The sequence below is a fragment of the Equus asinus genome, chromosome 16 (genome assembly GCF_041296235.1).
Source record: "Equus asinus isolate D_3611 breed Donkey chromosome 16, EquAss-T2T_v2, whole genome shotgun sequence".
Taxonomy (NCBI): domain Eukaryota; kingdom Metazoa; phylum Chordata; class Mammalia; order Perissodactyla; family Equidae; genus Equus; species Equus asinus.
The window spans coordinates 41,931,935-42,074,515 of record NC_091805.1 but is presented as its reverse complement, the minus strand read 5'-3'; the positions used below and the strand labels follow the sequence as shown (position 1 = coordinate 42,074,515).

The 142,581-nt window shown below is 45.8% G+C and overlaps 5 protein-coding genes and 1 long non-coding RNA gene across 12 annotated transcripts; 1 reads left to right on the top strand and 5 right to left on the bottom strand.

Annotated features, from left to right (window-relative positions):
* Window positions 1–5,190: 5,190 nt before the first annotated feature.
* GSTM4 (glutathione S-transferase mu 4) lies at window positions 5,191–10,561 on the bottom strand. 2 transcript variants are annotated; one of them, XM_044748918.2, is made up of 8 exons: window positions 10,391–10,561; window positions 10,069–10,144; window positions 9,603–9,667; window positions 9,220–9,301; window positions 9,021–9,121; window positions 8,111–8,206; window positions 7,916–8,026; window positions 5,191–5,964 (listed from the first exon to the last, which is right to left on the bottom strand). In XM_044748918.2, exons 1-8 carry the CDS (start codon window positions 10,424–10,426, stop codon window positions 5,875–5,877), a joined length of 657 nt encoding a protein of 218 aa, XP_044604853.1. In that variant the 5' UTR covers window positions 10,427–10,561; the 3' UTR covers window positions 5,191–5,874. The 2 variants fall into 2 exon arrangements, with proteins under 2 accessions (XP_044604853.1, XP_044604854.1); XM_044748919.2 differs by having other exon boundaries at window positions 10,251–10,537.
* Window positions 10,562–21,769: 11,208 nt separating this feature from the next.
* LOC123277636 (uncharacterized) lies at window positions 21,770–23,110 on the bottom strand. The gene is made up of 3 exons (XR_006514723.2): window positions 22,718–23,110; window positions 22,273–22,345; window positions 21,770–22,097 (listed from the first exon to the last, which is right to left on the bottom strand). It is a non-coding gene; the product is annotated as an uncharacterized lncRNA (long non-coding RNA).
* Window positions 23,111–56,047: 32,937 nt separating this feature from the next.
* Window positions 56,048–68,102, bottom strand: AMPD2 (adenosine monophosphate deaminase 2). Of its 4 annotated transcripts, none has more exons than XM_014835142.3 (18): window positions 67,618–68,102; window positions 62,652–62,782; window positions 62,285–62,415; window positions 61,421–61,489; window positions 61,221–61,332; window positions 60,804–60,990; window positions 60,430–60,571; window positions 60,225–60,314; window positions 60,014–60,143; window positions 59,652–59,846; window positions 59,441–59,572; window positions 59,051–59,214; window positions 58,648–58,774; window positions 58,393–58,556; window positions 58,023–58,143; window positions 57,565–57,738; window positions 57,271–57,381; window positions 56,048–57,116 (listed from the first exon to the last, which is right to left on the bottom strand). In XM_014835142.3, the coding sequence occupies exons 1-18, from the start codon at window positions 67,625–67,627 to the stop codon at window positions 56,910–56,912; spliced, it is 2,397 nt and encodes a 798-aa protein (XP_014690628.1). In that variant the 5' UTR covers window positions 67,628–68,102; the 3' UTR covers window positions 56,048–56,909. The 4 variants fall into 4 exon arrangements, with proteins under 4 accessions (XP_014690628.1, XP_014690629.1, XP_014690625.1 ...); XM_014835143.3 differs by lacking the exon at window positions 62,652–62,782 and adding an exon at window positions 62,941–63,004 and having other exon boundaries at window positions 67,618–68,091; XM_014835139.3 differs by lacking the exon at window positions 67,618–68,102 and adding an exon at window positions 66,633–67,583.
* A 148-nt stretch (window positions 68,103–68,250) lies between these two features.
* On the top strand, window positions 68,251–92,643 carry GNAT2 (G protein subunit alpha transducin 2). Its single transcript, XM_070486992.1, has 9 exons — window positions 68,251–70,666; window positions 74,797–74,979; window positions 76,977–77,019; window positions 77,315–77,456; window positions 78,176–78,333; window positions 80,243–80,371; window positions 80,622–80,751; window positions 82,428–82,581; window positions 83,370–92,643. The coding sequence occupies exons 2-9, from the start codon at window positions 74,862–74,864 to the stop codon at window positions 83,558–83,560; spliced, it is 1,065 nt and encodes a 354-aa protein (XP_070343093.1). The 5' UTR covers window positions 68,251–70,666; window positions 74,797–74,861; the 3' UTR covers window positions 83,561–92,643.
* On the bottom strand, window positions 91,749–129,206 carry GNAI3 (G protein subunit alpha i3). Its single transcript, XM_070486991.1, has 9 exons — window positions 129,074–129,206; window positions 107,764–107,806; window positions 107,510–107,651; window positions 103,451–103,608; window positions 101,507–101,635; window positions 97,963–98,092; window positions 97,390–97,543; window positions 93,022–93,234; window positions 91,749–92,931 (listed from the first exon to the last, which is right to left on the bottom strand). The coding sequence occupies exons 1-8, from the start codon at window positions 129,189–129,191 to the stop codon at window positions 93,044–93,046; spliced, it is 1,065 nt and encodes a 354-aa protein (XP_070343092.1). The 5' UTR covers window positions 129,192–129,206; the 3' UTR covers window positions 91,749–92,931; window positions 93,022–93,043.
* A 310-nt stretch (window positions 129,207–129,516) lies between these two features.
* On the bottom strand, window positions 129,517–140,443 carry GPR61 (G protein-coupled receptor 61). Of its 3 annotated transcripts, XR_011494888.1 has the most exons (4): window positions 138,709–140,443; window positions 135,964–136,081; window positions 133,457–135,716; window positions 129,517–132,561 (listed from the first exon to the last, which is right to left on the bottom strand). XR_011494888.1 is itself a non-coding variant. In XM_070486990.1 (3 exons), exon 3 carries the CDS (start codon window positions 135,067–135,069, stop codon window positions 133,714–133,716), a length of 1,356 nt encoding a protein of 451 aa, XP_070343091.1. In that variant the 5' UTR covers window positions 135,070–135,716; window positions 135,964–136,081; window positions 138,709–140,443; the 3' UTR covers window positions 129,517–133,713. The 3 variants fall into 3 exon arrangements, 1 of the variants encoding a protein (XP_070343091.1); XR_011494889.1 differs by lacking the exon at window positions 135,964–136,081; XM_070486990.1 differs by having other exon boundaries at window positions 129,517–135,716.
* Between the last annotated feature and the right edge of the window lie 2,138 nt (window positions 140,444–142,581).

Sequence of the window (142,581 nt, the reverse complement as noted above, 5' to 3'; positions counted from 1 at the left end):
AGACATAAATATATCAACATATGTTGAAAGAAAGAAAGATTCTGAATGAAGTAATAATAGCAAAATAAAGAAAAATAATAACATCTAGTCCTCGAGAATTTTATGGATAACTTCTCAAACTTTCAAAAAAGGAATGCATTACGTAAATTGTCATAAACTATACACCAATATGGCGGAATGAGCTAACCTGGAAAGGACAACCGAGGTGAGGATGGCTATAAATCACTGTCGCTTATGAACCTCAATCGAAACATCGCTGCTGACAGCTTAGGGAACAGAGTACGGGGTTTCTGTTATAAAGGCCTTTGTGCTCCTGCAGAGCATACCGAGAAAAAGAGGAGAGAGGAAGGGAAAGAGATGAGAGAGAGAGAGAGAGAGGAGACAGAAAACGTGGAAAAAGTTATATCTAGGGTCATCACAAGTTATTTGTAATATTTTGCAAATTTTCTAAAAGTCTGATATATCAATACTTAAAAAAAATACATTTACCATGTGACCCAGGACATACACACCTATATGATTAATTGAAATAAACATTGCATCAAACAGGACTTACCTTAAGTACATGTGTTGCACTCTGATTTTTATAAATTCTATTCTTTTCTTTTCTTTTTCTTTCTGCTTTTTCTCCCCATATCCCCCAAGTATATAGTTGTATATTTTAGTTGTGGGTCCTTCTAGTTGTAGTATGTGGGATGCCGCCTCAATGTGGCCTGATGAGTGGTGCCATGTCCACGCGCAGGATCCGAACCAGAGAAACCCTGGGCCGCCGCTGTAGCGGAGCAGACGAATTTGACCACTCAGCCACGGGGCCCGCCCCTCTTTTCTTTTCTTAATGCTAATCTCCATGCACTAGCAGGTGTCTTCAACTGGGGGTGATTTGGGCCCTCAGGGGACGTTTGACAATGTCTGTAGACATTTCTGATTTCTGCCACTGGGAAGTGCTACTGGCAGCTAGTGGGTTAGAGGTTGGGGATGCTGCTAAACACTGTGCTAGGCACAGGACAGCCCCCACCACAAAGGGTCCTTGGTCCAAAGTGTCAGCAGTGTCGAGGTTCAGAAACCCTAGTCTGTGACCAAGGGTGAAAAGCTGCAAGTGGAAAACCCTGCGCTGGCACGTCTAGCTAGCAGAAAGCAGACCAGAGCACCCACTCCTTTGGCAACCAGCTGGCAGAGGGGTCTGTCTGCAGGGAGGACTGGAAACAATCTTGCCCTGGGGGCTCTTACCGCTGGCACCAGGCTGCAGATCAGGGTGAAGAGAATGAGAAGTGGGCAGGGAACGTGAGTGGAAGGGCTGGGCAGCCTGATCCTCCAGGGTCCAGGGCATGGAGTGGTGTAACTATGGCTGTCGGACAACAGAGCCCCTGGAACTCTCCCTCCATTGTGCAGGGCCAGGCAGAACCGAGCCCTGTGCCAGGACAGTAATTCTTCAGGAGCTTCCAGGCATGGCTAGACAGGATGAACTGAATTTATTTTTAAAATGTCTTCACCAAGGGAAGGGTTTGTGGTCGGTCTTTGGTGTTGCTCTCCCACCTCAGCGCATCAGAGCCCTGCACAAGTGCCCACTTAGGCCGGGGGAGCTGGGTCAGGCGGTCGCCACAGCACTCTATGTCTGGAAAGTGCCAGAGCACTGTGGAGAGGACAGCACAGCCCTGCTCTCCCACAGCGGGGTGCCAGGGTCCAGAGCTAAAGTGACTCAGTGGTCTTCCAGTGCCTGGGCCACTGCGGTCGCCCTGGGAGCAGAGGCAGAGCAACCCCATTACACTAAAGATGAAAGACAGGGGTTGGCGCACCATGCTTCTGGGGGCCCTAAGGGAACTGCAGGGGCTCAGAGGAACCAGGAAAGAAAACCTATCCACATGGCTGACAAGGGCGTGCAGTTAAGTTCCTACAACTCACTGCCAACTCACAATGTCTAGACTGAGATCCTCTCTGTTTTTACACCCTCATGGTGGTGACCAAAAATTGTATATGTGAGTACCTGGAGACGGCCACAAACGTGGACATCAGTGATGGAAGTCCCCATAGAAACAGCTCCTTTCCCACTGTCCACCTACCATTCAAGGCCTCCCAGAGACACTCACACACGTCAACCCTGCAAAACGTGCAGGCAGACAGGTGATTTGCCCTTCAAAGGCCTTAAAATAGTAACAATGATCAGGAGATTACCAACGGGAAAAAATGCTATCTTCACTCTAAACCTCCTTCTAGTTGTATTATAAGTTGTATTATAAGTTGTATCTCAGCCAGTCCAGTCTAAAACAACAGCACCAACCAAAATGGGTATGCTGTAGCTTTTTACGTTATGTTTGGTTTTACAAACCTATTCATTGATTATTGTGATCAGTTTGTGTATTCGTTTGCTATATGATAAGAACCCTAGAATAGAACTACAATTAATTACAATTGTCCCTAAAAATAAATGTTTGGACTGCCGCCACCTCATGTTTTAACTGTGAACCAAGAATTGAATAAGTCATGGGTGGAGATCGGTTAAAGGGTTTAACTCAGAGACATTCACACACCGTGATTCATCAGGTGGAAACGTGCTCAGTCAAGAAACAATTAGCAAAGCCTAACAGTGGAAAACTTCAGGCTATGTTTATGACCCTATAAAACTAGCCTAACGTGAAATTGTGGAGCCCCAAGTGCCTAAGGTACTGGGGAAAGAGGTCCACATGCCTTGCTGGTGGCACCATAAATTAAATTAAGAGCAAGGAAATAATCTATTATAAGAGCATAAAACTGTTCTTACCCTTTGCCTTCTGGGGTCTGCTTGGGGATCTACCCAAATGAAATGACCAAAACCAGAGGAAAACATGAGCTTAAAGACGATCACAGTGTTGTAAAGAAAGGTAAAATATTAGAAAACCCTACATACCCCACAGTGTGGGATTGACTAGGCAAAGGACCCTTCATCTCCAGGAAGGAATGCTATAGAGCCGTGAAATACTGAGAAGTGTGTGCGCGTGGGGACCACCAATACGCACAGATTTCTAAGGGAAATGTTGAGAAAAAAGGGCAGACTTAAGAAATGTATGCACACCCATCTCCCCTATCCAAGAAGTAGGCATAATTTAACATAAACAGAATATTTCAAGTGACCCCACTAAGATTAGAATACAGTTTGCTTAAGAACTATGCGCTGAGCACCCACTAGGGTGCAGGTGCTGTTCTAGGTGTTGTGCAAACAACTGTAACACGGCTGAACAAGAGACAAATCCCTGCCCTCAGGGTATTTTCGTCCTGTGGAGAGAGACAGAGGATACAGAAAAACACAGATAATTCAATGTACAAGACACTATGTACATCACTGCACACGCACAAGGATAAGCCACATGCACTACAGGGCACACATCTTATGTGTACACTCTACGGGATTTTCCATATGTATACGCTTACAGGATGCCCCCTAGATCAAGAGAGAACAGTTCCTGCGCTTCACAAGGTCCCTTCCATGAGCAACCCCCCCACATACAAAAGCCCACCATTCAGCTGACCTCTGTGCCCCTTGGATTCATTTTGCCTGTTCACGAGCATGTAGGTGGAATGATAGAGTGTCCTTTTTCGTGTCTGCATCCTTTTGGTCAACACTGTGTCTGTGAGAATCATCCATGTTGTGTGTAGCAGTAGCACATTCATTTTCATTTGTAGTATATTCATGGCAGTATGTATTCCATCCATTATTCCAGTATGTATGGATAATGGAATTATATTAATAAACCACAGTTTATCTGTCCATTCTCTCATTTTAGACATTTGGATTGTTGCCACTTATTGGCTGTTTCAAATAAAGCTGCTTTGAACATTATTGTGCATGTCTCCTGGAAGACAGAAGCACTAGTCCCTGTGGGTATACAACAAAGACTGGGATTCCAGGGGCATGGGGTAGGTGTAAGTTTAGCTCTGGTAGATATCACTGGTATTTCAAAGTGCTTGCCCCACCAGCAATGAATGACAGTGCCAGTGACTCCATAATTTCTAGAACAATTGTCGGTCCTTTTAATTTTAGCCTCTGTGGGTGTATAATGGGATTGAACTGTGTTTATAACTTCTCCAATAACTAATGATCTTGAGGACCTTTCCATATGCTTATTGGCCACTTGGATATTCTCTCGGGAAATGACTGTTGAAGACTTGGCCCTTTTTCCTTGGGTTGTATTTTTGGATATGTCACTTTTGGACAAGAGTCCTTTATTGATTTCAGTATTTACTCTTAGCTGAGCCTTGCCTAAACACCAGATCCACAAAACCAGCAACTACTTACGGTGGCACAGTTTGGGAGCTATTGAGCTGCTGGGAACTTCCTCTTCAGCAGCCTACTCTACCTTCCAGAGGATGCAGTGCAGATGGAGGAATGGAGACTGGCGAATTCAGTGGAGGAAACCTATGCTTAGAAATGCTCCTGGGAGGGTGTGAAGTGGGAAAACATCAGCCCTTAAGTCCCCATGTAGACTCTGGACTTGTAATGGCAAGAAGAACCTAAAAGTTTCTTAAGTTAACAAAAAAGGCGATCCATAAAGGGGTCGAGTCAGACTGGCATCACCCTTCTCATCAGCAATGCTGAACTCCTGAAGCTGTCAGTAATTCCATCACACGTCTGAAGGTCTACGTCGTAGAAGTCTAGACCCAACCAAAGTATTAGTTCAGAGTACACTAGGTGAGACATTTTCAGACATGCAAGGACTAAAGACATTTAAATCACAGGTACCTAGGAAAATGGAGTAAGCAAGAAACAAGGTCCCAACAACAGCTGTGCAGCAAGCTGGGGGAGGGCGCCTTGAGGGTATCTGAGAAAAGAGTAGAGATAGGATCCTAGAGACCTTACACATGTGATGAAGCCAGACAACGGACAAGGGAAAGGAATCCTGGTTCTCTCCACTGGGAATTCCCACCACCTCTGGGCCCCCCTCACTAAGACACACAGCTCTGCACAGCCATGAGCCCTCAATAATGGAAGATGGACGAAGGACAGATCCACGCCCAGAGAGAGGCCTCCCCTCCACAGACAGCCCAATGAGGCTTCCTGTGTAAAGGTGTCAGAAACAGGAACGAGAAGTCTCAGCACACCTTCCCACCACACAGGATGCCCAGGGACTCAGCCACTGCCAGCATCACCACTCAGACCCTCGGATGCAGCAGGGCCAGCTGGAGACTCCAGGTGGCCAGGAGAGAATAAGACAAAACACACAAGGGGTGATTAAGGCTTTACTGGGGACCAGGCATGGCTGGGCAGGGACCAGCGAGGGGAGCAGACCCAGGATACCAGGACAATACTGGCCTTCAGGGCAGTGCTGGGAGCTCAGGGCTGAGCTCTACAGACCAGGGGTCTGCTTGGGGACCTCAAACAGAGCAACCACTGAAGGGAGGACAGTCTGGTTGACTTTAGTGCAGAAAGGTTAACATTGGGAGGACTTTGCTGAAAAAAATTGGAGAACCGGGGCAGACTCCGTAGCCGAGTGGTTGAGTTTGCGCGCTCCACTGCGCGACCCAGTGTTTCGTTGGCTGGAGTCCTGGGCGCGGACATCGCACTGCTCATCAAGCCATGCTGAGGCGGCGTCCCACATGCCACAACTAGAAGGACCCACAAAGAAGAATATACAACTATGTACCGGGGGACTTGGGGAGAAAAAGGAAAAAAATAAAATCTTAAAAAAAAATTGGAAAACCATATTTCAAAGGGACTGGATGAACTAGGATGGGGGGAGGACAGGGGCTAAAGTAAGGACTGAGAGAGAGAAGAAGGGAAACAAAAGAAAGAGAAAAGAAGAAGACAGAGATTCTGGAGGCGCTGGAGGGTGCAGCTGTTCTCCAGGGTGCAGCACAGCAAGCCCAGCGTGGCTCCTCACTCGCATCTCCTGGCCCTACCGGGTTCTACTTGTTGCCCCAAATGGCAATCTTTGTATATATAGGGCTTGGGAGGAAGCGGCTGGACTTCATGTAGGCAGAGATCTTCTTCAGGCCCTGAGGGTGGGAAAAAGAAGGTCAGATCCCAGGGACTGCTGCCCCAGCAGGGCTCGGGCAGCACCACTCCAGGCACAGTGAATTCAGGACCCTATTACGGCCCATGCTTGTGGGGTCCAGTATTGGAGCATTAGACAGTCTTTCTGGAGCCCCTAGCGCTGGTAACTCAACTATTTGAATTTCCTGGAACTAACGTGCTCTCTCAATAGGAGTTACCACTGATGGAGACTCTGCACTGCCAGGAGCTGCATGGCCACTAGGGATATGATATAACTACAGAATCTCCACACAACTACCTACAGGATACAATCTACTCTCACCGCTATTCACAAGGGAAACTGAGGCACACGCAGGGGAAGCACCTTCCTCATGCTCACACAGCCAGTAAGCGGGAGGGCTGGAAGGCAGCCTGGCTCTCCCTCCAGTCCTGTACTCTTTCTGCCACGCTCCCCTCCTCTCCTCCCCACAGGAGGCCCTGCCCTCCCTGTCTGCACAAACTTTCCCCTTTTGCAGAGGGAGGCGCCTGGCTTCCCAGGCTTTGCTCACAGAGGGACCCCTAGCAGAACAAAGGGGCTCAGAATGTGCCTGTGCAGCTTAGAAGAGGCCACATCTCACCCAATGACTCAGCAAAACCTCAGTGAAAGCTGATAGGAGGATGTGGAGCAGTGAAGCCAGGCCAGACTCTAATCATTCCTCTTAAAGGGGAATGTCCATTTGCTGGCCTGTTATCTGGGCCCAATCTCACTGGACCCCAGCCTACGTCATCCCAGTCCTGCTGCAGCCAACTAGGCAACAGACACACAGGTGTGCTTGGGCACCATCTTCCCACATAGACTGTGTCCAGTAACTTCTAAAGGATTCAAAGATGCTGGCACTGTCTGTACCCAACGGGCCAGGCCCCACAAGCTGCAGGCTGCAGCCTCAGCTGTCCCCCATCCCTCCCTGTCAATCATTCATCCCAGCTCTTGCATAATCCCTATGGTCCATCAGGCTGGACCAGAACCAGAGCTGATGAGAACCAGCTGACAAAGCAGATTTTGTTGGGGAATGGGAAAGGAAAACAGATTGTAGGCTGAGAAACCTGTTGCACTAATGCCTCAAACACCCAAATCTGTAATGAAGCAGACGTGCTGCTCTCCAACGAGTTGCCTAATGGTGACCCATGATGAGCTGTGAGGGGGGTCCTGGCTGTGCTCCTCCAGCAGCCAGCTGGTCCCACCTACCAGATAGCCTGGTTCTTGCAGTTCTTCAACTGCACTGAGCCCCAGGAGGCTGGGCTCCAGGGCTGGGTCACCTTTGCATCCCCACTGTGCCCGACGCAGTGCCTCATTCACAGGAGAAGATCAGATCAGTGACGGTGATCTAACATAAACGTACTACCCCATTGCTGAGGCAGAATTTTGGGTAATTACAAGGAAGAAGGAAAGAGAGACAGGGGAAGGAAAGTGCCCAACAAAAGAAGACATCTTTGGTAGTTAATATCAATCGCTCTGTGTCTCAACTCTACTAATGCCAGCCACACACAAACTCCTGAATGTTCTTCTTCACCCTCAATGTCCAGAGCTGCGAAACTCAGGGTCGAGAGGAGAAGGAACTGAGATGTTCCTTTCCATACAGGAACGACAGAGCCACTGATCACCGCCCACGGCAACCAGAGACTGACAGGGAGCCCAGCACAGCCTCTACTGACTCTGTGACCTTCAGCAAAGTACTTATTCTTTCTGCCTCATTTCCGTATCTGCAAAAAGGAGGTGATAACTCTGCCATGTAGGAATGCCGTAAAGATTAAATTTCACCCAATATATGTAACACGTGAGCACAAATTCTAGAGTAAAAGAATTCCTCGAGGAATCCTAGTTTTTCTTTATGATAGCTCCAGGACAAGGAAAACATCAGAGATAAGAGGAAAAAACAAAAGTGAAAGAAATAGAAGGAGGATCCGGGGAGTCACCTCTAAGCGGGTGATGAAGTCCTTGAGGTTAGAGAAGGCATCCAGGCACTTGGGCTCGAATATGCGGTGAAGATCAAGGATGTCATAAGCCAGGAAATCCACATAGGTGAGCTGCAGAGAGGCCAAGCATGAATGGGCACCAATCTCTGAAACTTGAAGGAAGGGCAACTCCCCATCCACAGCCTTCCTCCTTACCTTGTCCCCTGCAAACCAAGGCCTCTTCCCCAGAAACTGTGAGAAGAGCTTCATTGTTTCAGGGAGCGCCTCCAAGTACTCAGGCTTCAGTTTCTCCTGAGGCACAAAACAGCTGTTACCACCCTCAGACACAGAGGCCCTGGGCAGGGGGACAGGCCTCCCCAGGGCTGCGCATGACCCCATGCTGCCAGAGGTGAGCAGCCATGTCCCCCTAGACTATATCGCTGGGTGGGTGCCCAGGCTATGATTTAATCCACTCTGTGGTCATTAGACTCCTGTTGGGGACCACCCCCCAGCTGTGAGAGGCAATGGGAAGGCAGAAAGCAATGCCACACTGTCCCTGCAGCTGTCATCACTCATCTCCAACCACCCTCCATGGGACAACCCAGGAGTGCTGTGAGAACCTGGCAGAGCTCTGGACTCATGTTGAGCAGAATCAAAGATGCAAAGAACTAAAATCACTCAGGGAAAGAAGTCCTAAGGTCTAGCAGGTGTGTGACAGAAGAATAGACACTTGAGGTGATTCCAGACAAATGAGGAGAATATGAGAGGCTGGATGGAAGGAGGGAGAGGTTCGAAGGCCCTGTGGATGACCCTGAACTGCCTACTGGGCTAATGTGCTGGTACCTGAGGAGTCAAGGAGACAGCGCTGGGCTAACAAGGAAACAGACTGACAAGGAATGATTTCCACCCTGGGGAATCTGCACCCTACGCTAAGATGGGCAGGAACTGAGAGTCATTTCATGCAATTTGGGGTGATCAGGTCACTCTGGTGGCAGTATAGGGACCAGCTTGGAAGATCAGCAGTTCCAAGAAATTCAAATGGCAAATAGGACCAGTGAAGATGGGACACAGAATTCAGTCTCCAATAAAAAGGCTGTCAGGCCCAGCCCACTGGGAGGGCACTCACAAAGTCAGGGCTGTAGCAGACCCTAGCCAGTTGATTGCAGGTGTCCATAAGCTGATTCTCCAAAATGTCCACACGAATCTTCTCCTCTTCTGTCTCCCCACCTATGACCACGCAACACAGACCCTCCCTCAACATCCCACCCCAGCCAAGCCCAGGGCATGGCCACCTGTCCCCTGCACCACAGCCCCAGCCCACTCACACAGGTTGTGCTTGCGAGCAATGTAGCGAAGGATGGCGTTGCTCTGGGTGATCTTGTGGGCCCCATCAATTAGGTAGGGCAGCTGGAAGGACAACAGGGGCAGGTCGCTTGGGCCACCAGGCTCCCCCGCTCCTCCCTCCCTTGACCAAGGGTGACATGAAACGTGCACCCACAGCTCCTGGGCCCTGGTAAGCACTAAATAATTATATTGTAAAATGAATGATGAGCTGGAACACAGAGCATCATGGGAAGGCAGTGAAGAGAACCAGGGAGCTCAGAGGCTGAGCAGAAGGCACCAGGTCCTGACACCTGGAAGCTGGGACAGGAGATGGAGAAGAGGACCTCTCACTCACCCCCACAGCACCCCCATTCCCCGCACCTACATTGGGGAAGTCAAGGCCCAGCTTGAATTTCTCACTCAGCCACTGGCTTCTGTCGTAGTCAGGAGCTGTGGTGGAGAAGATGAATGACACAAACGTCCTCAGAGTCCAACCCACGTTCCTGGGGGGACTTTCAGGGGGATCTGGAATCTGACCCACTAAGTTTCACAGTCCTGGTTGGGGGGAAAGAACGCTAATGAGGCTCTGGAACCGACATGAGTAAGGCTCACACAGGGTTGGGCAACCCTAAGGGGAACCCATCCCAGATACTGAGACAGGGGGTCCAGCAATCCCCTGCCATGTCCTGCCTTGGAAGGAGAGCTGCACCCTCAAAGGGGAGGGGAAGGGGCCGGCCCTGCTCCAGCTGCGGAGGTCAGCAGAGGTGAGCACCAGGTGGTCAGGGCACGGGGGTCTGGTACCAGGGCAGCAGGAGTTGGGTAGAAGTGGGGGCCCCACGCGATTGCCCTACCGTCCCCCATCGTGTACTTCTTTTCCTCATAGTTTGAGTCTGTGTACTCCAGGAGCAGGCGGATGGCATGAGCCAGCTGGGACAGAAGGCCGGGGCCGAGGTAAGAGATTGAGAGGCCTGACTGCCGCCTTTCCCTCCAGGTAACCTCCCACACACCCCCAGCCACCCAGACAGGCGCCCACCTGCGAGGACACGCAGCAGCACGGGACTCGGATCTAGCAAGCCCAGAAGAGGAACCTTCTGCCAGAACCGGGTCCAGCTGCGCAGCGTTTGCCCGCCCGCCGGCCTCCATCTGTCCCGCTTAGGGGTACCCCTCGCTCACCCCGCGGATGTCCCAGTAACCCAACGTCATGGCCATGCTGCTGGCGTTTGGGATCTGAGAGCAGGGGCCTCAGCAAACCTGGGAGGGTAATTTATCCTCTGACCGGGGTGGGGCGAGGCGGGGCCTGCTGCGCGCACGGCCCTCCAGGCCCCGCCCCCGCCGCGCCCCCGAGACGCGTTGACGTCGGAGGCGACCACGCCCCCAAGTAGGAGGAAGCAAGCTTCTTTTCAGTTCTCTAGCTCCTACCCTTGGGGATACAGGTCAGGTAGCTGGACGCTGAAGGCCCCATGGCTCGGGCTCGCCCGGTGTTCCCGCCCCCAACAGACCTCAGCTAAGTCCCAGGGGGTTGGCAGTGCGCTTGGACGCAGGTCTGAGCGATCCAGAGACCAAGGCCCCTTTCCCTTCCTTGCCCGCTCGGCATCTCTCACCCTTGCCCCTGAGCTGCAGAGTTCCTGCGGGCTCTGGGAGGCTCTGACTGCCCGGTTAAGGCCGAACACTGATGCCCCTCAAATCAATAGTTAAATCAGTTTCTATTAAGGGAAGATTAGGCCTCAGACCGGTGAAAGTTCCTCCCAGTGCTTGTAATTGGTGACAGCCACGTGTCTTAGAGAACAGACTTTCAGTGGGATGGGAAGGGCAACCCAGGCCAAGGGGCAGAGGAAAGGAACTGTGATCTCTTGTGTGTTCCTTTCAAGGACTTTGGAGGACTCAGCCTTTCGATCTTGTGGCTAAGGACGATAAAGATCAAATTGTAAGTCGATCAATTAGCTTTGTGAGCTAACTTGTGAATACTTATCCAGCATAAGTCCCAACAAAGAGGTGTGGAATCCAGTGAAACCCCAGAAGTGTCCTGCCAGTCAGCCTGATGTCCCTCAATTGACCAGGACAGTGACTGGGAATGTGGTGGTCACAGCTGGAATGTGAGAGAGGGGGGCAGAGCTGTCCTCTGAGGTGCCAGACCCCTGTACTGCTGCAGGTAGACCAGAGTGGGGTGGCCAGCCAGGAGGCTGGAGGACTCCCCACAGGACCACAGTCAGGGTGGGTCCTGCAGTCCCTTAGCCGTGCAGGTGCACAGATTTGTCCCCTGACCCGCCTCCTGACCCACGTGGAGTTTGGGGTATGACAGGATGCCTCAGTGGCCTCTGAAGTCCCTCTGTGATCTGTGACATGGTATAACCTCCACAAAGACAATGTCCTGCCTGCTCACTTTCCTCCTTGAAGTCCCCAGACTGTGTCCTTTCCCCCTGCCATGGAGCCCTAGGGTCCAGCCTTTCTGAATTCCCTAGGGAGCAGCACAGACTCTGAAGTCAGGCTGCCTGGGTGCAGATCCCAGCTCTGCCACAGTAAGCTGTGGCCTCCTGTGCCTCACTGCCTTCTCTGAATAAATGAACCCTCCCTCATAGGGTGGTTAGGGGAAGTAAGCCCATACTTCCCTAAGTTCCAGAACACTTAGAACAGACCAATGTTACATCAATTTATAAATATAGATTATCCCAATGAACCCAGTTGTCTTTTGTCTTCACACTTTTTCACCTGCTGTTCCTTCTGCCTGGAATGCTGTGCCCTGGGCCCAGGGCCGGCCTCATGCCTCTTCATCTTCTAAGGTAAGCTTAGAAGTCACCACCTCTGGGAGGCCACAACTGATAACTCCTCTGCGAATCCTTAGGGATTGGTCACCAAAGATGTCTGATTGGTTTTGCTTTGAGAAAGCTTCACTGTCTTCTTGAACTTCAGTGGCGCATTGTGACTTGCTTTGGCCAATGAAATGCAGCAGAAATTACACTTTGCAGGCAGAAGCTTTAAGAGCCAGTGCGAGAGTCGCCACATCTGCTTCTCAGCGCTGTGATGACTGAGGGCAGGCTCCAGGTTGAAGCCTCCGTCAGTGCAGGTCTCCGACAGACTACGGAGCGCAGGGCCCTGTTGAGCACGTGGGACGTGAAGCATCAGTAGGAATTATTAAGTCACTGAGATTTGGTTTACCCTGACCTAGACCCCAATATCCCCGATACACTAATTTAAATGCACTTGTTTTCAATCTCTTCCCATAGGGTTGCATGTTTTCCTGGAGCGGCACATGCATGCTGAACCCTAGTTGTTTGCTTAAATGTCTGTCTCTGCCACTAAACTGTAGTTGCACGAGCGCAGGGACTGTGTCTGAAGCAAATTGTTATACTTAGCGCTTCTATAGAGTCCGGCACAAAGTCGGCATCCACAACACTGTATTGATTCCGTTCATTCTAATGAGGACTGGAAGGAGAAGAGTTTCCCTCAGATAAGAGCTTACTGTGCTCAAGGAACTTTTAGAAATTCCTCTCTGTTCTGGTTGGAAGCGAGAACACGGAACATGGAATGCCCTGTTGTTAAAACAGCTGGTAGACGGGCTTGGAGTCAGCAGCCAAGTTCAGGTTCAGGAAGGTGTCAAGGAGCAGCACAGACTCTGAGGCTGGGGATGGGGGATGTGGCTTAGTGAGCCGGCTTGCTCCTTGCTCGGGCCTTATTGGAACGAAACATTTCAGAAAACCGACACACATGGGCTCTTGGTGTTCTTTGGGGATTTTCCATGGAAATAGTTACAGGTGACTCACTCGTGGCATTTAAATCCAGAGCAAAAGCTTCTATAGATGTGTATGTATTTGAATGACAGATGAACAGGTGCTGCTTTGCGGCCCCACCTGGAGAAGAGGGCCAGCCCGAGGTGATTAGAAGGGAGTGTTTTCCACGGTGCACAGGGACGGGAATAGATCAAAGAGGATAATGTTCCTGTTGTGTTAGAAGTGGAAGGAAAATGGGAATAGGTCTCTATTTTATCTTGTGTGGTGAAAAGTTTCCAGTCATAGTAACATATATTTTTTTCACCTGTGACTGAAACCCTAGCTGCTTTCTTCCAAAATTAAGTTTCATATGGAAGCGACCTGGAAGAACGTGGGAATGCAGGGTGGCTGTCGGGGCTTTTGGACAGGACTAGCCTTATGGGGGATTGTAGGGGCGACCCCATGAAGTGGAGTCTGTTGGGAAAAGCCAGATCTGATTAAGTAGGAATATGACAATTAGCATTTACAGGAAGAGTTTTCTGGAATCCATCAGGATGGCCCCTCTTATCTTCTGCTTCCAAATCTTGAGTTACCATGGAATGGCAGGCTGGTCTCTGTGTGTCTGTCATCAAGAAAGGTTTACCTCATCATGTCACACGAGTTAGGAAAATGAAGGCTAAGAAAGTGGGATGAGGGGCCAGCCCCGTGGCCGAGTGGTTAAGTTCTCAAGCTCTGCTTTGGTGGCCTGGGGTTTACCAGTTTGGATCCTGGGCATGGACCTACACACAGCTCATTGAGCCATGTTGTGGGGGCTTTCCACAGAGAAGAATTAGAAGGACTTACAACTAGGATGTACAAGTATGTACTGGGGCTTTAAGGAGAAGCAAAAAAACGAGGAAGATTGGCAACCGGTCTTAGCTCCAGGCCAATCTTCTTCACCAAAAAAACTACCAGAAAAAAAAAATGAAAGTGAGATGACAGTGAACCTGAAACTGCGATCACCTGAGTGCTGGAGACAAGAGCCAATCCAGGGAGTAACTTTAGGTTGCTGATTTCAGTGTTTAGTATGAAAGCATTATTATGCAACATCTCTTCGGAATCCTCTTACCAAAGGAGGGCATCCTATAAGCCTTGTAAATAAATGCAAAACAGCTTCTCTGCAAATCTGCGTGCACGCTGTTTTCAACTGCAGTACAGAGCTCACCTGTTTTCCCTCTTGTCCACCCCCCCCTCCCCATACCATGTTACATGGGGTGAATCAGGAGTCCTTGACAGAACACTTTAGACTGTCATCTTCAATATATCAATCTGAATGTTACCCAGAGAGCCCAAACTTGGAACTGGGTACACTGGTTCATGACACTTTAAGTGGTTCTTGTTTGGGGTCAAAGTAGGGGGTGCGTTTTGTTTCTACAGGAAGTGGTTGCATTACGTTAAGCAGGAGCATTTTATGGCGGCGGCTGTAGTAATGGTTGTTGGAAATGCACATATGAGAAGAATATGTTTGTGTCAGGAATCTGTCCTGTGCATCTTTGAAACATCCTTCTTACAGTGGGGAATTTCTCACATTAAAGTCCCACCTCCCCAAGGTGGAGGACTGCTAGTTGACCCTGACGTCCATCTCCCCATCTTCTGTTGTCATTTCTGCTGGGCACATTACTTATCAGGATAAAGATGTCATTTCTACTGTGACTGAGTTAAGCCAGTGAGGTATAAGGAGAAGGGTTATGTGTCACTTCCAGCAAGTTTCGTTAAGAGGGAAAGAGCCACCCCATTCCCCTTCCTCTTTCTGCGTTTTGGAACTCAGGTGTGATGGGGCCCCAGTGGCCATTTCAGACTTTGAGATCGCACAGAGAATGAAACCACATGCAGAGGACGATGGAGCCTTCAGAAGCAAAGTCATCGAGGCTGCCGTGAAGCCGGCATTACCAGTGTTTTCCTGTCTACTGCAGGACTTCTTTCACATGAGAAATAAACTACTGTCCTGTTTAAGCCACTGCTCCTTTCACTTACACACAGCAGAACTTACCACTAATCAATGCACTCGCTCTTCCAGCCTCCCTTGTGGCTGAGGCACAGGCCTGTGACCCAGGCTCTGTTAACTGCACGCAGTGGGGCGGGACTTCAGTTCTGAAGAAGCAGGCCCTGAGAATTCATTTGCTGGCAAGGGGGGTCGAGGAGGGATCAGGACTGTGGAGGTGGCAGTGGTGAGACACTCGCACCTGGTGCCATACATCGGGGTAGGAGCTCCAGAGTCTGTGCCCAGCAACAGCTGTAGGGCTTTCTCTAGAACAATCGCTCAGGTGGTTAGGCACACTTCCCAGTCACTCAGCTGCCAAGGCCAACACCCTGACCCTCCCAGGGTTTCTCGTGCCACCTGATACCACTGATAAATCACTTTCTTGTTTCAGCAACAGGGAACCCTGGGTGATCGCCACTCCCCTTCGGTCTCTCTGAAGATACAGATCTTGTCTTCGACACCTTGGCCTCTCTCCTACTGCTTTAAGCCACTGGATTATACCCACGGTTTCTCGTGGACGTGGGTTTAACCTTTACCCCCACTTTTCTGGGTGTGAGAATGACTGCAGTTGGCCACCAAAATCCACTCTTTGGTCCAAATATGGGTCTACCCTTGTCACGAGGTACAGCCACACAAGTGAACCTCGTGAATGAAACGGGAATGATTGGGATGTAGGAAACTTCTACCTCACCTGCATAAGGGACGGTTGCTTCCTTGGGTTTTCTCTATTTTCCTTCCCATACTCATGATAGAGCTTCCGCCAAGGAGAGGTGGCGGCACCCTAGGGCATGGCAGAGCCACAGGATGGAAGGAGCCTGAGGCCCTGAATAACTTCGTGGAGCAGGGCTGCCTCAACAGCCTGGACTGTTCCCCCTGGAACAAGAAAGAATGAGCTTCCATTTTCTCTAAGCTGCTGTCTTGGGGTCTCTCAGCTTTACCTTTCTTCACCTACACAATGATAATGGAGGAAACTAGCAGGGACTTGAAAGAGACAACAGGTGGTCACAGATCAAGGCAGGAGACACCAGTGCCGGCAGCCATGTTCTCAGATGGTCTTGTCTCCCATTCTAGCTGGGGGAGATTCACACTGAACGGTGTACGAGCACTGTCACGAGGAGCCAAAGAACCCAAGTCCTGGGACCTCTGCTAGATCCTAGGTACCATAAGATGTTCATTTTTGGTTGCCTCAGTTTGAAGTACATACTCTCCTCTACTTCTACTCCTGGCTTTAAAGTGTACGTTTTTAGCTTTACAATTTTGACCACAATGTTTAGAAAATTGTCTTCATTTGCAACTTTATCATGTCTTTCCTCTGTTTTAAAGATCGATTAAAAGGTTCTGTTTTTCTTTGATGATGACCTTTTACATTTCAAATCTACTATTTTAGCTTTAATATAGCTATGCCCTTTTAATTTGAGCTTCTAGACTAGGAGTCCGGAAACTACGACCACCTGTTTTTGCCAATGCAGCTCTCTTGGCATACAGCCCACCCACTTGTTGTGCCATTAGCTGTGGCTGCTTTCCCACCCACCTGATAGAGGTGAGAAACTCAGACAGAGACCATGCAGCCTTGAAGCCAAAAATATTTACTCTCTGGCCCTCTACAGAAACATTTGCCCACTCCTGTTCCAGCTCTGTGTCTGCTTTACTCTAATGGAATATTTTTATTCTACTTAGCTTCTGTCATTGTGTCACTCCTAATTTCTATGACTTCTTTCCTTTTTTTCCTTCTATGTCTTCTGTCTTTAAGTTAAAGTTTAACCAGATTTTGGCTTAACTAACTTTGATCTGATCAGTATCGTTACCTTTTAGGTTTGCTGAACTTTCATCGTACCCGTTTTATCTTTTTTAATTAATTATTGATTTCTCAATGAACTTTAACATTGTTACCATTGCTCCTTTTCTATCTAATAACTGCAAGGCAGTGAACATCTGGACAAACACCCAACAGGACTCTTCTCTAAATCTTCTCCTCTTACCAGCCAAGTTTCAGGGCTTCGTGTCAGTAAGACCCAACTCCAGGATCCAGCCGCTGTTTGAGGAACCTGCATTGCAGATGGTTCTCTGAGGAATCCTGCTCCTTTGCAGATGTCCTAACATGCAACGCTCTCACCACCTGCTGACTGCACAGATTGGCTGCACGTTAGCTCAGCGCACCAGGAATGCCTGCGCATCTCAGGGCACATTATTCAGAGGGCAGCTACAGCCTACGAAATGCTCAAGTTAGAGAGAAGGAATGACGTTCTCCAGGACCTGTAGATTTAAAATCTACCAAACTTTATTCCGTATCTCCAGTGGCTGAGATAACTATACCCAGAGCTCTAAATCCCAAGCGTGGCTGTAGAGATTGCCTAGGGTCTTACCTAGAGATAATTCCATCAAATTTCCAATGCTTATTGAACATTTACTGTGTGCCAGGAAGTGTTATATATATCCGAGATAAAAAGTAAAATAAGACATAGATTCTCTCTTCAATGAATTTACGATCAAGTTGGAGAGGAAAACAAATAAAACAACACTGATAACACAGTGGGATATGTCTCACTGAGAGATGTTGTAAGAGTGCAGAGGAAGGGTGTCTAAAGCAGGGGAACCTTCTGAGAAAGGGCGACTGAAGGCAGTCAGATCCCACACCCCAGTGGACTGCTCAACTCCCTTCCCACCACCCAAGAACCATGACACCGAGCACTGCAAGCTAACAGGAGGCATTCCGTGAACGCCGAGTTAAGGTGGGACCCCGGCACAGAGGGCTCCTTCTGCAGAGACCCCGTGCAGAGGCACACACATGAAGGAGACATTGAAATGAGTAGGAATTCCTATAATCCCACCTGTTCCCCCCACCACACACATACGCACCCATCCCCATTCACCCAGCCCCTGCAATGGACAACAGAAGGAGAAATGGACACACCCACACCCCCAACACGGTCAATCGTGAGTCCACGTGGCCAGAAGGAAGAAGACAAGACACAGCAGGTGTCATGAAGGCTTTACTGAGGATCAGGCAGGGCAGGGCCACAGTGGGGGAGCAGGCACTGCACACCAGGCCGATACGGCTCTTCAGGGCAGTGCTGGGAGCTCAGGGCTCAGCTCTCCAGGCCAGGGGGGTGGTCGGGCTCCTCAACAGAGCAACCGCTGAAGGGAAGGATGGACTGTGTGGCTTCAGTGCAGGGAGAATAATGGGGATGGGTGGGAGCGGGGACAGACTTCAGTGAAGAGAAGTAGGGAGCTGAAGATTTAAACATCCTAGTGAAAAGCGGGTAGGGAGTGAGAAAAGGGGGCCAATAAGGCACCTGAGGCAGGAGAAGAAAGTGAAAAAAAGGAGAAAGAAGCAAGACAGCTGGTTCTGGGTGCACGGAGGTCCAGCTGTTCTCCAGGGCCACGGACATCGGTTGCCCCTCTGACCCTTTGCTCTGATTTTCTGGCCTTAAAATCCCTACTTGTTGCCCCACAAGGCCACATATAGAAACACGGGTCTTCGGAGGAAGCAGCTGGACTTCATCTAGGCAGAGATCTTCTTCAGGCCCTGAGGGTGGGAAAAAGAAGATCAGATCCCATGGACTGCTGCCCCAGCAGGGCTCAGGCAGCACCACTCCAGGCACAGTGAATGCAGGACCCTGGTAAAGCCCTTCCTTGGGGGGTCAAGTGTTGGAGCATTACACAGTCTTTCTGGGGTCCCCAGCTCTGGAAAGTCAACTCATCCAATGTCCTGGAACTAACGTGCTCTCTCAATAGGAGTTACCACTGAGGGAGACTCTGCACTGCCAGGAGCTGCATGGCCACCAGGGATACGATATAGCTACAGAATCTCCACACAACTACCTACAGGATATGATCTACTCTCACCGTGCATCACAAGGGAAACTGAGGCACACACAGGGGAAGCACCTTCCTCATGCTCACACAGCCAGTAAGCGGGAGGGCTGGAATGCAGCCTGGCTCTCCCTCCAGTTCTCTGCTCTTTCTGCCACGTTCCCCTCCTCTCCTCCACACAGGAGGCCCTGCCCTCCCTGTCTGCACAAACTTTCCCCTTTTGCAGAGGGAGGCACCTGGCTTCCCAGGCTTTGCTCACAGAGGGACCCCTAGCAGAACAAAGGGACTCAGAATGTGCCTGTGCAGCTTAGAAGAGGCCACATCTCACCCAATGACTCAGCAAAACCTCAGTGAAAGCTGATAGGAGGATGTGGAGCAGTGAAGCCAGGCCAGACTCTAATCATTCCTCTTAAAGGAGAAAGTCCATTTGCTGGCCTATTATCTGGGCCCAATCTCACTGGCCCCAGCCTACGTCATCCCAGTCCTGCTACAGCCAACCAGGCAATATGACATGCAGATGTGTTTGGGCACCATCTTCCCACATAGAGAGTGCCTGGTAAGTTTTAAAGGATTCAAAGATGATGGGAATGTCTGTACCCAATGGGCCAGGCCCCAAAAAGCCCTGACTACAGCCCCAATTGTCCTCTATCCCTCCCAGTCAGTTAGTTGTCTCGTCTCTTGCATAATCCCCAAGGCCGATCAGCTGGACCAGACCAGAGCTGATGAGAACTAGCTGGCAAAGCAGATTTCGTGATGGAGAATGGGAAAGGAAAACAGATTGTAGGCTGAGAAACCTGTTGCACTAATGCCTCAAATACCCAAATCTGTAATAAAGCAGACGTGCTGCTCTCCAATGAGTTGCCTAATGGTGACCCCTGAAGAGCTGTGTGGTGGGGTCCTGGCTGTGCGCCCCCAGCAGCCAGCTGGTCCCACATACCACACAGCCTGGTTCCTGTAGTTCCTCAACTGCACGACACCCAGGAGACTGGGCTTCAGGGCTGGGTCACCTTTGCAGCCCCACTGTGCCTGAGACAGTGCCTCGTACACTGGAGAAGATCCTATCAGTGAAGGTGATCTAACATAATGTACTACCCCATCGCTGAGACAGAGTCTTGGGTAATTTGAGGAAGAAGGAAAGGGAGACAGGGTGAAGTCAGTGCCCCCCACAAGAGAAGAGGTCAAGATAAAATCCATCCGCAGGGGCACCCACATGTGGACTCAAGTCCCAGGGCCAAGTACAGCCTTGGAATCTCAGAACTAGTCCCAATGGGGATCTGACACCTGCCAAGCTTTCTGCAGATCAGGAGTAAATACCGTCTGTGTCTCTGGTGCTTCATATCAAGCCTACTGTGTCTCAGCTCCACTAACGCCAGCTACAGACAAATCCCTGAACACGCTCCTTCATCCACGTTGTCCTCAGCTGTGTCACCCAGGCTGGAAAAGGACCCGAGCCTTCTCTCTTTGGCACAGGAAAGCGAGAGCCACTGACTGCTGCCCATGGGAGCCAGACACAGACATGGAACCCAGCACAGCCTGTCCTGTCTCTGTGACCTTGAGCAAATTACTTATCCTTTCAGCCTCAGTCTCCCTATCTGTAAAATGGAGGTGATAATTCTTCTCCCCTGTAGGAATGTGGTAAAGATTAAATTTGACACAATAAATGTAAGATCCTGAGCACAGATCCTCATAACACATCCTCAATGATGCTCGTTTGCTTCCTTTAGCTCCAGGACTAGGAAAGCAGCAGGGAGAAGAGGGAAGATAAAAGAGCCATTCGAGTCACAGCCCAGAGGACTTGGGACCTGAGGTGTGGTCGCCGAGACACTGAAGGCACCTGGCTCTGGCTCCTCCAGTTTCTTGGCTCCCCCGCCCCCATTCAGACCCCTGCTGGGTCACAGGGAGTTGGCAGTGCGCTTGGGAGACCAGCCTGAACCACGAAAAGAACAAAGCTCTCTCCCTTTCTTCCCCTCTAGCCATCTCTCAGTTTGTCCCTGGGCTCTCCCGTTCCTGGGGCTCTGGGAGGCTCAGATGCCATGTTGAGGCCAGAGCAGTGCCTGTGAAATGGCGGGTTTTTACCTGAGTACCTGACACAGGAAGAGCAGGACTCAGAACAGCCCCAAATCTCCTCCCAGTCCTTGTAATCCGTGACACCCACATGTCTTACAGAACGGACTACCAGTGCGATGGGAAGGACCACCCAGGACACGGGGCAGAGGACAGTGTTTTCCTTTCAAGGACCAGCCCTGCAGTCCTGGGACTAAGAATGATAAGGATCAAATTTAAAATAATCAATTAGGTGTGGCCTAAACTGTGAATCTGAATCCAGAACTTGTCCCAACAAAGAGGAAGGGTATGGAGGTCCAGCCCTAGAGATGTCCTGGCAGCCAGCTACACGTCCCTCACATTGACAGGGACATGACTGGAAACGTGGTGGTCACAGATGGAATGTGTGTGAGGTGGGGTGTGTGTGTATGTTTATGTGTGTTTTGTCATGTGGTGTCTCTGTGCCAGGGGTCAGCCTGAGGTGTACACTGAAGTTCTGGGTGGTGCCTTTCTAAATTCCCCCATATATGTGGTATCTTTTGAATGTCCTAGACCTTAAATGTTCCAAAAGGAGAAAAAGCAAAAGATGAAGGAGGGAAAAGTCCTGGCACTGGCCCTTTAAATCTCCTAGAAGCCGCAGGACCAATTGGTGAGAACAGGTAGGCTGCAGGTAAACAGACAAGAGGCAGCAGGAGCTGTTCAACCTTCACCTGGGGCTGGCACCAGGCCATGTGCTACAGCCAAGAGCAGTGAGGCGTCCAGTGGGCCATGAGACCTCCAGGCTGGCACTGTCCTTGCTGGGCAACAGAGAGGGACCTCAGAACTAAGTATAGCAGGGGAGAGGTCCAGTTGAGCTCTTCAAAGCAGAGGCAAACACGGGGTTTGTCCCAGCTTCCCTCTTAAGTCAGGGACCTATTCACTGGTCAAGGTCACCAACCTGCACCTCCCCTCAATGACCCTGACAGCAGACGAGAACATCCAACCAGGACAAGTGCAGGAAAATTTATTGAAGGGAAGTGAACAGCCGCGGCCTTACAGGACCCCTGGAACTCTCCAGGACTCCAAGGTCGGTTCTGCCCTGCGCTGGAAAAAGCAGTTGACTTTCTGCAGGCAGAAATTCTTCTTCAGGCTCTGAGAATGGAGGAGGAGAAGAGCTTGACTGAAGATCTGGAATGTCTCAGAGCACTGGCATGGAAGGCATGGAGAGCCCAGGGAGGCTGTGACCGCTCTGCTCGGTGGGGTTAATGGTGACGAAGAGGACAGCATCCACGAACTGAATGTGGGCTTCTCTCCCAACCACCTGGCAACCAAAAGGGGAAACTGAGACACAGAGGTTTTTAAGCACCTTCCTCATGCTTACCTAGCTGGTGAGCGGAAGGGCTGGAATCCAGCCTGGCTGTGTCTCCCCAGGTCCGTGCTCTTTCTGCTGCGCTCTCCTCATGCCCCCCCTTCCCCCAGGAGGCCTTGTCACTCACTCCATCTCCACGATATTCTTCCGTTTCAGAGGAGGCTCCCAGCTCCTCCAGAACTGCAAATGGAGGAGGGGCCCTAGGCAGACAGAGAGGCTCAGAACACGCCTGTGCAACTGGCTGGAGGGGCCCAATCTTGCCCAATGACTCAGAAAAACCTGGATGAAGGTGGATGGGGGAGATGACCAGTAGGGCTGGGCCTGGCAAGGCTCTAATTATTCCTCTTAAGGGAGGGAGTGAAGGTCCTCAGCCTGGTTTGGGAACTGTCTCATATTTCCCAACTTGCCCCTGTAACTGTGTCTCCTGGTGCTGCCTTGAGGCAGGACGGCCCTCAGGTACATAGTGTGAACCACGAATTTGAGGACAAATGATTCCCCCAGAACCTGGAGAGGACTAATGTGACCTCATCTTCTAACACTAAAACCTTCACACCGCTTCCTCCCACACTGACCTGATGGCATTAACAGTCTTTCCCCAGCTTCAGCTGTCCTCCACCTTCCCTTCCAAGAAGAAACTTCTGGCTTGGGAGGGAGGATCTAAAACTCCAGTGGGCTCCCCTCAGCAGATGGTGATCACGAGGACACATTCCTCCTGCTCTTCCCTGCCCCCTCTTCCCTAAGGGGCCATCGTTGACAGGATGGAAGCTTCCACTGGCCTCAGCTGCGGCTGGAGCACAGAAGTCTTCTTGGACAGCCCTGTGAGGGCTTGCCGGGAGCTCTGAGACCTGGGTTATGTGGAGCCTCCGGCTGGAAATATCTAGGGAAGAAATGAGGTCTGTTTCTACCTCTTAACCCTGGGGATCTGAAAAACTGAGCTCTGGAAGCTCTTAGAAGCCAAATGAGAGTGTGGAGACAAGAGCTGGCTGGTGTTGGGAGGGAGGGTTCTCTAAAATCTAAAAGGATTTAGGCGAGGGAGGTTATGCCAGAGAAGTGCTCTGTTGAGCTACACTGATCCAGGCAGCCTTTATCTGTAAACAAGTTGCTGTACTCTTGCTTTTCCCTTTGTTGAAAGTCCCAACTCTGTTAGTCATTCATTCAACGAACATTTTAGGACCTCTCTGTTCTGGGCTCTGTGTTTGACTCTGAGAAACAATCCCTACCCTCAGGAAGCCTGGGGTTTAGAACCGTGCTGTGCAACGTGGTCTCCACCAGCCACAGGTGCCTGCTGAAAGCTGGAAATGTGGCTGGTGCAACTGAGGAATTTGGTTCTTCATTTTATTTAATTTTAATTAATTTAATTTTAAAAACTGATACTCAATTCAGTTATTGAAAAATTTTTAGATATATTTGGGACAAGTTGGATATGTGAACCAATTTTTTTCATCTGTGTTTTGAGATCCAGATGCAAATCAAGTATTTCCAGGGAAAATTTAGGATTGGAACTGAGATGTGCTTGAAGTATAAAACATACATCCAATTTAAAAGATCAATTTTTTGTTTGTTTGTTTGTTTTGGGGTTTTTTTTGTTTTTTTTAATTTTTATTTTTTTCGGATGTACATCATATTTCAAATTCTGGATACATTACATCATGTTCACCACCCGAACACTAATTGTAGTGCATCCCCTCACATGTGCCCCCAATCACCCCTTTTGCCCTCCCCCCTCCCCCCTTCCCCAATGGTAACCACCAGTCCAATCTCCAATGCTATGTGGGGTTTTTTTTTGTCGTTTTTGTCTTCTACTTATGAGTGAGATCATATGGTATTTGACTTTCTCCCTCTGACTTATTTCACTCAGCAAAATACCCTTAGGTCCATCCATGTTGTCACAAATGGCTGGATTTCGTCATTTCTTATGGCTGAGTAGTAGTCCATCGTGTATAAATACCACATCTTCTTTATCCATTCGTCCCTTGATTGGCACCTAGGTTGCTTCCAAGTCTTGGCTATTGTGTATAATGCCGCAATGAACATAGGGGTGCAAGTATCTTTATGCCTTTGTGTTTTCAAGTTCTTTGGATAAATACCCAGCAGTGGAATAGCTGGATCATATGGTAGATCTATCCTTAATTCTCTGAGGATACTCCAAACTGCTTTCCATAGTGGCTGCACCAGTTTGCACTGCCACCAGCAGTGAACAAGGGTTCCCTTCTCTCCACACCCTCTCCAACATTTGTTGTTTCCAGTCTTGTTAATTATACCCATTCTGACCGGAGTGAGGCGATACCTCATTGTAGTTTTGATTTGCATTTCCCTGATAGCTAATGATGTTGAGCATCTTTTCATATGCCTGTTGGCCATCTGTATATCTTCTTTGGAGAAATCTCTGTTCAGATCTTTTGCCCATTTTCTAATTGGATTGTTGGTTTTTTTGTTGTTGAGCTGTATGAGTTCTTTGTATATTTTGGATGTTAACCCCTTATCTGATATGTGGTTTGCAAATATCTTCTCCCAATTGTTAGATTGTCTTTTCGTTTCGTTGATGGTTTCCTTTGCTGTGCGGAAACTTTTTAGTTTGATGTAGACCCATTTGTTCATTTTTTCTTTTGTTTCCCTTGCCCGGTCAGACATGGGACTTGAAAATATGCTGCTCAGACCAGTGTCATAGAGCGTACTGCCTATGTTTTCTTCTAGAAGTCTCATGGTTTCGGGTCTCACATTCAAGTCTTTAATCCATTTTGAGTTGATTTTTGTGCATGGTGTAAGGGAATGGTCTAGTTTCATTCTTTTGCATGTGGCTGTCCAGTTTTCCCAGCACCGTTTATTGAAGAGACTCTCCTTTCTCCATTGTATGCTCTTGGCTCCCTTGTCGAATATTAGCTGTCCATAAACGTGTGGGTTTACTTCTGGGCTCTCAATTTTGTTCCATTGATCTGTGTGTCTGTTTTTGTGCCAGTTACCATGCTGTTTTGGTTACTACGGCTTTGTAGTATAATTTGAAATCGGGGAGTGTGATACCTCCAGCTTTGTTTTTTTTTCTCAGGAATCCTTTGGCTATTCAGGGTCTTTTGTTGTTCCATATAAATTTTAGGATTCTTTGTTCTATTTCTGTAAAAAATGTGTTGGAACTTTGATAGGGATTGCGTTGAATCTATAGATTGCTTTAGGAATTATGCACATTTTAACGATGTTAATTCTTCCAATCCAAGAGGATGGAATATCTTTCCATTTCTTTGTGTCTTCTTCGATTTCTTTCAAGAATGTTTTATAGTTTTTGGTGTACAGATCTTTCACCTCTTTCATTAAGTTTATTCCTAGGTATTTGATTCTTTTTGTTGCAATTGTAAATGGGATTGATTTACATGTTGAAATTATATTATTTTGGATATATTGAGTTAACTAAATTATTAAAGTTACTTTCTTTTTACTTTTTTAATGTGGCTACTAGATCACTTAAAATTAGGCAGCTAGCATCCCACTTCCACTGGTTGGCGCTGGTCTAGAGTATGAGATCAACAAAGAAGAGCCACCTGGTGTGGCAGCGATGGGAGGGAAGTCCGAACATGGCGAGGACACAGGAGGGAAAGGTCAGGAAAGGAAAAGGGAGACGAAATGTGACTGGGACCTTGGAAGGTGCACACAGATGTGGATGTCACCATTCTGGGCAGAGGGTGGAAAGACACAGAAGCATGAAGCAATGGGCACTTTCCAGGAACTGTGCCACATGTGGGCGATGGTCAGAGAAGAGGCAAGTCTCTTCAGCTCACCGCCCGCTCACCCACTGGCAGCCACGGCCCGTGGTCAAGGATGCAGTTGAGGACAGCAAAGGCCACGTGTGTGCTCACGAGTGGGGGGTGTCCCTCTGCCCCAACACTTAGGTCTCCCTTGCTTTGAGGGCATGTTTGTGCTGCTTTCCTTCGGCTCCAAAATCCAGAGAGACTACTGGGTCCTGAAGTCCATATATATGTTTCAGCAGACACTTTATGATTTGAGCAATGCCCAACATCTAAAGGTAGGTCAGGGATCTCGGTGCCCGAGATGAAGAGAATCCAGAATGCGTTCCTTCGTCAAAATGGCAGTGTACTTTCTTACTACTGTTGACAAGGGGGAGGGGAAGCCGTGGTGAATGCCACTTCTCAGATAGGGAGTTCGAGGTGAGCACTGAAGAGTCCTCTGCTCTGGGCGTTCCAGGGATTGCTGGCCAGCTCAGCGAAAGCACTTTCAGAGGCTGCCTGGTGAAGCACCCCTCAGAATCGCCAGCAACCTCACAGAAGAGGCTGCGACAGAGCCAAATGGGAGCACAGAGGTGTTGTGGAGACTTCCAGGAATAACAGAGATGGGGAGAGAACAGGGCTCATGAAATGCAGGTGCTTGGAGTCCTGGCAACCCCATTTTACCTCTGGGCTACTGGGCCCTGGGGAAATATGGACCTCATTCCTTATGGAACATGAAAAGAGGAGACGGCTAGAAATACCCTGTTTTATGGATTTTAAGATGCTTTTCTTTTTTATTGAGGAAGATTAGCCCTGAGCTAACATCTGTGTCAATCCTCCTCTATTTTTGTGTGGGGGGGGAACACCTCCACAGCGTGGCTGGTAAGTGGAGTAGGTCCATGCCCAGGATCCGAACCTGTGAACCAGGGCCACCAAATCAGAGCACGCAGAACCTTAACCACTCAGCCACGGGGTCAGACCCTAAGATGCATTTGTTTTTGCATTCTAACATCTCTGAAATAAAGATGTCATACAATCAAATAGCACATTGCAGTTTACACAGTAGGATTTTTTCCATTTCTTATTTGTCCATAAAATGATGGTGCATCTCACAATTAATGGACTAGAGGCTGTTTTCTCCTCCGCTGTGACTTTTTGGTTACAGCCTGTTTCTCAGAGCAGACTTGCATATTCCGTTAATATTTCGTTATGCAAAGTGTGTGGAAAGCCTAGAGGAACACTCCAGCACAACCACGGGTGACACTGGTTCCTTTAGTGGACCAAGTGGCCATGCCACAGTGGTGTGGGGAACACCAATCCAAGATAGTAACAGCGGGTTGTGTCACATGGACCATCAGGGAGGTGGCTCTACCCCACCCCTGGCCCACACTAGGTTCTAGCAGGCCAGTCGGTGCCCTTCACACTGGATAAAGGAGATTTCCTTCACCTGGAAAATAAGGATGTAACACCTGTCCTATCTCACAAGGTGGCTGTGCCGATCAAGCGACAGTGACCTGCAAATTCCAAAGGGTTATACACAATGACAGGTTAAACAAAGAGAGCAAGCTGTTGTTCACATGGAGTAGATTAAGAGCAAGAAGATGGAGACTTAGAAAGATAAGCCCAGGCAGTCTCTGGCCGGCTCATTCAGGCATGTGCCTTGGTTGGGTTACTTAACTGTGATTTAAAAAAAAAAGGTCAACCTTTTCCCCACTCTGCTGCTGTAAAAACCTAAGTAATTCTCAACCTGTCCACACATTAGAATCATCTGGAGAACTTTTTAAAAAATACCGATGCTCGGGCCACATCACAGGCCAGTGAAGTCAGACTTCCTGAGGGTGGTGGCGTCTGTAGTTTTCAGAGCTCCCTAGGCAGTTCTCTTGTGGGCCAGTGTTGAATAGCTGCTTTACAGTATGCCATCTCCTCGGTCAGAACCACAGTATCTGCCCTCCGGGATTTTGTCAGATAATGTAAGTCTGAACTCTCTACCGCTTGATACTCATCAAATCCTCAGCTGCAAGAAATAATCTTCCCGATATAATTTCTGTAGTCTGTTCATTCCTTTAGATACTCTACGTTATAACCTTGGGTTAAAACAGACTTTGAGAATGGAAGTCTTTACACTACACTTTTTAAAAAAATTGTGGGGGTCAGACCCGTGGTGGAGTGGTTGAGTTTGTGTGCTCTGCTTCGGTGGCCCAGGGTTTCACCCGTTCAGATCCTGGGTGCAGACATGGCACCGCTCATCAAGCCATGCTGAGGAGGCATCCCACATGCCACGACTCGAAGGACCCACAGCTAAAAATATACAACTATGTGCCGGGGGGCTTTGGGGAGAAAAAGGAAAAATAAAATCTTTAAAAAAATTGTGGTATGGGGCGGGCCTGGTGACACAGTGGTTAAGTTCGCACGTTCTACTTTGGCGGCCCGGGGTTCACCGGTTCAGATCCCGGGTGCGGACACAGCACCGCTTGGCAAAAACCATGCTGTGGTAGGCGTCCCACACATAAAGTAGAGGAAGATGGGCACGGATGTTAGCTCAGGGCTAATCTTCCTCAAAAAAAAAAAAAAATTGTGGTAAAATACACATAAATTCACATAAAATTCACCATCTTAGCCTAGACCACACTTTTGGGGCCCCCCATAGAATGGCTTTAACAGAACAGAGCTTTGGCATTTTGACATCCACCTGCTGTTATGGGAGACTCTGGGAAAAATTCCCTCCACGGGACTTGAGACCCTCTGCCATGACCATGAACAAGGGCTCCTGCTGTGGCAGGCAGGAGGGATTAAGAGCCTATGGCTATTGTTGATTGTTCTTACAAAAGGTGCTTGAAGACCTGTGTGTTCCTTCCCAGACTGTTTATTAGAGATCTTCAACAAAGAAAGAAACTGAAATGTTTTAAGTCCCCCTTGCTTTTTTTGTTTCCGTCAGAGAAGAGGAAGAAGGCTGTGGCTCAGAGCCAGGGAAGAAGTGAGGGACGGGTGACCGGCTATTGGCTGCAGCCACAGGGCCAGTCCTGAGGGAAACAATAGGTCCTGCGCCTCAGTGAGTTGCCTGGAGGGTCCCACGGAGGCCTGGGGACAAGTAATGGCATTCCTCAGAGCCCAGTGGATGGAGCCGGCCCTGGATCCTGTGGACAGTGGAAGAGGGCAGGGTCAGTGCAGGCAGTGTAGCCATAAAGGCGGGCAGAGCCCCTGTGGCGTGGAGCCCTGTGATATCCCTCACATTGTGATTACGAGAATCCAGGTACAGCCTGGCCCAGGAGGGGGAGACAGTCTTCATTTTAGTGGATCCTAAAACAGTTCCTTAGAAGGATGTTGCAGGAAATAGCCCCTTGAAACCTGTCACTGGATTTTCCCTTGTGAATAATGGGGACAGTATTCGCTAAAACGGGATCCTGCAGGATGCGTTCCTCTAAGGGGTCATTACTGAAACAGGGGGCCTTTCTCCAAGCCACTGGCTCACTTTTTTATTTTATAGACACAGAATTGCATAACAAATTGGACTTCACTCTTTGCCTTGACTTCTAGGGAAATCATAGCCAAATTTTGTCTTCTGGAAAGACCACAGGGTCTTATGACGTTCATTCTGTGCAAATTGGCCTCTGACTCAATGCTACTTCTCTTCCTTTTATTTTATTTTCCCCTAATTACCTCACTTTTAAAAATTCTGCATGTCTTTTTGTAAGTTTCTTGAAATGCCTCATGGAAAAAGAGAGAGATCAGAGTGGGAGAGAGAGAGACCTGGGCACCGGAGAAATGCCGCTATTACAAAAGAAAAAGCAACAACCTGAACAAGATACACCTTCAGACACAGAATTGTTTTACTACATGGGCCAAGAACTTAAAACGAGCATGATGGAGACTGTCACTGCGCTCCTGCCAAAGACCTCCAGGAACATAGCTGTGGCAGCAGGTCGGGTTTATGGATCCTTATAGCCAGGGAGAAGACGCAGGGAAGCAGACAGTGTCTCCGGAAGAGAGTGTTAGAAAGACCCTATCAGAGGACCTGGGTTCTGGTTGGGAGATCTGGGGGAGGCCCAAGGAGCAGGGGCTCGCTCTAGATTGGATGCTGCCGGAAAGCCAGGGGGAATTCTGTAACTGGGTATTTTGTGAGGAGCACAGTGACTTGGTTTGTCTGTGATTTGGCAAAATTATGAAATGGTCTTGTTTTGTTTCATTTTATCATGGTTGTTATTCTGTGGGATTACTTGTCCAAGAGGAGAACCGAATCCTGCTGTGAGCATCAGAGCAGCTTGCAATAACACTGAGGTCTTGCTCTGAATGTCAGATCAGTTCCAGACATCTGGGACTGGTTTCTGTCTTTCTCTGTCCCCTCTTTTGTGCCAAGGACATTAATTCAGGAAATCCAGATTTCCTCCATTGTTAAGATTTTGCTAAGATCAGGAGAGTGTGCACTGAATGTAGTCTGCAGTTAAACTGGAGTTAATCTTTTCTTTTCCTTCTGTTGCAGGATGAATCATTCAACTATCTGATGTGACAATGCCTATGCAGTAACATTTAAGACTCGACATGATACACTGGCCAAATGTAAAATGCAATTATCAGAAACAAAATGACTCTTAGACCTTGTGATAAGTCTCCAAGCCAAAAAGTAAAGTGCTACTTTCCTTTTCAGGAAACCAAAGTAATAAATTATCCTCTTTTAAATAGAATCGATGCTATTAGTTTTTGAATTGGTATAAGTTGAGTCACATTGTTAATCTTGATCCAAAGCCTTGGGTTGGGCAGAAGCTGTCCACCTCTGAAGTCAGCATCTTCTGGAAGATTCCTAAGAATCTCAATTTAAAATTTCCAGTGGAATGGATGTGCAGCAGTCAAGAGGAAGTATTGTTTATCTTTTGAGCTGAGAAACATTAAGCTAAGGTTCAATACTTTTGAGTTGCAATGCTGGAGCAGTTGTTAACAGTACCTTCTAAGGGTCTTTTCATCGAAGTTCAAGGGCCGTTTATCTCAGGAGTCTTTTCCAGAACACTAAATCTCCTGTGGCAGATCATAAGTGAGTGGTTTGGAAATACAGCTCATACCTGTTGAAGATAAAGCTAGTACTTAATCATATTTCACTGTAATAGGGTAGAATGTAAGATCGCAGGTAACATCCTCAAATGCATGGACCAGACTAGCCTCTGATTAATTCATAAGGAGATAACCTGTGAGTCCCAGAGGAGGTTGATCTTATACACGTTAAAGCTAATAGTAATATCACAGGCCATGGAAGTTTAAGGGAACCTGTTTATTTCACTTTTTAGAATCCTATTACTTCTCTCTATTTTTCCTAAGGACTGTGGATGATAAGAACAGTAAGGTTTTTGGGTAAAAGGCAAACTTTACAGAGTTCCTCAATCACAGTACCAGTAAAATGAGTGTCTGTAGTTATTAGAAAGATAAGTGGAAATTCCCCGGGTCAGAAAACAAAATTAGGCAAATGTTTTTTACCACAGTTAGAGCCACAGCTCTCTGGCAAGGAAAAGCTTTAATCTACTCTGAGACGAAAACAGAAAATAACCAGAACATACTTATAATCCATTCCAAGAGGCATTTGTCTAAAGTCCATTCAGAGGACTGAAGGGCCCTCAAGACTTTGATCCTTGTCCATATCCCTTCTTCACATTTTACTAGGATTGCATTCCTGGCAGTAGGACATGTTTTAAAAACATCCTTGGCAGTACCTCTAAAGATACCCCATCAGTGCTGGTTTAATATTGTTGCCAGTGTATCGCTGCTATTATGAGTAATATCATGAAGTATTTTTGCCAAACTCTGTCTTAAATTATTTGGTGTTATGAGTCAGCCATTTGGAGAGCGCCAAAAATTATCCTTATGCAACTTTTCCCACTTCTGAATTTTTTCACTTTCCAGATTTCCAAAACAGAGATTTGTCTCTGACAGCTAAAAATAGCCTCTTTGAGAGTGGAATGATATACTCGAAATTCTGAAAGACAAAAACTTTCAACCAAGAATACTCTATCCAGTGTAAATACACTTCAGATATGATGGAGAAATAAAAACTTTCCCAGATAAACAAAAGCTGACAGAGTTTATCGCCACAAGATCCCTCCTACAAGAAACGTTCAAGAAGGGCCTCATACCTAAAAAAAAGAAAGTGTTTACAAGGCCTTGAGCAAGAAGATAAACAGACAGACAAAATCAGAAAATTGCAGCTCTCTATCAGAACAGGTTAGCAAACAATTACAACATTAAAGATAAAGGGAAGGAAAACATCAAAAATAACTATCATCACTTCATTTTAATCACAAACAAACAACACAAAATGGAATAAGTTGTGACAGCAATAACTTAGATGGGGAAGAGGAAAGGGACAGAAACTACTGAGACTAAGGAAATAAGAGGCTATCAGAAAATAGACTGTCTCATCTACAAGACCTTTTATACAAACCTCACAGTAACCACTAAACAAAAAAATCAGAACAGAGACACAAATGATAAATAAAGAAAAAACTGAGAAAACCATCATACAGAGCCACCACACTGAATTGGCAGTGAGAAATACATGGGACAAGAAACAAGAGAAATACAGAACAACTGGAAAACAAGTAATAAAATGGTGGTATTGAGTCCTCATATATCAATAATCACTCTAAATGTAAATGGATTGAATTGTCCAATGAAAAGACACAAAGTGCTAGATGGATTAAAAAACAAAACCCAACAATATGCTGCCTCCAGCTCTGGAGACAAACACAGGCTCAGAGTGAAGGGATGGAAGACGATACTCCAAGCTAATGGCAAACAAAGGAAAGCAGATGTTGCCATACTTATATCAGACAAAGTAGACTTCAAGATAAAAAAGGCAATGAGTGACAAAGAGGGGCAATATATAATGATAAAAGGGACACTCCACCAAGAGGACATAATGCTTATAAATATATGTGCACCTAACACAGCAGCACCAAAGTACATAAAGCAGCTATCAACTGACCTAAAAGGAGAAATTAACAGGAACACAATCATAGCAGGGGACCTTGACACCCCACTTACATCAATGGAGAGGTCATCCACACAGAAAGTCAACAAGGAAATAGTGGAATTAAATGAAAAACTAGACCAGATGAACTCAATAGATACATATAGAACACTCCATCCCAAACAGCAGAATACACATTCTTCACAAGGCCACATGGGACATTCTCAAAAATAGACCATATGTTGGGAAACAAGGCAAGCTTCAATAAATTTAAGAACATTGAAATCATATCAAGTATCTTTTCCAACCACAGTGCTATGAAACTAGAAATCAACTACAGGAAAAAAGCTGGGAAAGTGACAAATATGTGGAGACTAAACAACATGACTGAACAACCAATGGATAAATGAAGAAATTAAAGGAGAAATCAAAAAATATCTGGAAACAAATAAAAAAGAAAAGACACCATCCCAACTCATATGGGATGCAGCAAAAGCGGTCCAGTCCTAAGAGGGAAATTCATAGCAATACAGGCACACCTTAACAAATAAGAAAAATCTCAAATAAGTAATCTTAAATTACACCTAACAGAACCAGAAAAAGAAGAACAAACAAAGCCCAAAGTCAGCAGAAGGAGGGAAATAATAAAAATTAGAGCAAGGGCCAATCCCATGGCCAAGTGGTTAGGTTTGTGCACTCCACTTCGGCACCCCAGGGTTTTGCCAGTTCGGATCCTGGGTGCAGACATGGCACCGCTCATCAGGCCATGCTGAGGCAGCATCCCCCATGCCACAACTAGAAGGACCCACAACTAAAAATATACAACTATGTACGGAGGGACTTTGGGGAGAAAAAGGAAAAATAAAATCTTTTAAAAAAATTAGAGCAGAGGGGCTGGCCCCGTGGCCGAGTGGTTAAGTCTGTGCACTCCGCTGCAGGCGGCCCAGTGTTTCGTTGGTTCGAATCCTGGGCACGGACATGGCACTGCTCATCAAACCACGCTGAGGCAGCATCCCACATGCTACAGCTGGAAGGACCCACAATGAAGAATACACAACTATGTACTGGGGGGCTTTGGGGAGAAAAAGGAAAAAATAAAATCTTTAAAAAAAAAAATTAGAGCAGAAATAAATGAAATTGAAACCAAAAAGACAATAGAAAGGATCAACAAAACTAAGAGCTGGTTCTTTGAGAAGATAAACAAAATTGAAAAACCCTTAGCCAAACTGACTAAGAAAAAAAGAAAGAAGGCTCAAATAAATAAAATTAGAAATGAAAGAGGAGAAATTACAACAGATACCACAGAAATACAAAGGATCATGAGAATACTATGAAAAACAATATGCCAACAAATTGGACAATCTAGAAGAAATGGATAAATTCTTAGACTCATATAACCTCCCAAAACTGAATCAAGAAGAAATAAAGAATCTGAATAGGCCAATCACAAGTAAAGAGATTGAAACAGTAATCAAAAACCTCCCAAAAAATAAAAGTCCAGGACCAGATGGGTTCCCTGAAGAATTCTACCAAACATTCAAAGAAGATTTAATACCTATCCTTCTCAAACTATTCCAAAAAACTGAAGAAGACTGAACACATTCTACAAGGCCAAAATCACCCTGATCCCAAAGCCAGATAAAGACAACACAAAGAAGGAAAATTACAGGCCAATATCACTGATGAACATAGACATAAAAATCCTCAACAAAATATTGGCAAACCGAATACAGCAATACAGCAAAAATATCATATGCCATGATCAAGTGGGATTTATACCAGGGACACAGGGATGGTTCAACATCCACAAATCAATCAATGTAACACACCACATTAACAAAATGAGGAATAAAAACCACACGATCATCTCAATAGATGCAGAGAAAGCATTTGACAAGATCCAACATCCATTTATGATAAAAACTCTCAATAAAATGGGTATAGAAGGAAAGCAGCACAACATACATAATAAAGGCCATATATGACAAACCCACAGCCAACATCATACTCAACAGGGAAAAACTGAAAGCCATCCCTCTGAGAACAGGAAGAAGACAAGTGCCGCTCGCACTTCTCTATTCAACACTGTACTACAAGTTTTGGCCGGAGCAATTAGGCAAGGAAAAGAAATAAAAGGGATTCAAATTGGCAAGGAAGAAATGAAACTCTCATTGTTTGCAGACGACATGATTTTATACATAGAAAACCCTAAAGAATCCACCAGAAAACTATTAGAAATAATCAACAACTACAGCAAAGTTGCAGCTTACAAAATCAACTTACAAAAATCAGTTGCATTTCTATACTCTAATAACAAACTAACAGAAAGAGAACTCAAGAATACAATCCCATTTACAACTGCAGCAAAATGAATAAAATATCTAAGAATAAATTTAACTAAGGAGGTGAAAGACCTATACAATGAAAACTACAAGACATTATTGAAAGAAATTGATGATGACACAAAGAGATGGAAAGATATTGCATGCACATGGATTGGAAGAATAAACATAGTTAAAATGTCCATACTATCTAACGCAATCTACAGATTCAATGCAATCCCAGTCAGAATCCCAATGACATTTTTCACGGAAACAGAACAAAGAATCCTAAAATTCATATGGGGCAACAAAAGACCCCAAATAGCTAAAGCAATCCTGAGAAAAAAGAACAAAGCTGGAGGCATCACAATCCCTGACTTCAAAACATACTACAAAGCTATAGTAATCAAAACAGCATGGTATTGGTACAAAAACAGATACACAGATAAATGGAACAGAATTGAAAGCCCAGAAATAAAACCACACATCTATGGACAACTAATCTTTGACAAAGGAGCCAAGGACATACGATGGAGAAAGGAAAGTCTCTTCAACAAATGGTGTTGGGAAAACTGGACAGCCACATGCAAAAGAATGAAAGCAGACCATATCTTACACCATGAACAAAAATAAACTCAAAATGGAGTAAAGACTTGAAGGTAAGACCTGAAACCATGAAACTCCTAGAAGAAAATATAGACAGTGCACTCTTTGACATCAGTCTTAGAAGGATATTTTTGAATACTATGTCTACTCAGACAAGGGAAACAAAAGAAAAACTAAACAAATGGGTCTACATTAGACTAAAGAGCTTCTGCAAGGCAAAGGAAACAAGGAACAAAACGAAAAGACAATCCACCAACTGGGAGAAAATATTTGCAAATCATATATCCAACAAGGGGTTAATCTCCATAATATATAAAGAACTCACACAACTCAACAACTACAAAAAAATCCAATCAAAACATGGGTGGAGGATATGAATAGACATTTCTCCAAAGAAGGTATAATACAGATGGCTAATAGACACATGAAAAGATATTCAACATCACTAATCATTAGGGGAAGTGCAAATCAAAACTACACTAAGATATCACCTTACACCTGTTAGAATGGCTATAATCACCAAGACAAAAAATAACAAAGGTTGGGAGGTTGTGGAGAAAAGGGAACCCTCATACAGTGCTGGTGGCAATGCAAACTGGCGCTGCCACCATGGAAAACAGTATGGAGATTTCTCAAAAGATTAAAAATAGAAATGCCATATGACCCAGCTATCCCACTACGGGGTATCTATCCAAAGAGCTTGAAATCACAATTCAAAGAGACTTATGCACCCCTGTGTTCATTGCAGCATTATTCACAATAGCCAAGATGTGGAAGCAACATAAGTGCCCAAGAACTGACAAATGGATAAAGAAGATGTGGTGTATACATACAATGGAATACTACTCAGCCATAAAAAAGACAAAATCATCCCATTTGCAACAACATGGATGGACCTTGAGAGTATTATGTTAAGCGAAATAAGCCAGACAGAGAAAGACAAACACCATATGATTCCACTGATATGTGGAAGATAAAGTAACACATGGACAAAGAGAACAGATTAGTGGTCACCAGAAGGGGGCTGGGAGGTGGGCATAAGGGGTAAGGGGGCACATATATATGGTGACTGACAAATAATAATGTGCAACTGAAATTTCACAATGTTATAAACTATTATGACCTCCATAAAATAAAAATAAAATACATTTAGTTACTAGAGACCATCCAAAGAGGGAAAAAAAATAGCCTCCTTGAATTCCTCTCAGGCCTCTCTTTTCTATGTGATTACAGGAGCAATTGTCCTGGTTAATGCTCCTTGTGCAGCAAGTGGTCAGCGAAAGCATGACCGTGAGATTCTGGGACGTGATGCTTGGAACCACGTTCTCCTTTGATGATAGCTATTTCCTTAGGGAACAGCAAATCAGCTAAAGGCTGTGGGTTCTTTGAACTTGTTGCCCAATTTTCATAGTTTTTGTTGCATTCCAAATTCACAGACTGCCCCAAAAGCACATCTACATGAGTGTACTTGCTTGTTCTTTTCCTTTCTACCAGCTGGCAGGCCCAGAGGAGAGCAATTATTTTAGTCTTTGGAGCTGAGTTAATTTCTGGAGTGGTCTATATTTGAAGGGTGAATTTAGGTCTGTGATAGCATTTTATAATATGAGCAAATAAAATTAGGTCAGTGCCATCCCAGGGAATTTCTAACAAAATGATTTAAGAGTGTGGAAAAACACTGGAAGTCATGAGAATCATTTGGTAAAGAAAAGGAACTTTACTAATTTCTGCATGAAAGAACTTTACATGAAAGACCTCAATTCTAATTTTACTCCTTTGGTACATTATTTTTGTAAGAGACTATAGTAAAGGATCTATTAATATTCCTTTATTTGTATGTATTTAGGCATACATAGATATAGAAACATGCAAATAGATAATACTTTAAAGCTTTTAACTATAGCTTTAAAGTATAATTAACTTACTATATTAAATACAATAATATGAATCACATTAAATTTATCACAAATTAACTGTAATTGTTTTTCTAAATAAACAGAAAATCACATCTTATTCTGTATGTATACCTGTATCTCTCTGCCATTACTGTATCCAGTACGATTAATCATCTACACTAATTATTGTTTTTAATTAGAGTAACCAATTTTTTCTTTAGACACAGGAGAAACTCAAAGGAAAGAAAATTTTTTAAATGTCCAGCTATTTTTTATGAGCATTTATCTCACCTTACGTAAACATTTTGAGAGGGTCAAAAGTATACATGCATTATCCTCCAAAGGTATTTGCATATTTTGTTACTCTGCTGGCATTTTAAGAAATAAGGACAAATTAAAATTATGTAACCAGTGTTTTGTATTCCCCTCCCCTTCCCCCCCCCGCCCCGCCCCCCCCCGCCCCCGCCTTAGAAACCACTTTAGTTCCATCTGCCCAGAATCAGGAATCCAGCCCCTGATGAGTGATGCTTGGTCTTTGACCAAGTCCCAGAGACACAGGTCACACAGAACATCTTATGGACAGTCACACTACAGTTCTCACGGGGGCTTTTCAATCGGAAACTGCGCCCCCTGCAAGGCAAACACTTGCTCCCTTCATTCTTGCTCACTATAACGCTAACCCCTGTGTATATCTTTCTAACGGGCAGCTTCACCAAGGACAATTTGAAATTTTACTGGCCACTTTGGGGGAACTTTGAGGTGCACAAATTATTCACTTGAAAGTCACCTTAAAATAAAACAAACAAAAAAACTCAAACTGTCCAAAAGCGGGCTTTCTTTAATTGGCATTAGGCAGCTAGCTTCTAAACGCAAGTCAGACTCAACAATTGCCTTCCTGAAATATTCTTTACCTAAAGCAATTACAAAACATGAGAAACTGTCTCCATAATCATCCCCTTTAGACGTTAGTCAGAATTAGCTCCTGATGTTATTCCAGTGCTCTTTCCACTTTTTTGTTGATGGTTTAACGCCAAAACGTAAACAAATATTGACTTGTAAATCACTCAACTGCATGAACTTCAGCATTTGACTAAGCATTTTAAAGAGACTTCACAGACCAAACACAAAAGAACTGTCATGAGCAATTGTGTGTCCTGTTTGTCTAGAGATCGTTTTGTTTAATGTGGGAAGCATGCCCTCCTTTGTCTGCACATGTTGGGGACTAATAAGTGCTGGCACTTTAATCTTAGGGCTGGTTTTTGTGTCCCAGGGAGGGGGAGGCCCTCCGAGTGGGCTGGGATGTCTCTCATTAGTGCTTACTTAAGCCCCCAACCCAAACCTTGAGAAATGTGATGGTGGACTGTTATACCTGTCAAATCTGAGTCTTTGGGGTCAGACCACACCTTGACCGGGAAGAGGGGGAGATTCAGTGAGAATCTGTTCTCACTGAAAGTCAGAAAGGCTTGCCTCAGACTGGAAAAGAATCTAAAGATGCCAAATCCATAGAAGCAGAGAATAGATTGGTGGTTGCCAGAGGCTGGGAGGAGGGGGAAATGAGGAGATGTTGGTCAAAAGGTACAAACTTCCAGCTAAAAGATGAACAACTTCTAGGGATCTAACATAGAGCACGGTGACCATAGTTAACAGTACTGCACTGTACACTTGAACGTTGTTAAGAGAGTAAATCTTAAATGTTTTCACCACACACACACAGAAAACGGTAACGATGTGAGGTCTGTTAACTGACCTTATTGTTGTAATCACTTCACAGTATATACATATATCAAATCATCACATTGTACACCTTAAACTTACACCATGCTATATGTCAATTATATCTCAATAAAACTGGGGTGAAAATCCCAAGTAGGCCTCCTGAGCGCATCAGTTCTTTTCACAGAATCAGCAAGGGGATTCTAAATACATCCTTCTATTTTTTTTTCACATAACCCCAAGTTAAGGAAATCTGGCAAGATCAAAGAGTGGTTTGTCAGTGAAGGCTGTGCATCAGAATCATGAGTGGACTAGAGTCTATTAATGCAGATTGCTGGGCTCTGCCCCAGACCTGCTGAGTTCTCATCTGGGGATGGTGGTGCTACAGGGCACTTGCGTATATATTTTTTCAGCCCTACAAGTGCTGCTGAGGGGCAACAAGGGTTGAGAACCCCAGACTGGAGAGAGCATCCCCAGGCCAGAGAGGCAATGCTCAAAGGCTCCAGGCTCCAGAACCAGAGGAGGCGCCTCTGGTGGTGAGGAGGGAGGGCAGATCATGAGAAGCGTGTGGAGGGGGAAAGGGAAGAGAGGGGAGAGGCAGAGAGCAGGAGTGCGCCTGAGCTGAAGCAGAGACCCAGCCGCACTGGTCGCTGCTTGCTTCCTGGCTTGTCCTTGATTTCTTTCAAAGTTTCTTCTCAAATGGATGACCCCCGACAGGCCGCCCAGAAGGAAGAGCACGTTCAGACACCATTACACCCGTTTCTCACATCCTCACTAAACGTGCAGAACATGTTCAGACAGTCCAGATGGACTTCCGGCTGGTTGTAAATTCACAAGCCTTCAACCCCGGAAATCGAATTCCCTTCAACACCCTTGACATCATGAAAAACTAGAGTTTGAAAACTTGTAAATCATCCCTTTGTTAAAATATGTGAGTGTTGTAATCTTTGTGAAATTGGAAAATCAATAGTGGGCGGAGCTAAGTGCCCCAAAGGTGTTTTATCTGAGTTATGTGAATATCCACAGACAGCCGAGGTGGAAAAGCTCCAAGTAAGCAAATCACAAGAAGGAAACGAAATGGCAGACATTGTGGAAACAGGCAGGGGGAAGACAGACTCTGGAGGCTGGCAGGCAGCTTCTCGCTGGGGCCTGCGTTCAAATCCTGACTTTGCTGTTTACCTGCTGGGGGACCTGGGGCGAGTTACTTGATCTTTCTGCACAGTGGCGCGTCGCTTAACGACGGAGATGCATTCTGATAACTGCGTCTTCAGGCGGCTTCGTCGGTGTGCGAACATCAATCCCTACGTACACAAACCTAGATGATGTAGTCTACTACACACCCGGGATACTCTTATGAGACCACAGTCCCACATGCAGTCTGTTGCTGGCCGCAACGTCGTTATGAGGCACGTGACTGTACTTGAATTTCCTCCTCTGATTACACTAATACATGCATACCTCACCCAGTGTGTTCATTCACCAAATTTTTTTTTTTTTTTTAAGGATTGGCACCTGGGCTAACAACTGTTGCCGGTCTCTTTTTTTTTTTTTTCTGCTTTATCTCCCCAAAGCCCCCCTGTACACACGGTTGTATATCTTAGCTGCATGCCCTTCTAGTTGTGGGATGTGGGACGCCGCCTCAACGTGGCCTGACGAGCGGGGCCATGTCTGCGCCCAGGATCCGAACCCTGGGCCGCCGCAGCGGAGCGCACGAACTTAACCACTCGGCCACGGAGCCGGCCCCGATTCACCAAATTTTTACCGAGCATCTAGTATGTGCAGGCACTCCGGTGAAATTCAGCAGTGACTAAAACAGGCCAAGTTCAGACTTCACAAAACTTTCATTCAGTGCGGGTTGTCGTGGGCATTAAATCTACTAAAACGTGCAAAGCGCTCAGAACGGCACCTTACACACGTTAAGTGTTCAATGAGTGTGCGCCGGCTCCACGCTGTCCCCCGCTCTGCGGCTCTCCAGCAGTGGGGCCTCCGCAGTTCTCACTGCGTTCTCACGCCAGCTCCCTGGCAGCTCTGATACTCGCTGAGATTTGATCCCACATGAGGCTGCGGGCTTTTTCCCTAATTCCTCTGAGAACGAGGCCGCCTCTGCCTCACTCTCTGCAGACGGGGGCTCAGCTCCTCCGCCAGGCCAGCGGAGGTCGGAACGAGTTGTTCGCCTCCTTTTTCCCTGAGGGTGCAGCTTCCTAGTGCCAAGTGGCGGCGCCCTCCCCTGCTCCCTTGCCTCCGCTCCTGGATGTCCTGCGGAATAATAACTTCTTGGCAGCTGATTGTGTGGTGTTTAGGAAAGAGCTATGTTCCTCTTTAAAGAAGGGGCCTGTTTGCATTGACTAATAATTCCAGCCAAGATTTATTGAGTGCCTTTTATGTGTCTACTACATATTCTTTCTCACTGCATTCTCAAAACATCTTTTTGGATAACGAATTTCTTCCCCTATTTTATGGATGAGGAAACTAAGGCTCAGAGAAATTAAGTAACTTGCCCAAGGACACATAGCTAGTAAGTCACCGAGACGTGTTTGACTCAGTCCCATCAACCCCAAGGCCTGGCTCTCCCCAGGACACCACACTGCTTACACCCGGTGCAGAGTGAAACCAGAGGACAGAGAGATCCAACAACAATCTGAGACAGTTCCCAAACACCCTGGGAGCTGATCCTAGACAAACTTGGCAGTAAGCAAGAGGCCCTCTCGTGCCAAGTACAGCAGATGTTTCTTAGAATGTTTTGTCCTTTGTGTTCATTATCTGCAAGGAGCACAACTTCACAAGGCCAGCATATTTCCATGTAATTCAATGTATAAACACGTTGAAGTGGGGTCAACAAGGCAACAGATAATGCCAGAGAGAGAGATGCTGTAAACCAGAAAGAATGTGCTGGAAAGCTTTAGAACAGTACACTGGAGCACAAAAAATGTCATTAGCCTGCAAAAGTCCCCTCCCATTGAACTCTGGGCTTTTAGACAACACGGGAAGATTAGTGAACTTCTAAATACAAAGAAAGGTGCAGAGGAAGGGTGGGGCCAGGTGGGGGAGCTGGGTCTGGCAAGGAGTGCAAACCGGGTTCTAGGCTTGGCCAGGAGACCCCACCTGGACCTTCTGTGCATTCAGGAGGTCTGATCCGGGGTGGGAGTGAAGTAGGAATCTGCAGGCAGCGATGATGATGGCGGTGGTGGTCATGTGGTTTGGGGGGCTCTGACCCTGGTGGAGCATCAGGGCTTGGGGATGCCCCTAGAGGTGGGGAAATGAAAGCTGGGGTCTCAGTGGGCAGTCGGAGATTCCAGGCCCACTCCAGCTTGGCCGAGATCTGCCCAATTAAGCAGGAAGCAGAGGTGCTGAGTCTGAGCCTTCCCATGCTTCGCCTGCCGCTCTGCGTTGGCCAGGCCCTGAAGGCAGAAGCAAGGCCAGCGTAGGGTAGTTGCAACTGCGGGCCTGCCCCTCCCCTCTGAGCTCACCCTCTTCCCTGCAGAAGGGGCAGCAACCTCTCTACTCTAGAGGGGGTGCCGGCAAGAGAAGAACGGAAGAGCAGCCTAGAGGGATCATGAGAAGACTGGTGAACCCCGACGTATCCCACAGTCACTAGACCGCATGGCGACAGTTACTAAACTTGCAAGTTTAAGCAACTGCGACTCTGTGGGGCCTAAATCCCCGCCCCATTCCTGGGGAGGACAGCTCCAGCAGCGCCCCCTGGTGGCCAAACGTGCAGGTCCCAGGCCGAGTCCCTCCTGCCCAGGGAATGCCCCGCTTCAGGCCCTGCGAAACCCCTGCAGACCTCGCACAGAACCTTGGCTGGCTCCGGTCTTGGCGCTCCCCACCTGCTCCACTGCTCCTGCAAGGGACATGCCTCTGTCCTCATAAGATGGACAGCCTATTAGGCGCCATCTCGCAGCTACAGCTCCTCGGGTTTTTCAGGGTTCTTTGCCCGGGGACACAAGCCACATTCCCCAGGGGCCTGCAGGAAGACCAGGGCAACCTGGTGCAACCCTAGGAAGTGGCATTCAGAGAACAATGGCCACCCTCTACCGAATGGCTGAAGGCGGCCACTTTGCACCTACTGTTTATCCCTTCCCACCTCCATGAGCTAAGTAGTAGTATTGGCCTCTTTTTACCAGTAAGAAAACTGAGATTGTTTCTTCTCACAGTTGTTTTATATTGAGGTGAAATTCACATAACATAAAATTAAACGTTTTAAAGTGAGCAATTCAGTGGCAATTAGGACATTCACAATGTGTAACCATCACCTCCATCTGGTTCCAAAATGTTTTTGTCACCCCAAAAAGAAGCCCCATACCCATTAAGCAGTTGCTCCCCGCTATCCCCCTTCCTCAGCCCCCAGCAACCACCAATCTGCGATCCGTCTGTGGATTCACGTACTCTGAATATTTCTTATAAATGGAGCCATACACTATATGATCTTTTGTCACTGGCTTCTTTCACTTCGTATAATGTTCTCGGGGTTCATGCGTGTCATAGCATGTATCGTTACTCCAACCCTTTTCATGGCTGAATGATATTCCATGGATGGATATACCACATTTTCTCTTTTCATCAGTTGAGGGACATTTGGGCTCTTTTCATCTTTAGGTTATGGTGAGCAGTGCTGCTACAAATGTACGTGTCCATGTATTTATTTGAATACCAGTTTTCAGTTCTTTTGGGTGTATAGCTAGGAGTGGAACTGCTGGGCCAGGTGGTAATTCTGTGTCTGACTCTGTGAGGAACCACTGAACTGTTTCCCACAGCAGCCGCACCGGTTTACATTCCCTCCAACAATATGTGACACTTTCCCTTCCTCCATTGGCCAACATGTGGGTTTTTCCCTTTCTTTTTTTTGATTGTAGCCATCCTAGTGGTTGTGAAGTTGTACTGAGGCTGATTTTTTTAAGTCACTTAATTTAAAGTAAATTTAAAGAGCTGGCCCTGTGGTGCAGCAGTTAAGTGCGCACGTTCTGCTTCAGCGGCCCGGGGTTTGTGGGTTCAGATCCCGGGTGCGGACATGGCACCACTTGGCAACCGATGCTGTGGTAGGCATCCCACATATAAAGTAGAGGAAGATGGGCACAGATGTTAGCTCAGGGCCAGTCTTCCTCAGCAAAAGAGGAGGATTGGCAGCAGTTAGCTCAGGGTTAATCTTCCTCAAATAAATAAAGAAAGAAATTTAAAGAAAGCTATTAAGAAAATAGTAGCACGGCAGTATGTGGATAGGGTAGGTAAGACTGCCAAACCCAACCTGTAGCTTGGAAGTTGAAAAACAGGTTTAAGCGGGTTCCTCATTCACCGCCTGCCTACCTGGCCTCCCCTCTAGCAACTCATGCCACACCCAGCCCTGACTCCCCTAGAGGCCCGTATCTGCTCTATCCCCGGGGCATCCAGGTGAGCTCCACCTCCTCCTGGTCAGAGGGCCATCACTGTGTCTCCCTCCTTCATTTCGGGGACCTGACACAGAGCCCGTCTCCTTCGCAAGCTCTGCTGCAGCCCTGTGCACAGGGATGCCAGGACTGGATTGCCAAGGTTCCCAGGGCAGCTCTGTCGGTCAGTTCCACCCCTCCCCCTCCCCATGATTTTGATTTTTAACTTCTTATTGGAGTATAAAATTCTTACCAAAAAATGTACACAAGAGACAAGTGTACAGTGTGATGTATTTTCACAAATTCAACCCAGACAAAAACAGAACATTATCAACGCTCCCAAACATCCCCGAAAATCTGTCCTACCCTGAGGGTAACCACTAGTCTGACTTTTAATACCATAGATTAGTTTTGCCTGGCTTGAGGTTTACATAAGTAGAATCACATATCATGAGCTCTTTTCTGTCTGGCTTCTTCCATCGGCACTGTTTGTGTACCATCCCTTCACGTTGTTGTGTGTAGCTGTGGTTTGTTCATTGTCATTGCTGGCTAGCATTCCATTGTGTGACTATGTGTTGAGCTCAATGGATGGTGCTGCTATGACATTCTACCTAGGAGTGGAGTTCCTGGGTCACGGGTATACCTGTGTTTCCTTCGCCAGACACGACCAAACAATTTTCCATAGCTGCACCAATTTACTCTCCCGCCAGTAATGCATCAGAGTTCCAGCTGCCCCATATCTTCACCAACACTTGGTGTTATCAAGCTTTTCCCTTTGGGCCACTCTGGTGGGTGTGAGTTGGTAGCAGTTTGAAGTCTTAATTTATATTTCCCTGAATGGCAAATGAAGATGAGTGCTCATCCATCATGTGCTTATTGCTCATTTAGATGTGCTCTTCTGTGAAATGCCTGACCAAGACCTCTGCTTATTCTCTATGAGTTGTCTTTTCCTTACCGATTTGTAGCTCTTTATCTATTCTGGATACAAGCCCTTTTCTATCTGCTCTCATTCTGTGGCTTTTGATAAATAGAATTCCTTAGTCTTAATATAACCCATCAATTTTTTTCCTGCATGATTAGTGCTTTTTCTATCCTGTTTAAGAAATCTTTGCACTCCGGGGTCATCAAAATGTTCGTCTATATTTTCATCTAAAGGCAGATCTTCAAGACATGTGGAACTGACCTTTGTGTATGGTGTTAGGTTGGAGTTGGCGTTTTTTCCAGATGCATGTCCAGCTGGCCCAGCACCAGTTATTGAAGAGGCCGTGCTGTCCCAACCCCCGGTTTTGGGGTGAGTGGTGATGGTAGTTTCTCTTTGACTCAGGGCAGGATGGGGTGGAAAGTATTTGAATTTCCACAAATCTTGAAACAGGGTTGCACTTGGGACTGTCTCCATCATAGCCACACAAGTAGCAAATAGTCCCTAGGAGAAAAGTAATTCTGCCCAGGAGCCAGGAGGCAGTAAGGAAATCAAGGAACAGACCCCAGGGACCAGAAGAGGTCTGTAGGTGGGACATTGACAGAGTGTCCAGGGGATGGGGTTTTTGCTTGGCAGGTGTGAAACAGAAAATGGGGACAAAGAGTTGACTCTAACTTTGACTGGGTCACAAAGACAGGACAGCCCCAGGGACCCGGCTGCCATCCCAGAGAGCAGGGGTTGTTAACCAGGTGCCAGGGCTGCAACCACAATCCAGATCTTCTACGTGGGTATCCACTGAGAGGATCTCTAGTGAGGCCCAGGACAGAGGCCAGCCTTCCCTTACAATCTGAGGGACCAGACCCCATCCTGCCTAGCCATAACAGGCCCCTGGACCACCTCATTCACAGAACCCCAAGGAAGAAGGCAGTGGGGCACAGCAGGTAGAGCATTGCCTCTGGAGCCAGACCTCCTGGGTTAGCATCCTGGGCCCACCACTTACTAGCTGTGTGACTCGAAGAAGTTTAGTTATCCTTTCTGTGCTTACATTTCCTCCTCTTTAAGTGGCAATAATAGTAGCACCTACTTCCTAGGGCTGATTTAGGGACTAAGATGGTACATGTAAAGTTCCTAAAACAGTGCCTGACATATGGTAAGCACTCAGGAAATTTTAGCCATTGTTATCATTATCCTTGATGGCTAAATTCAGAGTCCCAGAATCCCTGCCAGTGCTATTTCCTGAGCATCCACAGGGAGCAAAATACTGGACTAAGCATCATGGGACAAGCCTCTCATGCCACCTGACTCAGCCCCTGCCTCTGAGAGAGGCAAGGAGACCCCTCCAGGTCCAATCCCAGGGAGGCACTGGCCTGCAGGTGAAGGGCAGTGCTGTCCCCTTCTCCTGCGGCCTCTGGGATGCTGATCCCACACCAAAAGACGAGGAGAGCTGCCCCTAACCCAGCCCCAGGACGGCTTCCTCCCTCCCCCTCCACGCAGGTTCTCTCCATCCTTGCAAAGCCAGTTCAAAGCCCGCCTCCCCCTCAGGGCCTTGCCCAAGTGCCTGAGGCCCCAGAGCTTCCTCCCCACGCTGACCACCACAGCCCATGTGGGCCTCGGCCAGGGCCCTTCACAAGGAGCCTTATCTCCTCCACCAGAACTGGGGTGCAGCGGTACATGGGGAGCACCATTAGGCCTTCCTCACAGCTCTAAGCGTTACACTCAGGAGAGGAAATGAACTCCTGCAGAAATCATCTTGACACGAAGGAGTTCCAGATGAAGAGCAGCCCAGCCAGGAAACGTAGTTAGGATCTGCTGAATGTAAAAAGAAGATGTGGCCTGGGGGCCACCTGTGGCGCAGCGGTTAAGTTCACAGGTTCTGCTTCTGTGGCCCAGGGCTTGCCATTCAGATCCCAGGTGCGGACCTAACACCGCTTGGCACACCATGCTGTGGCAGGCGTCCCACAGATAAAGTAGAGGAAGATGGGCACGGATGTTAGCTCAGGGCCAGTCTTCCTCTGCAGAAAGAGGAGGATTGGCAGCAGATGTTAGCTCAGGGCTGATCTTCCCCCTCAAAAAAAAAAAATGTTGTGGCCTAAACTCACCTGGCCCACAGGCCTGAAGGAAGAATGTGGTACCGAGAGAAGAGAGGTGGAGCTGGGGTCTAGATCAGCACAGCGAAAGGGTCAGAAAATACAGCTCCAGGCTTGCCCAGGAGACAAGGTGTCCGCATCAGCTGGCCCCTGGGCAGCTCTCCTCTTGGGGGTTCCTGGCTTGAGTCTGAGCCATGGCTCTCAGTGGGGGGATTTGAATGTGAGCCAGACAGTCTAGAGGGCTGGTGAGGCCGGGCCCCACAGGTGCCCCCTGCGTGAGATAGTGGGCATGGGTGCCTGGAAAGGGCGCCCCAGCCCAGCCCCACAACCAGGAGCGGGAAGCAGCAGTAGCGGTTCTCACAAGGGTCTGAGTCCCGCCACCCTGTGGGCAAGTTGGGAACTGCGAAGGCCTGCCAGTCAAGGGGTAAGTGGAAGCTGAAATCCAGCCTGCACTCTGCCCACCAAGGAACTGGCCCTGGCACGGCTGCAACCACCTGGAGCGAGGGATGCTGTTTTCTCGCCCCTAAGATTCCATCAGTTCCGTGAGCGATCAGAGCTAAGTCTGCCTACAGGGCCCACCTTTTCCTAACCCACCAAAGGCGGCATGTGGGTAAGCATCAGCCCTGGGTTGGTGTGTGACCCAGGGGCCCAAGGGGCCCCACAAGGTACCTGGTGCTCAGGGAAAGGACGCAGCAGACTGGGAGGGAGAGAGCCACGCACCTGGATTCTTCACAGGGGGCGCTCCAGCACCCAAGGCAGCCTGCCCTGGGGATACCTTGGCATGAATATGTGCACTCCCATGGCAGCACCGAGGCCCGCAGGCAGCTCTGTGGGTACCCAGCCTGTTCACCTACAGGACAGGATTGGGGTGGAGCACAGGTGACTATAACTTCATCTGATTTATAAGCTCATGTGGGATGCTGCAGGAACTCCCAGACCCGGCCCGGTGACATCCTCCAAGAGCAGGTGGAGGAGCCAGTGGCATCAGTGATAATGCAACTGCATGTGGGCCCTCAGGCTGCAGGCACCCAGGAACCCCAGGGCCTGGCAGCCAGCTGCATGGAGCAGGGCATGCGCTGATGAGCCCCAGGGTGATCAGAGACCAAAAGCCAGCCTGTGCTCTGCTCACCAAGCTGTGCTCCCCAGCATGAGGCTGCGTCTGCCCAAGGAAGGGGAGTCTTTTTCTAACCATGCGAAAGCACTCTATGAGGGAGCATGGCTCCGCTTGGGTGCAGAGAAGGAGACCCAGGGCCAACACAGGCTGTTCCAAACCCCAGTTCCGACTCACTGCTCACCAAGCCACTGCTGGTTGACTTTTGAAAAAATCTCGTGCTTGGTATTCTGATTCCTTTTGTAAGCTGGAAAGTAGCTCCCCTGGTCTGCGGCACATCTCCTGTGAGCTGGGTTGGAGGGAGTCAGTTCCTATGGGCTGACCATCTCTGGACACTGTGAGAGACTGAGGATCTGGCCTGCAGGGCCTCCGCCCCCAGTGGCCTCTTGAACCGCATCTCCATCTCCATCTTGATCTCTGTTAATCATTAATATGTTTACCCACCCAAGGCCCTCAATAAGTGATGCAAAGAGCCTCCCCTCTTTTCTCCTCCCCTCCCCCCTCCTCTGCCCCAGCACTTCCTCTCTCCCAGCAGATGCCTTTCCTGACTCTGGGATGTGAGGAGAAAGCAGCAGTGGGAATCGCCTCCGTGGTCTGCTGGGGAGAAGGCAGGGTGGGGGGTGGGGGTGGAGAGATGGAGGCAATGAGGAAACAATAAGGGCCAGGGGAGCAGGGTCACTCACGCCAAGAGGCAAGCAATGTTCCCCAAAAGGCAGTGGTCAGCAGGCTGCAGAGGCTGGGAAAGATCAAGGGGACCCATGCTGAGAACTAACCTTGGAAGGGGAGCCAGTGGGGACAGTCTGGGAGAAGCGGCAGCAGCCCAGGGGTGGACGGGCAGGAGGAGTTTGATGAGGAAGAGGATGGTAGGAAGGTGCCTCCTCCGGCTTACCCCTCATGGGGTGGGTGATGCTGTACACAAGGTGGCACTGCTCTCCGAACGGAAAAAGAAAATGCAGCCTGCGAGTCAAGACGAGGCTACGCAAGGAAGTGGCTGATGGCACAGGCAAAACTGCTGTTGGTGTTGTCCCAGGTTGTCTTGCTTCCCTGTGACAAGACCCGAAGGCCTGTCATCTCAGCGGTGTCTTGTTTGGAGGCCACTGTGTCACCGACGATTGGAATTCAGGTGCTCTGAGACAGCGTGGTCTTTCAAGATTCTGGAGTCTGGGGTCCTCCAGGGATGTACACCTGTGCTTCAGCTTGGACTTTAGAGTCAAAGGGACTTGAGTTTGAACCCTGGCTCCACCCAACGCCGGCTGTATAACCCAGAGCAAGTTCCTTAATCTTGTGCATCAGGATACCATCTGTGAAACAGGGACAACCACAGCGGGTATTTCTCCCTGTTGTGAGAATTTCTTTGTTGTTATTCAGAGAAAGGAATGAGACAAGTAGGAAGTTCGCTGATGGGGGCTGGGAGCAAACGAGAAGCAGCTGGTGGAGAGGGGCTGAGACAGGGCAGTAGGTGGGCAGAGAGAGGTTCGCACCAGGGCGAGACGCCACAGCCACCCAGGGAGGGGTCTAGGACCCAGAGCGGAGGGAGCTCTCCCAGAAGATGCTCACACTCAAGGCAGGGGCACAAGGTGGGGAACAGAGAAAGAGGAGGCTCGGTGGAAGTAGAGACACACGGGTACTTGCCCTCAGAAGTCTTGGTGGCCTCAGCAAGAGCCAGACCTCACGGCTGCTCCTCCTCCTCCAGCCCCACCCCAGCTTCCCTCAGCTGGAAGCCGCCCACCCAGTCACCCCCATTCCAGCCTCTGGCCAGGCCCTGTCCAAACTCTCCAGCAGGTCCCAAAGGGAGATCAAAGGTAAGGAGAGCACTGGGCCAGGAGTCCAATGCCAGGTCCTTGCCCAAGTCACCGCCTCTCAGCCCTGTGATGGGGCTTCTCTGACTTTGTAAACCATTATCCAGTATTTATGTAAAACATACATACCTACATTTTTGTTTAGATCCCACCTTATTTCAAAGGAATTTTAGGCTGCACACAGGAATAATCACACTCCTGTCCAGCTCGTTGAGGCTGTTGTAAAAATTAAATGTGGAAAATTACGAAGCACAAAACAAAGGTGATATCATTTTCTCCAGAAAAGAATTGTCCTACCCTTCTCTGGCCCCCAGTGGAGTTTCTACTAGTAAGTCCATAATTTTCCAAGTCCTCTGGGCTTGAACTCAGGTATGATGTATGATTTTCTTCATCCAACATCGAGCATAGCTTCTATTGAAGTTTCATAAGTTTCGTGTATGCACTCAGGGTTTGCTGTGTGCTGATCACTCTGCTAAGAGCTTTCTATACAGTATTTAATGTCCACAACAAACCAGTGCAGGGGACCCTGGTGTCCCCATTTTACAAATAAGAGTACTGAAGCTCAGAGTTCATGTATTTTGCCCAATATCTTGCAGTAAGAAGTGAAAGAGCTGTACTGTGAGACAGAGATTTTAACCCAGGTGTCACAAACTCAGATACCTCCCTCACAATGTATGGATTGAACCCAGTGTATGGCAATAGGGCGAGGTGGGGCTTGTGGCCAACTGGGGTGCACACCCACCTCAGGGCATTCACATTCTCAATCTTTCATCAGGCTATTCCAGGCACAATGGTGCTCCTAACCCTGTCTTAACCACTGGTCTTAACTGCCTCCCCTCAAAAGCTTCTCTCCATCCCCACTCCCACCACCCAGGTGCTCATCACTCACATCTAGGATACTGCAAGGGCCTCCTCACAGCCTTCCTACCTCTAGCCTCATCTCCAGCCAGACTCTGCTTTCCAGAGCCAGACACTGTCCCTTCCCTGAGCACACAATCCTACAGAGACAACCCCACCAGACACACAGCAATCACAGGCCCACCCTGGGGATCACTGTAGAGTTGGAGGAACAAGGACTCTGCAGCCAGGCAGTTCTGGGTTCAAATCCCAGTTCTGCCATTTGCTGCCTGGGTCACCTTGGAGAAGGTACTTAACCTCCTGTGCCTCAACTTTCTCTCTCTAAGAAGGGGAGCACGATGACAGCTCTCTGCAGAGTCCTTAGGCACTTCACACTTGTAAAGTGCTCAGCCCAGTGCCAGGCACCCAGGAGGTATTTACTCCACCATGGAAGCGCATGGTGGACACACAAGGCTGCGAACGGGTTGGTATTCTCTCTGCTTTACGTGTCCCCCCCACACCTGGGAAGTCAGGGAGGAGGGGGCACTTGCACAGCTAATAAACGGAACTCAGGTTTCAAATCCAGGTCAGATTCTCATCTGCAAAATGGAGAGAGAAACCCCAGCCACACGTGGTCTTTGCAGAGATCTGGAGAAGACGCCTGTGGCAGGAGCAGGTGCTCTGAAGCTAGTTAGAGAGGCAGGAGGGTAAAAGGAGCCAGACTGAGCTGATGGCCCCCCCAAGTCCAGAGCGGGACTGCAGGCCAGGGCCGTCTACAGCCCTTTCCAGACCTGGCATCCGATTCTTGGAGGCCCCCCCTTATCATGACAAACATTCAAATGCACCCACATCCCTCATTAAATAAAACGCTTCTTTGCTTTAAATGTAAAAGGATTTTTATAAATTTGCTTTTGAAATTACTTGACTATGAGTAACTCATTTAATTTACTATTGGCTAGGATTTCTCTTCGATCATCCTGCATATTCTGGAACTCTTGCCAAAAATCCAACTTACATATTGTTTTCAATATAATGACATTTGTAGGATACCAAACTTAACAAATATTAAAGTTGACATGACTTTCTGTTGGTGTTTAGTTAAACATTTAGCAATTTTGACGCTGTCTTTTTTGTATTTTGCAGACCCCACAGTTTTCCCTTCAGGTCTCCGACGTTTCCCGGGCCTTTGAAGGGCGGCCGGCCCCTGCCTAGGACGAGTTTGCTCAAGAGGCCACGGCGCCTCCACCCTCCGTGTCTCCAGACACACCGGCCGCCCTTGCAGGTCCAGCCGCAAGGACACCCACCCCAGACTGTCCAGGGCATCCCAATTCGGGCAACGTTATTCTCATTTTGAAAACGAAGTGATTTGCCAGCGTTGGATTCAATGTGGTTTAATGCTTTATTAGAGTTTCGTATAAATACATTTAGAAATGAGGCAACACTTTGATGGGGCGAATGTTCCGCTGTAGGGTTTAGACATCAGGATCGCTGTCGCCCCAGCCGAGCCCTACCACCCCTTCCATCTGGCCGGCACTGCCAGCTGCCCCTGCTCCCGCGAACTCCCCCAGGAGGGGGCGCCGCGGAGGAGAACGGGGCGGGGCAGGTGCGCGGTGGCCCGGCGCAGCCCGCGATGTTGTGTGACTGGCAAGGGACGGTCCCGGTGCAGGTTCACTCAGGACCAGCCCCGGAGGGCAGACTGCACTACGCGGGTTTGTTTGTTTGTTTCACTGCACTGTTTGGGGCCTTTTAAAGCGGATCAATTTTTTTAAATTACCTCGGCAGCCCGCTGTCATTCCCCTCTCCACGGAGAGGCGGAGGCCCCGGTCCCGACGACAGGAGGAGGGAGGACGCTGCCTCCTTCACAAAGACGTCCACCCACACCTCCCAAGCAGGTCACTAAGAGGCGCAGGACGTGATTCCCAAAAAAGGAAGGAGGTGGAAGGGCGGAAGGGGTTAGGGAGGCGGAGGGCAAAGAACTGATTTTAACCGCCGGTACACACTTTGATTCATTTCTACCAAGAAGCAGTAAAACAAAAAGAAATTTATGTCTTGGACCTGATCATTTCACTCATGGGCATAGACTAGGGGAACAATCTGTAAAGACTTATATGCAAAGATAATAATAGCTAATATTTATTGAGCACGCACTTAGTGCTTTTTATCCAATGACGGGATTGATTGCATGAATCCAAAATCAAACCGTGAGGAAAGTGCTATTATTATCTCCACGAAATGGATGAGGACCTGGAGGCACAGAGAGGGTAAGTAACTTGCCCAAAGTCACACAACCAGAAAGCAGTGGAGCCAAAATTCAAGCCCAGGTATTCTGTCTCCAGAGCGAACGCTGACAGCCACATTAGGCCATAGTTATTCTTAACAGAGAAGAACTGTGATGGTAAGGTATGGTGAGGCTCACCTAGCACATTGAACAGTAATGAAAATTTATAATTATAAAGAATTTGGGGGTTTTTTTTGAGGAAGATTAGCCCTGAGCTAACATCTGCCGCCAATCATCCTCTTTTTGCTGAGGAAGACTGGCCCTGAGCTAACGTCTGTGCCCATCTTCCTCTATTTTATATGTGGGACACCTGCCACAGCGTGGTTTGACAGTCTGTAGGTCCGTGCCTGGGATCCGAACCAGCGAACCCCCGATCACCAAAGCAGAATGTGCGAACTTAACCACCATGCCACCAGGCTGGCCCCTATAAAGAGTATTTTAATGAAATTTGGAAGGACTTGTTAAAATACTTTAAAGCCACTCAATTATATACATATGATCTCAACTCAAAAATGCCTTTTTAAAAAAAGCTCAAAGGAATATATAAATATATAAAAGTATATTAATATATCTCAAGCATGCAATAGATCAGCAAATATTTGTTGAAACTGGTAGATGATGAGCGGGCTTTTCTTCTTTTTCCCATTTTTCTCTATTTTCCAAATTTCTTTAATGAAAATTATTTTCTTTTCACATAGGAAATAATATTAAGGCCTTACTGTTTTATAATTCTTCTTCCCAATAAATTTTTGAGAGAGAAATTTCTGAGAAACTGAAAATCCAGAAGCAAGTTGTTTAAAGAAACGTCAGGCTGGGGGCGGGGGGGCATTGCTGAGGTCTTTAAATTGGTAATATTCTGAGGGCTGGGCCTTAGCACACATTGAGAAGAATGTACAAGGGGTAAGAAAATGGAACACAGGCTTCTGGTCTGTGACAAATTCGATGAGGAAATATGGAGACAGGCAGTTCTTGCCTTCAAGGAACCTTCTAGAAAGACCTTCTAATCTCACTTCCTTGCTTTACAAATGAAGAGAAGAGACAGTGCATTTTGATCATTAAATACATTCACCTCCTTGAAAGTAAGATCCCTTCACCCTGGAAAAGCACCATTCCTCTGGCCGACAGACGAGGCCCGGCACGGGGTGGCAGAGCCCCCTGTGCTCCCCTGGCATCCAGGTTTTGCCATGGGCCTCTTGCACCTCCTGAGCCTATTTCCTTAACCAGAAATCAGCCAAAATTGTACGATCTCCAGCTCATCATGCAGCTCTAACTTTCAGTTCTATGATAGGTAAATGGCTAGAACAAACTGGCAAGAGATGCCTTCTGGAGACCAAAGGACCCTGGATGATGGCCAGGAGCGAGCCTGCCTACTATCCCTCAGGAGAGCTTCTGCCCAGAGGTGCTGGGGGAGGTGCAGACACGCTGTCCTGTCCTGCCCCAGAGAGAGGAGGGAGTGAGCTGGCACAGACGCAGCAGATGCGCGGCTCTGCCCCCCCTCCCCAAGAGTCTCCTGCCGGAGATGGGGTCGGGCAGAGCAAGCTGACAGGAGGGGAGGAGAGGCCAGCCTCCCTTGCCCTCACCAGCCCTCAACTACATAGGCCCATGCTGTTCTAGGGTGAATTGTTTCTGAAGCCGCCAGCCTGTCATCCTCCCCACTCAGCGGCAGCAGCAGCAGCAGCAGTAACATGCTCCTATCACCAACCCAGGACTCTGCACAGCACAGGGCACATTCCACTTTCCTCCTTTACCTGGGCAACAGACTCTAGCCACCTCTGTGCCCAAGGAGCTGCTCCAGAAATCGTGTATTAAACACAGGACAGAAGCCAGTTGGCTAAGCCTGCACTCAGAAGGCACAGGCTTGCTCCAACCCCTTGCAAGAGAATCTGCCAGGGAGCTGACAGATTTCCCCTGAATTGGACTCTCTGAGGATGGGACCTGGAAATGGCTTTTAAATAAGCTCCCCAGAAGATCTTGATGTCCCCAGAGTTTGAGAACCAGTGGCCTCAGATCAGCTTGTAAGTGCATATTCCTACATCTACCACACTGTCCCAAGAGGCTGAAAGTGGGCGGAAATTGTCCCCTTCAGAGGGGGAAGGCTAGATGAGGGCTTGGGGGCAGCAGATGGGTCCCCGGTGGGCCCCTCCTCTCCCCCACAGCTTCCTTTGTCAGTTTCCAGGTGCACAAGCACACACAGCCAAGCCCAGTCGCTCCCCTCAGAATTCGCTGTACCTCCATCCACAGTGCTCACGAGGGACCCGACCTCAGCCACCACCCACCATGGCTCTCCCTTTCCCAAAAGAGACCCCCACCTGCCGCATTACTTAAATAATCTTTATTTCTCATGCACTAGGAAAGATGGGATTGTATGAAACACTGCATTTCACAGCAAAGGCCTCGGTCCAGGACACAACACAGGGGACCAGCCAGGGTCCAGGTCTGGTCAAAATTCTGGGGACCATACCAGGAATGCCACCCTCAGGGCTGGTGGCAGATCCAGGACCCTCCGGCTGCAGTGGCCCCAGACATGGCACAGGGTGGCTGCTCCCTCCCACAGAAGCACACGAAGCTGATACCAGAGGAGCACGTGGACCGGAGGAAGGACGGAGAAGGCTGCTGGCAGTGACTTGGCAGAGGTGGTGGTCCAGCACCTCCGAGGCCCGATTCCAGGCACCAGGGCTGTGACTGAGCTCTCAGCCCAACTCTAGCCACGCAGAGCTTCTGGAGCCCGCAGACCCCCGGCAGCCCCATGCCTGCAGCAGACATGTACAGGCTCCACCCTGACTGCCCCTCAGGCACATGAACCAGGTGGGGGCCTAAACGCAAGCCATGGCCAAAGCTCAGACTTGCCCAGGCAGGACCCTAAGGGCTAGAGGGGCCAGCCCCCCACAACCATCCCTAGCCCCTGTGGACAGCTAGGCTTCAGAGGATCCTGAGACAGGGCTACCAGCAGGGCAGCCCTCAAACCTGGGCCATCAGGTGCCACATGAGCCAAGACAAGGGCAGAGCCGATCCTGGACACCACTCTCACTGGGGTGGCACAGGGACAGATATAGGTCAGAAACATGCAGGACAGAACAAAGAAGAACGGACACATGCAGAGACCAGAGCAGGGTGGGAGGGGTCCAAGGACAAAACATGGCCAAGATGCTGAGACGCAGTGGGCACTGTGCGGGCCAGGCTCACTGAGGCCCCGGGCTTGTGACACCCATCTCCTCTGGGATGGTTTCCAGCATCTCGCTCTGGATGGCCTGCGTGATAAGTGCCAGCTCCTGGCACAGCGTTTCGTAGCGGTAGCCCACGCGGATGTCCGGCACATTGGTACGGCGGATGTCGTTGCCCTCGGGGCCCTCCTTGGTATAGTTGGGTCCCAGCCAGTGGCTCTTCACCTGCAGGGGGTGGGGATGACGGGCAGGGCTGCAGCCAGCTCTGAGGGGCCATACCCCAGCCCTGAACCATCCCAGGGCCAGGACCCCTGGGACCTTCCCAAACGCAGAGGAGGGAAGGAGAAGGGATGCCACAGTCCAGGCAGGCGGGGGGTACCTTGTGGGAGAAGCCGCTCATGAGCACACTGTTGCGTGCCAGCTCACACATGTCACAGGAGCTGAGCTTCCACACCTGGGTGGCGATGCTGTACTCCTCCATCAGCGGCTCCTGCACAGGCCAGGTTCTCTCAGACAGGCGCACATGGCCTGCCAGGATCTTTCCCTGTGGCACTTGCCATGTGGCATGCTGACTCCGCCATAAGGGGTCAGCACCAGCCCTGAGCCCCCCAGTGTCCAGGCATCCTTTGTGTCCCAGGACACCCGCCCACGTGGCTGCCCATCAGGTTCTGACCTTGGTGAAGTGGAACTGCAGGGGGTCATCAGTGGACAGCGAGACCATGAGGCCACGGGACAGGTACTCAGGTAGTGGGTTCCGGTGGTAGCTGAGGAAGAGGCTGTTGTTGCTGAGCGGGGACATGGCGATGCCTATCTGGGCCAGGTAATACAGGTACTGCAGGACCGGGGCCTGGGCAGGCAACGGGGATGGGGGGCCTGTCAGGTGGCCCCAAGGCTGGGGAGGACACCTGGTTCTGGGGGGTACAGGCCACACTAGGGGGAGTCCAGGCTGGGCCTGATGTGCAAAGGGTCAGTTACAGCCAGAATCCAAGCTGGGCCTCAGTCTGGAGGCTGGGGTGTGGAGGGGTCCTAACTGGGGGCTGCGTGAGGAGGAGGACCAGTTGCTGAAGGGGCGCGATGGGTTGGGAGGAAGGTGAACAATTGGGAGGGGAGGCTGGGGGTGCAGCCCCTGACCTTGCGCAGAAGCAGCCCGTGCGAGATGTTCTCAGCCAACATGAAGGCCGACACCAGGTGGTGGATGGGCCCAGCCTCCCCGCAGTGCGGCCTCAGCACAAATGTGTGGAAGCCCCTCTGCCTGAGGGGCATGAAGACAGTGTGAGCTGCTGAGCCCCCACCCACTGCCTGTGAGGGCCCGCACAAGCGGGCAGGGCAGACTCCAGGCTGTGAGGCATGAGCCATGGAGCCCTGAGGGCAGAGAAAGAACCCCTAGGGTCCATGCGTGGGGGCAAGAGGTGGGTCAGGGCTCTGACCGCCCCAGCCCAGGGCAAGCCGACAGCAAGGTGTGCGGGGGGAGGTGAGAGACAGCGGGGTGAGAGAGGCGCACCTGCGCAGGCGGTTCAGCACGGCCATGTTGGCGAAGGTGTAGTATAGGTAGTAGGCATAGGGTGGGTTGTCCTCCTCCGCCCAGGCCTCAGGGAGGGGGCTCTCCAGGTTGAAGACGTGGTTCTCAGGCTTGGACTCATCATCCACACTGTCAAAGCCATCCACCTGGCACGGGATCCTGGGGTCAGACCCAGAGCTGCAGCCGGGCCTGAGGCAGGTCGTCCTCCCCACGCCCAGCCCTGTGCTGCCCCCTCACATGCTCCAAGAAGAGGTGCAGCTCCGGGTGGCTGGCAGGGTGCACGGTGGCCTCAAACAGTGGCAGGAAGATGTTCTCCAGCATCTCCTGGAAGTTGGCCAGCTGGCCCTTGGTACGGTACACATCACTGCAGGTGAGATAGGCACATGCAGGTCAGGGCCCATGTGAGGACATCCAGCAGGCCAGTAAGGGTCAGGGCTTGGCCCGAGGTCACAGAAGTGGTTTTGCACCATACTGGGTGGGCCAGGCTGGGCAGACCATGGGTGGAACCAGAAGACCCTTCCTTCTACTCAGATGGCTCAGCTGGGATGGGGGAGGGTCACCATCCCAGGAGGACAGGAGGCAGACCCTGGCCCCTTCAACTCTAGTCCCCATGTTCCCTCCCACTCCCAGGGACACTCACAAGAGGCGGGGCACCTGCACGAGCCAGCGCACATTGGGAGAGTGCACACGGTGCATCACAGCCCAGCGTGCCAGCTTGTCCCACTCGTCTCTTGAGCGCCCATAGATGGAGAGCCGCAGCTCCGCATTCTGGTATTTGCTCTCCTCCAGGTCCGACATGACCTCCTGAGAGACACAAATGGGCCAAATGTCACACTCAGGCTGCCCATCCATCCCTGTCTTTGCAGCCACCCTGTGTGCTAAGTCAGACCTCTTTATGCCTCCACCCACCCACCTCACCTGCCAGTGCAGGCCTCCCGGATACCCAGGCTCTCGCTCAGTCAGGGGGAGGGCTTCCCAGGGCCAACGCTGTCCCTGTACCCAGTGGGCCCTGGCAGCCACTCCTCCTCACCTTGATGATGTGAGCAAAGTATTTCCCAGAAACTCTGTTGTCGGTCTTGATGAAGATCTCTCGGAGAACGGACTCCCCAATAGGGTTGTATTTGGCATTGAACTTGTCAAAGCGATGGAAGGTGTTCCTGTCCTGTGGGAGATGGGCAGGCCCAGTTACCCCCGAACCCCCGCCCACACACTGACCCAGCCCCTATGCCGCTGGAACAGACCGCGTGCACATCAAGCGTGTCCACACTCAGGTCGTAGGCAGTGAGATTCATGCTCTCGAACACCTCCCGCAGTGTCTGCTCGCGGCCCTGCTCCACGTGCACGATCTCCTCCAGGTGTCGCTTCATCGCCCGCTTGATGAAGCGCAGCAGATGCTTCTGGTTCATGCAGGACGAGGCATGGATGTGCGTGTCCACCTGGGGTGGAACAGGGGGCTCCTGGGTCCACTGGAGGCCGGGAAGGTCCACGGTCTGGGCAGTGGGATGGGAGAAGATTCTCCAAACTGGATGCTGGGTGGGGAGCCCAGGCCCTTGAGGAGGCGGCTGGGCAGAGGTGTAGGGTCGGGCTACAGGTGAGGGCCCACCTTGCGAATGTTGTAGAAATCTCGGTGTGGCACCTTCTTCTGGGCAGCCAGCTCCTTCATCTCGTTGAGCAGCACATGCATCTGGAACTTGGAGCTCAGGTATTGCAGCCGGCGGTAGCAGAATGACTTTCTGGGCAGGAGGAAAACCAGGCAGGGTTCAGGGCCCGCAGGGAGGCTGGAAGGGGAGGGTCTGGGACAGGCAGGGACTCACATGGGGCCGTTGATAATCAGGGCCATCAGCACATTGACGTCTGCCACAAATTCCTGCAGGTCAGGGTATGGCAGCTCCACCTCTGAGCAACTGGCATGTAGGGGAAGCTTGGGTGAGGAGAGCAAGGCCAGCCCTATGGGCCCTCCCGAGATGCAGCACCCCCCCCCCCCACAGCTTCCCCCAGCACACCCCACGCCCCTCTTACTGCTCATCGGGTTCCCTGCGGGTATAGACGTGCATCACGCCCCGCACCATGCGCAGACCCAAGCCCAGGTCCCCAGGCATGGTGCTGGGCTCACAGTGCTCATACGGGTGCTGTTCCAGCGCAGGGGGGTGTACCGGGGCATCTGCAGGAGTGGGAAGGGTGGAGTCAGGGCAAGACTCTTCCAGGCCACCACCCACTGCTCAGCCCAGAGGCCCCGCAGAGGGTGAGAGACATCAAAGGCCCCAGCAGGATGGCTCCTGCTCCTGCCTCTGCCCCTCGTGCACCAAGAGGCTGGAATGAGCCTGGGTGTGGGAAGAAGCAGGCAGGGCAGAGGGTCCTGGGCAGTTGGAATAGGGCAGGGACAGGGGTCCCACCAGCGGACACAGGGGTGTCGGGGCCCTGCTCGTAGGTCCGCGTCTCCAGAGGCTTCTCCGCCAGCTGCTGCAGGTACCGGCGGGTGGTGGGGCAGAAGCTTTGAAGCGACAGGGCCATGTACTTCTCCCGGATGAAAAGAGCCCGCACCACACTCTTGGCTGCGTCCAGGAGGTCTGTGAATGGTACCTAAAGACACGGACATGTGATCACTCTCCTCGGTTGCTGACCCAGATCAGGCTTGCTCTCACCTCCTCCCTGAGGCCTTGACCCCAGAAACACTCAGAACATTTTGTTCCCAGCACATCAACTCGCTCCCAGCCAGACCCTTTGTCCCTCCAACTTTTGGAAAGAGAAAAACCCTCCGACCCCCGACGCCCCCAGCTCTCCAGTCTCAGGGATCCCATTGGGACACTCACTCCACACTTCTCCTCCCCAGAGATGGTGACCCGCTGAAATTCTCTTTCCAGCACGACATCGCGCTCCCGCAGGCCCCGGTCGCCCTGTCCCTCACCCTGCTCCTTGTAGAGCCTACGAGGGAGGCGTACAAGGTAAGGGTTGGAGCCAGCACTGGGACAGGCCCAGCCCTGCATGCCCCACACCCCTCTGTCCTCCTCACTGGAGGTCCGATTCACTGTCTGTCTTCAGGAAATCTTGCTTGGCCCGAAGCAGGATGTCCGGCTCCAGCCTACAGGTGAGAGGGGCGAGAGGTCAGGCAGATGACAAGGACCTTGCTCCCAGGTCCCTGCGCTGTGCTATGTACTATGCATGTGTTAGGTCACTCACAGTCCTCTAGAACCCTGCGCTGTGGGTGCTGTTCTTGCCCCACATTAGAGATGAGCGAAGTGAAACAACATGTTCCAGGCCCCACTACTAACCAGAACCCAGCAGCCTGACTCCAAAGCCTGTGCTTCACACTACTGCTCTATGCTGCCTCCCCAGTGGTCCCCAAAGGGAGGACGGGATGGGAGAGGGAAAAGATGGGGCTCTGAAAGCATCCAGGTGGCCACAGAGGGAAGCTGGGCAGACTACCCTGGGCCCCTCCCCCCAACCCCACACTGTCTGCCTGTGCCCCCCACCACTCTAGGGCTGCCTGGCTGTGTCCCACCCCACTGTCTGGCTGTGCCCCTCACTACCCCACAGCTATCTGGCTGAGCCCCCCGACTTTGTGCCCCCCACAACCCTGCGGCTGTCTGGCTGTGCCCCCCACTACCCCACGGCTGCCTGGCTGTGTTCCCCCCAACTGTCTGGCTGTGCCCCCCACCATCCCACGGCTACCTGGCTGTGTCCACACACACACACACACACACACACACACTGTCTAACTGTGCCCCGACACACATACGGCCTGGCTGTGTCCCCCTCTACAATGTCTAGCTGTGCCCACCACACTATCTGGCTTGTGCCCCCCAACCCTGTCTGGTTGTGCCCCGCCACCCCACAGCTGCCTGCCGGGCCGGGCCAGGCCAGGCCAGGGGCTTACTTGACATCCTGGCTGATCTGCCGTTCCAGCCGCTGCCGCCGCTCCTCCAGCTGCTCAATGGGGCTCTCCTCGGGGAACTCGTACGGGGCGCTACGGAGCTCGCTCTCAGCTAGGGAGCGGCTGAACAGCTCCTGGTGGGAGGGAAGGAAGGGTCAGTGTGGCCTAGCCCTCAGCCCCTGGGCCCTCCCTTGCAGAGTCTGGGGATGCGGTGAGGGCAGCAGGAACTGGGGGTACCTGGGAGAAGCTGGGAGACCAGGGCACAGCCAAGCGTGAAGTAAGGGGACGGCTGAGGTGCTGGGGTGTGGGAAGCAGAGACAGGGCATGGGGACAGCGGTGGGGGGACATGGGGTGAGGTGCCAGGCGATACCTCGGCGATCTCCTTGCATTTGCCATCCATAGACGTGCGCAGGTCAAGCGGGAAGTGCTTGAGGCAGGGGGCAGGGCCTGGCAGGGATCGGGCAGACTGCAGCGGAGGGGCCCCCAGCCCACCCCGAGCCTCTGTGAAGACAGTGATGCCAGGGTCAAAGGGTGGAGGGCGGGGCCTGGGCGCACTGGAAGCCCAGGCCAGCCCCGGAGACAGGCCAGGGCCTGGCAAGTAGGCAGTTCCTCTCAGAGGCTGAGGAGTGAGCCTGAGTGCGGCTCCCAAAGGACCTCACCCTCAGTCTAGCACCGGACGCCTCACCCATTCCAGGCTCAGGCATGGGGGTCCTGAGTCTGCCCCTAGAACAAGTGGACTCACTCACTCCAGGAATAAGACTCTGAATCCTGGCCTAAGGGCTACTCCTTCAGGCCATGAGAAACTTGTGTGAGTACCTCCCACAGGCAGGCACACGCGTGTACACACACACACACACACACACTCTGGGCACTCATGAAGGAGCTGGTGGCCATACTGGCGATTCCCAGCCCACAACTTCCAGGGCAGACAGTCCCGGATCCGACCTGTCTCTGGCCTGGCAGATCCTTCTCCCAGAGGACCAGGGCCTGTACCTGATATCCTAGACCTAGAGCACAGGGAAGCCACAGCTGCCACTCACTCTGCTCTGATCTGGGGACCAGCCCTCAAGGGAAGAGGAGAGGAAGTGGAGGACCTGGTTGGCAGCAGGAACCCTATCTCCTCCCCAGAGACCTGCCCTCTCCCCCAGGACCCCAGGGCTGCCAAGATGTTGCCTAGCCCCAGCCTGCCCCTCCTACTGCTGGCTGCCCCTCCAAAGGGAGCCGCCACAAACAGTCTGCGCCACTCAGAGGCCCTAGGATCTGGGCCGGAGGCCCCAGGGAGGGCCTGGGGAAGGGAGCTGCAGAAGCCAGGGTCTCTCTTCCTGGAGAGCAGACTCCTCAGCTGCACCACCAGGAGGCCAGCATTCAAGGCCGTGAAGCTGCTAGTCTAAAGGCGCTGCCTCAGCTCCCAGCCCACCTTGAAGGACCCTCCCTGGGCTTGCCAGCCCCACCCTCCCAGCGGGAAGCTCCATACCCAACGTGGCTTCCCAGCCAGCTCTGGGGGGTGCGCCCTTCCAGCACCCTCCTTTCCCCTCTCTACTGTGGCTTAGGGACGGATTGGTGGCTCTGCCCAGGTAGCACACCTTAAAGTCTCTGTCCCCACTTCCCAATACCCCAGAGTCCAGTCCCAAGACTGGACAAAGGGTAGAGAAGGTGCCTGCTCCAGATCCAGGACCCAGCCCCCACTCGCCCTGGTGCCTGCCTGGGTCCTACCTGCGGAGTTCAGGCAGTGCCGGCCAGCAGCCCTGTGCCCCTGACCTGCCTGTTTGCGGAGTGGAGCTGTAGCCAGTCCCCCAGGACAGCTCAGGGGCCCGGCACGGGCTGTACCAAGTGCAGCTGCAAGCAGGGGAGACCCTGGAATGACGGCAAGCAGGGGGCTGGAGGAGCTCAGGGGAGCCCAGAAATCAAGGGAAGGAGCATCAGAGTTTGGAGATAAGAGGAACCCCAGAAATGAACAGGGCCTTAACCTCTACCAAGCCAGGGCCCAGGCCAAAGTGGGGCCCCCAAGGGGGAGGAGCAGGGTAGGCTGATATGGACAAGGCAGGCTAGCAGGGAGGGGCCAAGCCTCCTTAAAATGCACTGGCCTGGGGGACAGTGAGGGGGTAGGGCTTCGCTGGCCAAAGGGTAGGAGTAGGGAAAGGAGGGGCCAGCAGCCCTCATCTCTATACCCAACAGCACCAGGCCAGCTTCCTCTGCCCGGTGGCCTTGTCTGCTCACCACTGTCCTCTGGGCCCCCGACTATGGGCTCCCTCAGGAGAGAGAGGGCTTCTGCTGGGGAGAGGAGCTGGCTGGCAGTCGGGGAAGTGGCTCAGTCCAGGTTGGAGCTTCTCTGCTGCCCAGGGGGCTGGTTCATGGCCCCCTAGACTGCCAACTCCTGTTCTAAGCCTATCATCAGGGACCGGCCAAACTGCCCAGGAGAGGCTTGGGAGAAGGGAGACTAGAATTTGCAGGACTTGAGTCTGATTCTGTTCCACTTACTGGCAAGTCTCTGCCTCCTGGAAGTTTCAAGTCCTGTCTACAGTGGGGTGATAAACGGGTCCTGCCCTGCGTAGCCATAGCTGTCACAGAGATATGGCTCTGCAAGTGTTCTGTGGAACACCACAATCTGCGATTATGAACTCCTGGGACCCTCCAAACACTTCCCACATGTAGTCCCACCTATTGGGGAGGGTGGGAAGTTCTCAGACCCAGCACAGCCTAGGCAACTGAGCAATGAAGGGCAAAGAAGAGAACAGAACTTGGCAGGGGTGGAGATGGGGGGGTGACGTTATCTCTTACTTTGAAAAGGGCAGAGCAGGAAGAGGAAGGAAAGATGGGAACCTGCTCCGCCCCCAAGGGATAAAGACAGAGCCTAAGGTCCTTGCTTGCCCAAGGACCCTGATCCTCCACAACTCCTCCCCAATTCTAACCCCCTCCACAGAAGGCCAACCACAGACCTCCAGGCTGGTCTGTATCGCATCAGGAGGGGTGAGCCACAGGCCCTAATCTCAAACCCCTCTCCTAGCAGGGTGGCCCAGGGCCTCCACAGAAATGCTGGGGTGACCGTCCTCTGAGCCTGCCAGGCTGCATTGGAGGTGACACACAGGAGGAAGCTTCACACTACCTGAGGCCAGGCCTAGAAGACCCAGCTGCTTGCTGGTCCCTTCTCCCAGGGTCTGTGCTGCAGCACCATACACAGACTCACACGGGGGAGTCGACCAAAAGCCAGAGGGGGCTACTCCCACCAACGCCACGATTCTTGCCACTCCATCTACGCTCTTGACCAGGAGCCCCCTCACTCACTGCCAAGACTGCCTCTGTAGGCAGAGAGGTGCCCAAGGCTTTGACCTACAAGTATCAGATGCTCCCACCATGTGACCACTCAAAGGCGTACAGATCTAGCCCCAGGGGACACGCCCCCTGGATGGCATAGACCTCAGGCCAGCATCTTCAACAGCATCAGAAAATACAGGAGGTGATCAGGCTATAGGTATAAACAGCTACTGGGGCTGGGCAGGGCGAGCGGTGAGGACCAGCTTGACCCAGTCACCAAAGTGGGGATGGTCTTTCCTTAGCCACAAGGCCTGGGGGCAGGAGATGGCAGGTAGATATCCCTCAACAAGCACAGACCCAGGCAGCTGGAGCCCTCAGGGAGATGGCACAGCCGCACCACGCTGCCTGCTTCAAATGGTGCAGAGATGCCGACCAGATTGGGAGCCGAACCAAAGGGTACAGGGGCACACAGTGGCCCCAGCCTGAGCCCTAGCACGATCCATCCCAAGGACACCTCATACTTCTGAGGAAGCTCACAAGACAGACCAGGAGGGAGCAAAATAGCAAACGATAGATACAGCTGAACTCCAACCCTGGGATGCCGGCAGCCATGAGTGCCCTAATGTCAGGCATCTCCACCTCTCCCCCACAGTGAGAGGGTTCGTGATTTGGGGTCCTAGAAAAAGGAACTCACTGCAGGAGGACAGCCTAAGCCTGCCTGGTAAAGGCACAGCTGTCAGCAATTTGCCTGCCCAGTCCGCAAACCAGTCAGTCCCACACATCCCCCACTCCATTCACACACACTCCACATGCAAACAGTCTTAGCACATCCACACACTGACACGTGTGCAAACACACCTCTTGGTACACCCACGCCCATCCTCGTTAGAGGACAACATTCCCAACAAAAAAATTTGTCGCCCTCCACCCCACCACCTCCCAAGTCAGCTGTCCCAGGGACCGAGGATGAGAGGCCCCACTGCAGAGAGGGTGCAGGAAAAGGGCGCCTCCACTCCCACCCCTGAGGGGACCAGTGGCCTGGGCGGGCGAGAGGTGATGGGGCAGAGCCAGTGCCGGAGGCCAGGAGGCACACACTCACCTGGTACTGCAGAGGCGGCCTGCAGGCTGGCACGCTTCTTAAAGGGATATTTGGCCTTGGGTTTGCCGGGGCCGGATGGATAGGATGCCATGGCTCAGGCCGCGGAGACGGCGGGGGGAGTCTGAGCCGCAGCAGCCGGGCCTGGCTCTGCCACATCCAACCCCTTCCTCCGCCCCGCCCCCAGCGGGAGTGACTGATGCAGGAAGCAGAGGCCCCGCAGGCGGAAGAGGCCCGGGCCACGATTTCTGAGGTTGTCTAGGCAACCTGGAGGAGGGGGGCCTCCATATCCACCCCTTATCCCTCCCATCCCTTCCTCGGTCCCTGGAGTGTGACTGATGGTAGCTGGGCCAGGGCTCTGGAGTGGAGGTGAGAAAACAAGATGGGGAAGGGCCAGCCCCCGGCACTCCATTAACCCTCTCCAGTGCCCTCGCCCCTTACCAGGGCTCCGGGTCAAGGGAGTCAAAGTCCAGGCTAGCTGGTCCAGCCAGCCTGGGAGAAAAAAATAATAAGAAAGGGAAATGCAGCACGAGCTTCCCCACGCTCAGAACACATGCCTCTCAGGGCAGGCGTGCTCCGTAAAACCCCAGCCCCTCTGGGGCAGAGCCCTCTTTTTTTCTTCTCTATCTGACCCCCAGCCCCAGGCGTAGCCCAGGTCTGGGAGGATGGGGTAGAACAGAGAATCCCAGCCCAGGAGGGAGGAGCCTGTCTTGGGAAAATTCCACTGTCCGGCAGAAGCTACCTTCTAGGAAGGGGGGAGGCCAGGAGGCAGGGGCTTCTCGGGAGTCTGGGAAAGCGACCCCAGCGTCTTCTGACGTTTCCCTCGGTCTTTCCACACTCAGGCTCTGCTCTCCCAGGTCCTCCCCAGAAGGAGCTGGCCGCCTTCCCTAGGTCTGCTGGCTATGCTGAGACCCCCATCCTCTTGTCACCCTGGCCACTGCACTTGTCTGTCCCAGAGACCCTCCCCCAACGCACGCAACACACTCACCTGAGGCCATTATGCCTGCTCCCCGAGGGGGACCGGCGAGGCTGCCCGCCAGGGTATGCACAGCCGGGAAGCCGGGGTCCCGACGGAGGACAGGAGGGCTGCGGCCCAGACCCCGGCCGAGTCGCTCCAAGGGCCCCGGCCCTGACCCTGAGATGGGGGAAGTAAGGCAGTCTTTCAAAAGTGCCGGCTGGAGGGAGGCGGCCCCCAGCCTACCCAGGCCGCTGCCCTGGCCTTGGAGACCCCGCAGTCCCGACCCCCAGCCCGGCACTCGAGAGGCGGGCCGGCCACGTGCTCCCCAGAGAGCGGGAGCCGGAGCTCGTCTGGGCGTCTCTCCACCCTCTCTGGATACTCGGGGCCGGACTCTTGTCGCTGGGCTGTGGGGCAGTCCGGCAACAGGTGCGACCCCATCCACACCTCACCGGCGCAGCCGCGCGTCTCCGCGCGTCTCCGCGGCCTTCGGCCCAGCCAAACCCGAGGCCCCGCCCCGGCCGCCGGCCCCGCCCCCGCCACTTCCCTTCTTCCCGGAGCCGCCAGGGCAGCCGCCTCTCCGCGGCCGGCCGGGCCGAGTCTTGGGCAAGTTTTGCACGTCAGCTTCCTCCTCAGGGAAATGCGATGGGGCAATCGCGTGCCTCACTCAAAGGAGCGGTTGTGAGGATTAAACGTTACGCAGTTTTGCACGGTGCCTGGCACAAAGTCAGCGCCTAGTAAAACATCGCTATTATTACTGTCCTAGGATTCCCTTTTAGCCGAAGTCCACCCCGGCATTCTCACTCTCAGTCGTCCGTTTGCTTCTGGCAGGCGTGGGTAGGCTGGGTGTGCCCTGCAATTCCCTTTCCCACATTTATTTCTATTTTTGTTGGTTAAAAGCTTAGCCTCTGTAGCTAGAATGCCTGGGTTCAATTCCAGACTCCTCCACCTACTTCCTGACTGATGCTGGGAAAGTTACTGAACTTCTCTGCGCTTCTCTTTCTTCTGTAAGATGAGTGTCAGAGACCCTGCTTTATGTGGTGGTTGTTAGGATAGACGAACTAATATAAGATGAGGACTTAGAACAGTGCCTGGCCTGTAGTTACTGCTCAGTTAATGTTCATGTATTATCATTGCTATGTCCTTGGCCTTGGTTCCCTATTGACAGGGTCACAGGTTGATTCACCTTGCAGCCTGTAAAGAACTGGAGTTGGGGTGTTTTGGGGACTGCAGACACCTCAGCCAACCAGCACCCTCACTCCCAAGTGGCAGAGAATCCCACCTAAAGAGAACTTGTGGGGGAAAGTCCCTAAGACTTCACTGAACATAATTATTAGCAGCAATTAGTCTTTTTTCCTATCTCCCCACCTTGTGGGAGCCCTTTGTCCCCCACACCCAGTTGTACTAATGCTGTTTGTCTAGTTCTCACCACCCCCATAGTCAAATTCCTTCCCAAACTCTGCCCTCCGCAGGCTCGATTCTGGACCCTGAACCCTATTCTCTACCTGCACCTGGTGCCACCTCCACTGATCCCTGCCTACTGCTCCTCACCCTGGACAAACTCAAAAACCATGGCCTCCATAACCGTGGGGGAAAAGTTCACCTCACAAAGCATCAGAGACTGAAAAGAGAACAAGGAGATACCACATTTGCCCATCAAATTAGCAACGACTAAGGGGAAAAAATCCTAATATAGGCAAGGGTGTAGTTAGTGAGGTGGGACACACACATATACTACTGGCGGGCATAAACATTGATATAATCTTTCTGAAAGTCATTTGATAATATACAATCAAGAATCTTTAAAAGGTTCATATTATTTGACCCAGTAATTCCACTTGCAGGAAATTGTTCTTCTAAAAAGAGCTGACAGGGGCCAGCCCGGTGGCGCAGTGGTTAAGTTCGCACGTTCCGCTTTGGCAGCCCAGGGCTTTGCCGGTTCAGATCCCGGGTGTGGACATGGCACCGCTTGGCAAGCCATGCTGTGGTAAGCGTCCCACATATAAAGTAGAGGAAGATGGGCACAGATGTTAGCTCAGGGCCAGGCTTTCTCAGCAAAAAAGAGGAGGACTGGCAGAGTTAGCTAAGGGCTAATCTTCCTCAAAAAAATAAATAAAAAGAGCTGACAGAAAAATATGCACAAAGTTGTCCATCACTGCAATGTTTATCACACAGAAAGGTTGGAAACTTAAAGGTCCAATAGGGGAAATGTTTAAATTATGTCAGACGCATACAATGAAATACAGCTATTAAAAATTGTTCTTGGAGAATTTCTTAATGAGGTGGAAATGTTTACAATGTAAAGTTAGGAGAAAAAAATGGATGCAGAAATCTGTACATACATTATGGCCCTAATTATGTGACATATATGCATTGAAATAAACACACCAAAAAGTTTAAAAGTGATTTCTGTGAGTGGTGGAATTATGGGTTATATTTATTTTCTTCTTTATACTTATCTGCATTTAAAAAGTGATCTACAATGCATATCCATTACTTTTATAATCAAGGGAATGGAAAACAAAAAAAGCCTGTAAAAATCTGTAATCGCCTTCACACCCCACCCCTAACAGACTCTTCTGGGTCTTAACCCCAGACTACATTGATCTTGGAGCCCTTCAGAATTTTGAGGCCGTTGGGCTCTCAACAATGAATAATAAAATAAATCTCAAAATTAAAAAACATGTACCAGGTAACCATGTAGAATATCACCTACATTCTGATAAAATGCAAATTTTGACATAGTTTTAAGGGGTAGTATCTTGCATTGGGCCAGGTCTCTTTAGGATTCCCCCTCAATCCAGACCTACCTAGCCAGCCCATAGTTGGCAATCCTGCCCTCCACCCTACCCAGGCAAACCAGTTCACTAGTCCCTTCATACTCCTGCCAAGTCCCATAGTCCCATCTGCAACACACCCTTCACCCTGTAACCCTCTGCTATTTGCAGGCCCTTTGGTATGCTGTCCCTGCTAGGAAGTCTGGCCCGGTTACAGCCAAGCATCAATCTCCTCACCTACACACCAGCAAGAATCTCAGCGGGGCTTCATTGTCTCTGCAGAACAGAGTCTGGGAAATGAAGGAGTGAGTCATTCCCTATGGCTTTTTTCATGTTAAGGGCTTAATGTCGTCTTTGAGCCTCTGGGATCTTCCCTAGCTCTAAACATAGCTTCCTCCCCTCCTAGCCTATTACCCAGATGGTTCCTTAGACGGCCCTCCCTGAACCCCAGGCCCCCACTGATGATGCACTCAAGTCTCTGAAGAACTGCTTCTCTTCGCTTCAGGCCTGCAGCTTACTTGAGATGTCAGCCTCTAGGCCAGACGACTTTCTGCAGATGGCACTTGAGGGAGAACACACCCACAGCCTCCAAAAGATCCTTGCTCAGCTTGTCCCAGCAGCCAGCCCCCTGTACCCCCAGTCACCTAGCATCGTTTATAGCACCGTGCAGCTGTATCCATCTGTACTTGTTTATAAGTCTTCAATGGGTTTTAGCTAAATCCTTTATGATTCAAGATCTTTTGCTGGCCAGTCCCAATTTTTCTTTCCTGTCCTCATCTCCCAGCCTTCTCCGTGCACACCTTTCACTGTAGTCCCAGCCTTCTGTGAGCACACTGTCCTCATGCCTCCAAGCCGTTTCTCATGCTCTTTCCTCTCCCCAAAATGCCTATCCTCCATTTCTCTTGTTGTTCTGCTTCTCTGATGAAAGTCTGTTCATTTTACAATTGCTCCCTCCTCTATTCTACTATAGTTTATCAGTCTGACAGTTAGATGTGTGTATAATTGTCTTTCCTAGCAGGGCTGGAGGCTAGGTTTTATTTTATTTACTTTTTTTTGGAAGATTAGCCCTGAGCTAACATCTGTGCCCATCTTCCTCTATTTTATATGTGGGATGCCTGCCACAGCATGGCTTCATAAGCAGTGCATAGGTCCATGCCTGGGATCCTAACTGGCGAACCCCGGGGCCCCTGAAGCTGAGCATGAACTTAACCCCTAGGCTACTGGGCCGGTCCCAAGGCTAGGTTTTAAACAGCTCTGAATTCTCCAGCACTAGCACAGTGTTCTTGAATTAAACTGTTTCTTTGTGAATTTATCCCACCTCTTCCTTTGGCCTGGAAGGTCCTGAAGGCAGTTCCTCATTCTTCATGTCCCCCTCACTCCAGCTGCAATAAGGCTTTACCCACAATCCCTACCACTGGGTGTAAGACAGATCCTGAGATATCTCCTTAACTCAGGAAACAGGACCAAATTCATTGGGAAATGGTGATTTTTTTTCGCTCAATATGACTTAGTTATAAGGGCTGTGAACTAGGACACCTGTGCTCTAGCTGATTCTGATACTAACTTGTTTATTAATATGAGGATTGCCTTTCTGTTCATTCACCTCTAAAATGGGAATAGCGCCTATATGCTTTATCTACTACACCAGGACACTGAAGTCAAATGTGATAATAAGTAGAACAGCTACAGGAAAGGCACAAGAGTTGACAACAGGAGGCAGGAGGTCGCTGGCATCAGAATGGTCCATGCATAGTGGTGGGTCTGAGCAATCAGAGACCAGGCAAGGGCCAGGAGTTCCCTTACTCAGCTTAGTAGTGGGAATGGGGAGCCCAGCAAGCTAGGAAACAAGCAGATGCAGCACTGAAGCTTGCGGAGGTGGCAGCTGAAAAAGGAAGCAGCACAAACGTTTTCCCCATGTGTGAAACAAGTGAGTGGTTCCTCTGACAATGCAAGTGCTGCCATTAGGGAGCTCAGGCACTTGCCTATCTTTTTTGCCCAAGTGTCCTCTCACTGGCTACTTCTGTGGGGGTAGTGAAAGGAAAGATCACCTGGTTTGTCTAACTAAGCTATCTGATCTTGAACAAGTCGCTTAACCCTCAAGTCTCAGTTATCTGGTCTGTAAACTGGGGACAAGAGTACTTACCTTGAAGTTAGCGTGAGAATTAACTGATATGAGCCACATCAACTGACTAGCACAGTTCCTAGCAGTCCCTTGCTCTGAATGGTGCAGGCTTCAGCACAGCTCTGGCCTAGTGTAACTTACCAATATTGTGTGTAGGCTAGGGCAGGGCTGGTGAGGTATAATTATTGAAACCTTATAGCTAAGATTTCAAGACAGTCACAATTTCAAAGATACTCTCCTATTTTCCCTTAAGTCAATAGGCACTTGCCACTTTTTCACTGGGAAAACATGATCACCATGGAAGGCCCCTTGTTGGCTGCCCATTTCTCCATCAACCCTGAGACTCTGGGCTCCAGGCCCCAGGCTTCTCAGCCAGATACCCAGATATGCAACTGAAAGGTGGTGGGAAGGAGGAAGATGATCAGCAACGGCTCAGGGTACCTGGTAGGTGGGAGACGTAGGTTCTACCTCCCACTTTCTCAGTCCAGCTGGCCACTGCTGCACACTTCCACTCTAAAAGGAAAGAGCAAGTTAAATCCTTTGAGCTCAGTGGTTCTCTACCTTGCCTGCACATTAGAATCACCTGGGGAAATTTAAAACTCTTCCTGCCTAGACTGCAGTAGGCCAATTAAATCAATATTTTTTAAAAGCTCTCTAGGTAAATTCCAATGTACACCAGAAGTTGAGAACCACTGTTCTAGATCAGGGTTTTTCAAACTTGCCAGATGATGATAATCACATATATTAATTTAAAATACAGTGTCTCAGGCTCTGGAATTAGCACTATTACCATAACTTACTGATTTGAAAACACATTCTTTTAAAAACATATATATTTTAACATCTTTGAAATCAGAGTGATCTTCCCATCAGTGGCATCTAAGACTTGATGAAATCCAGAAGCAAGCATCCCAGATGATTCTTACAATTAGACAAGTGTGAGGAAAAACAGTTCCCGAGTACTCCCCAGGGCAGTGCTTCCCACTGTTTAATGACCTTAGAGTTACCTGCAAGCCTGTTAAAATGCAGGTTCTATATCAGAAGGTCCAGGTTAAGGCTCGAGATTCTGTATTTCTAACAAGCTCCCAGGTGATCCGTGCTGGGCCTTGCACCACATTTTGGGTAGCAAAGTTCTAAAGCATCCCCTTCTGAGGAGGCTCCACCAGCGACCCATTTAAGTAAATTGAAATAACTGGCATAGAGAAATACGAGCATGTCTGTAAGGCAGTTGCTAGACTGCACTCTCATTTCTCCCCAGGAGGGCAGTGGGATGAGGGCCAGAGGGAGGGCTGCCCTAACCTTTTAGAAGCCAGAGACCAGAGGCCAGTTTCCCAAGGAAGCAGTCTGTTACATGAGACAGCACAACTCCTACACTAAATTCCAGCAAACTTCACTCACCAAGTGAAATTGGGCCTCAGGTGGCTTTAGTGGGTCGAGGGGAAGCAGCCCCCTTCTCTCACATACCCTTCTTTCTTCCCTCATCCATTCACTAAACCTTGAGGATCTACTAATAAACCACAAGGTCTGAGTTATTAGAAGATGAATCAAATTCAAGATCAGAATCAGATTCCAGGGGGAGGAATTCAGTCTGGGGGAAACCCACTTGTAAAACAGACAAAGTACAGTATGAAGTGACAATGCTAATAACAGAAGGATGCACAGAGATGAGCCAACATAAAGGAACAATGCTAGTAGCTTCCTGGTGCAGTGGCCACTGGAGGAACTGAAGGAAAGATTACTAATCTTCCCAAGAAAGGGCACCACCCCCAAAAAATTGCTTGCCAGGAGCAGCCTGCTATGATACAGTGTGTTTGATGCCTTGAAGCCCTTGAATCTAAGACTCTATAATCTGGAATTTCAGCGTGGGGAGATCTTCCTACATTTGTGCCTCTAATCTCTAGCTCTAAATTGCAAGTGAATTCAAGGAAGGAAGAGACTTTTAAGGGATCGCCCCTCAAAAGGATGAGGCAGAGATTATCTTATTCCAGAGAGCTCCAGTACCCTTATCCTATCCTCCTGTATGAGAATCCCTAGTTACACAGATCATTCCCCTAGTTACAGAAACACTTGAGTCTTTACCCTTTGTCATATTGAGCTCTTAATTGGCTTGACCCATCACATTGCTAGATATAAAGGTTACAATCCCTAGACTAAGTAGGTCTCCAGCTGGGGTAGGGAGTCACAGCCAAGACAAGCAGGGTACAAGAACCTAGCGTGCTCCCTCACCCAGCCTCCTATAGACTAGCTTTTTAGGAGGACTAAGAAACTGATACTCAATCCCAATTTACTTTTTCCTTATCTTCCATCTCACAGATAGGAAAACCTACAGAAGAATCTTAAGGGCTGGAAGAAGCAGCTGAGAAGGAGACGGCAGAAAGATGGGGAGTGGAGCCAGTGCTGAGGACAAAGAACTGGCCAAGAGGTCCAAGGAGCTAGAAAAGAAGCTGCAGGAGGATGCTGACAAGGAAGCCAAGACCGTCAAGCTGCTATTGCTGGGTGAGCGAGATGAGACAGAGAAGGAGAGGGTACTGCTCCTTCCTGCTTATCCTGGATGGTAGGTGGGTTCTAGCCTACCCCATGGGGAAGGGGGAATGGCAGGTGACTTTTCCTCTCCCCATCTAGTCTCAGGCTAAAGGACCAGGAGCTCTAGGGCAGAGCACAGCCACCTCATCGAGATGCAGAATGCCAAAGCTACTCTGGAATTGTTCTGCTCTTCCTTAACCAGGAATAGTGCAAAGGCCAGGATGGACCCACCCATCTCCAGATCTAGCCAAATCTAACATCTCACAGCTTGCACATACCGTGAATGCTGAGCTTGCAGACATTTACCTAATCTGCAGTCGGAGAACTCTGAGTCAAGGACTCAGAAGAGGACAGTGAACTCAGAAGTCCTACCATATAATCAGTGCCATGTAGTCCCAGGAATAGGTCGATTGGTTCTTCCCAAGTATACTGGTTCCTTCTCCTTGCTTTCAGGAAAAATTTTAGATGTAGGAAGCCCTGAGGGGGTTGGAATGGAGTCTTTATCTACAAAAGTCCTTTCCTAGCTTTCTATTCAGCAGTTGCCTCTAAAGCCCTGCCAGATGGGAGGTTCATCAACTTGATGCGCTCCTAAGCAGATCACAGGTCTGTGCTGAAAACAGAAAAGCACCTCAGTCAGGCAGGCAGAGAAATTGATTATGGCTGTAAATAGAACCAAGACAATAAAGAGTTTGGGACACCTGGCTTAGGAAAAAACCCAAAAGTAGTACAGAGGTGGGCTAGCTGGAGCAGGTGGGGTCTGTGTAGCAGAAGACTGGCTGGCTGGGCCGTTTCCAAGCCCATGTGGAGCCTGGGAACTGGAGCTCCAGGCTAAGGCACCTCCTTTTCCCCAGCTGATCTGTGGCTTGGCCCAAAGGACACACTAAAGGAACACACCTCTGTAAGCCAGACCTAGACTCCAAGAAGCCCAGGAGGCTGTTACAGAAGGGGAAAGGGAGAGGGCAAAGCCACAGAGAGATCTTTTAAGCTTAAGCAGCTTTCTTCTACATTCAGGATAAGCAGCTTAGAGGGAGCAAGCATAGGCTAAGTGGGACGGCGTTAAGGCATCAGGGGTAGTACAGACTGGGGGAGAGGGTTGAAGGGTATGTGGGTTTTTGAGGGCGGGAGAGCAGAGTGTGCATGAGGATATCAGAACATTCTAGTCAATATAGGAAACAGCAAGATGGTGAAAAAACAGTGTTTTCAGTGAAGTAATCCAGCTCTCCCCAGTCCTGCCCCAAGATCACTCTCCTGAGTAAAAGTGGGCAGAGAGGAAAAATATGTCAAAGAAATTCCCCTGAATCTATCAGTGGTTCCCAAAGAGGTTTTGCACGTGTGTGTGCATGCGAATACGCATGCACACACACGCACAGACACGGCACATTTAGAAATGTCTGGAGGGGCCGGCGCGGTGGTGCAGCGGTTAAGTTCGCAGTTCCGCTTCTCAGCAGCCCGGGGTTCGCGGGTTCGGATCCCAGGTACGGACATGACACAGCTTGGCAAAAAGCCATGCTGTGGTAGGTGTCCCACGTATAAAATAGAGGAAGATGGGCATGGATGTTAGCTCAGGGCCAGTCTTCTTCAGCAAAAAGAGGAAGATTGGCAGTAGTTAGCTCAGGGCTAATCTTCCTAAAAAAAAAAAAAAAAGAAAGAAATGTCTGGAGACATTTTTGGTTGTCACAACCAGAAGAGTAGAGTGCTATTGACACCCTATAATGCATAGGACAGCCCCCCACAAAAAAGAATCATCCAACCCAAAATGTCAACAGTGCAGAGGCTGAGAAACTCTGCTCTAAATTCAGATTGAATAGCCGGAGCTCAAGGTTGGCAGAAACTAAGGACAGCAATCACCCTACGTGTTCTCCCTTAACAAGGTTCCCAAGCAAGCAGAGGCTTGGTCTTCTCACAGGCCATCTACTGGAGGGTTGGGGAGAACTGGTGGAAATCTGAAGCATAAGCATTTCTCCCTGCAGGTGCTGGGGAGTCAGGAAAGAGCACTATCGTCAAACAGATGAAGTGAGTAGGAACAAAACCCCAAAGGACTGAGGTAGGGTGAAGAGGTCAGTAGAGCAAGTGGAGGCCCGGAGAATGAAGGGCTCGTTAGCCTTAAGGAACCCAGATATAAAGGCTATAAAGGACCTGATTCCCAATGCCCTTCATCTGCATGCCCCTTGCCCCTCACTCTCCACTTTGGAACAACAGCAGGAATAGAGAGACCAAGTTCTTATGACCCTTTAAATCCTCCCAAATTCCCAATCCCTTAGATCTGGTTACCCAGGTCCAACTAAGGGCCGGATGTCTACTCCTGCAGGATCATTCATCAAGATGGCTATTCGCCAGAAGAATGCCTGGAGTACAAGGCCATCATCTATGGGAATGTGCTGCAGTCTATCCTGGCTATCATCCGGGCCATGTCCACACTGGGCATTGACTATGCTGAACCAAGCTGTGCGGTATGTGGTTAACTGTATGTGGTTAACGGTGGAAGGAAAGGCTAATGAGAAGAAACAGACCAGAGGCCAACAAGCTATGAGGAAACATGGGTTAGAAAGAGTTTTGTGTAACTAAAATCCCACCTACTGAGCTTCAACTCTTTTTAATTCAGTTCTCGAGAAGTATGCAATTCCTACTTTTATAATAAATGTTTACAGAAATCTGCTCTCAGCTTCCTCTGCCTTTTTGTCTTATTTTACCATTTCGATTGCTCCCATTGGGCTCCTTGCCCTGGCCATGGAACTTTTATAAGCTAAATCCCTAGTTCCAGTACTGGCCTTTTCCTAGATTTGAATCATTGAAAGAACAAAGGTGATGGGTTCCTGTCTAGTCTATGGTCAGTCTGGTCTTCAAACTTCTAATCTGCCTGCAGCAGAGGACCCAATTTTGAGGCAGTAAACTTTTGGACTAAGGAAGGAAGATGGAAACAGCACAAAGGCAGTGCCTGGGACCTCTGCTATCTGCTAGGCATCACAGGACTGTATATATTGCCACCCTTACATCACAGAAGCACACTCAGAAATTCATCAGTATGTTTCCTTAGACAGACCCTTCACTGGACAGTCTCCACCTTAGGCTTTGGGAGCAATGCAAAAAGCTTGCCTTTCAGTAGTGTTCCCAGAAGTTCCTGGAAAGTCATTACTCCTGTGTAGTTCTCAGCCAGGTTTCTTCCTTACAGGATGATGGGCGACAGCTCAACAACCTGGCTGACTCCATTGAGGAGGGCACCATGCCTCCTGAGCTGGTGGAGGTCATCAGGAAGTTGTGGAAGGATGGTGGGGTGCAAGCCTGCTTCGACAGAGCTGCAGAGTACCAGCTCAATGACTCGGCATCTTAGTAAGACTGACTGGCGAAGGGGTGGGATGAGGCATAAGCAACCTTCTAAGAGAAATCACATCCAGCTTAAAATTTCAGGCACTGAAAGCTGGAGACCCAATGACTGAATTCAGCCTGTAGAGCTGTTTTGTTAGGCTTGCGCAGTGTTTTACTATGCTTTGAATTTAACGCCTTTACATAGGGACATTTGCCACAGTTCCCACCACTCCATCGCTTTACACTGGCTCACCACAGCCTACAAAGCTGAAGACCCAAAATTCAAGAGAGGTGCTCTGTTTAGCAGCCCTCAGCCCCTGTCCTCTTAATTATGTCACACACATAGCCTCTCCTTTCAGAACCATGAACACTGAGAGCCCTGCAGTTCTGCCACACACTCTCCCATGAGGCTTGTGATTCATGATGGCTCTTCAGGGCTGCATTTTCTCCTGGTAACCCAGACACTACTTAGACCACTAACCAGAAATGAAAGTCTCCTTCACGCAGCATCTTATGTCAGGGTGGAAGGCACAGGACACAGAAACTGCTAGGGCAAACCAAAGGAAGTTGGTCAGGGGTTAGAGAGAACCAACATTGCAAAGCTGATTCCAAAAAGATAAGATACACAGAGTTTATCAGTCCTATCTTAAACAGCATGGTATCACAAACGGGCATGAACTTTGGAGTCAAACAGACCTGGGTTTAACCCCTGTTCTGTCACCTAATCTTGTAATAAGGTTATCATTTACCATCCCGGGAGCACACACTCACTCACTAAGGCCCAAGCACTGCTGGGTGCATTACGTACACCATCGCATTTAATCTGCACAATAAGCTTTCAAGGTAGGTAGTCACTTTTTATTAGTCCCATTTATAAATGAAAAACTGAGGTTCAGAGAAGTTAATTAATTCACCCAAAGTCACATAGATAAATGGCAGAGGCTAGATGTGAATCCAGGTCTATTTGACCACAAAGTTGAATGTTTTTTACAATATATCACAAATGCCTCTTGACCCTGGGCAAGTTATTTAACTCTTTTGAATTTTCCTTCATCTTTAAAATGGGATATGAAACCTGAAGGCTTATGAGGTTGTATGAGAATTTAAATGTGAAAATGCCTGGCATACAGGAGGCACTTGTGTTAATTTTTCTTCCCTCTCAGTCATCTCACTTCACATCTGCCTTCCTTTTTTTTTTTTCACTTTTTTATGGTAACTGTCAAACATATACAAAAGTAGAATAATAGAATGAATCACCTGGCTTCAACTATTATCAACTCATGGCCACTCTTGTTTCATTTTACCTCCATTCCCTACTGGATTCTTTTGAAGTAAATCCCAGATATCATATCATTTTGTCCTAAAAGTTTCATTATGTATCTCTAAAATATGACTTTAAAAAAAAGAAATCACAACATAATCATCACACCTAAATATTTACTAATTCCTTAAAGTCATCAAATATCCACGTCAGTGTTCATCAACTTTCCCCAATTACCTCAGATGTTTTTCCACCTTGACTCAGGAATATAAACAAGGTCCATGCATTGTACTGATTAATGTCTCATATGTCTCTAAAGTCTCTTTTAATCTACTCCTGCTTCTTGTTGGAAATTCTGGCACCCATTTAAATCACCAAATCATACTCAAGGGTTTAGAAAACCTGTAGTCAGGTTAAACACAAGGAAAAGTTATCTGACTTGACTTAAAAGGGGCAGAACCCCTGCCTAAAATGGGCTAGTCCCTCAGCCCATCCCACAGTTCCTTTTGTAAGGACATAAGAAGGTTTGAAGGAAAGAATTCCAGATTTCACAATATGCATTCTAGTCCTGGTTCTACCACCAAGTTAGCTGTATGATTTTGGGGTAAGAACATTGACTTTTCTTGGCCTTGGCTGTGGGAAATTTGTCATCAATGGCAATTATTTTTCTAGCTACCTGAACCAATTAGACCGAATTACAGCCCCTGACTACCTCCCTAATGAGCAAGATGTGCTACGATCCAGAGTCAAAACCACAGGCATCATTGAGACCAAGTTTTCTGTCAAAGACTTGAACTTCAGGTGAGTACATAGATCCCTTGGGGGCACCACAGATACACACATGGTTGCCTGGGGGCAACTCAGATACTAAAAGAGGGCATGGGGATGCTTCTTGGCCCCCACTAAAGCTCAATCTGAATTACTGTTGTACTTCTCCCCTTTTCCTCCCCACTTCCCATCTTACTGCTAACTGGCCCAAAATGGGTAAACACCAAGTGCACGTGGGTCATGAGCCAGGCATACCTATGAGAACAGCTCTTTCTTTCCTCAGGATGTTTGATGTGGGAGGGCAGAGATCAGAGAGAAAGAAGTGGATCCACTGCTTTGAGGGGGTCACTTGCATCATTTTCTGTGCAGCCCTCAGTGCCTATGATATGGTCCTGGTGGAAGATGACGAAGTGGTGAGTGGCCTTTGCACCAAGCAGCTTTGATTGATAGTTCCCCCATGACCCTTCCTCTAGGCTTTGTCTCACTCCAATGCCTCAACTTGGGTGTTTTCAGCTAACACAGACAGTCTACCAGTCCTCTAGCAGATCAATGTCTCAGGCAAATAATTCTAGAAAAAACCTCTTCTTCTGCAGCTTCTAGGTTTAGCACTTTAAAGCTCCAGATTTACTGAGAGTGAGCTTAGTATCACTTGGATATCACAAAGCTCATAAAAGGAACTGAGTATTAAAATGACAAGGGATCATCAACTCAGCAAAGGAGTTATACTGAGTACTCTCCCAGGCTGCCTATGGAAGTAAAGGATAGGAGATGAAAATGATAAAGCAGAAAAAGCATATGATGTGTATCTTTATGCAACACGGTAGAGGGGTTGAACTATTAACCTAACTTGGAAGCCTAAATATGTACTGAGTGTCAAAAGAACTATGGAGAGAGACTAGTAAACCAGGTTTCTCACATGCCACTTAAATTGGCAGCTGGAGGACTACCTGAGGGTGACTCTCTTGAGCTTGTAGTTTTACAAGACAGGAGTTCTGTGGGACAAGTGTCAGCCCAGCCAGTTACCTTCTGAGTTTGAGAAAGAGGATGTCAAAGGGATGGAAAATGCTAATTTCACATAAGCAACTGCTCCATAAATGGAGACCCAGAGCTTACTGATAGAAGATGAAGCTCCTATCCTCCTGTCCCTTGCTCCAGTTCTTCTCCCTTCTCCTTAGTAATTCAAGTTCACATTAGAGTAACTCTAAGTATCTTCTAGCCAAAATGTCTCACAGGGACATTCATTTTCTAAGATCTCTTATATCTTTAACCCTGAAGTCTACAAGGTCTTAAAGGGTTTTCCAGGAGTATTAGCAATGAGAAAAGGCTACAAATTAGATTTGTTTTCTTTCTTTATTAGATGAAAAAATTGAGCCCTAGTCAGCTAATAGCATACTTTGAGACTCTAAAAGGCCTGCTCCCTAAAAACAGGCTGCTCTGGGGCACTGGGCAACCTCTGGACCCTGCAGTTATATAGCACCTCTTCTCACTCGCTCCAAGTGGCAATCAGAGAAGGAAATATAGCAGAAGTACTTGTGATGTGGCATTGGGAAATTCTCTAGCCCTCGCCATGGGGCCAAAGAATCCCTATTAGGTTCCTGCCAAAACTGAGATCTGGGAGTCTGTAACAGAAGCCTATCAAATCATCCTGGAGATGCAAATAGGCACATGCTTTCTTGGGCCCAGTTTCAACCCTGTATCAGCGGCACTTACAGATGTCAAAGTCCTTAGTTCTGCCCTGGCTGCCAAAGATATGCATAACATTTACTGTACAACTATATGCCAGCCACTATCAAGGACACTATACATACATGATCTCATTTAACTTTCATAATAGCCCTGTGAGATAGGGAAACTGAGACTCAGAAAAGCTCAATAACTTCCCCCAAGTCACACAGCTATCATAGAAAGAGGATTAGAAGGAAGCCAGATCTCCTTGGCTCTACTCTACTGCACTAAAGAGAGAGAAGCTGTTCCCTGTCTTTCCTTTTACATTTGGAGTACTAGCCTCTCCACAGGGAATAAAAACAGGAAGTAGACAGATACCCCATAAGCCCAATCTGCTATCTCTGATGGTGTTTCTTCTTACTAGAATCGTATGCATGAATCCTTGCACCTGTTCAACAGCATATGCAACCACAAGTTCTTTGCAGCTACTTCCATTGTCCTCTTTCTCAACAAGAAGGACCTCTTTGAGGAAAAAATCAAGAAAGTCCATCTCAGCATTTGCTTTCCAGAATATGACGGTAAGTGTCCAGGGCTGGAAATAATGGTAATGCTTTCTTGGTAATGACTGGTGATTGCCCTATTTCCTATACAAGGAGACATACAGGAACTTGTCTTTAAGGAGTACTAAGTGTAATTCCTTTGCTTTCCTGAGTTGATGATCCCCTATCCCTTCGATACTCAGTTCCTCTTATGAGCTTTGTGATGTCCAAGTGATTCTTGGATGTCTGATCTGAGAAACCTGGGCATTCAGTTATAGGTTTAAATGCAGATATCTCTGGAATAGAACAGACGCTACATGCAGGAGAGCAACTGACTGTTCTAATGATACCTACTAGAAACCAAGGGCGGGGACATAGAGACATCTTTCTCCTCAATTTCTTTTTTCTTTTTTTTTTTTAAAGATTTTATTTTTCCTTTTTCTCCCCAAAGACCCCCAGTATATAGTTGTGTATTTTTAGTTGTGGGTCCTTGCATTTGTGGCATGTGGGACGCCGCCCCAGCATGGCTTGATGAGCGGTGCCATGTCTGCGCCCAGGATCTGAACCAGAGAAACCCTGGGCTGCCAAAGCAGAGCGCGCAAACTTAACCACTCGGCCACAGGGCCGGCCCCTCGCCTCAATTTCTTTGCTCAACTCAAGTGAGAAGCACTGGAGTGCAATAGAGGTGAGGACTTTCCCTCCAAAAATAGGCCCCCAAAGGCAGCTAACACAATACTTTGAGTATCAAGTCAGTCACCTAAAGAGTAAGTGAGCAACTAAGAAGGGTTCATTTATCTCACTTCTTCACTATTTTTCCGGAAAACTAGGGAACAACTCTTATGAGGATGCAGGGAACTATATCAAGAGTCAGTTCCTTGACCTCAACATGAGAAAAGATGTCAAAGAAATCTACAGCCACATGACCTGTGCTACAGACACGCAGAACGTCAAATTTGTATTTGACGCAGTTACAGATATTATCATCAAAGAAAACCTCAAGGACTGTGGACTCTTCTAATCCTCACCATTCCTCAAGTATACATTCTATACACAGGCTTGGAATCTGGGTAATTTCAAGCAGAAAATTATAGGTCAATATACCACGACATGAAGAACGAATTCATTCTCCCTTGGAGATGGAGTATGCATGACTGCCACTGTGGCTCATACGTTCTTTTCAAAATGGGATAGCTAGTGCAGTTTAACGAGCACTGGCCAGGGGTCAGAAGACCCAGGTTCCAGTACTGGTTCTGCTACTTACTATAATAATGTCAATATTTCATTTCTCTGAGCCTTGAGTCCCTCATCTATAAAATGAAGGTAACTTCCCTACTACTTCACAGTTATTCTGATGATCACAAACATAACTAAAGGGAAGGCACGTAAAAGCTGTGTGGGTAGAGTCACAGAAAGAAATCCTATATAAAAGCTGCCATTTATGAAATTCAACACCATGCTTTTAGATGAACTATCCCAAGCAAAACAGTTAATTTTCCCTACAGTCTGCGAAAAACAATTAAAAACAAAACCTCAATAAACCTACCACCCCTTTTTATTAACAGACCTCTATGTGTCTTAGCTCAGAGACCTGGATCACCAGATAGAATATGTGATTTGTTATTTTCTAAGGCACAAATCCAAAAATGATCATCTTTATTAAGCACAGATTATCACTCTCTTCCCCAAGCTACCAAAAAGACTGAGTTTCCTTTATCTCTGTAAGTAACTGTTTCTCAGCTCTACAAGACACTTTCTGAATAAGCTTGAGGACATCAACACACTCTCGCTGGGAGCATTAATGATTTTATTGCTACCACTTCTCTATCACAGAATCTAGAATAAGTGAGCAATCCTAAAATCCTCATTTCAACTGCTACACATTTCAGGAGAACAAAAAAGGCAGCTGATCTTGCTTTAGTCACTGAAAATCTTTGCAGTTGGGTCCATGTGATGCCTGTCTGAAAACATCATCTCCCCAAACAGGCCAACAAGTAAATTATTCCTTTGGACTCCTTTGAGTGGAAATGAAGCTTGCATTTATCTTGACAGGAGGTGGTGAAGTCAAGTACAGCTTTAGCATTTACAACTACTAGTGAGGAAAGCTCTTGGCATCCAAGATTTAGTATATAAAAGAAAGTGTCAATTAAAATGAAAATCTGCTCCTTGCCAGAAACACACATTCACACTTAGGCTGCTACTAGCAATATTGATACTACAGAGCCATATGAGCTTGAAATACACTGAAGAATAAATTTGCAGCTGTTAAAACTGGATTCATTTAATAGTCTTTCTGACTCCCTGAAAAGAAACCGACTTGGGAAAACTACCAGAGAAATAAGGGAAACTACTCTGCTTACTGCCGATTAAAAGACAAGCCAAAGAAAAAACCTGGGCAAGACTTCTTGCATCCAAGAGCTCTTCAGGGACTATTCTAAACGGCATGCTCCAACCATCACTAACCTGTTTGCTTTAATTAAATATACAGTGGTTCTGAGTCTTTTTTCGTATTATAGATCCCTCTGGCAGTTTGATGAAACCTATGGACCTCTTCTCAGGTTATTTAAAAATGCATAAAGTAAAATTCAGAGAATTACAAAGGAAAGCAACATACTAAATACACTTCTATCTTTGAAGCTCTGAAGTCCCAGGTTAAGAATCTTCGCTACAGCTATGATCTTGTCTATTAAGGCCTCAAATTTATCCCATTTATCCCATATTCAAACAGAGCAGCCCCACCTCCCCCCAGCCATACCAGACTGTTTGCTTCTTTTATTAACTTTTCCTTGATCTTTGCCTCTAGGCAGGAATTGGCAGTGGGCCAAAAGATAAAAGGCTAGCCCAGAATCCTTGGTTAGTGATGTTCATACAGAACCTGCCCTATGGTACTAGTGTGAAAACAGAGCCAGTGGGACAGGTCTTCTGGTGGAACAATCTCTAGCAGAATAAAACAGGGTTGTATTTTAGTTCTTTTCCTTTTCTCTGGTAGACAGTCCAACTTTTAACTGATTTATAAACAAATTCACACAAAGTACCTTGTATGAACATTCTGCAAAATGTTTATTTTGGAGGCTGGATAGGGAAATAGCAAAGCTTAAAGTAATGTGATCTACAGCTGCTTTACTGAGGTTAGGATCTGGTTATTCACCTTAAAATGTTTCAAGCTAAAACTCTTCTGGCGAGTCAACATAGAATAAAACTCTGGAGCCTCTGTCATCCATTCACCTGTACCTTAGAACAAAGTCAAATAATCTTCCGAAACTCTTAGCCAACACTGGGCTCTCCTCTGAGTAAAGGTAAAAGGACTTTACCTCAAATGGTCAGGATAAGCTTCCCCAAAAGACATTAATCCTTACGCCAGCTTAACTGTCTGTCAGGCCCAAGATGGTTCTCAAAGCCTACACCATTAGGGGTAGAGACAAAGCGTGCTACTTCTACACAACTGGCATATTTTTATCCCATGGACATTGTGATTGTGTGCATCAAAAGTTCTCTTTGCATAAAATAGCTGCTAGAAAGCTTAAAACCAAAATTAAGCCACACATTCATTCTGCTTTGTCTTCTGTTGCTTCACTTCAAATTTATACTATACTGCTGAATTTTATAAGTCATCAAAAATCCTTTTTTGTAACAAGGTAGGTCAGAAACAAATATTCAACCCTATTTTCATGAACTGCAATCTTAATTCTTAGAATGATAAAGCTGGAAGAAACTTAAAAATATTCCATGCCCATCACTAGCAATTTATAGATTAGACTAGGCCCAGGGAGGTGGAGTGTCTTCATCAAAATCATACTGCTAGGAAGTAGCAGAACCAGAACTCCAAAACAGGTCTTCCGAAACCAAGCCAGTGGTCTTTCTATGTGCACCATGCTACCAACAGCCCACCATACACTATAAAGCCAAAGTCAATTTTCTCATTCTCCTAAGCTCCTCTTACTCCCAACCAAAGTCTTGGTTATTTTTTAATTGCGCCATCTCTAAATCACAGATATTTAATAATATCATTTCCAGACGGAATACAAATCAGTTTCAAATGGAATGTGAAATTAGCATAAAATAAAAATATAAATAGCTTTAAGTTTGTTGTTGAAGCTACACTTTCCTGTTCATATCCTTAGAGGGCAAAAACCAAAAGGTACTTCCCTTGCATTGCATGATTAGACACTGATGACAGTAAGCCAAATGTAAATTAGGTTCCATTTCAGGTAAATCTGATGACAGTTGCTTTTCTATCTTTTTTAACAAAAATACAACATGACTGACACAAAAGGACAAATACTATATGATTCCACTTTTATGAGGTATCTAAAGTAGTCAAATTTATAAAGACAGAAAAGTAGAATGATGGCTACCAGGGGCTGGGAGGAGAAGGGAATGGGGAGTGATTGTTTATTAGGTACAGAGTTTCAGTTTGGGAAAATGAAAAAAATTCTGGAGATGGACGGTGGTGATAGTTGTACAACAATGTGAACATACTTAATATCCCTGAACTATATGCTTAAAAATATTAAAAATGGTAAACTTTATGTTATGTATATTTTATCACAATAAAAAATGGAAAAAATACAATATAATTGGAAATGTGCCTTTATGTTTCTGTGGATAAAAAGGATGGATAAAAGAACTACAAAAATTCAGTCTTAAAAGCAATATAAAATAAGACATGTTTACTTGTAACAGTTCCCACTCTAATAAAAAAGTCACTTACATGTACCCCAAACAGTCCACATCAGGGTAGCCCCATCCCCAAGGTGAGAAATGACAGCATTCAAAACCCACTCTCTACTTGGAGATGTGCCGTAGATCAAAGTGTGCCGGCCATGCTGGGTGGAGAAGGTGGTGAAGGGTGAAGAGCTCTTACCTCCCACTGCCCTCTCTACCCGGCACAGCCCCTGGAGCACAGATTCCAGCAGGACTTCAGTGTTGGGCCAGGGACTGCAAGTGTGCCAGAGCCTCTGGTGATCCTGCTAGGTAAAAGTGTGAAGACATTTCTGTGAGGTCAGACAGACATACTGCAGATTGCAGAAGGGAATTGTTCTGTCTTTCAGCATGAAAAAGTAAGCACTAGTACGAAGAGAAAACTGAATTTAAATGCAAAACAAAGCAAAGGCCTTTTCACCCTGCTTCACAAATTTTAGAGCAAATTTATAGTTGAACTTCATTTCAGGTCTCCAAAATGAATATGGGAAAAGTGATGCTAAGAAAAGACAACCAGCTACATTGAATACATTTTTTGGTATGGCCTTAGATTACTTTTTTTGCAGTGCAGTATCACCTTGAGGATCATAAAGAATATTTACAAAGCACTTTTAAATATGTTATTTCTATTTGGTCAGAACTGTAGAACATCATAGCCAGAAGGAATAATTTAGTCCTCTTTAAGTAACAGATGAAGGATGAAAGGCTGAAGATTTCATGGCTAGGTGGAAGCAGGGAAAAGACCAGAACCCAGCGTGCCAAACAACTCAACCTCCTAAGATTCTGCAAGGTCTCAGGAAATTTATCCTACATGAGCAAGGATGAACAGTAGGAAAGAACAGATAATTTCTTGTGATTTGTTATGTCTACTGGGATTCTCTCTCTTGCATATAAACAAGGCTCTTGGCAAAAATGTCTGGATAACCCCAAGGAATATGAGGGGGGTAATAGAGGATAGGAGAAAGGTAAGATAGGTTGTATAGAATTTAATATTCCAGCTGTCAAAGATCTTACAGCTTAGTAAATGCTAATACATTGAGACAGTGTATCCCAGCAGTGTATTTACTAAATATCTGATTTTTTTCTGCTGGCTTGTTGGTTCCCACTAGATTTCAGGAAGAGAAAACATTAGCACTGGGCATACAAAGACTTTTATATTTGACTCCTCAATCATTCCCCTTACCTACCTCTTCCACAGCCTCTCAAAAAGACTTTCATTCTATAGTTTAGTGCCAGCTAGCTTTGCTCTTTATGCACCAACTGTAAATGAACATTCATGTCATTACATACAGTTACCTCTGTCATAGGATTTTATCTTTACTTTGGTGTGTGTTATCTTTCAATTTTCACTGCATAAATAAATGTGGTGAAATAAATGAAATAAACATTTGGAAACTCCAAGTGTCTTGCTTTATCTTAATTTTGTATAAAAACTAAATTATCTAAAATGTAGGAATGTTCTCTGACCAAAGAGTCCCAATACTAATTTTTTTGGTAAAAGGCACTTTAAGTCAGGTACAAAAGGTGCTTCTTACTTATTGGCAAAAAAATAACTCAGAAGTTGTTTACTAGTGATTTTTGACGTTATCTGTCAACTATTTGTGTTGATCTTTACTTTAAGGGTCCTATTTAGTTGGCCCCAAATGTTGACCCAGGTTAGCTGCACCAGAACCACCTGAGAAATTTACTTAAAAATACATATTCCCAGGACCTGTCACAGACATCTTAATTTAGTAGCATTTAGCCAGGGAATCTGTATATGTGAACCTTGCACCTCAGCTATCTACTGCTGTATAACATTCCCTATCTCTTATTCCTGAGAAGACTTGAGGTAGGCCAGGTCTAGGCCTGACACAGTATCAGAAAAAAGCTGTCCTGCCCTGATTTGTTCTGAAGTGTGCTCTCCTCAGCAGAAGTAAGTCAAAAAAGGTTATGAGAACACTGGAGGGGTGGGGATGTTTAAAACCTAAACAAAGGTAAAGGAACAAAGATCTCAACCATCCTTGAAGTTAGTTCTCTGGTCCTTCACTTAAATCTTTCTTTTACTTCCTGATAGTTGATGGCAAGATCCACTTTCAATTTTGGGCCTCTAAGCAACCTGGTTTTCTCTTGTGCTTGGATGGCCATAAAACTATATGGAGAGCTGTGGTTGGTCCAGGTCGGATCTCTGATTTGTACTATCAAGCCTGAAGTAGAACACAAAATCACCTGGCAGTATTGTGAAACTGAGACAATGTTGTTCTTAAAGTCAGTACCACAGATGCAAGATTTCATAAGTAATGAGTGAAGGGAATGAGTGCTGTTTTAGGTTTGCATAATTGAGGACTGTGATTTTTTTGAACATCTGGAAAGGAAAAAAAATCAATCAAAGGTAGGTTTTCAACTGGAATGAGAGACTACCTTATATGTAACCACCAGTACAGCAAGGAGCTCTACAACAGGAAACTCCAGAACTATGCTAAGCAAATGGATAAATAGCTGAAGTAACTAGTCAAGCCTGGCAAGCAATGTCCAAAGAAAGTCACAGCTACAAATCAGAGAAGAGTGGTCACGATGTAAGAATATAAAGTGGGCAAATGAATTAGAAAAACCAGCAGTTATTTTTAAACACTCCAAAGAGTGCATACAATAAAACACAAATAGAATACATAAGAGAATAAAAAATAAACAAGGCAAGAAAACAGTTTTTTAGAATTTGGTCCATCTATTCTTAGAATGCAGCACCTTGTGAAAAATAACAATCCATTAGTGAAAATAATAATAAAATGACACACAAAACTAGAGATTTAGAATTCAAACTGTCCAAGATGAAAATGTCATCTCAAGATCCACTTACGAATAATTGTAAACGTTCTTGGAATTTTCATGCCAGGAGGTGAAATCTGTTCAGAGCTGAATTTATAAGCTTAGGGAAGACAGGCCATTAAGGAGCAGAATACTTCCTCTTTACATAGAGCCTAACGGATGGCAATTCTATACCCCAAGGTTTTAATCAGGTGGAGAAGATGTGACTGTCAACAAAATAAAGCTATTGTTGCAGTCCTTCCTGGTAGGGTCTATTTACTGTTCTTTATTCATAAAAGTTTAATTTCCTTAGATGTGCTGATTTCCTGGATACTCCAAAGCCTGGCCATCCAAATTCTGAAACACGATAGATCACAAATCTCCAGCATCCTCCACAAAAAAGACACAAGGCAACTTATAGTTTCTTTGATTACAACTATCAATCCTTTTTCTCCAGGCTAATAGATTTGATGTTTCATCCCCACATTCTGGCTCTGCTATAAGAAAAGGTCTTTTATTTGAAAATACAATAGTGATTTGCAAGGCTGATGATCAGAATCACCTTTTTCGAATTATAGATTGCCAGCCCACCAGTCAAGAGTCAATCTCTCAGGTAGATCCAGGTGATTTTGATTTAAGGCACATTTAAAGACCACTGACTTAAATTGTGTCCCTGTGTCCTCAAGAAATGTGCATTTAGATAAGTTATTTGGGATGGTGGGATAAGTGGTGATCTTCATGTGAAAATAGAACAAATGTAAATGGTATAGAGGCAGAAAAGTGGAGAACTACTATTTTCATTAACATAAGGGCTAAAAAATGAACATATAAGATAGACATATTCAATTGAAATATAAAACACATTTTTCAAAGCAAAATTAACTTTTTTGGATTATCTGTTATTTTAGGTTATCAATAACACCATCCCATTAGCCTGGACTATAGAAAGACTACAGTTAAAACAAATTCCACCAGTTCTCATTTCCAGATGACCCTTATTACAGAATACAAAAGGAAAAGATATTGTCAAAATGAACAAGAACTATCAACCCTATTTACACTGGGGGTATAAGTCAATCACCAGTTGAAGCTGACGATTTTCTTTTAGACCCAGTTTCCCAACCCTAAAAAAAATTGTTAAATAATATAGTTATATCATCTGCATAGTTATACTTTTCCAAAGAAAACAAGAAAGAAAAAAAAACTACCAATAAAGGCACTGAACTGCTGTGGCTTGCTTTCTGAACCAGCTTTGATGACGACCAACATTTTTTTTTTAAAACTAGTGAAAGGTCACAGCAAAAGATGAAATAGAATCCAATCCCAAAAGACTGGACCCAAAAGGCACTGCTCAAACTACTGATTTGGAATGCTCAAAATGCATTCTCTTCATTTGCCTTCCCCCAATGGACCATTCATATTTAATGACATCTGCTGTACATTGTACAAAAGGACCTGCAGGCTGAGGTGAACATAGCTCTCCACACAACCAAAACGTAAATCTGGAAAATGGATTATGACTGCATATCACTTACATGAATATGACATAAGACCCTCAGTCAGGCCAAGACTCAACAATACTATTACACCAACAGACTAGACCTTCAGGGAACCCTTCCACCTAAACCCATTCTCAGACAAAGGCCAAAGCACACTCAGCAGGGGCAAAAAGAAACAGAAGAAAATATTCCAGAAAAGACTAGTTACAAACAGGAACAAACCTGGACTCTTTACTCACCATTTTAATACTGCTGCCAACTATAACAGATTAAAATCTGTATACACGACAACAAAGTGGAAAAAGGTCCCAAAATGCAATAGTTTCAGCAAAAGAAGGTACTGACTACGGATTACTACAATTAACATTGCTACAATAAAAACAACGGCAAACAGGGATTTGGCACCACATTTACAAAGTAAAAGCATGCACTGTTAATACACTTTAGAAGTTTCCCAACAGAAAAAGCCATGAAAGATGGAAAACAAGGGGCATCTTTTACAGAACTCCCTATGACTGAGACAAACAAGCAGGAATCAAAGTGGTCAATTTAGTAGATATGTAGCAGCAAAGTCACTGGTTCTGTTTGGAATTTAGCAATTTGCGTTTCTAATTGGCAGCTGCCCCCGGGTGTGTGTGTATCCGAGAAGTTGACTTTATCATACTACATCAGCATTTACCTAGTAATTTGGTAACCAGCATAAACCAGATTATCCTTCAACCAAAAGCTTAAAAAAAGAGAGAGCTAGAATCTTATTACAGAACTCTCCAATGTAATTACCCTTTAGAACCATAATGGTACTTTGAACAGTATAGTAACATAAATTTCATCCAAAAAAGCTATAATTATAGCCCCAATAACTGTAAAGAATTAAGTAATTATGGAAATATTATATTCAGACCATACCAAGAGTTAAAAACAAAGCGTTCCTACTAAGAGGAATATTTTCAAGATGATCTGGTCACATCATGTGCATAGTTAAGATTGTTTGTGTTTTAATAAAGATTCTTTCACAAACAGAAATAAAATTTAGTAAAGTTATTCTTCACTTGATGAAAAAAAAACTTTAAAAATGAAATACTGGTGTTTTTTCTAAGAAGGGAAAAAAAGGAGTAAGCTACATATTGAAGTTCTGGAATGCAGCACCTCAACTTCACATCTGCCCTCAACATTTGAGATTGCGAAATCCAAATGATGTCTTGATGACTGAATCATACTTTACAGTTGTTCCAATGCCAAGGTATGACTTTAGCATCTGGTGTCAATTAAGAGTTCCCTAATACAGAAGATTGTGCTAAAGAGTGCTAAGATTCTGCATGCTGCTGCCATTCCCTGGTCCCGTTCATGCTTGCAGCTGCCCAACGAGACAGCAAAAGAAGTCTGGTCTCAACACTCCACACTGTAATAACTAGAAAAGAAGAACATTACTAATTAGAAAAAGTTTACAAAATTAAGGGACATCACTATAGCACTATAACTAAATTCGTCCAAGTTTTACCTTTTATTAATATCCACACTCTTCAATAAAGTCCACATTCCTTTAAGTTGTTTTTAATGATGACATCTGTAACAGCATCAAAAACAAACTGTACATTCTTGGTGTCCGTGGCACAGGTGAAGTGAGTGTAGATCTCCTTGGTATCTTTTCTTCTGTTCAGATCTTCAAACTGGCACTGAATGTAAGCAGCTGCTTCTTCATATGTATTGGAACCTGAAGTAGACACCCAATGTTCTCCGTTCAAATTATAACAGCCATCTGAAGTCAACTAAGTAATGCCATCACCATTTACTTATGAAGAGAAATATGCCCCAACTGAATATAGACAGATTTCTATATTTCTATAATCATTAGGTTTTTCTATAATCATTAAGATTTTTCTTGAAAGCAGACTCTCATTGTAAGTAAAACAAAATCATCATACACAAAGATCCACAAAACTTTAAGTTTCTCTTTCCCCTATCATTTTAGCTTTTTCTGCTAAAAAGTCTAGAAAGTATAAAAAGAAACCAGGGAAGTGGGAGGATGCATTTCTAGAAGAACACAATCGTTTAAAAGGTCAGACAGCCTGCGCTCCTTGGAGTGATCTTGAAATAAACAATTCAGAAGGGTAAGGCAGACTTCTTTTCAAAATCATTCCAGTTTTAAGTGAGCTTAGCCTCCGAGCCTTCCGAAAATAATTTAAATAACCAAAGGTAAACTGGTAGATGGAATAGGGAAAGGGGCATGAATCATACACTTTTAAATGGTGAATTTTATGGTATGTAAATTATATCTCAATAAAACTGTTACTTTTTAAGTGGGCAGGGGGAGGGAGGGAGGACCAAAAGTAAACCCTATTTTCAACAACGTTTGTAATTAACACTCTTAATCACCCGCTCCCTACAACATTTGTCTACCTGTGATCCCTTAGAAGAGCTCTGGAAACTGGCTGCAGGGCCAAGGAAACTCAACCAAGACAACACACCCTGTTATTCCTGTGAACTAGAGGCTATTTTCAGTGACATTAAACATGACATAAAATACTAAGTATATAAAAAAGACTAAAGAACAAAGAAAAGCTTAAGAAAGAAAGAAATACTATTTAAACAGAATATTTAAAGAACTGAAGGAAGATAGCTTGGGAAGTGACTGAAATAGGTTTCCTGAGATCTGAAGAAGTTCTGTAAATTAATGGAGATGATGGTTGAAAAGTGAATTTTGTCTGGAAGGAACAGATAATGATACTCGGGAAATCAGGACTGTGAGAATCCTTAAGAATGAAGTCAATGGAAGACAAGCTTGGAAATTCACCCTCCCACTCCACCACCAAAAAAAAGATATGACAATGAGGACTCTTGGCTGTGTGAAGATTCTGAGCGGGAATCTTAATGTCAATCCTTTTACTTCACTAAGATTTCTCTCTCATCCTAAAACTTGGCTACATTCTATAAACTCATCTAACTCTCACCTCCCCTCTCACGCTGAATAGATGACCACATTTTCCAACTTCTCTGAGAAAATAAAGGCCATAGAGCTTAAAATACATCTCAACTTTTTAGTACCTCGCTTAAAATTACCTGTATCTGCACTTATTTGTACCTTTGGTCTTAGAGATTTGAACTTCGGTTCAAAATTCAATTGCTCTATCTAGACTTTTTTTAAGTTGAGGTGAAATTCACATAACATACAGTAAACTATGTTAAAGTGCACAATACAGTGGCATTTAGCGTATTCACACTATTATGCTACCACCACCTCTCTCTAGTTTCATAACTTCTTCACCACCCCAGAAAAACACCCCCTTCCCATCAAGTAATCATTCCCCATTCCCCCTGCACTCTTTCCCAGTATCCTGGTAACCACTAAGCAGTATGCTTTCTGTCTCTATGGCTTTGCCTATTTTGGATATATTATATAAAAGGAATCACACAAATGTGACCTTTTGTGTTTAGCTTCTTTTATTCAGCATAATGTTTACGAGGTTCATCCAAGCCTTAGCATCTATCAGTACTTCATTCCTTTTTATGGTGAAATAATATGCCATTGTATGGATATAACACAATTTATTTATCCTACTTCGACTCTTGATTCCTTGTTTTTTCACCTGCTTACAAATCTTGCTCCATGAATTACATCCACCTTTTATAAAAACTTCTCTTTTTCTATAGGATCTTACCTCCAAGCCTATAAACATTCTTAAACCTCTCCTTCACCTGTAATCCAAGCTGCTCAAGAGTAGGCTACACTTGTCTTCACTTCTTCACTTTCCACTCAGTAACTCACAGTCCCTGGCTCTACTCTCTCATCATTCCCCTGACACTGTTCGCAATAATGGTCAACGATCTCCTGACTGCTAACTCCAGAGGCCATTTTTCAATGTGTGTCTGACTTTTTATTTACTGGCACACGACACTGTTGACCACTCCTCACTTTTTAAACTCTCCTCTTAGTTTTTGATGCTTTGCTCTCCTGGTTCTTCTCTTTGTATCCTATACAAACCTTTTTTTCTCTTCTACCAACAGATGCTACTACTCTTCTTCATTTTATCCATGGCCATTTTCTCTTCTCATTCTATATCATCACCCTAAGTCAACTCACCCATTTCCCTGTTGTATTTACACATGATCTCAAATCAATACGTCTAACCCCTCCACCACTCCCCAAGCTCCAAGGCCACGCATATAACTGCCTATTAGATATCTCCACCTGGATGATAAACAGATACTTCAAAATCAACATTCCTAAATATGAATTCAGATCATAGCACCAGCACCCAATCAAGACGGAACTCTGGGAGCACCTTTGACTTTTCCTACTTCTTATCCTACCTATACCCTTTCATTTTATTATAGAAAGTATTTACAGTGTCTGCTCAACTAACAAGTTCCCCTTCCCTGGAAATACCCATCTCTGATCTAAAGGTCATAGTGGTGCAGCCCTGGCAATCATGTTTGTGTCCCTGACCTTGACTGACTGACTGGGCTAAGGATTTTTGCCTAGCTTAACCTTGGTCAGAAGCTCTCTCTTAGGAATTTGAACCTGGGGCCAACCAATCCCAGTTTGGCCTGGTTTTTTAAATGGAAGACACACAAAAACTGTCACAGGGCCATCTTTTATCACATAAATTGAGTAGCAGGGAAAGTTGGCAAGGAGAGAGAGAAGAAGAAAGAAGACACAGAGGAGGAGAGAAAAGAGATGGAGAGAGAAGTGCTTCCAGGGTTCTTGACAGCTTTCTATTTTCTAGTCCAAATTTCATTCTAAGACATGTCTGCAATTCTTGCCCTTGACTTCTATGATATAGCCCCATATCCTCACCAAAAGTTTTTATTTGTATCCTAAGAGAGTTCTTGTTAATTCAACTCCCCTACTATCTATCTTTATTGCAATTTATTGCATAATCTTTCTAAAGCACAGTTTCTACATCATGTATTCCAATTAAAATCCTTCAATAGCTCCCCACTGTCTCAGGATGAGATACAAGGCCCTCTATGAGCATCCTCTCCAACCTCTCCTTCCCACCACTTTAAGCTCCAGCAACACCAAATTCCTTCTAGGTTCCAGAACACATCACGTCATTTTTTTTCTTTTTTTTAAAGATTTTATTCTTCCTTTTTCTCTCAAAGCCCCCCAGTACATAGTTGTGGGTCCTTCCAGCTGTAGCACGCGGGACGCCGCCTCAGCATGGCCCAACGAGCAGTGCCATGTCGGTGCCCAGGACCAGAACTAGCGAAACCCCAGGCCACCAAAGCAGAGCGTGCGAACGCAACCACTCAGCCATGGGGCCGGCCCCACATCATGTCATTTTTTACCTTCATATTTTCATTTATGCTATACCCTCTTCCTAAACTGCTATTCCCCCTGGAATTATTTCTAATTCAACGACTCTAATTACCTGGTGATTTCTAATTCATCCTCATACTATCTCATTCCAAGTGTCATTTCCTCTAGAAAACGACTACACTCACCCCAAAGAGGTAACCACGTCTTCTGTTCATCTTCTATTAATAAATATTTTATACTACAATGAAATTCTTCACATGCGTCTGTTTTTCTAAAACTAACGTCAGTTCCTTGAGCGCAATGGCTGCACCTTATCCTTGTATTTTCTCGAACATATTTATACCAAATTTTGATTTTTATCTTTCTCTACTTTCCTCAAAAAATGAGGACAGAAATATAAAATAAACACAGTAAACTCAATTATGTCTGAAATAGCATTTTAAACTTAAGGAGTCTTAATCACATGTTTAATGTTGATACCACTACCAATGAACACTCTCCATAACGGTGTACATGCATTGTTCGAAACAAAAGCCACTGCAGGAATGTCACTGAAGTGTTGATCTAAGATGTGTACCTCTAACAAAATCTTTCATGACCCCTTACCTGTGTATTCTGGATAACAGATAGTTAACGGACTCCTCTTTATTTTTTCCTCAAAAAGGTCTTTCTTGTTGAGGAAGAGAATGATTGAAGTGTCTGTAAACCATTTGTTATTACAAATGCTGTCAAACAGTTTCATGCTTTCATGCATTCGGTTCTGAAAAAGAAACAAAGGATGACAGGTCAGTAGCAAAAAGTAAAAGTGGATGAACTCTGAATGAAAAAATAGCCCAACAAGTTTTAAGAGCACTGAATGACATTTGCGGAAATAATCAGACACTGATAACACAAAAGCTGAGTCAGTCCTCATTTTTCTAATTCTTGGAGGTTGGGGGGTGGGCAAAAGGACTGGCTAACAAGAGGACTTTGCCCACATACTCAATGTGCTGTCATATATCTTAAGAGCTAATAGGGCACGGATCAGTATTTTGAAAAATCTAATCTCATTGACAAGGAGAAAAATTAAGGATATTAAGTTTTGGTTCAGTGAGCAAACGGACGCACAAAGTCTTCCTAACAGTTATTTTCCATTTTCTGGCTGCATTAGATAGGCTTTTTCCAGAAGCTCCAACATACCATCTCCTCATCCTCAGCCAGAACAAGGTCATAATCACTGAGGGCCACACAGAAGATAATTGCTGTCACTCCCTCAAAACAGTGAATCCACTTTTTTCGTTCTGATCTTTGGCCACCTACATCAAACATCCTGAGTAAGGGGAAAGAAAGCACAAATTCAGCAAGGTCACACACACCTCTCCCTAACTTGAAATGGTCAAGGCACTTCTCACTATTGCATATTCAAAAAAAACCCCATTTATAACAGAAAAGACAAACAAAGAGCAGATAAAATGTAGTAAAAATAATTGTCTGCAATTAAAAGTAAAAGAGAACACGAGAAAATAAAATTTAGGAACAAGCAAAATTCTCATTTTAGATAGCTGAGCTTCCTTTCTGTCAGAGCTTGTATCAGACATGCCAAAAGTCAGCAGAATAAGCACTGAAATGGATTAAGGGGGATGGTGAAGAATGAAGAACTAAATAATGCAATGTAAGATAATAACAGTAATAATAACTAATATTTAATGAGTGTTTACTATGGTACCAGACACTATCCCGAACATCTTAAGCACATTAACTCATTTAACCCTCAAAACACTCCTATAAGTACTATTATTATCGCCATTTTACAGATGAAGAAATTGAGGCAGAGATATGTTAAATAATTTGCCCAAGGGCACACTACTACACTACTAACAAACTGGGACTGAGGATCTGAACCCAGGCACTCTAACCCAGCACCACAGCTCTTATCCGCAACACTACTCTACCTGTCGAAACGCTTTACTTCTTTACTTAAAAGGTAACAATGAAAAAATGTAAATCCCCAAGTTGCATTCTGCTTCCATAACCTCTCCCTACTGATTCGAAAGTGTGTTTTCCTTACTCGTTTTTTAAATTGAGGTATAACTGAGCTAAATTTTCCTTTAAGGAAAAAATATTTTAGAGGTTAATTATGGAAAAAAGTAAATTGTATTTTATGGTAGGACTCTAAGAACCCAATATTTAAAAATAAAACAACTATTATTTCCCAACTTTACGTCTTATTTGAACCTACTTAATAATAACATAGCCTCAACTGGTCACAGACCTTATGTTCCATTCCAGATTAGTTTTAGTGCACTTCTCCCTTCTGGCTTACTCGATATCCTGGCTCAATTGCTGACCTTCTGTCAACAGTGTCCTCACCTACCTCCTAGAGTAAAGGAACACCTGCAATGCTTTGTCCTTTGGCTGGTACTAGGGTCTGAGGAGGTATGCACACAAATGCTTACTCTTAAGATGTATGTTTCATGACAATGATAAAAATTTTTAAAGGATAAACTGCCAAGCTGGTTTAGTGTCTCAGATCTACAGTGACTAGGGGTCTATTTCCAGAGGATTCTTGCCCCAAAGACTGAGAAAAACAAGACATAGTTGAGTAATTTCTCAACATATGTTTGAAAGAGAACAGTCGTCTTATCTCTTCATGACCCAACTTTTTCTTTTGGTTGATCTTACACAGTTCTTTTCAACTTTTCAACATGACAGCCAGAATGATGCAATCACAAGCTGGCTTTAATACAGGGTCATATTATAGGTTTTAGGAAAGCTAACATAATATATTTGATGGTGGAAGTCTTTCAAGGGGAGAGACACACTGGGACACCAATAATTTCAATTTACTCCTCCATTTTCTTCTATACAGTCCATAAAACTGGTAGAACATTGTGAAGTTCCCAAGGTGGGCTTTTAGCACATATAAACATTTACAATATCATTCACTAACAGATCAACATTTTATAAACATTACCACTTAAGTGAGAGGCAAGTAAGCAATTACACAATGCCTTGCATATAGTAGATGCTCAATAAATGTCTGAATAAATGAGTAGTGGTTTTGGCTAGAGAAGAGGAAAAGGAAGAAGTGATAGTACTTCCTAACAAGACATCTACATGCTAACAATAAAGGGGGTGCAGCACCTTAATGAGATCTGGCTATTGATCCTGACAGAAGAAGACCAGTAGGATTTACTGAACTAAAGATCAATCTATGACAACATCAACAAGAAAGTTTTCCACACTAAATAAATACAGGTCACAACATTTAATTATAAATTAATTACTAATCTTATAGTACACAAAGAGACATCGCATCCTGACAATTTTACAGGTGATAATCCATGTGGCCTTTGCTATTCTTGTTAAATAAATTCATCAGTACTAAAGATAAGCAGCTCTTCTATTCCAAAAATATTCAGCTGAACTGCTATTTTCCTGCACCAGGTTTTAAATCTGTTTTGGTGTATTAAGATTTCAAGGTGCGAACTGGTATCTAGTAATACCTAAATTCTGTGTGGATTTCACAAATCCTGTGAAGCAACTGTTTCAGAGAAAAGAAAACTGAGAGCTCTGAGCTAGAGGTTACATTAGCGTGCAACAATGCTGATATCACATTCTACATACAAGCATAATAAGGTAGCTAAGAGGACATCATACACTGAAGGGGAAAAGTTTAATCCTAATTTCAAATGTCACAAAAGCAGAAAACAGGAACCAAAAAGACAGTTCTAATATTTACAAAAGCCCATTATCACAAAGACAAGCTGAAGCCTATTCTAGAACTACTAATGCTGATGAGAAAATCCTTTGTATTAGAACACTAGAATTTTCTCTCTAAAACAATCGCTGTGTATCTATCATCAAACCTCCCCAAAATGCCTACATCCCCAGATCAATTTTCCATCCAGCACTGTATTAAAAAGTTAGTTGTGCATGATATTGTGCACAAATCAGTCCAAGACCCATGATAACATCAGCTCCATCCCATTTAACATAAAGGGAAATGCGATATTGTGAAAACAGCATTTCTATTTTAATATCAAAATGGCAGAACAGGGGCCGGCCCGGTGGTGAAGCGGTTAAGTTCGCATGCTCCACTTCGGGAGCCCCAGGTCTGCCAGTTCAGATCCCAGGGGTGGACCTACACACCACGTATCAAGCCAGGCTGTGGCAAGTGTCCCACATATAGAGGAAAATGAGCATGAATGTTAGCTCAGGGCCAATCTTCCTCAGCAAAAAGAGGAGGACTACCAGTGGATGTTAGCTCAGGGCTAATCTTCCTCAAAAAAAAGGAGAAAAAAGCCACATAATTAAACCAAAAAACTGGTTTTCTATCCTGTTAGTATTGTTGTTACCCTTCTAAACAACAAACATTCAATACCTGTTTTGAAGATTCCAACAAAAAAGCAGCTGAAAAGAATAAAATTAGAAATAAAATAAATTGGTAACCATATGAGTACTTTTATTGATATCTAAGTTACATTTTAATTTTGAATTTAAATTCTTCCAAATGGACAAAAATATTTGATGCTATTTGGAGAAAGAAGAAATGTCTGGGGCCCCCATTCAGTTAAAACATTCAAATATTGGCTGATGAGTTTGACAATAATTCCAAATCAAGGAATATTACCTGGAGAAATTTTACCCTTAAAATTAAGAGATTAAGCTACTAATTAATTTCCTAATTAAAGGAAAGATACTTGTGTTTGGCACATCAGGCAAAAAGGCTAATATGACTTACTTGAAGTATAGGTCTTTGAAGGTGAAATGCGTTTCCACAATGCCTGTGGTCTTCACTCTTGTCCGCAGGACATCTTGCTGGGTTGGAATGTAGTTGCTTTGGGATATTCTATCCAAATCATTTAGGTAACTAAATAAAATACACATTTGTTTTTACCTGGTGAAGCCAACCATGTGCATAGCAAGCCAACAGACTGGTTTCTTGCCAAAAGCAGATATCACCGAACCTGTCACTAAAGTGGCAGAACAAAATCAGATCTTCACTATCACAGAAATGATAGTGAGAAAAAATGTGAACCTAGCATAGGACAATTAGTGTAGGTTCAAAATACAATACACAAAACTGGTTTTAATTCTACCAAAATTAAACTATGAAGGCCAATTTAAAAAAACAAACAAACATGGAAATGTTATTCTTATTAAAGAAAGATTCCTGAAATTTAATACTAACTCAACTGTGCAATGCACATTACAAAAACCAAACCAAAAGCCCTCAGATATTTACAGTTAATGGATCGTCTGTATGTTTAAACATTTGACAGGACACCAGAGAATGGTGTTTGAATTACTAAAATTAAAAAGAGAGCTAAGCTCAGTAAGAATGGGTATTTCCTGTTTTCATTCATGAAACAGAAAAGTTGTGGGGGTTTTTTAAGCCAAAAACAAATTGTAAATAACTCCAAAGAAATTTAATTTGTTCAGTGAAATGATCAAAAGACTGCTTCAAAGCTAAACTAAATCCTTCTTAATTTCAGGGTTCCTAAAGATTTTTTGGCTAGAAAACTGAAGAGCAGGTGGCACCATAATAAGTGAATCATTAATGATCTATAAAACTAAACGCTATCATTAATGTTAAGGAATCAGTCAAGCTTAGATCAACAATTATGAAAAAAAAAGCCTATAAATCATATGGCTTTAGGTGTGGTTAGAGGATTCAGAGCTTACTGAATATATGAGGAAAAAAGCAATTACAATCTAGCTCTGATGACTATGGAGAGAATTATTTAAACTATCAATATCTACAACTAAAAAATATTAAAAGATGGGCAAGAATCTTGAAATGTTTCTAAAGTCAAGTTTTCATTTAAAGAATAAGTTTTTAATAAGTAAACATTAATAAGTAATATCACTTAATTTTTTCTTATAATAATTTAAGCTAAAATGAGGATGGGGAAAGTAGGAAAATATAATATTGGAAAAAATACCTTAATGCTTAAAAGTGCTTTCACTTAGTACAGAGAAGCATAAAGATGACAAGAACTCACCAAGCCCCCAAAAAGCACATTTAAAAAAATACATTCTGAATACAGCTCTTATAAATAAACATGCTGTAAAAGCAAAATAGAATAGCATGTAATAACTAAACAGAAGCATTAATGACAAACTCTCTAACACTCCAGAGAATTTCCTCAACAAATAGATGCTTCAACTTCATTCCAAGACTCAACGTTCTCTTTCTATACAAAGTCTACTATTGTGATCTGGCAAAAGATTCAGAAGTGGTGACTAGTACCAGAGAAATCCATAGTACAGCCCAGCCACAGAGAGCTGGGTGCTTAAAAAAGGATATCACGATTCTAATTTCCCTCGCTAGCTGGCAATCAGTGCAAAGCTCTTATGCAGAGGGAACTTACTGTGTTGGAAGAGATCCAGCACTCAGCAGCAATAGATTTCTCTCTTCTTTCACTTACTTATTACAAACACCATGGAGCTACTTTCATGGTGCCAAGTTTCCCATTTACATTCCAAGAGGAAATATTGTTCTCCAAGTCATACAAAATGACCAAGGGCTCTAAAACCCTAAACTGAAACAATCTTTATAAGGGATCCTATAGACTTCTAAGAAAGTCTGGTACCTATACATTTCCTTAAGCATGGGTACTGAATTTTCTCTAGGGTCACCAAGTTATTTTCTGCTATAATTTCACAGAGAAAAATTACTTACTATGAAGCAGAATCATTGAGCTGATATTCCCTAGATCTGCTGAAGCAAGCTTGCACCCCACCATCTCGCCATAACCGTTTAATCACTCCTGCTAGTTCTGGAGTCATGACTCCTTCTTCAGCACTGCCAGCTAAAACAAATAATTGCCGGGCATCATCCTGAAGAAAGCAGTTAAAAAAGAGAGACAGACAGATGACTCTCCATTTCTTAAAGACTTGACAAGAGTCTCTTTAAAACATACACACATACACATTATATATTATTTTAGAAGAGTTATTAAAGAGACCTTTCGTGGCAGGACAGTCTGAGAGAGTTTACAGTGAAGTCTTTCTCCCTTCCCACTCCACCACAGTTAGAAGTGCAGAGCTGAGCTGAGGAATGATTTCACTCCCCTTACCACTTCTCCACACATCACCACCTCCTGAAAAGATCTCTTCTGACTGGCCTACAAATCTCTACCCTGGTTACTCATGATTTTTGACAGAAAAAAACTGGTCTGTGAGACAGGCACACGGAAAACATTCCCATTCTGTTAAAGGAAACATTCAATAAAAGTAGAAATGAAAAGACTAGCAGATAAGAGATAAAGTCTAAACACGTCAAGGAAAATAAAACATTATTCAAGTTTAGGGAAAAACTGTTCTCTTCTTCCCCCTTCAGCTCAGAGAGAGGAACAGGAAGAAAAGGAGATTGAGGATTTTAAGAAGTCTCAAAGCCTAGTGAGGGAAATAAATCCCTTGGGGGGAAAATTCAAACAGTCTCTAGATTTCCCTAAAGGAATAATGACCCTCTAAATAAGACAGAGGAAAAGAGGCAGCAGGAGGAAAAGAAAGTCACAAACAGAGATAGGATCAAAACTTTATGAGTCACAGACAGCTTTATAAGTGGTTACAGTTTTTAAACCTAAAATATGTGCAAGGGAAAGAAGACAGAAGACAGAAAAGGGCTACGAGATTTGTGATTGTTTTGCTTTATTCTACGCAGCCCTACTTGTCAGCTGGTTTAAAAATAAACATAGGTCTCACAAGATGATTTCCCCACCTCAAAACGAATACTTATTTATCTATCTGAGGAGATTTCCAAATAACTATAAAAATGCAGATACTAAAAGAAGCATATACTGGGTAAAGAAAAAGTAGAGAGGGAACAGGAGCAATCAATTTTAGCACAAGAAGTCATCAGGAAGTAAATTAGCAAGAAAAAGGCATTTCAGACCATAGGTGAAATCATAACCAAAAACTTGAGGACTTGTGTATTCCCAAAACTGTGCATCCACCTAAGCAAAGCAAAACAAAATGGAGCTAACCATAGAGCACTCCCACTCATGTTGCCAACGAAGGGTCTTCAGCCTTCAGGGCTGTTGCTGAGTTAACAGTCCTCTTTTAAGATCTTTTCCTGTATTCTTTCTAGTAATACTTTAGGCTCAACTCTCTAAGAAATTTCATCTAACATCTACATTCCCTCCTCTTTTCAGAGCTGAAAATGTTATAGAAACGAATGATGGAGAAAAGGTGAAAAATGACACACATTGGCAAACATACTCAACAGTGAGCATGTCCTTCTACGTATATGGTATAGTGCTTTACTTAACATTTGCGGACTTTATAGTCGCTTGGTTCTGAGATTTGACCTATACTCATGCAAGTATTCAAAAACTCAGTCAGCATTACTTTGATGTATATATACCATTATTCTAATTTTAGAAACTTTAAAAGAGAGAGAGAGTGATCTCTATATATTTTTGTTGTCCTGACTTTGTGAACTCTGTTTAGGAGGAAACACTTTTCCATTACCATCTCCCACTGACTTACTCTTGCTTCCCCACAATAAACCCCACTTTACAATGAACTTTATACCTTTACCCTTAAGCAGATATGAAAAACTAACATATCCCATAGCCAACTCTATTCTTTTCCATTCATTCTCTAACCAATCATAAAAAAACACAAAAGGATAAGAGAGGAGCTATAAATATAGATCCTCACATATGAAAGAAAAAAACGAGAAACTTCAAAAAATTATACAGGATTTTAGATTAGGACAGGTAGATACTGGAAAGCAAGGTGATTCAGGAGGCCCAAGAGGAATTAATGATGTCAACTGCATCTGGTGACATATGAGTGTTAGGACCCAAAGATTAAAGACACTGATTTCATAAAGGAAAGAAATGAAAGGAGGAGGGATACTATGGTCTGAATATTTGTGTCCCCCCAAAATTCATATGTTGAAATCCTAATGCCATATGTGATGGTATCAGGAGGCAGGGCTGTGGGAGGTACTTAGGTCATGAGGGTGGAGCCCTCATGAATGGGATTAGTGCCTTTATAAAGAGACCCCAGAGGGATCCTTTCCCCTTCTGCCAAGTGAGGACACAGCAAGAAGTCTGCAACCAGGAAGAGGGCCCCCCCACCCGGAGCGTTCTCAGACTTCCAGTCTCCAGGAGTGTGAGAAATAAATTCCTGTTGTTTATAAGCTACTGAGTCTGTGATGTTTTGTTATAGCAGCCCAAATGGACTAAGACAGAAAATGTCAACTGCATCTGGTGACAAAGGAGGGTTAGGACCCAAACATTAATAACTAATTTGATAATGCAAAGAAATGAGAGGGGGAGGGATGTCCAAGAGATAAAAAGGAGGACAGAGAAAGGGTGAGAATTAAACCAAGGGAAGAAGTAAGTACCTAAGATAGAGAAAAAGTCAACAAAGAGAGAGAAGAGAATAAAATAACAGTATTACTGACCAGTTATCGGACACAGCAAATCGACAGAGAAGTAGAGTTAGGTGATAGGAAGGAATGAGAAAAGAGAGGAAGAAAATAAGAACACAGGAGAGGCTGGTAGGAAGAGGAAAAGAAGAAAAAAGAAGGAAAGAAAACCAGGAAGTAAGAGAAGAGATAGAAAGATTAAGACAAATTTTGTTTATTCTTGCCTTAGCTATCACATTTTCCCCGCTCAGAGGCTTAGAAAAATAAAGTCTCTCATTTTTTGTGATGTGGTACTTTTTACAAAAACATACAAGCTGCGCCTCACATTCCCTCTTCCCTCCTTCTTCTGCTGTTCTACTCCCCAATCATTTTACAACCCTCACTCGAGCTCCTCCTCCCTTACACCACTTCTAAGACTCCCTAGTCTAACACCATCCAATTATAACTATCCTTTCATTATTTTTCCCTTCAACAATTTCCCCACTTATTTATTGAATATTAATTTGCATTTGGTAAGTTGAGAGTTGCTTAAAAGAGTTTCTAAGCTACTTCACAGACATGTAGGCTTTGCCTTTCCAGGCAGCCTCCCCAAGTCACTTCCTTTTACTGCCCGTAGCACCAAAGTACGACACTGAACATAGCAGATGACTCCTTTCCTTCTAGGAAATCATTCTATGCATTCTCAGCCTTCTCTTGGAATTTAGCTGGTGATGATATAAAAGATCCCCTGCTTTCATTTTGGCCCTCTCCCTACTGCATCAAACATCCTAATTTACAAACTAGACCTTCAGTGCCCACTAAGTATTATAATCAATCAACACAACTTTTGAATATCTGACATGTGCAAGAATTATACTAGGACATGGTATAATCCAATTCTATAGCCTATACTTCAACGTAGTATAGGGATATAGTATTCTTGAATACCTGAAAACTGCCTCTAAAATTTAGATGTAGTATTCATGTCCTTACCAAGTTTACTCTGGGAGACTGATTTTTGCCTTTAATCTCTATACCTCACAAAGCAGGGCTACGTATCATGGCAAATTATTTTAAAGCATTTCAATATACTATCATTTACTACTATAAGTCAACAGCGCTGTAAATGAAGCAAGTGAATAAACAGCTATTACAAAACCTACAGTATATCCCCAGAATCCCATTTCCCAGACTCTTCTTTGTGGTGGTAATCTAATATCGCCAAAAGCAGACTGCTAACACTTCTCAAATGAGCACACAGTACTTTGCTACATCTTATCTTGTTGCTTAAATTCATTTCCCTAAAACATGAAGCAAATTTTGCTTAACTGCATCTGCTGAAAAAGAGCAAATGAAGAGGAAATGAGAAACACTTACTGCTCTGGCAGCTTCTCCAAAGTCAATCTTTAGCCGTCCCATGGCTCTTATGATTGCAATGATGGACTGTATAGTATTGCTGTAGACAACTACTTTATATTGTTTACATTCTTCCTCTGAATAGCCGTCCTCATGAATGATTCTTTAAAAAGAAGAAAACCACAAATCATTACCGTGGACCTCAAATGAAAAGATACTATGAACTATGCATTATGAGGAAATGTAGTCTTCCAGAAGGCCATGGTCCAACTTACTTCATCTGTTTCACGATAGTGCTTTTACCAGATTCTCCAGCACCTGAAAGAAAAGAAAACCAGACTTTGAATTCATTCATAATCAAACACACAAGTATGAAATCAATATGCATGATAATTCTAGATTAATGGAAACCATGAGTGTGAGAGAAAACTTTGATGACGCTTTCTATCTACCAGGAAAAACTTCTTCACTAGAGTCTTTTACTTTCTTTACATAACTCAGCAACCAAATCTAATTCATTGAAAGTGTCCCAGGGCCTCTATCACATGTGTGAAGTAGACATCCTCAAGGAGCTATGGCAACATAAACACCTCTAGGAACTCATCCTCTACCTGAAACATCATGATATAGACACTGAAGATAGGCAAAAATGAAATTTTTTTTTGGCCTATTCACTTTTATTAATTCCTCTGTCAAAGCCCATGGACTTAAGGAATATTCCAAGAGCAATTCTCTTACCCATGGGACTAAAGAGTTCAAAATAGAAATAGAGGAGGTGTTGCCCCCCACTGTATACCCCGCCAAGACCACATATCCCTCCTCAGCCAGCTAAGATCACTTTAGTGACTGCAAACATGAGGTGGGGCCTCTGAACTCCCTGACTTTCCAGCTGCATTTCCCTAGTCTATTCGTGCTCTACCTTCCAAGACACCTATTTCATACCACTTCCTCTCTCTCAAACGTTACAGACCCCTTCCCACTTCTGACTCTCAGCTGATGATCTTGCCTCTCTTTTATTGGAAAAATGAAAGCACTCAAAAAACATTACCTCTTTTTCCCATAACGAAATCCACCAATCTCTCTGCACCTCCATTAATATTCTCAGTTAATCAATGGATGAACTGTCTCTGCCAATGTCTGAGACTAACCCTCCAATTGTGCACTTATCCACCTCGTTTTACCTACTCGACGTCTTGGATGCTGCAATTATCCCATGTCACTCAAATATCATCAAGTTTTCTCTCCACTGGGTCACTCTCATCAGTATACAAACTTACTGTACTATCTTCCATCTTAAAACCAACACACACCCCCAACTCCTACCTCTTCTTGACTCCACACATCTTCCTCTAACTACCACTCCATGTGCTCTCTCTTTGTTTTTGTTTTCGCCCTGAATTCACATTCATACCAGTCTTCCTCTATTTTGTAGGTGGGTCACCAGCTCAGCATAGCCACTGACGAGTGGTCTAGGTTCACGCCTGGGAAAGTGAACCCAGGCCACCGGAGTGGAGCACGCCAAACTTAACCACTAGGCCATGAGGCCGGCCCCTTCTCTCTTCCTCTTTATAGCAAAACCCCTCTGAGTTGTCTATACTCATGTTCTCCAATTCTCTCTTTAACTCACTCCAATCAGGCATTCATACCCACCACTCTACTGAAACCAATTCTCAAGGTCTCCAACAATTTCCATCTTAACAAACTCAAAGGTGAATTCTCAGTCCTTATCTTACTCAACCTCTCACGCAGCATTTGTCCAAGTTGATGACTTCTCGCCTTAAAATATTTTCTTCGCTACGCAAGCTTCTAGACCCCACATCCTCCTGGTTTGACTCCAACCCCACTCCGTCTCAGTCTCCTTCCTCCAGTCTCTGAATTCTAAAGGTTGTATTACTTTAGGACTCCTCTTTTGACCCTTTTCTCTATCTAAATTCATTCTCTAGGTCATCTCATGTAATCTCGGTTTTAAACATGACTTACAAACTGATAATAACAATTAATATCTAGTGAGTACTGTGTGCCAGACACTATTCTAAGCACTTTGCTTGTATTACCTTATTTAATCCTCACAATAACCTGGAGAGGTAGATATTATTATTACCTCCATTTTATAGATGAGGTAAATGAAGCAGAGACATCAAGTTAACGTGTCTACAATTACATAGTCAGTAAGTGGCAGAGCTGAAATTTGCATTCACACAGTTTGGCTCCAAAGTTGTCATACATATACTGCCTTCACGCTAATGATTTCCAAATTTAGATCTCTAATACTAATTTCTAACCTTGGCTCCAGATTCATATACCTAAACCACCTACCTGATACATCTCCTTAGATTTCTAGTAGGTATCTCAAACTTAAAATGCCCAAAATTGAGTTATTGCTCCCCCACCCTTACCCCCAAACAAATTCTGCTCCACCCTGTTTTTTCATCACAGTAGGTGACACCAGCATTTACCCAATTGCTCAGGCCAAAAATGGTAAGTGACATGTAACTAACATACACGGATGGAATACGGGTGCCAGCACCAATATGTATATTAAACATTAGTAAAGTTTCATTTTTAAAAATAAATATAAAGTTCTAACACTTTCTTCTTGCACCACAATGAATCATCATAAGCACATTGGAAACCACAGGCCTCGATCACTGCAAAAGCTTCCTAAATGGTCCAATGCTTCAGATCTCATCCTTCCTATGGTCAGTTTTCCTCTTGGTAGCTGGAATGAACTTTGTAAAACATAAGTCAGATCATGTCACAACTCTGCCCCAAAACTCTCCTATGGCCTCCAATTACACTCAAAATAAAATCTAAGGGCAATAGGCCCAATATGCTCTGGCCCCTGCCTACCTCTTCACTCCCAACTCCTATTATTCTCTACTTTGTTCTCTTTGCTCTTGTCAGACCAGCTTTCTTGCTTTTCCTCCAACATACCAAACTGGTTCTCAATGAGCTAGATTCTGACTCATGGTCTTTGCATTTACTATTCCCTCTGCCTGGAATAAGGTTTTGTAAGATTTTCTTCTTCACTCAGGTTTCTGTTTCCCTCAGAACAGCCTTCTATGACTGATCTTTCTAAATAGGCCCCCCATCACACTCTCTCCCCTGACTCTGTGTTCTATTTTTTCAAAGCACTTACACTTCTTCACATCACAGATTTGTTCATTTCCTGTCTTCTCTACTAAAATATAAGCTCAATGAAGGTTTATTCATCTCTGTATTTCCAGGGCCTTGAAGTGGGCCTGACATAAATTGGTTATGCAAATAAATATTGCTGAACAGATGAATGACTAATGTTTAATAAGCATGATCCTTTACTAAATCTATCAACCAAAAATGTTAGTTAAAATAAAATTCAAATAATTTAAAAATTCCAGACATCTACATTTTTACAGAATCAAAAGGGACATTTATATTTGACTTTTATCTCTGTTCTTATCACCTAATTGATAATCAGGGGTAGCACTAAAATAGTTAATATTCAGGTAGCACACAAAAAACTTTCTAATGACACTGTTAGAAAGAAGTGATTTCTCCCATGCATCTCTAAAAAAAACTAATGATTCAATTCTAGGAAAGAGAATGCAAAAGCATACCAGTTATATTTTAAATAGTTTAAAACACAGAATTCCCAGATTACCTCATGTTAGCAACAGCTACTAAATTATCTAGGAAAAGTAGAGATTAATGATGTAATGTGCACCATTCTTGTATATACTGAAAACAGCACTTCTATTTATGTTGGATTATTCTGAATGAAATAATCAATAAGTCTATCAATCTTAGAATCAATTTCTACCCATCTCATTAAGCTCTACCTTATGAAGGTGCTGATTAAAAAGAAAACATATGTTGCCCTACCTCTCCTATGTTTTTCCAAGGCTCCCTGATAAAATGTCAGTTTGTCCTTCTCTTTAGTATCACATTATATATATTCACCCAAGCTTTTATTAGGCACCCAGTTCCATCTCCTAAAAGAAGGCACCTCTTACTGACCAGTGAAGTAAACACAGGATTTGTTTCAGTGGTGTTCCCACGCATTTTAAACAAATAAAGAATGAATCACTTTATACCAAGTCTTTGACCCCTTCAGCTTCTAGATCACCATGGAAGTGCCACCATCTTACCTTTCTTCCAAGTAAGAAATCTAAGAGTCATTTGGAACCCACTCACTCTTCTCTCCTTACATCCAGCTGTAACAAAATCTTCTGTCTTCCCATGCGTGTCTCGAATTAATCCTTTCTACTCCTCACATGTCTAAGCCTTACACTGCGCCTATTGTATGCCACCGCTGTAATTTTCTCAACCTTTCAGCTTAAAGCCCCTCTTCCTTCTAATCATTTCCAAATGGCACTATTAAAGAAGCATCAGTTTATCTAATAACTCTCCAAATGCTTCTAACATTTTCTATAACTCTTTCTTATTAGGTCTAAACTCTTCATTTTTACCTCAATCTTCTGTGCTCCACTGTTTCAGCAGTAACTTCCCTCTTTAATAAATCTCACTCTTAGGTCTTCCCCAAACTGCTTCCCAGGTCTCACCTCCCTCCCCCAATACACATATGGCGTTTGGAACTTCCTAACTTTATCCACATCTTTTTACCTATCTTCCTTCAAAATTCATGACAAGTTTAAGGGGAGATCCATTTGTCCATCTTTATTCTACCAGAGTAGTAATAGTAAGGATATAAAGAATGGGACAGACACAAAGGAATTGCAAAGACAGAATCCGTGGCTTGGACAGGGAGGAACTGAAGATGACCCTGGAAGCAGAAGGACTGGAACTGGACAGGGGAGAAGAAAAGTCTAAAAGGTCCTAGAGACAGGAGAGAATGGGATCAGTTCACCTTAGAAGATTTATCCTCAAAACAATATATATCTAAAGAACATCCTATATAAACAGGCAGAAAGGATGAGGGTGAAGCTACAAAGATTTTTGAGAGAAAAAGGAGAGGAATAGCTAAGTTAGATGCCTTGTTCTCAATAAAAGCAGAAAGGCAACCTGCAGAGAATAAAGGGGTAGAATTAATTTAGAAAACCATCTTATAAATAATCAACTAGAACAAGTAAGAAGTGTGTGTACAGGCTGGCATACATATCACCAACAGTGTTAGATGAAAGACAATTCACCAGTACATATTCTAATGTAGAATCATTATATTCACCTAAACATTCTAAATTTTATTTTTAAGGAGCTCCTTGAGAGCAGGCACTGCATCACATACCCCTCTAAGTTCTTTCCATAACGTATACTACATTATGGGTATGAAAAATGAGACACGGCAATGATTTATTCGTAAGATTCTTTTTTTAAAGAGAATTGCTAAGATGAAGAAAGCATTATCATACATGAATAAACACATTCAGCTCACATACGCACTGATTTTAAAAATTAACCCTAAAAGATGGCTGATACTCAAAAACAGTGTGTCACCTGATGCCTTCTCTCTTTTTTCTCTTTCATTTTGACTAAAAGAAAACTTAAAACCAGTCCAAAGAAGGTACATGAGTACATCAGGCTCTTTTACACTTCTGTGCCTTTAGGGACAATGAATTTCCTCATCTGTACAACAGAGCTCAACAGAAGACGCTTAGAACAGTGCCTGGCACAGAATAGGTTTTCAATAAATGTTAACCAGCTATTAGTTGTAAATGCTGTTTTCACTGTTCAGAATACTATCAAGTAATATTAAGGCCCAAAGAGTTTAATTCAGCAAAAATTCCTTGGATATTGATGTTGGTTCAAAATCCCAGTAGAAATGATGTAACCACTTAGCGGCAGTTTCACAACAAAAAAAACCCTAGATGGAATCTGGAGTCACACACGTACACAGCAACTTGTAACCTAAAAGCTACAGCCAACTCTATCAAAGCATTAGTCATTTTCTCCACCCCACCCTCAAAAGCAAAAGCACTCTCTCCCGTAAATATATTTTCAGCCCTAGATATTCCTGTCTACTCCCTCCTCCCCCACACTTCTCGCCCATCTGTACCTCTACAGCTTCTCCATGAAGCTTCCTCACAGGCCTTTGTACCACTACCACGTGTGCTAGTGGTTATTACAGTAGCACCTGAAACATCTCTTTTTCCTTTCAAATACTTGTTTCTGTGGAGAAATCTTGAAACTTCTAAAAGCCCAGGAGCACAACTAGAGCACAGCCCCTTTTCTGGAGGCCTGCACAGCCAAGTCCCAATATGGCACTATTTTTGGATAACCCTCTAGCCAGTGCTAGACCAAAACACTCTCTTGGTCTCTCTACAGGGCCCCATTATCAGACACATGGGAACACAGGAGTAGAATAGGCATAGACAGCCTCTCTCTCACAGCAGGTTATAAGCCTGGTCAGCAAATAAAGTTGATTTTTCTTTCTAAATTTGATTTTTCTTTCTGAATTCATTTTAAAAGACTTTTTTAGTTAATGATACTATGTAGTAATAAACTCTATGGAAGAAAAGATTTTAGTCCTATCTCTGCCATGACTAGCTGTGTGACCCTGGGCAAGTCACCTAACTTCACAATGCCTGTCTCCTTATATATAAAATGTGAAGGGCTTTGGCCTAGATGTACTTGATAGTTACACTCTAATATTCTATGACTATTAATTATAACACTAAAAGCAGAGTAAATCTCTAATTTTGACCCACAAGAGGCTTCAAATCAAACCCTGGATCCATATCTTCCTATTAACCTAACCATTCAAAATAGTTCCCACAAGACAATAAGCAGCATGTTCTCTAATCATGCAATCCTGATCTAGAAAGGATAAAGAGGAGAAAGAATTGAAGAGCGCAGCAACAGCAGGGAAGTAAGAGTTGTCTGGCAGCCAACCTCTTCTACTCATGCTCGAGAGTATTCAACAATTATATAGTCTCAAACTAGCAGAACATTCAAGTTAAGATTGCTATTCTTTAAAAAAAAAAAATGTGAATATCTATAGCCAAAGATCATAGGAGCACAGTCCATGTTATTTCCAATAATAAGACTACCTATTGTTCCCACTGATTCCTTTTTATTAACAGGCATAAGTAGTTTACAGAATAAAAATTCAGATTAAGGTTAAAAATGACATTTCATTCAAAATGCTTTTCAAGGTATCATACTTAATACAAAAACTAGTTGCTTCCTAATTTAGTAAAAGAAAAGGTCAGCAAAATTACTGATGGAAAAAATGTCACAGAGCAAATAAAAATTGTTATTCATTCTTTAACAGACATGTCTCGTATGTGCCTGGAACTGCTGGACAGTGAGACTTCAAATACAGGAATTTATGGTCTCATGGGAGAAGTAAGATCTATTTTTCTTGTGAAATAGCAAGTTCCCATAGCCTAAAATATCAGAATAATTTCTTCACCCAGCCCACTGTCCCTCTAAACATGTCAAGCCTGTGCATATGAAAATCCTTGAAAACCCTATTCAGCTCCAACTTCAACTCTTTGCTAAAGCTTTTCCCATTCCCTTTGAACAGAGTTATTACTCCCACACTGATGGCTCGCACAGATTATTCCCTTTCAGCATCAGTCTCAGAAGTTAATTTCCAAAATTAAGTCCCAAACTGTCCTTCCCAGCCACCTCATCTCATTTTATCTCTAGCCAGCTCTAGCTACTCTAAAAATTACTTGACTCTTTCCAGCTCCTAATCTCTTCTCTTTTCGTAAGTTGCTAATTGGTTTTCTTGATTTTGATTAAAAGGTAACGAAACTCTTTTGGTACAACCTGAAAACCCTTCCACACCTGTGCACTTCTCCCTCAAGCGCACCCTTTTCCCTCAAGGGACTAGGCTCAACCTGACCCTACAGGTCAGTGTCAAACACCATAACACTAATACTTGGTCAAATTATTGTAATTATTTGGGTTTGTGCCCAAATAAGACAAGAGACAACAAGTGTTGGTGAGCCTGTAAAGAAAAGGGACCCCTTGTGCACTGTTGGTGGGAATGTAAATTGGCAGCCAAATGGAGGTTCTTCAAAAAGTTAAAAATAGACCTACAATATGATCTAGTAATTGCACTTCTGGCTATATATGTCAGGACTTCAGTAGTCCTAAACTCAAAGGCACAATCCTCGAAAGCACAAAATAGTGCCTTCTTTTTGGGTCTGTACACCGCCTCCCCATCCCCCAATCTAGGATGGAGTAGGCACATAATAACTGTGGGAAGAATGGCTTGAGCTTCTATGAGATTCAGTAGCTGCCTAATCACGTTTTGCAAATGCCAGTTGCAATGGATGGAATTTTCAATGTGGGCAGTTAACAGAAACAGAAGATTTCTACTCCTCTGCTATCTTTACTCAGCCTCACACCCATTCCTGGCTATGCCTAACAATGAACTTGGACTCACTTACAAGCCTCCTATTCTCCCTATTTCCCTCTAAACCTTACTCTCAACCCTGTCCCAGCTCCCTTGTACCCACCACTCACTTCAGTGAAGTAAACTGCTATGAATCTGTCCTGCCCACCCTCTATCCCAACACCTAAAAGAGTACATGAAACATAGTGAGTACTCATTAAATATCTCTCCAGTGAATGAATGAATGAACATCTTAAGGGCAAAAGATGGCAGTGAGTTGCAACTGGGACAGAGATCATGAGTCTCCTCTCTGAAAAAGATTTTCCTAAGAAGCAATCATATACCAATCAAAAAGGCTTAAAGCACAGACAGTATAAGAAATTTCTGATAAAGTTTAATTGACATATTAGACCAAATTTCAGAACATCTGCCTGCCCACCACCCCTTCTGAAGAAATTTCTACACTTCACTTCCTCAGTGGGCAATGGCCTACATGATCTGGGCCATGCCCCTCTCTGTGATTGGATCAGGAGTAAATACCTGATACTGGAGTCACCCAGTCACAGGCTGACGGAGGGCCTACACCCCGTGCAACCCAGCTCCAAAAGATGAGCAGACAGATCAGATCACCTGAAGAATCTGCACTAGGAGATACAGAAAAAGTCCTCCTAACTACAAGGTCACAACATGTGAAAACCTAGTCTACAATTATAGGGTTTCATGCACACCAATATCATAAAGGAAAGGATTCACAGGAAGTCAGTCTGGAGAGAAAAGAGAATAGACAAATGCGCGGAGAGTTAAAGATGCCATGAGAGAGGAGAAAGAGCACACATAAAAGAAAACAGAAAGTGTGGAAAGAGAACGATGGGACCCAGGAGACAAAGAACAGAGGAAGAGACAAAGGAGAACAAGCAAAGAGAAGAAAACAAAGAAAGGCAGAAACAGTGAAGACAAAAAAAAGAGAAAGAGACAGAAGCAGAAGACAGGCAGAGACAACAGTCTGGCCAACGCCAGAGCTGCCTCAGTTCCTGCAGCTTGATTCTTCAGCTCTTCCAGTATTTCTATTAAACCTCTCTATATTCTGGGGCTGGCCCCGTGGCCAAGTGGTTAAGTTGGCACACTCCGCTTCGGTGGCCCAGGGTTTCGCTGGTTTGGATCTTGGGCGCGGACATGGCACCGCTCGTCTGGCCATGCTGAGGACCCACAACTAAAAATACACAAGTATATACCAGGGGGCTTTGGGGAGAAAAACTAAAACTCTTTAAAAACCTCTCTATATTCTAACAATCATCCCCCCACACAACTCTCTGAGCTACTTTGAATGAGTTTTCTATTCCTTGTGGCCAAAAGGAAAAAAAAAACATCCTGAATGGAACTGGCTTTAAGTTAACTAGAGTCAATTACCCTTTTTTTGGCCTTTAAAAAGTTTTAAGTTGTTTTTATTAAATGTTGAATACATAAAAGACACGACATATGTGCAATAAACATCTGTGTATATATCACCCACCATAAAAAATTAAATATTATCAGCTATCTTTGAAGCTACCTATGTGTCCCTCTCCAATATCAACTACTTTTTCATTAAACATTTCTAGATGGTAAATATGCAATGAGGGAGGGGGAGATATATAAAAAAACACTAACAACCAAAATATGTCCTGCTTACACAGTAGTGTACGGTTTGTTCAGTTTCACATCTTTCATCAATTACATGGACATGATCTTCTCATTTTACAAGACTTATAAATGATAAAGCAGAAAGCTAATAGCCATTTTAACACTCATAAATCACCTAAGGAAGATGCTGGTTTCATTTAGGTAAAAAAAAAAAAAGCAGCACCTCACTTAGCCAAGTAGCTCTCCTCAAAATGTTATTGCTTGAGAATAAGAATAAGGTTACTTGAGTGTTGCTAAAGATTATATATTCTCTTAGGGCAACTGGCCAATTAAGAAGGAAAAGTGGGGTTTCTTCCTCATTTTTGTGGAATATAAAAAGAATGCTTTAGACCGCAGTCATTTGTGAGCAAGAAGGGGGATTACCCTCTGGCCACCTCAAATATTCTAATTTTGGCCTCTGGTGAGTAAGTTTCCTTTTACTTCTTTGAAAGCAGGGCAACAAAAAGTCACTTTGGTGCTAACGTTAAATCACATAGTAGGTACATACGACATGACTGAAAACTATTTTTGCAAAGGTACATTTCCTACTAGCTCTGCCTCAAAATTTTCTTGTGAGATAGAAACATAAAATATTCATTTTAACCCATACATATGCAATGGAGATGTCCTCCAAAGTTACCTGTAACGTTAAATCCATTCACCAAAACCCATATATCCCCAAATTCTAAATTTAAAAATATGAGAATCATATTCCTACTTGTCTCTCAAACACTGATGGAAGCATACAGTACTTTTCTACCTGCCTATTTAGTCGAATGCAAATTAATACCACTCTTTAAAAATTCAGCAAAATAGCAAAATATTGTAAATTGAGTTCCCAGACCATAAAAATGCCTACAATTTCAATTTCCTGTACCATATAAACTTTCACCAGTGCTGCTAAGACAAAACCTCAAAAAGTTTGGGTTTCATATATGTATATAGTTCTACTAACTTTTCGTTACAGCATGAATTAGTAGTAGTGGAATGGCCAAAAAGGTAGGTGATAGAGGAGAAGAACGCAAAGTCTCTAGATGATTTCCCTCAAATTATACCTACATCTATATTTATCTATTTACATATATAAAATAAAATATGGCTTAAAATATAACTACTAAAACTTCAAATCAACACTCTCCAAATGCCCTGCATGCCTTCCAGCCTTATCTCCTACGCTCCTCCTATACAAACCCCTCATTCCAAGCAAACCTAATTATTTGCTCACTTACGTTTCGGAGCCTTTGTACAGACTATTCCCTCTGGATGCGCTTCTCTCCAGTCTCCGCCTTAAGAGTTCCTATTTATCCTTCAAGGTCCATGTCAAATGTCACCTCCTCTGGGAGGACTTCCCTGATATGGCTCTTTCTCCTCCTCCTTCCAAAGTTGGCTACTTCTTCTGTTACCACATTCCACATATATTACCATTGTTTACTTGTATGTATCCACATCTTGAACTGCTTAAGAGTTTTGTCTATTTCTCAACTATATCTCTAGGCTTGGAAAGTACCTGTGCACATATAAGACAATCAGAGATACCTAATCATCAAGAAGTTAATAAACGAGCCTCCTCCTAGACAGTGCAACACTAAAAACCAAAAAGCTCAATAAAAGGTAGCTTTGACTAAATGCGATGCAGTGTCCTGGATTGGATCCTGGAGGAGAAAAAGAACATCAATGGAAAAGCTGCTGAAATCCAAATAAAGTGTGAAGTTTAGTTAACATTAACACACCAATATTAATCTCTTAGTGTTGACAAATGTACCATAGCTACATAAGATATCAACACTAAGGGAAACCAGGTGAAGAGGATACAGGAGCTCTGTGCAGGGGCCAGCCCCATGGCTGAGTGGTTAAGTTCACGCACTCCAGCTTCGGCGGCCCAGGGTTTTACCAGTTCAGATCCTGGGCGCAGACGTGGTGCCACTCATAGGGCCGTGATGGGGCGGTGTCCTACATGCCACAGCTGGAAGGACCCACAACTAAAAATATACAACTATCTACCGGGGGGCTTTGGGGAGAAAAAGGAAATGAACTCTATGCACTATCTTTGCAACTTTCTTATAAATCTAAAATTGTTCCAAAATAACAAGTTTATTAAAAAAAACTTCTAAGTAATCTAGAAAAAGTTGAAAAAAGTACAAATATTGACGAGGACATGAATGTGGATTTTAATTACAACCATAGTATCAAAAATAAAATAAGAAATATACCTCTCTTCTTGGAAGTAGAAGAAGGAAGTTATTTTTTAACAGTCTGAAATGAACCAAAACATGTGAGGATTTATTAACGCTGCAAAATGGTGAAAAAGACTCACATCATTAAACTGAAGCAGTTCAATCTTTATTTTCAGAAACACGTAACTCAACATTGAAATAACTTCCATAGAAAGTTTAAGACTGCGCTATCATATCACATACATCAGAACTACCCTATCTATGTAAATCATGGTAGTAATTATACCATTACATCAAATAGAGCCCTGTTTTGAAGTTAATGATGCCCGCGTTCTAACTTCAGGAAATAGAGGGGAAAATGTTCTATCAAAGGATGTCACTCTACAACAATACTTCCGTAATTTACAGTAATTTTTAAAATGCAATTTCCAAGGTCCTGGGCAAAATCCATTTCCATACGATACTATCCATTTAATAAAAAACTATAAAAACTAGGGATATCAATACATAACTGAAACAGAAATCCAAATACAGTGTAACATTTCCATAATAAGTTCTTAGAATTCAATGGAATAGTATTGCAATTTTAAAATTCAACCATTAGGAAGATTAATTACAAGATGACAAGAATCAAGCTACCCTGGTAATTTTAAAGAAGTCTGATTCAAATGATCCCTACAGCACCAGTGTAATAAGTATTAAAAGCAGGCCACATGAATAAAACCAGGAGATACAAGCACAGGTTAAATATACAAATAGAGCATACGTTTTGATCATGGGGAAACACGCCTGACATTATAGCTAGAAAATTCACATGAGCAGCTAGAAAAAATTTAGATATTATCTACTTTTAAGTTAAGCAACAAGAATTTTTTGAGATGTAAGATACTAACACCACTCAAAAAACTAAGAGACTTTTGTATGCACATTAAAAACATTTACCCATTTGAGAATTAGACTCGGTGACAAAAAGACGCCCACAGCAGCAAAATGGGAATGGAACAACGAGTACAATAATATCTCAGCTAATCCTTAACAATCTTTCTTAAACTTTCAAGTATCTTCCAAATCTAATTTGGAAATCAAAGGAAATTCATGTCCAAAGACTATATTCTCCTGAAACTTCTTTCTAAGGTCACTAGGCCATTATTCAAGTACAAGTCAAATAAATCTGGTCTTTTTGGTAACGGTCTTCTTTGCCTAGTTCATATCAGATATATTTATTTCTGTTACAGCTTAATAACAAGACACAGAAAATAAGATATTTCACTTACACAGAGCACTGTATCAAAAGTAGAACAATTAAACAGTGATCCTAACACAATGTTATTCAGTTCAAGCAGCTTGAATTACAGAAATGATACAGACGATTGCTAAGCAGGTAACAGGATAGCCCGGACAGATAAAGGCTTAAAGATAGCTCTAACTTCTGAACACCGAAAAGGAATTATTCCAAGATGAAGACAGTTCCAACTGGAGGGGAAATCAAATACTAGAACAATTTCTTTTCTTTATATTCTCTTAAAAATTTACATCATGGGTAGTTTATGAATTTATGTCTTTCAAGTTTTTATCTTCAGTTTTTAACTATCTTACTAAAGAGCTTTAAATGTCAAACTAATTTCAATCAAATTCAAGAATAAGAGAAATAACAACACAAAAATAGCCCTCTTTGTAACTCGCTAAAATATTCCATCTGGTTGATAATATTAACTTCACAGACAAAGGACCCTGAGATCGGACCTCATTGTACAGAAAAAGGAAAATAAAGCTCAGAGATTGGAACTAATCTTCCAATTTTCAGTCTCTTTGCCCTATGTTATTTTTATTTTATTTTACTTTATTTTATTTTTGCTGAGGAAGATTCACTCTAAGCTAATATCCATTGCCAATCTTCCTCTTTTTGCTTGAGGAATATTAGCCCTGAGCTTACGTCTGTGCCAATCTTCTATTTTTTTTGTATGTGGGACACCGCCACAGTGTGGGTGGTGAATGGAGTAGGTCCACGCCCAGGATCCGAACCCACGAATCCAGGCTGCTGAAGCAGAGCACGAGGAACTTTAACTACTTAACCATCTTTGCCCTATATTATTATATGGCATCTCCTATTTCTAACTTGAGTTACCAGTTCAAAGAGATGTATTTTATTAGGGCTAATCTACTGTATTCTGCTGATTAGAAAAGAAATTTTAAAACAAACTTCAGAGCCAGCCCTGATGGCCTAGTGTTTAAAGTTTGGTGCCCTCTGCTTCTGCGGCCTGGGTTCAGTTCCCGGGTGCAGAACCACACCACTGGTCTCTTGGTAGCCATGCCATGGGAGCGACTCATATAGAAGAACTATAAGGACTTAAAAACTAGAATATACAACTATGTACTGGGGTTTGGGGGAAGGGGAGAAAAAGAGAGAGAGGAACATTGGCAACAGATGTTAGCTCAGTGCAAATCTTTCCCAGCAAAAAAAAATTAAATTAAAAAAACTTCAGTAATCTGAACAAGTTTATGTCACTGTTCTAAACACTTCTTGTGAGACTCATATTTTTATTCTGTGGTCTTTACTGCTAATATTCTAGCTCCTGAGTACTTAAAGCATCGCTTCCTCCCCACTCCTCCCCAACAAAATTAAACATAAGAGAAGAGAAGAGAAGACAGAGCATGGATAGCTAAAATCTATCAGCAATCAGCTTTGCCTAATGTTTTTTGCCTGCTCCCTAACAAAAACCTCTAAGAAAGGTTAATAACAAAGAGCAAAATAGTCTGTTTTACCCCTTCCCTAAGCTTTGGACAGTTTTCTGGTGCTCATAAAAATAGTGGGGGGAAAATTAGCCAGGAAAAAGCAGACATGATGAAGCAGACCCTGAACGGATTATACGCATTAAAAAAATTAATTCCTGAATTAAAATCAAAGGTAATTAAATTCAGGTGACATTAACCATTGTGAGCTGGATGTGCTGATAATGGGAGTTTAAAATCCTGCACCATACCTCAAGTTGAATTTAATTACATCTCCCAACCATAAAAATGATGACTTAACATTAAGAATTAGCAAGCATGTTCTTGTGAATTAATGGAAATCTAAAGCAGTAACATGTTTAGTTCCTCAAAATTTCTATCTTATTTATTAAGTTCAACTTACATTTAATAAGTGTCTAGTAGGTGGTAGGCATTATCATCTATTAATCATTAACTCTGTAGCCATGTGTTTTTAATAGAGAATCTGAGCCACCCAGTCCTTCAAAGAGTCAGCCTTATGAAACTCAGGATACCCAATCAACCCTGCCATATTCCCACCACAGCTGACCAAACTGAGGTGGGCGTCTGACAAGGCCAGGCCAATCTGATATTCTTTCCCAGGAACTTGGAATGGGGATCCTGGGAATCTGAGTCATATGACATGAAGTACCTGAACTACTAGGTCAGGCAGTGTGCGCCGGAGAAGGTGTCAGAGTAAGCCAAAGCTGAAGACTGGAGGGGAGGGGGGACAGGTCATAGAAGTCACAAGTGAGCAGAGAAAGCTGATCTGAAGAAGTGACTTCCCAACAAAGCAGAGCAAGTGACCATTCTGCTCTAGGAGAAATGAGGAGAGGGGGCACCCAGCACAATCCACGCACGGGCGACCTGGTTCAATTTCATTTCTTATCTCTCCTTGGATGTCTGACACCTATGAAGTTGCCTACCATGTCCTTTCAATAAACCCCTCCTTGACTGGAACAGGTATGAGTGAGTTTCTATTCCTTACAGGCCAACACCTTAGCATTATATTAAGTCCTGCCACAGATAGAAAGATGAGAAATGCCTAGCTTTCTCCACCCTCCAGGGCCATACAGTTAAGAGTAGCTAAGCATACAAAGAGCCACACTGTTAGGAGCAGCTAGGCATACAAATAACCATAACATATGGCAGACTCTAGGAGGCATAAAAAGTACTATGAGGCTTCAAAGAGAGGGACAGATCATATCCAATTCAGAATATCAAAAAGGTTTCATGGAGGAAAGGGAACTAAATAGTAATCATAATAAATGGCAATCTGCGGTATTTTTTAAATGTATTTACTACGAAAAATAAAATGTTGGAATCCTAAGTCAGTCAACAACAACAACAAAAACTAATTTTACAGGTCCAGCAAATCCAAAAGTCTAGTAACAAGCGAGTCACGGGACTTGGCAACTGACTGCTTATAAGAATGAGAGCAAGAGAGAAGTAAAAATGAGGACAGTTTTCAGCCTAGATGATTTTGAGAATGATGATGCTGGAAAAGGAAAGTTCACAACAGGTGGGCCTGGGGAGAGAAGTGAAGAGGGGACGGAAACCTCTTTTGGATATATTGACTTGAGGTAAGTAGCAGTGAGTAGTTCATTAATTCACTGGAGGAACGGGAGAAAGAGGAGCCATCTCAAGTACAAGAAAACAGATTTCTCAAAAATTCCAAGTAAAGAACTGCCCTCTAAAAGAGGAAATAAAAGACTCTTCACAACGTCTAGGTTTCTTCTTTTGCATTTTGAATGTTCCAATTTTGCCTACTGATTTTCCTGGTCAAAGATGAGGGACTTTAACGAATGGAGGTCAAATAATAGTGTGGAAGAAGAATCTGATGAAAAATATGATTCCTTTCCCCCAAAAAATTCATATAACCACAAATTTCGCTAACAATTTTATAAAGTTCATGGATCTTCTGAAGCTGTACACACCCCAGGTCTAAAAAAAAGCATGCTGTGGAAGAAACTGTGGAAGAAAGAGAAGGTTGGGAAAAAAAAGAGAAAATATCTACAGAGACCCATCCACACTTTTCCTTTCCAAGAAATGAGAGGATGAAGGAGCTCAGCACCATGAGGGAGGAGAGAAAAGAGCACAGTGCTTCAGGCTTCACCAAACTTCTCTAACAGAGGAAACACTTTCCTCAGAGACAACTGCCCCAAAACTAGAAGACTTTTTTGTAATGGTGCAAATAAGTTTAACAGGCTAAAAATTATCTTTAAAGAAAAACAGTTGCAGCCCTCATCTAAAGGCTGCACGACCTATCAAATCTAGTAAGTACTAAGTACCCTATTCCATGGTCATCACTGTACTTACTATAGAATTGGCATACTCAGGGGAGATTACAATATCATAATTCCTGAAAAGGAACACATTTTCAGACTGCAGAAGTGATGAATACATTGAAGTAAGACACAGAATAAGTGCTTATAAAAAACAAACCTGTTTTTGCAATGTGAATTTCTATTTTCTATGCCCGTTTTTTTTTTTTGCCCAGACACAAGACACATCCTCACAAGAAATTTAACAAACTGTCTGTGAATCTTATGCCAAATAAATGGCAAACATTATAAAGAATAGCATCCTATGAGGATATAATGTAATAGTATATTTATCAAAAGACAGTTTTATTTTCAATAGTAAGCATATTCAGCCAGTAATATGCAGATATTTAAATGTGAATAATCATTGTATAATATAGGGTTTAAGTGAATTAGATGATTCCAATTCTCTTCAGGCAATTTAATTTTTTGCCATATCACCACCAGCAAAATCCTAAAGAACAAAGCATTATTCTCATTTTGTATAATAATATTTTCTCAAGATCTGCTAAGAACTATTAAGAAACGGAAATCTAGATAGCACAGTAGACCATTCAATAAGTGACAAAACTAAGTGATAATATTTAATTCCTTTTACCACAAAAGAGTAATAGCTATTAAAATTCCTCAAAGATCTTTGAAAAGGGTATATTAATATTTGAAAAATAATCAAACTATCTCTCTGAAACACCCTTGAAAAAGTAGCTAAAATGATAAGCTTCACAAACATCATCCTAATAACAGAATCACCATGTACTGAATACTTATTTGCTAAACATTTTACCTACATTATCTCATTTCATATTATGAAATAGGCATCATCATCCCCTCTTCATATATGTGAAAATTAAGATTCATATGGTTAAAGTGCATGCTCTGGGTCTCAGCTAGTAAACGGAGTTGGGAACTGAATTCAGTTTTACGTGACTCCAAAAGCAGTGCTCTTGCGACTGTATCAGTGCTTCCTAACTTTTGTCACATCATGGCACAGTCTGAAAAACATAGTATTAGTAAGGGTTATTGAGGTAAGCTGCAGGGCTTGATGAAAATAACATATATTTTCTTTATATTATAAAATTATGACATGAAAAATAAAAAGTATTACAAATGATATTAAATACTAATTGGCATAAATCTTCCAGATGAAATATTTTCAACTGCCAGATTCAGAAAGTTTACAGAGGGATTCACACCAAAAATGTTCATATATCATTTCAACTACTGTAAAATTTTGAAGTTAGAAAAGCAATTTAAAATTTCAAAACTACAGAGCCAGCCTTGATGGCCTAGCAGTTAAAAGTTTAGTGAGCCTGCTTTGGTGGCCCAGGTTCGGTTGTCAGGTGCAGAACCACACCACTCATCTGTCAATAGCCATGCTGTAGCAGGAGCTCACATAGAAGAACCAGAAGAACTTACAACTATATACTGGGGCAGGGGTGAGGGGAGAAAAAAAGAGGAAGATTGGCAACAGATGTTAGCTTCCCCTGCAAAAAAAAAAAAAAATCAAAACTATAAAAAGTGTACAAACAGCACACTTGCCATCCTATGCACTGCAGTCTGGCTGGGAAGCTTTGCATAATATAATTTTGTCTTTCTATAGCATATTATGATTAAACACTAATTTGTATCTCAAGATCTTCCCAATAACACAACTAAAGGAAATTCAAACCAAAGGTAATCAAAGAATTACAACACTGAAGTCTCCCTTAACTAATTAAGCCCACACTAGGTTCTTAATTTGAATTTCTATAGTACCCAGAATCTGTAACATTCATTTTAATTTAATAATAACAACAGCTAATATTCATTGAGCTAATACTATTTGCTAGACTGTGTTCTACTTTACATTATTATCATATGTAATCCTCACAGCAATCCTATGAAGTACCTCTATTTTCTCCATTTTAAAGATGAGGAAACCGAGGCAGAGAGAAATTGAGTAAACTACTTTCCTAAGGCTACAGCTGATAAATGGGAATTAGAATTTGAAACAGTCTGACTTCAGAGCCCATGTTGTTAATCACTATGCTAAACTACATCCCTGCAAGGAAGAAAACACAGTGAGACTTAAGGAATACCTAGTACATGCCAGGAGAGACAAAGGTAAGTAAATAGATCCCAACTTGGACTAAGCTCAATAGTTTCACATTAGTAAAAATGACTTGCATGTACGTCAAAGGAGGTATTCTACAGCAAAAAGAAAATTATCTGCATAGTGTGATGGGTGTATTTTGCTTATAGAAATAGCAAGGAAGATAACTATAAGTTCATATATGCATTATGATATAGTTCAAGCAAGAGCTTCTGTCTCCACAACCTATTTGAAGCTGATTTAACTTGCTCAAGAATATTAAAAAATCTTACTTAAAACAATGAAATTGATAAAAATTAAAAACAAAGTCTTTAGTACTTTGATTTTTACTTATTGCTTTTGAAGTTGCCCAAGTCATCATGTGTTTAATTTTGTTTTTAACTAAATGCACTACTCAAAAAGTCCTGAACACAGATTTTTCTAGACATCTGGACAAGCTCTGCTTGCCTAAATTCTGCCTGCCAAATCCCGCCGTTTGGAAGAAAGCCTCAGAGTTTACAACTGTATTACAAGAGGCTAACGTGCTGAGGGGATCTCTGACGGTAATGTAAACCAAAACACCCAGAAAGGATGAAAATACACCTTTAATTTCATAACCAATCTCAATACAATGCTAACACCTTGAGTACATATTATGGTTTACATCAAACATCTGAAAGGCCCCAAAGAGCAATGTCCAACATTACGTGGCTCACGCTGATTGACAGTAAATATTTAAGGGGCATCTACTGTGTGCCAGGGACCATCCTCATCCACAAATGATACCTGTTACATAGAGAGTGGCAGTCTAGAACTACAATTTAAATTCATGCATTCTGAAAGATCGAGTATTCAAACTGGAGCTCAAGCTCCAATACATAACCTTCCCCCTAATCCAAAAAGCTATTATTACCAGGGCTTCTGCATTCTACAAACCACCAAACATGTTATCATGAAGAAACTAGCATGGGCACCCAGCACATCCTGGAGTACAAAACAAGCCTTGGGTTATGTTGGTGCATTCCGTCCTCTGGAACTTTACAACATGAAAATTGGGCAATTCTCCTAAAGCGATTTCTTTTTCTCAAAAATCGATTGTTTTAAAAAGTAAAGTTCTACTGCTTGCAGAAACCATTACTCCTACTTATTATTCTCAAACAGATCCCCAGAAAATACTAATAGTGAAGAAATGTAGCTTGACTTATTGGTAAGCTGATGCCTGGGTACTAGAAAGCCTCTAGAAGCCAGTCTGGAAAAATTTTAAAACTAATCATGCTGAGTAAAATGCAACTGACTATACATAAAAGTTACTTAAAACAAAGGTCAGGTTAAAAAAAAAAAAAGGTCAGTTAATTCCTGAAACCAATATTTTTAGTTTGAAGAGACCAAAAAAGATAAAACAGCTCACCAAAAGCCTGTCACAGCTTTTACAGTAAATATGTCCAATTTCATAATTTAACCTAAGATAACTCCATTTCCACCGCACATCATCCCTAGCAACTATTCAGCAATTCCCAATGTGTAATCTATTGTCCACTACGCCTTTTGCCACAAACCTCAAACAAGCCAGTTCTTAAATTTCCTCAACTCATACTATGTCCTCTTTTATAAAAACAAAGGGAGGAATTACAAAACTTTAAGAGAACAAAAATTACAGAAAAAGCTGGAAAAGTATAGACTGCCTCTGCACCCAAGCTCTTTGCCTTTATACCTAAGAACTTGTCATTTATCTCAATCACACACCTTCGTGTTCCTGGATAACCAAGGGTTCCTCCACCTTACCAACAGTTCAAAATTCCCACTCTCTAATAAATGACAGGGTCCTTATGTGACCACTCTGTCTCAGCCCCTCTCTCTATTTATATTAATCATTCAAGGCTCCCTGTCATAAAGTATCACCACGCTCCAAACTCACAAGCCACTATACGAGCCCAACACAAGCCTATCCCGTCCTCCTTGCTACCAACGCACTCTAACCCCTTGCAAAACCTTCCCTAATATCGGGTCTTCCTTGATGAGCTTTTACCAAATTCCTAACACAGTCTCGATATCCTATTGCCCCACACTTCCAAACTCTCTTCGGTAAATACAATTCCAACGCACAGTCACCCCCTCTCTCCAGCCTAATTCCCACAACCCCAAAACCCCACCTCCTCATCACGCCCTCCCGGGCCTCAGCCACCTACTCAACACCCCGCCCCATGCCCGTCACGCCCTCCAGATCCCTTCGGGGTCCTTTCCGCCGGCCCGGCCGGACCCCTCTCAAGGCTCCCAAGCGCCCAGGCCCTCGCGATCACCCCGCCAGCCCCGCCCCCAGCCCCTCACCGAGGAGCAGCAGCTTCACTTCTTTGGCCGCCTTCTCTCCGTCCTCCCGCAAGTTGCGGTCGATCATCTTGCTCCGCTCCACCGCCGCCTTGTCTTCGGCGCTCAGTGTGCAGCCCATGGCGGCGGCGGGAGAGGGGACCGGGCCCGGACTCACTCACACACCACTGAGACTGCGGCTCGCCTGGCTGAGACAGAGCCTGCTGCTGGGCGGCGGCCCTCTCCGTCAGCTTTCGGAGCGCCCGATGGAACCGGATATCCGGTGTTTACGACACTTCCGGCAACGCCCCTCGGCCGTTACTGCTAGAACATCTCTAGGTGGGGTGGAGGAGGCGCGACCGAAAGCGGAAGTACCGGGACAGGCACGGTGAGGCGGCGCGGTGGTTCCGTGCGTAGCGAGGGGCTGTCGAGCTCGCTGAGCGACGCTCGATCTTAGTTCTCTTTCACCTTTTCGGCTGCCTTATTCGGATAAATGTAGAAAAACGGGGGACTGTTCTCTCCAGTTCATGGCGCCCTCCCGAGGTCACACAGCCTAGTTTGGCTGGGGCGTGAGTGGGGGGAATTCCCAAATAAGAGCCCACAGCCCGCAGGGGAATTTCTCACTGACGAGAAAGCCCCTTTGATCTCTGACCTTGGAGACCCGGGGCCCCTGCCCAAGTGTAAGACACTTCCGCTGCCAAGGTCATTTCAGCTAGATCTATGGGATGGGAACGAACTCCCAAGCCTGGGCCCCAGCCACGCTTCACATCTGATATCTGTAAGACCGACCATGCCTAGGACATCAGCGATCCTTTTCTGCCCACTCTGGCCCAGCGCTTCCTCCTCTCGAAATGGACCCTGGTCCTCGGTCCGTTGCGTACGAATTTCTCTGGGCTTGAGAGTTGCCCAGCTACTATGTTGGCAAAGGGCCACTTGAAGTCGCTAACAAATACCCTGTTAACTTGAAAGGGAAGCGTGTAGTCCTCCATAAAGTTTCCATGCTGCCTTTCTCCCAAATAAGTCGTTTTTGGCGCTTACAGATTGTCCTGTGTTGGGGGTTTAGGATTCTACCAAGATTAGTCAACCCCAGTCCCACACCCCGAAACAAACCAGTGCATCCTGTGAATCTCCTGCTAAAATTTACTGTTGTGGTACCCCAAAAGGGAAGTTCTAGTAAAATTTGCCTCTCGTGTCTAGCATCACCTGAAAATTAAATCTCCTATGAAAGCCCCAGACTGATAACCTTTTTCGTTTATAATCCTGGGTACTACCGTGAAGGTGGCCCTAAATTACCTTTACTGCCAAATAGCCCCACAAATAACTCTCAGCATACATTCTAGGGAGGGGAACTCTTGTAGCCTCCAAAACCTTTCCCTGATTAAAAATTATTTCCCTAATAGAATGTAAACCTTAGAATGTCAGGTCCCAACAGAAAGGTCTATATGGTGATGATTCGTTAATTAGATTTCTTGAGGGGCACCTTGAATAGCCTCATCCACCATCAATTATCAATGCCAGTTCTTCAAAGTTTGAAAAGTCTACTCATTCCCAAACCTGTTAGAATAAAAGGGACTGCTTTCCCACAATCAATACTTATGGGGAAAAAGGGCAAGAGGAGAGGGAAGAAAAACCAATATTTATTGAGTACCTATTTGCCAGGTATGGCTAGGTGCTTCCATGTGTCATCTCTTTTAATCCTCACAACAACCCTGTGAGGTAGGTAGTGTTATCCCCATTTTTACAGATGAGGAAATAGGCTCAGAGAAATTAAGCATCTTTCCCAAGTTCACACAGTGAGTAAGTAGACCTGACTCCAAATTCACCTCTTTGTTTGCCATACCACTCTAAGATGTTACCTGGGGAGACCTGACAACAGAAGGTTTCCATCCAGGATTGAGAGTTACCCCACCACCACTAGGGTGCGGAAAAAGTGACAGGCCGGTTGTCTCAACCTGTTGATTCTTCAGTGGATTAGAGAGGTCAAAATTTGTCCAGGAACAGCTTTCACAGCTAAGGATTACGTATTGAACCTTACCAAGCAATCCTGGTAACTAGAAAATTCCTGAAAGGTGGTAATGACAGAAATTGTTGGGAAAGTTCTCAGCATAACAGAAATTTTTATTTCCTTCATGATCCACTCAGGGAAAAATAAATGACAAATGAACTAGCGCATGTCAAATTCCGTAATAAACGCCAGTGAGATCACAGTGTCAGGAAATGTCAGCCTGAATTAGAGATATCCTTGCTACTTAAAATTTTCTTTGATGTATGTAAAGAAAGGGTTGAAGGGCAAAGTCAAAGGAAAAGGCAAAATAAATTGACAAAATGGCTGCCAGGCAATGTTTAGAGCCTTCCCGTCTCCCCTCCTGCCCACGCCGGACCACACCTTTCCTACTTCCACTGGACTCACACTGCCACCTGCTGGTAATGCCTAGGGCCTACTAGCTGATCAGTGCTGTTTGGAAGAAGAGTTCTCCCCCCATCCAGGAGTTTATCTTAAAAGGGAGGAGAGAGAGGCAAGCATGTTTTTTGATCACGAAAGACTCTCTTCCGTGTATGTATTATCTAAGGGATTTCCTCAATGTAATAGGCGCTAGACTAGAGGCAGTCTAGTGGTAGGAAGACAGAAACCTGGAAATTTTCCTAGAGGGGAAAAGCTGTTTGCCCAAGTTTCATTTAATAAATTATTTTCTTCAACTAGAGTTTCAGTGACAACCCCTGTACTTCCCACAATCTGCAGGAAGCCTCCATGTAGGTATCTTGCTGCAATGGACTGAACTCTCAGAACCATGAACATATTCTCCAATATATTTCTCAAACACATTCTATAGTGCTTTACCAGATGTAAAAATACAAGGTACCTGATCGAATTGGACTATGAACTCCTTGAAGGCAGTGACGCTACATGCTCTGTATGAGTCCCAGAGAATATTGGGTATTCAACTATTATGCACTGAATTGAACTGAAGGAGTCATGTTGATATCAGTATAACTTTTTATAATAAAAATTATTTATTGGCTGTTCAAAGGGAATCTGACCCACTCCCACCAGCCCATCTTCCCCTTTGATGCTCACTGAGCCAGGAATTTGTTCAAATACAGACCACACCACCCTCTGGTCTAGCCTCAACACTTTTATGTTACCTGATTCAATTGAGGGGAGTGGGATGGACAGGTAGTCCCAGATGGGTGTCCTGTCCAGTTTGCAATTATTCCGCTTCCCTTGAAAATACCATCACCAATACAAACCAACACATTTCCTACAGTCTCAATTGTGAACGGCTGAGCCCAACTCTTTTGCTCTCTCTCCAACCTAGGGCTGCAGATAGGAGAGAGATTTAAGTCTTTGTCACTGAAGCTAATGTTAAGAGCAATGAATGGGAGTAGGGAGGCCTTTAATGGACCAGGGAAACCCCACCCATCCCATTCCCAACCTTAGTCTCTTGTACCCGATTGTCCAGGGGGCTGGAGGTGGGTCACTGCCATGAGGAGAGAGACCAGGGAGGCCAGTCCTAGGAAAAAACAGATTTATAGTATTATTGGTCAGGGTGATTATCGGGTCTGTCTGTATCCAACCACCTTAGCAATTCAAATGCTAATCCCCATCTTCAGCCATCCAACCCCCAATCTTTCACTTATTCATCCTAACAGACAAGTAGAAAGGGCCATCCTGTCTTAGTCTTGCCTCTGCTGAGATCAAGCTTGCGGGTAGAAAAGAGAGCTGCAGTCAGCTTTCTTGTCTTCTACTCTATGTACCCTGATTGCTATTTCCTCTTCTGGCCAAACTCAGGAAAGGAATATACCCAGCTGATCCTCTCACTTTAAGGAAACCCCAGATCTAAAACTAGAACAAGATCTACTAACTCAAATGGAAACTCATGGATTTTATTTAGTTCTTTTTAAACCTAGCAAGGAGAGCCAGCCCTGATGACCTAGTGGTTAAAGTTTGGCATGCTCTGCTTTGGCAGCCCAGGTTTGGTTCCCAGGCATGGAACTACACCACTTGTTTGTCAGTAGCCATGCTGTGGTTGTGGCTCACATAGAAGAACCAGAAGGACTTACAATTATACACAACTGTGTACTGGGGCTTTGGGGAGGAAAAAGAAAGAAAAAAAAAGGAGGAAGATTGGCAACAGATATTAGCTTAGGGCGAATCTTCCCCAGCAAAAAAACAAAAACAAAAACAAAACCCAAGCAAGGAAATAAGAAGAGATGGATCATTTTCTTACCTTGCTTGGGTGCAATTATCGCCCTGGACAATTATACTGAAAAATTAAATATCCTAAAGGATCCCCAGAATAACTCCAAACCTAGCCTGCTGCCTTATATCCTCCAACTCCTACCCTTAGAGAGTTTCCCTGCTTCCTGAGGCATGGAAAGTTCACTGGTTGAAAGGCATCATCTCACCTTCGTGACCCATTACTCTCGTCACCATCTCACCAGGTCCCCTCCCCCAGTAGTCAAGGATCATAGCCATGTCCAAGGCTTTCACCACATGTCCATCCTATTGGCTCTGTTCCTGACCCAGAAAACACTAAGCGAAAGCTGTGTGCAGAGACCCCAGCCCTAGCCCCAGCTAGCTGGGAAAAGGTGGTCCCACAAGGTGTTCCTTGCAGCCATAACCGGCCCCCAGCCCCATCTCTCTCCAAGTGTCCAGCAGCCCATCATGATTCTGGTCGAGGTGAGGGGGCAGGACGGAGGTAGCTGTCCGACATGATGATGTCGCTGGTGAGTTGTTGCTCCAGGAACTCGGAGGTCTCCTCAGCTATCTGGCCTGGAATTCGAAAGTCAACAGCAGGTGGCTCCTGCTTAGGGCTGGGTGTAGGTCGGGAAACCCAGGACTCTGTGGGACAGGCAGTCCCCTGAAGGAACTGCAGGAAGTTCTCCTCAATGGAGCCCTCCCGGCTAGGCAGCCTCAGCTCCTCCTCTGGGGCCTGCTTGAAGAAGCAGACAAACTGCTTGCTGAGCTCCCCCCGGATCTGGCGATTGAGACATCCATAGAAGAAAGGGTTGGAAGTGAAGCAGAAGTAGCCGATCCAGGTCACCACATTCTCCACCTGCCCAGTCGAAATGGGCTGAGTGCTCAGGGCAACGTAGAGGTGGAAAGAAAAGTAGGGCAACCAACAGAGCAGGAACTGCCCCCCCACGGCCAGGAGCACCACTGCCGCCTTCCCGCCCCCAAACGTCCGGTGCGGTGTAGTCTGGGGGGCCCCTGAGCTGGTGACCATGGTGGAGCGGCTGCTGAGAGACTCCGAGCGTTGCCGGGGTGTCTCCATCCACGTGGGCAGCGGTCCATGCTGCATGGCAGCCACGCGGGCTACTCGGAACATGCTGCAGTAGACCACGAGGATAAGGACCAGGGGCAGCAAGAAGTAAAGGACAGCAAAGACTACCACAAAGAGCTGGCAGTAGGCACTGTGGCTCCACTGGAGTGAGCAGCCTGGGGGGATGCTGGGAGCTCCTTCCTCCCTGGAGACCCTTCCCAACACTGGCACAGAAGCCATCGCCAAGGCCTTTACCCACACACCCACCAGCACAGAGGCCACCAGCCCCAGCGTCATGCGCACCTCGTAGCGCATGGGGTGGACCACATAATAGTAACGCTCCACATTGATGGCTGACACTGAGAGAATGGCCAGGCTGACAAAGCATACGCTCAGGAACAAGTAGAGGCGGCAGGCGACCTCCCCAAAGAGGTCATGGTCAAAGAGGGCGGAGCTGGAGAGCATGGCCAGGGGCATGAGGGTCAGCGCGGCCAGCAGATCCACCAAGCAGAGGTGGAAGACGAAGACAAATTTCCGGAGGGCAGGTGTCTTGGCGATAACAGCCATCACAGCAGCATTGCCAGCCACAGCGATCAAGTCCAGAAGGAGCATGAAGAAGAGGGCCACAGATTCTGAAGCCACGTCCCGCAGCCCCACTTCTGGGACCCCACTGGCAGTAGAGGGACCTGGGGTTTGAAGGACCTTCCCCAGAGTGGAAGAGTTCCCTGATGACTCTGGGATGGGTGAGGACTCCATGGGGCCGAAAAAGGACACCCAGGGTACCTCCTGTCACAGGCCCATCCCCCATCCTAGTCCAGTGACCCTGGGATGGCAAGCCCAGGCCCAGGCTTCCCAATTTTGTCAGCAAGTGGGAGTCGGGGGAGAGGGCGCCTCCTGCTGGAGCCTCTCAGGCAGGCTCTTAGTGGCAGCCTTCGAGGCTGGGCTGCACATACAGAGCGCCAGGCCACTAACTGAGGGCTCAGGAGCTCCTCTCTCCTTTCTGGCAGGAGGTAGCTCTGGGTCCACCTTGGTGACTGCGAAGCAGCAGCAGAGCAGACGTGAAAGACGCAGGGGCCTTGTCCACTCAGCGTTCCACCTTCCGAGTGGTCTCCGGCTCCTTCTTTTCCACTTCCTTTCCTGTCTTCTCCAAACTCTTCTCGCCTTTCAAGGACTGTTATCCAGAGATTCTAAATCCTCTGTCTCCCTTGCCCAGGGTCCTGCTGAGCTCCGGGATAGTGCCCCAGTTTGGAGGTGGTTTATGTAAATTCCCTGATTTCCTGTCTCCTCAGACTGGCAGGAGCTGTTGAGGAGTAGAGGGAGCACGAGGCTTGGTTTCCAGTCCCAGGTCTGGGAGTTAAGTAACTCTATGACTCTTCTGAACTTCTGTTTCCTCACAAAGGCATCTGTAAAATGAAGGGAATAATCCTGACTTCACAACTGTGTTTGAAGGATTGTGTGAGATTTAGTCATAATAATATTAATAATAAGCAGTAACATTTGTATGGTGCTTTCCACATGCCAGATACTGTTCTAAGTACTCCATATATATTCACTCATTTTAATCCTCACAAAACTCTACGAGGTAGATATTATTTTTATCCCCATTTTGCAGTTGATAAAACTGAGGCCTAGAGAGTTTGCATAACTTACCAAAGGTCACACAGCTAGTAAGTGGTAAGGTCCAGGGACACTCCCAGGCAGTCTGGCTCCAGGGCCAGTACTCTAGCCCACCATGCCATGCTGCACTTGACGGCGCCCTCCACAGTGGCTGAAACGCAAGAGGCATTCAGGAAATAGTTGCTGAGTTTGAACCATCTCTCAACATGTCTCTCATTGCTCTGGGGCTACTGCTGGCAAGAGATCACCTGAAAAGGGGAAGGGCTGTGCTTTCGTCTCCTCTGACATCCCCACCCCAAGACAAAGAGCTGTTACTTTGGGAGTGTTGAGAAGGAGCAAGGAAAACAAAGCATCCCAGCTGGAAGGAAACTGGGAGGTCAGCTCATCCAGCCTCCACTGCTCCCAAAGCCAGAAGGGCATAAGTCCTATCTCCACCCACTCCTTAGCTTCTCATGGCCACTGTGCCCCTTCAGGTGGGAGATTAGCTTCTCCTAACCTCCCCCTCCCCAGGTCCCCAGATTTCTGCTCATTGGAGCTGACCATCAGAGGATCCCAGGCCTAGAGCCCTCTCGGTCCCAGACTGTTCCCACAGTCACAGAACAAGGAGAGAGGAGGAGGCATCTGGGTAGGGGCGGGGTGGGTGTGCGTGTGGGTAGATGACTGCGATCGTGGAAGTGGGTGAGCATAAAGCAGAGAAGAAAACTAGAAGAAATTGGAGAGGAAAATGTCTGGGGTTTCAGTATCTCTCATTTCTCCTGATCAAATGGCAGATCAGACCTGTTTTATGTGTCTCATTATCCATGCTGAGTTTGCACATAATCAAAATAAGTTGCCCAAGGTAATTTTAAATTTTTTCGTTTCCATATACTCTTCTTGCAGTCCAGATTCCCTCAGTTTAGTGTGCTAAGTTCTGCAAATTAGAGGCAAACTGTGAACCTGCCAAGTCTGGTGGGCTTTCTGTAGACAAGACACAAGTTGCCCGGGTCACAGTTTCCTCATCTGTAAAATGGGTTGGACTGGACGACCTCCAAGGTTCCCATAGATGATAACATTTGATGACTCTGTGAGTTCCTGGACTACGAAGGGCCTGGTGGTTGCTCAATTTAAAAACCCATCATTTCTCTAACTGCAATAAAGAGGACCACGTGGGGCAGTCAGGCCCCATTCCCTCTCCACAGTCACAACCTTACAGTCACCTCTGGTTTTTGTCATGACCACCAACTTTGCACTAATTTAACTTCTAGCATGCCATGCATGCCATGGGTGCTCAATACAATTTTGTGAATTGAATCAAACTCAAATTGATGAGTTGAATCCCTGCCTCTAGTACATACTCCAAGAAAACTCAGTCAGTCAGCTGTGTGCTAGCCAGGGCCCTCTCTTCTGGAAAGGGTATCCTGGGCTCTTGGACTTGAGGCAGCCCTAACTTTGGAAAACTGCCTAGAGACGCGCCTCTCCCCAGGCATAACAGAAAGCTCATTTCACAGTTAAAATGGCCACATAGACTCAGGGTCTGCAGAGAAAGTGAAGAGACGGCCTGAAAGTGGAGACGTCAGCTTCTCATAAGACAATCTACCAGAAAAAAATGTGGAAAAAGATACTAGGAGAGGCATCCTTGCCCCTTACAATACATGCCATGACTTCCCCATCCCTTCTACCTGGGAGTGTGGTCCGGGAGACGTGGCTCTGAGGCCCTGGAAGCTAAAAGAGCAAAGGCCTACCGTCTCTGCCTGGACATCAAGGGTCTGCCAGCAGGGCCCACCCAGGGTCTCAGACTGAGGGAAGCAGACATGGTTTCCACGTGGAGATGGAGGGGGTGCTGTGAAGCCAAGATGGAGCCCTAGGCAAGAAGGCATTGGACATTTCTCTTTTCCACAACCCCCCTAGCCTTGCCAGCATCTCCACACAGACTCCTAAATTGCAGGATTCCAATTTACCTCCTAACCGACAACCCAGCATACCTGGGCCCTGGCACTCCCTCACTGATGGACTGGGGTAAAGGAAGGGAGGGCGGTGGTGTAACAGTTTCACAGGGGAAGCCCACGGAGCCTCACTCCCCTCCTAGCTCAAGTCATCATGCCTTCTCGGATGCTCTCGTCCTCGCGCTGCTTCCTTCCAAGACCCCCTCCCTCACCTCCAGGACCTCTCAGTACCTGAAGGCTTTGCCACCATATGAGCTGAGGTCTGGGCCTCTAGAGGGGCATGGACAAGTTAGGGATATCCTTGTTTCAGGATGCAAGATGTACCTAAGTGCCCAGCCCAAGGCCACAGAGGTGTCGTTGTGATTCAGATGCACCTGTTTCCCAGATACAGAGCTTCCCTCCCAAGGACTGCAGCCTGGCCTTCCCTCAGACAAGAGCATGCCCCTCCTAAGCCAGGAGACATTTCCAGGGGGCTACAACACCTCCCCCCAGCAGAGTTGCCCACACCCAGGACACAGAGTTGCCCATAAGCCTGGATGCCAAAGGACTCATTCCTAGGATGTGAGGGACCCATCTCTATGACATGAAGCAAGATATGTAGGGAACCCTGTCTGCCTGCGGGATGTAGGTACTCCTGCTGGCAGGAGATCAACCCCTCATCACTAGACTTCAGAGATGCCCACACCCCAGTACTGCCTTCGGGATACCTGGGATCCCATTCTCTGACAAACTGCCTACCATAAGGTAGGGTGGGCTGGTCCTTGGGATGCAGGGCTGCCCTTCTGTAGGGTACCTCAGCACTCACCACCAGGCCCTGAGTCTGGCCCCCGTTCCTGGCCTAGTCGGCAACTCCTACCTTTGCTGAGCAGCTCCCGGCTCCCATGTGATAGCTCCTCTCAGCTGATGCTCCTCCAAGGCTGCTGAAGCCTGAACCACTGCAGTGATGGTGAGAGGCAGCCGGCAGAGCAAGATGCTCTGAGAGCTTCTGGGTCCTAATGGCCTCCTGCTTCCCACCTAGCCCCCTGGAGCCACTTCTGAAGCCAGGGGCCGGGCACCAGTGCCCCCAGGCAAGGCATCCAGGAGTGGGCCCAATGCCTCCCACTTCTCTCAGGTTGCTAGAGTGGCCTCAAAACCTCGTGGCCCAGGTGGTGGTAGGCAGTGGAGACCCTCCTGGCCAGGCTGATGAAGTAAAAAGAGCATTCAGAGTCAGAAAATCCAGGTTTAAGGCCTGGCTCTGGCTCTCACTAGCTGTGTGGCCTTGGGCAAGTCTCTTCCCACTTCTGGCCTTGGTTTCTTATCTGCTCAAAGAGAATAGAGGAGAGATGATCCCTGAAGCTCCTGACAGCCCTGCCACCACATGGTTCTGAGGGACTTCAGAACCAAGGTGCTTTTGCAGCACGCCAGTCAGTACAGACCCAGGGCCCCAGGGTTAGGCCTGGTAGGGGGCGAGGCTGCAGAGCATGGTCCAAGGTTTGGCTCCTTTGGAAGCTGCCAAATGTGTATAAAGGACAAGTTTAGGAGTGGCAGTCAGGTTTGAAGGGGATTCAGGTTTAAAGGCCTTGTCTTAACCCTGCACCTGCCCCTCAAAATTGCATTATTGTTTTCTTAGATCTTATGTTTAATTGGCGTGGGGCTCTGAGAACTGATGGAGATGGGAGAATGGAACATCCTCATGAGCCACCCTGTGGTACCACCACAACACTGCGCCCCGAAGCAGAGCTGGAGCCAGGTACTCGGGAAGGCTCCGATTGGTCTGGATCTGTGGGACCAGTTGCAGCTGGGGAACGTCACCCACTGCGGGTCCAAGGCCATGTGATGAGCCTTGGAGGTGACATGAGGGGCATGGCTTCCCACTAGCTATCAAGAGAATAGTTCCCCCAGGTACATGCCTGACACCCAAGGATAGGATTCTAACATCGTAGAGCTGTAAGACATCCTACAGGCCAAGGCATCCATGTTTCTGAGGCCCAGAGAGGTGAAGAGATGCCCAAAACCACACCTGGCAGAGCCATGGGCCTAGACAAGGAACTCAAGCATGAGACCCACTGCCCTTAGACCTGCCTGGCCAGAAACTCCTTCTGTCTCTGAAAGGGAAGAAAAGGAATTCTGGAATTGTTTACCAGACCCAACCCAGAAAGCCATAGAACAATGAAGTACCCAGGGAACTCAGAGCGGGCAAGGTGGCTGCCCCAGGCTTCAGGTCAACGAAAAAGAGGCCGCTGACCAGCCCAGACCCAATGGGGTAATCTCCACTCTCCCTGACCACCCTTCCTTGAGCTCTTAGGAGGGTCCGGCCCTTTACATACAGTACCCTCAATCCTCACGCCAGTTCTAGGAGGTAGCCGTTACTCGCCTTATTTTATAGATGAGGAAATGGGTGTCAGAGGTTAAGTGACTTTCCCCAGGTCACATAGCTAGTAAGTGCCAGAGCCAATATTTGAACCCAGGTCTGTTTGAAGCTAAGCATTTATTCCCTCCCCCATGCCCCCATGACCTCTCTGGAGGCCTGACATGAGACTTAGGGCTGAAGCCCTAAAGCTGATTCCACAGAAGTGGCCACTGCCTTCCAGGAAACAGCCTAAAACAAAACTAGATATACCTGAGTACAGGGAAATCAATTAAAATATCAAATAAAAACCTGCGGACAGCAAAGAGATTTTTATCAAACCTTGTGTTGCATGGTGTTGGCAAGATCTTGGCATCAATCAAACCCTCTGGGATCAGGGAAGGCATACCCCTGGTCAGCACCCACATCCTTCCTGCAGGGGTCCAGCCCAGACTGACATGGCCCCCCTTCCAAGGGTTCAGAAAGAACCAGAGCTGATCCAGGCCCATCAGAACAGGATCAAAGAAAGAGCACTGGATTGGTCAGAAAACCTTGGTTCTAGTTGGGCTCTGTTCTACTGGTTGGTGGTAAGACCTTTGCCTGAGAATCAGCTGTCTGTGCCTTAGTTTTTCTAGCTATAAAATGGGCACAATTCTTCACTCCCCAGATTATCTAATAGGGATGGGGAGCCCGCAATACAAACACAGCCTGTTTCTCAGGCTTGAGGGAGCTAGTAGTTACCCTGGCTGGCCAAACAACTGGTGTGGTGGACAGCAGACAAAGTCTCCAGGTCCTGAGGCCATTCTCAGAGAGCCCTTGGGGAAGGCAGTTCCAAGGAGGCATGGACCCTAGAGCATCCTCTCAGATGCTAGAAGCCATCCTGGCTCAGGAGAGGAGGAGGGGAGATGAAAAACTGCTTATCCTGGCCTGGAGGCCGCTGCTGCTGCTGCTGATGATGATGATACTAGTCCTTGAGGGCCCAATCTGGGAGGTATCTCATTAAATGATCTCCACCAGGATTTGGAGTAGCTATTGATATTACATCCCCCCACCCAACCGTGCCAATCCCTCCTTTTAGAGCTTAGCACATGGAGGAGGTGGGAAGATCAAGGTGGAGAACCTGGGGGTTCCAACAAACCACCTCAGAGGTCCATGGCCCACCACGCTGCCTGCATACCCAGGAGGGGGCTCCTGTGACAGGTCAGCAGTGGCACCCCTCTCCTCAGTATCATGGTGGCCCCTTGGTGCTGAGATCTGATTTCGCCATCCCAGACTTGCTTCTTGGTGCAGCCGTGCCCCGCCCTTGCCCACCAGCACCTTGTGACAGGGTTATGTCCACCCCCACCCACCCTTTCCTGCCCCCTCAACTGTGACCTTGAAGCAGACCAAGTTTACCTTTCATTCATCCATCCATTTATTCAATAAGAATCTATCAAATGCTTTTTATGTGCCCACAGCCCCCTCCCTGTCACCCCTCACCTGCTTAGTAGCACCCACTGCCCCTCCTTCTCTGCCCTCTCTGCCTCTGTCAAAACCTGCTCTCAGGAAAGAGGCTGATAAATCCATTCACGCTGATAGTAGCTTAATGCGTTCTCTCCCAGGAATATTAACAATTTAACAGGGAACAAAGAGAAGAAGCTGAATGTTGGGATTCCAGCATCGACCAGGGGTGTCCCCAAGATGCCACAACATAGACTGTCTGTTCGACCGCCTACTCCCCAGCCTGGCTTTGTCCCTCAGGATGCCAATGTTGTGTCCTCTCTGCACCCGCCTCCATCCACACAGACACCCAACCCCCGCCCCCAGGCACAGAGCAGGCTCACAGCTGGGACCTCCCCACCTTAGCTCAGCCCCAGCTATCCAGAGCCCCCTGTGCCAGCACCAGCCATGCCTGCTCCCCAGGCACCCACCCGCCCTGCCCACCATCTGGGGGCCAGGCCCAGGGACTGAGGAAGGAGAAGGAGGAAAGAAGAGGTGAGAACCTTCCCATTCCCTTTATTCCCCCACAGTCTGGCCTACACCCCCTGCCAGGAGCCAAGATCCAACAGTATATTCAGCCTGCAGCTGCCACTGGTCATGTGAGCCCATTGCTAGGTTACAGGGACCCAAAAATAAATCCTTCCCAACCAGATTAGAAACTGGGGGCCTCGGATGAACCAGGCTCAAAAGAGTGGCAGGAACACCCACAGTGCATGTGCAGGCCAGGCCTGCTAGGAGGCCGGGGAGCCTTCCCCTGCTGCCACCCCCATCCCTCAGCTGGGGCTCAATGCTGGACCCCAAAGAAAAACTCCCAGAGAGCTCCTGGGTCCTTGGTAACTACATGATAAACAAGTCTGCAGGTGGAGTGGCCCTTCCTCACTAGCGGTCAGGGGCTGCCTGTTCTTCCCATCCAACCTCCCCACC

Coding starts and splice junctions, on each gene's coding strand:
- GSTM4 (XM_044748918.2), bottom strand. CDS start 10,426: ATGGCCATGACGTTGGGTTACTGGGACATCCGCGGG. Junction 10,145..10,390: donor GTTACTGGGACATCCGCGGG/GTGAGCGAGGGG, acceptor CTTCTGTCCCAG/CTGGCTCATGCCATCCGCCT. Junction 5,965..7,915: donor ACTTCATCACCCGCTTAGAG/GTGACTCCCCGG, acceptor TCCCACCCTCAG/GGCCTGAAGAAGATCTCTGC.
- GNAI3 (XM_070486991.1), bottom strand. CDS start 129,191: ATGGGCTGCACACTGAGCGCCGAAGACAAGGCGGCGGTGGAGCGGAGC. Junction 107,807..129,073: donor AGTGAAGCTGCTGCTCCTCG/GTGAGGGGCTGG, acceptor CTTTTCTTTCAG/GTGCTGGAGAATCTGGTAAA. Junction 107,652..107,763: donor ACTATCGTGAAACAGATGAA/GTAAGTTGGACC, acceptor TTCTTTTTAAAG/AATCATTCATGAGGACGGCT.
- AMPD2 (XM_014835139.3), bottom strand. CDS start 66,723: ATGGCATCCTATCCATCCGGCCCCGGCAAACCCAAGGCCAAATATCCC. Junction 62,783..66,632: donor GGCCGCCTCTGCAGTACCAG/GTGAGTGTGTGC, acceptor CTGTCTTCACAG/AGGCTCGGGGTGGGCTGGGG. Junction 59,573..59,651: donor ACACGCTTGATGTGCACGCG/GTCTGTTCCAGC, acceptor CATCTCCCACAG/GACAGGAACACCTTCCATCG.
- GNAT2 (XM_070486992.1), top strand. CDS start 74,862: ATGGGGAGTGGAGCCAGTGCTGAGGACAAAGAACTGGCCAAGAGGTCC. Junction 77,020..77,314: donor ACTATCGTCAAACAGATGAA/GTGAGTAGGAAC, acceptor CTACTCCTGCAG/GATCATTCATCAAGATGGCT. Junction 80,752..82,427: donor TGGTGGAAGATGACGAAGTG/GTGAGTGGCCTT, acceptor TCTTCTTACTAG/AATCGTATGCATGAATCCTT.
- GPR61 (XM_070486990.1), bottom strand. CDS start 135,069: ATGGAGTCCTCACCCATCCCAGAGTCATCAGGGAACTCTTCCACTCTG.